This window comes from Prionailurus bengalensis, chromosome D3 (assembly GCF_016509475.1).
Source record: "Prionailurus bengalensis isolate Pbe53 chromosome D3, Fcat_Pben_1.1_paternal_pri, whole genome shotgun sequence".
NCBI lineage: Eukaryota > Metazoa > Chordata > Mammalia > Carnivora > Felidae > Prionailurus > Prionailurus bengalensis.
Window position 1 is genome coordinate 28,064,778 of NC_057356.1, and position 118,028 is coordinate 28,182,805.

The window sequence follows — 118,028 nt, forward strand, 5'->3', positions numbered from 1 at the left end:
CAGCGCTGCATCCCCCTCTGCTGGGCGAGTCCTGGACACCCGTCAGCTGCCCTTGGACATGGCTCTCACCAGCCAGCATGCTCTACTATTTCCTTTAAAGCAAAGCCTTCTCTCCCACTCCTTCCTGTTGAAAGGAGACTGTCCAGTTAAGAATCTGCAAATATACTGAAAAATGCCAAGCAGCCTGAGAGATGGATGCTTGCTAGTTTTCCAATGTGGACATCCCAGTTACTTGAATACAAATCAACAGTTTTCCCCTTGTGTGACTAAAGTCATGGGCAAGGGAAGTGGGGCAGGAGCGGTAGATGCTGGGGTGGTGAGGCCTGTCCGAGGCACTGAAGGGCTCCAGTGGTCTGGCCTGAGCCTCAGAAGTGGCATGGAAGGGCAGGGCAGATTGAGGCAAGAGTGGAGGCTGATGAGTTCAAGACACCCAGGTGCCCCTGGACCTCACTGGGGGTATTTGTTGATTGACCAAATGAGTATTTATCCAGCACCTACAATGTGCCTGGCACTGTGCTCACCACATGGCACAGCATTGCAGAGGTCAGAATCCTGGAGCCTGGGGCTCTAGGAGGGAGTCTTGGGTCCAGGGACTCTTGTCTGAAAAGGACCTGGGGAAACTGGCCATATGGTCCATCCTGTGCTTCCCCACCAGAGCCCCCCCTGGACTGTAGTCTTCGTGTCCTACTCACATGCCCCAGTGATGAGAGTTTCACTCCCCACGAGCAGCCAGGACAGTGAGCTTTGTAGTTCTTGCTTTCCAGGTTGTTGAATAGAAAGCCTCCCCCGGGGGGGGGGTGCCTGGGTCACTTAGTAGGTTGAGCATCTGACTTCAGCTCAGGTCATGATCTCGTGGGTTCATGTGTTCAAGCCCTGCCTTGGGCTCTGGGCTGACAGCTCAAAGCCTGGAGCCTGCTTCTGAATCTGTGTCTCCCTCTCTCTCTCTGCCCCTCCCCTGCATGCTCTCTCTCTCTCTCAAAAATTAAACGTTAAAAAAAAATTTTTTTTAAAGAAAAAAAGAAAGCCTCTCCTGGGGAGAGGGGGGAGAGTGCAGGGCCAGCACAGGGGGGTGCCTGGTGTGGTAGGAGTTGGTGATGTGGGAGGGAGCAGACTGGGGAGGCTGGGTGCTGGCTGGAGAGTGTGGAGTATTATCTACACCCCCTGTCCCACTACCCCTCCCGAACTGACCCTCAGGTCCCTAGAAGGCAGGTCTCACTTCCATGGCCTTACTTGCACTGGACATGGTAGAGGCTGCAGTGTGGGCTTGTTTGTTCTTCATCTAGTTTTTCTGGTTTGGAGCCTGGATGCCCAAGCAGGGTTAGGGGCCTGAGAATGGATGGGGGTGAGGGGAGGGAGCGGAGTAAGGGGCCCGGCCCTGGCAGAGGTGTGGCTGAGGAAAGGGATCAGGACTGAGTGTGAGGCCATCCTTGGACCCACCTTGCTGTCACCTTCCTGTCCATACCTGCCTTCACCTGCAGACAAGTGGGTGAGCTCCACCCTGAGCCATGGGTGTCACCCACATGGGCTTCTGGAGGAGGTCTGGTCTTGAAGCCATCTGCCACCTACTGGCCCAGTTGCAGGCTAGGGAGGGGACCTACTGTGCAGCCTCAATGAGGTTTTTGCCATCAGAGGGTCAGGAGCAGGTTCCCAGTAACCACCTGGCCCCATCAGCCTTCCTTGGAGAGGCCTGAGTAATGCATTCTGTGTGTGGGGACAGTGGGGATGGTGGGCAGTGGCTTAAGGCCCCAGAGTGTGGAGCTCTTAAGGGAGGCACCTCCCACCCACATAGCATCTATCTACCTTTGGTTTAAACCTAGGTTCCTCTGCTTCCTGCGTGTGGGGCCCTGGGTGTCTCTATACCTCTAGAGGGGACTGCTAGGGTCTTCCTCCTTTCTCCTGCCTCCTGGCCCTCCCATGCCCCATGGACCGCCTCTTCTTCTAACCCTAGCTGCTCAAAATGCCTGGATGCCCTCTCCTCTTTCTAATCAAATTCTGCCCACCTGCCCTTCTCCTGGATCAATGTGGGGAAACTGAGGCCAAAGGAATGGAAAGAAGTGCTGGCATGTAGCAATGTTGAGTGGTGCAGCCAGAACTCTAATGGGGGAGATGGTGGCAGTGGTGGGTGCTGGCCGAGACTGACAGAGCCAGTGACTTCTGGGCAGCCTGGCTTCCTGGGAGGGGCTGCTCTGCTAGCTTCAGCCCCTAGTGGGTACATTTCCCCAGGCCTTGCAGGGCCATAGTGTGCCTTCAGACATCAGGGACCTGGATAGAGGGCCCTGAGCAGCTACCTGGACAAGGGAGCTAGATGGCATATGTACTTCTCAGAAGTGGTATACACTTCCAACAACGGCCCTTCCTCCGGGCAGCCCACCTTCATCTTCCTCTGAGCATTCGGTCAGGATACCCAGGGTTCATCACCCACTAGACACTCACCATCTCCATTTCAGAGTTAGGGAAGCTGAGGCACAGTGACATAGTGTGTCTGTCCTCACAGCATGAGTCCAGGCCTCACAGTAAGGGTGGCGTGTCCAGTGAGGTGAGGGGGCAGGGGCAGGGGCAGGGCCAAGCATGGGACTGCCAAAAAGGGAGACTGATGGGCTCCCAGTGGGGCATGAGGCACAGGATTCATGCTGGGAGAGGCAATTAGCAGCTGAGGATGGGGCTGGGAGTGTGTATGCCATTTGGAGCTCATGGTTCAAACCCCAGTGGGTTTTGAGGGTGCATAGGAGTTCACCAGGGCAGAAGAGCAAGCGAGAAGCACGGCACGGTGATGCTCACAAAGGCCCTGTGGGGAATTGGGGCTCAGGGTGAGCAAGCAGTACCCAGGCCCCTGAGGCAAGATGCTGGGATTCATTCAATTCTGTCCTCACCTACACCAGACTGTCCAGAGCTCCGTCCCTCCTATGGGCAGAGATTAAAGGGCTTCAGAGGCTGGGACAGGCTTGGGGGAGGGAATCTGTACAGCAGGGCTGACTGTAGGCTTTCTCTCTGGACCTGAAAGGACTATCCCTTCTCTGGGCCTCAGTTTCTCCATCTGTAAAATCGTGAATATGGCCCTTAAAGGGGCTCATGGCTCTGATAGACTTGCTGGCTCAGGGTAGGGGGTATGGCCAAGCCCCACCAACTGGGACCAGGCCAGGGACTCAGCCACAGGTGCTTGGAAGGCTGGGAGCCCAGCTGGCTGGGGTTGTTAGGATGGTCTACCCCGGAAGAATCATCAGAACATCTGTCCCCGTGCTCCCCCACATTCCCCACTAGGCCTGGGCTGGCCCAGCCCCCAAGCATTTCTTAGAGATTAGGCCCTAATCCCTTTCTGCTCCAGGGGGACCCCAGCCTTGGTTTGCTGTCCACTCAACCACCCCATCCAGCCCTCAAGACTCTGGAAAGCTTCCAGAGGGAAGATGGCTCCACTGAGGTGGGGCCCGGGACCTGGCCCTCACCCTGGCCAGCTCTACTCAGCCTGAGGCATGCTTCTGGGCCCCTCTATTGCTCAGGTGAAGAGGAATCTCTTCTGATGTTGAGGTGAAGAAACTGTCATGTTGCTTTTTCGAGCCAGTTCTATGGGTACAAATCCCCACCCTCACACCTGCACCCCAGACAGGCATTGCAAATCCATCCCTGATCTCCTGCTCCACGTTGCTCCAGGAAGCATCAGCTTTCACAGCCCTGAACTCCAGGTGGTTCTTTCGGTGGGTCAAAAGCAGTGCAGTCAACTTGCCTGCCCTGATGGGGGCAGGGAAGGGCAGTCTGGGAGCACCCTGGGTTCCTGGATCAAGGAAAGCCAGCCCTAGAGGGGTTCAGGGCTTTTAACGGTTTTACATGGTGCTGGAGGCCCAAAAGAGAGGGACCAGCAGAGTGGGGAGGTTGGCACTGAAGTTGTCCCCTCTGACCCCTCATGGACGTTCCCACCTCATCACCCCTCCCATCACCAGAAACTTCAGTCCAGGGAGGGGCAGGGTTGGTTCGAGGGTAGGGGTAGGAGGGCTGGCCCTGCCCCCACAAGGGCTGGGAGGGCGCCTTGACACAGCTCGGGCTCCAGAAACATTTGCTTTAAGTCTTAAAATATCAGGTTCCTGCATCACAGGGCTCCCCTGGGGGCCACCGGGCAGGCGGGAGGGATTTCAGGAGTAAGAAGATCCCCTCACTGGCCCCCACCTCATCAGCCGATCTGCCCGCCCCTTGGCCTCAGCAGAAGCCAGCCAAGTGTTTGGTGGCAGCCAGCAGGGCCCCTACTCTTCTGTTCTGGGGGAACCCCCAGTTGACCATGGCAAACCCCACCTCTTCGGAACCCCAACCTTCACAGAACCCTGGGGCGGGGTAAAGGTGCAAGACCCAGCAACCTGTCTCCCCATAGAGCTCAAACTTGCTCCAGTGGACTCATGGATGCTTTTATCCAAGGACACAGTTCAGATAGGGAAACTGAGGCCCAGGGGAAGCAAGGCTTCCTTAAAGCCACAAACAAGCCTCTTGTTCATGGCAGTAGAGCTGTGTACCCTACCCTAGTGTCCAGGCCTGTGGCAGATACAGAGCCATTAGGGAGAAGTCTTTTTTTTTTTTTAAGTAATCCCTACACCCAATGTGGGGCTCAAACTCACGATCAAGTGTCATATGTTCTACCAGATGAGCCAGAAAGATGTTCAGGGGAAGTCTTGAAATGGTGATGACGCTACTTTGGTGCTGGGTCCAGCATTCAAAGTGGCTTCCCAGGGGCAGAAACATTTGCATGGGGTTTTGAAGGGTGAGTAGGAGTTTTAGGATGGTCCTGGTAGGCAGGCTCCCTGGACAGAGGGCCAGCTTTAGCAGAAGGACCAGCCTGGAGGGTACAGCTGGTGCCAGGCTCATGGTGTAGATAGAACAGATGGCTCTGAGGGGGCAGGCTCTGAAGTGCCTTGAACACAGGGCTAGGCAGATGGTTAGCCCTGCTCCCAGGTGAGGGTGGGTTGGAGACTCAGGTAATTCTGGTGCTCAGAGGCTTTGGGACCTGTTGCTTGAGGGGGACAGAAGAGCCCTCCTGAACAGTTCTGCCACTCAATGTGAAGGTGGCTGCCTCCTACCTCAGCTACCCCTGGGACCACCACCCGGAGGAAGGCACAGCCCCCACAGCCAGCCCACTCCCTCCCAGGCAGACCACCGGCCTCGGCCCGGGGGACCAGCCTCAGTGCAGAGCGGGAATTGGAGCCGGCAGCAACAGCTGGCCCCACTCGAGCGTCCCCCGGGGGCCACTGCCTTGTTCCCAGGCCCCCAGCCCAGCCCGTTCCCAGGCTGCACCCCACCCCCAAAAGCACACTGCTAGGGATGCGGTTGGGCGAGGCTGTGAAGGGACCACCGGCTGGGAAATCTCCTATCCCCTCACTATCAGGATGCAGGACCTCTGCATCAGGCTGGGAGGAGGCACAGCACAGCCCCCAACCCACGGGGCCCCTGCCTAATTCCACTGCTCGTGTCCATAGGCTCAGTCTCCCCTGCAGGAATACACACACTTCAAATGATTGGAAGACTCCAGGGGGACCCCACCGGCCAGAGGGAACCATGGAGGAGGGGCAGCGAGACCCCCACCAGCTTTCAAAGCAGATGCACACAGATCTGTGTAGGTGCAGAAATACATCATTTTGGTGGCTGCTGTCCTTTTTGGTAGCACATGTTGGATGAGTGTCTACTTGCTTCCCTGGGAGCTCCAGGGAGTCTTGGAGAGCTCTAGGTGGTGCCCACAGACCTTGTGTTTCTGTCGTCCACCTCTGCCCACCCCATGCACACCCTGGGGTGCCAATTTCTATTTGTGGCTGAGCCATTGAACATCTGTGTGTCTGCCCGGCCCTTCAGAGGATTCCGGACGCAGCCATACATCAGGGTGCTCCCCTCTCAGAAGGGTCACCACTGTGTTGGCTGCTGCTGAGTGTCTGACGGCCTGGAAGATCTATCTGTTTTCAGGGTCGCCCATACCCTGGCTGGGGCAAGTCTTCTATTTTGCAGGTGGGGGAAACTGAGACCCAGAAAGACTGTGAGGCTGAGGCCGTGGCAGAGCCTTAAGGGTGGAAGTGTCCTGTGGATTGCCGACCGTGGCTGCCAAGTGACATGGAGCAGTGGGGGAGGGATTGGAGGCAGTCTTGGGAGGGGAATGGGGTGGGGCCAGGTACAGACCCCTGAGATCCACACTGTCCACACCGTCCTGCTTCGTGGCTGGGGCCAGAGGAGGCAGGGGCCAGAGCAGCTCTCCCACAACCCCAAGGAGCCAGGTGCGGTGTCTACAAAGGGCAGAGAGTTACGGCCAGGAGGATTAGTAGGTCGTTGGCACCCCTGAAACCCAAGCTGGCTGCTGGCTCTGGGAATGGGCGTCTGACCCCTCTGCGGCCTCCTGGATCCCGGAGAAAATCCTTGAGGCCGAGTTAATACCAAGACCAATTTTTATTTCAACAAAGTTAAGTCTCAACAATGTGACACTGAGGGAGAGGGATTTTCCTGCCACAAGGGAAGGGGGGCTGGGGTCCCAACATGGCGCTGCCCTTCCCCCTCCTCTCCTCCCCCAGCTCTCCCCACCACAGGGGTAGGGACTGGGTTGCCCTGAAGATGAAGCTCTGTCACCAAGCAGTTCAGGCTGTTCCTTTCAGAGTGATGCCACCACCTCCAGCTCTTCTTCCTCAGGCCTGCAGGCTCCCGGGGCCTGGAATGCCCTCTCTGTCCCTCTCTGGCCTCCCAGGCCTCTGAGTTGAGCCAAGGGGTCTCCAAATCCCCCACCTCCCTTATCTTGTCCATGAAGGTGGGTGTAACCCATGTCTGTGACCTGGACAGGCAGGTCTCCGGAAGGTTCTCTGATCGATGGATGAGCCTATGTCCCTCAGGTCACACAAACTTTGTGGACCCTGACCACGCCCCATGTGGACGGGCCACACATCCTCCTACTTCCAAGGGTGACATTGGCCTGGACTTAGACCCAGCCCAGGGTGCTCTCTGGGAGGGCTGTAGGGGAGGAGCAAGAGCCCTGGTGGCAGAGGGCCGCCCCCCATCCCCCCCCCAGCCCTTCTTCCCACTCCTAGAATCCCCAAAGGGAGAGTGGGAGGGGCTGGGACCCAAGAGGCTCAGCCTCGACCTCACTGGCCCCCAGCCAAGCCTGGGGCCAGACCCGGAAGCTGCTCTCCAACCAGATAATCGATGGTCTGGGGGCCGCAGTGGCTGCAGGAGGGTTGGGAGCCCTGTCAGAAATTGCTCCTGACGATGACCACATGCGCGGCCCGAAGGGACAGGCTCAGCCAAGCCCCACCTCGTTACCCTGCCTTCCCTCTGTAGCGGCCACTCCATCACCCTCACCCCGGCTCCTGCAGCCTTCCAGGCGGGGCGTCCACTACTCCTCATTCTATGGAGGAGAAGAGGGCCTGTTTGGGCCATGGCCTCTACATGGACCCCAGCCAGCATTCAGTGGTTGCAGGCCCCGAGTGTTATAGGGTAGACCCAAGTGGGCACAGCCATGGGAGGCCCATGACAGTGGGGGGATACACACTGGAGGGCAGAGGGATGGGTGTGTGCAAAAGTTAGAGGTACGTCGGGCTGCCCAAGGCTGTCCACATGGGCCCCTGGGCTTTACTCTGAGGGTACTGCCCGAGGGCAGGGCTAGGGGCCCAAGGGCACCCTACGACAGGCCAAAGTCAAACCAGATGGGCTGGGGGCCCCGTGGGGCAGGCGGGCCATTCGTCACCGTTATCTGCCCCGCCGCCGCCAAAATCACAAACACATTTTTAAGTGAAGGACTGGCTGCCACCGGCCTGCAGGCCCTGATGCCGCCCAGCTGTGGCCACACTGGGTGGGGGTTGGGGGTGGGGGAGGGTATGGAGAGGGGGTGTGGAGGATTAGCAAGTGGTTGGCCTGATGGAGGAGTGCCTGCAGCCCCCAACATACCCTCAATGTGTTCTGGAGGCCGAGCCTGTGCCAAACCTCCCATAATCTGACATCTACAGTCTCCCCTGCTTGGACCCCTCTGGAGCTGGGGTGATGGGCCCCAGAAGCACCCTCATCTCTGCCCTGGGTACTCCTGCTCCCTGCCTTCCTCCCACAGCCTTGGCATCACAGATTCACCCTCTGACCCACATACTGACCTGGGATGTGCATTGGGGCTATTTGTGAGGACAGGGGCTCTAGGTCAGGGATGTGCTTTCTGCATAAGGCTGGTGGCTCAGTAGTTGCTCCATGGGAGAGGCTGGGTTCAAGACCCAGAGAGACAAAGACAGAAACAGAGGCAAGAGATAAAAAGAGACAGAGATGGGAGAGGGAGCCTGCCCTTGTCACCAGAGACCCACCCTATGTGTCACCACAAAGCAAGCCTGGGTGGCATGGCCATGTCCCGCTTGTCCTGTGGCCTGGTTTTGCTACGTGGCAGGACCCGTCCTCTAGGGTGTGCAGGTGAGGGTGGGGCTGGGCTCCGTCAGGCCATCACTCTGGGAGCCGAATGCAGGTCCTGCCCAGCACCCTGGACCCCCGGGCAGGCCCATGGGGGTGGGGGGCGCCGGGAGAAATGGCCTGTGACGGGGGTGGGCGTCCCGGGCGGGAAAGCAAACAGTGTCAGCAGCTAATGAGCGGGAACCGGGCCTGGGGCCGAGGGCCCGGGGAGGGGCACGGCCATCGCTCATCCTGACAGGCGGGCAGCGAGGGAGGGCTGGGGACTAGAGGTAGGGGGGAGCATGAGAGCCGACAAGAGCATACCCTAGAGACCCGACCCCACACACAGACGGACAGACGGACAGAGTGGAGGCAGGCAGGCCTCTCACCCCTGGCTGACTCCCATCCCTGGCTGTGGCCCCAGTGGCACCCCACTTGCTCCATCATCTCCTCTGTCTGACCCAGCTGGCCATCCTCCTCCCCCATAACTAGTCTTTGCAGGACAAAGGAGACTGTCCCAGGAGGGGGTGCTGAACCTGGGAACCCCACATTGCACACTGGGGTATAGGAACGGGGGTCTTGAAGCCCTGCCCCTCCCTGGGCATTTCCCAATCTTTATAAAGCAGAGAAGGCCAGGTGTGCTCTGAGAGGCCCTCCTTGCCCTGACTTTCCATGGTCACCCTTCCTCCCTCCCTGTGTGCAGCCCCAGCTGTCTTCGAGGTCCCCACCCTTTCACGAAGTCTTCCCTCGATACCTCCAATACCTCCGACAAGCCCTGAAGCAGTGGGTGGGCTGACTCCACCACGAGGGAAGCAACCCCACCAGTCTTGCATATTAAAGCTGCAGTCCCATTTCACAGGTGGGAAGACTGAGGTGCAGAGTTGGATGTCAGACCCAGCTCTTGGTCTCCCGGCCTCTAGCAGGTTAGAAGCCCCTGCACCCCAGGCCTTGCCCAGGCAGAGCTGACCCAGCCTCTTGGCCTCTTGTCTGCCTTGAGCTCCCTAAAATTGCAGGATTCCTGAGCAGGCAAGACCTCGAGAGTGCTCCTGAGTTTCTCCTGGCCGGCCCTGGCCCTGGTGGCCCCATGAAAACTCAGCTGCCCGAGCGGCCTGTAAGTGCCTGCCTACGGGGGTGTCCAGGCCCCTGTCCTGCCTTGGCTAGGAGGGAGGGGCAGCCATAAATTCACACCGCCAGCCGCCTGAGGGATAAATGTGTCATCGACTGCACGATTTACGAGCACACCCCTGGCCCGCAAGGCAGAGAAAACAAGCCTCTGTGTACACATGGCGCGGCGGGCAGGGATGGGCGGCTGCCGGGGGGCATGTGGGGGCATGGCAGGCCAACAGGACACGTGCATGCGAGAGGTGCAGGGATGTGGACATGAGGGTATGGGGACACAGGCATGCAAATGGGTATGTGGGGACAGACATACTCATAAAGGGAGGTGGAACTGTACATCTTTGATATGCCCACAAACACACATGCGCGCACACACACACACACACACACACACACACTGGTGTGATTGCATATACATGCACGCATCTGAAGGTGGCACAGCATGCTCAGGGACACTCAGTGGCCATGTCACCCAGAAGCATGCATGGTTCCACCTTGGAGGTGTGCTCTTTCTCCCACATCCCGATTCCCACAGAGAAAGGAAAGACAAGGAAGGCTCTCTGGACATTTGTGTGTGCATGTATGTTTGTGCATGTGCATGTGTACGTACGTGTGCTTATACATGTGTGAGTGTGTGTGCAGGGTCTCTACTATCCCCAGACAGCCCACGCAGGGCGCCATGGTGGAGGGCCCACTGCGTGAGGATGCAAAGACAGAGCAGGGGACCAGCTGGCCTATGGAGGATATAGGTGTGTCAGGAGACCAGGATGTGTGGGAACAAGGGCTGGGTGGTGATGCCTCGGTCCTGTGTGGGGACTGACTGTCTCAGAGGCCCAGGGGCACCAGGAGCCATGGCCCTGACAGGCCAGCCACTGAACACACCCCAGGCATCAGTGCTAAGCAATGAGGCCATAACAGCCTTGACCCCTCACAGTCCCACTGCCTGGCCTGCTGACCATGCGTGCATTGCCCACTTTGTCCACCAGGACCCTGTGGGGCAGTTCTAGGCTCGAGGCTCTGCTGGGACCAACCAAAGTTACCTGCTGGGACTAATCCAGGTGCAGCAGCACAGGCCTGAGAGTGCAGGGGTAGGGGTGGGGGTGGGGGCGCGGGGACCACAGCAGGAAGCTTCAGGAAACAGAGGATTCCAGGAAGACCCCGGTGGACTCAAAGCAGCGTCACCGAAGTCTGGCAAGGACTTAGGATTCTCATGGAATTGAGGCTGTGGGTCAGCCTTAGATGTCAACACCCTTCCGTGGATGACCTGGGGACCCACTCATGCTCCAGACACTCATCTTGCTGGCCTTGCCACAAGAGAGTCAGGAGTGTGGCCCCCCGGGAGGATTTCTGTGGCAGTGGATCCCCAGCCCGGGGCAAAGGGGCTGACTGGTATCCTGGAGACCACCATGGCAAAACCATGGTACCCCAAATAAGGACAGACAACATCACTGCCCTCCACACTGGGGAGCTCCAGATGCAGAGCAGACACCTGGAGAACCGATCCGGGACCTCTGAGACCAGAGACCTCCACACCAGAGACCTGCCAAACGGTGACCTCAGACCAGAGATCCCCAGAGGAGAGACCCCCATAACAGAAACGCCTACACCAGAAATTCCATACCAGGGCTCCAAAGAGAAGAGACCTATAGAGCAGGGGCTCTAGATGAAGGATCTGCAGCAGAGAGACTCATAAAATAGGGACCCTCACTAGGGACCCCCGGAGCAAGGGGTACCCAGGTGAGGCATTCTGTGCCAGGAGAGACCCAGGGCTCCCACAAACAAGTCTGTCCCCATTTTTCCTATAAAGAGAACCAATGGTCTTCCCCCACTCCCCCCCTGCATGAACATCTCAGGATGGCGTTGTCTATGGGCTCTGGCTCTGCTCTGGTCTGTGTCACTGGTGTCCTCCCGGGTGTGGACCCCCAAGACGCACTCTTGCAGGAGATGAGGCAACTTGAACACAGTGAGCACCTTCAGTGGGCACACAGGGGCGCAGGCGTGTTGGGACAGGCGGCTGTCAGGGCCCCCCGCCCCCCCCCCCCCCGCAGCCCTGCCCAGACAGAAGCCCTTTCCTCGGTATCTGGATGGAATCCTTCAAGAGCATCTTTAAATAAACAAAGCACAGAGAAAAGTGAGCTCCTAAATACAAGTCACATTAACATAGATTTCCATGCAGAAGCACAGCAGAGCTTGGCCTTTAGGCCTCCCATAGGCCTCCTCAAAGCCCTGCTCAAGCCTGGGAGTTTTAGAGGCCCAGGGGCACAATTACCTGGGCGATGCCCACACTGCCCCGGACACTCACCCCCACCTCCCCAGCCCCCTGGCCCCAGGCTATAGTCTCCCTCTTGGGAATGGGCACACCAGGCCTATGCACACACCTGGGCAAGAGAAGCAGCATGGGGACCCTCTACTTGCCCTGAGGTCTGTACCCCCAAACCCCAGGGGTTCCCTCTGGCAAAGCTTGAAGGATTGCCTTCCAGCCCCTCTCACTTCTTTTTTTTTTCTTTAAAGTTTATTTACTTCTTTTGAGAGATACAGAGACAGTGCAAGTGGGGGAAGGGCAGAGAGAATCCAAGCAAGTTCCACCCCATCAGCGCAGAGCCTGACAAGGGGCTCAAACCGACATAGCCGTGAGACCATGACCTGAGCCAAAAGCAAGAGTCAGACGCTTAACCAACTGAGCCACCCAGATGCCCCAGGCCCCTGCTACTTCTGAAGGGTTTTTTTTACCCCACTGGGGACACAGTGACCTTGTGGGGATGATCCCAGGGTCCTGTGTGACTGGGACAGAGGCAGGGAGAGCAGCACTGGGGTGGGTGGAGAGAGCCAGTCAGGCTGTCCTTGTTGTTGAAGGTGCCCTCCCGTCCCCCACCCCTTGCCACATGAGTGTCTATCTGGCCGAGAGCCCCTCAATTTGTCTAACACACTTAAACAGGGTGAGGTGAGCCCCCTGTAGTAGGACAAGGGGTGAGGAGGGTGGGAGCCTCTGATAGGTGAAGGCTGGAGTCCAAGGGACCTGCACCCCCAAGCCCCCCCAGACCATGCAGACAGTAGCCTCCAGATGGGACTGCACACTGCTGGGAAGAATGCTTCAGAACCAACAAATGACTGGATGGAGCTCCCCTTACACATCTGGGGCACTTCTGCCCTCTCCCTCCTACAGGCTGAGCCCAGGGCACCTCTGGCTCCTGCAATCTCTGTACCCTCCCCCGACAGGTGTCTCCTGGAAGCACAGTGCTGCTCCCTCAGCCTGAACATCCCCAGGAGCCCTCCCCACCACCTGCCTTCGACATACCAGTCAGTGCTTTTGATGTCCCGGGGCTGGGGCACTCAGGTTTGTTCTGAGGGTCAAGGGGATCATCCACATGATGAGGACCAGGGTTTCTCTCAGGCACAGAATTCCAAGAGCTCTGAAGGACGCTCCCGTCCCCGCTCCCTCCGCTCTTTGAGAGATTTCATGGTGGACATTTGTTTCCCTGTGTATAAGTGGCCTTCTTTCTGCCACAAGAGCCCTGAGGGGTTGTCTGCAGGACAGACCCCTGGGCCAGGGATCCATGAGGCCAGCGGCTGAACTGGGGGTCTGGGCAGTGGGGGTGCTGAGCACACTCCATAGGTCTTGGGAACATTTTCATGGGTTCTCTCAAGCTTTGCCCACTGAGTACTGACCCCCCAGGGGAGGTCCACAGTAATGGAGGGGTCCCCACCTGGTCGATCTCCCAGCACCCTTTGTCCAGCTGGCCTTCACCACGCTGCGGGGTGGTGGTGACAGGAAAGCAGGACAGAAGGAGGGAAAGACCGTGTTTCCTCTGGGGCAGAGAAGATCCCCATGGGAAGGCTTCTCTGGGAAGGACTGCTGATCCCCAGACCCTGCAGGGCCAGCCCATGGGTTCTCCTGATAGGACAGGACGTCATCTTCTGCAGACATTTCCTGTCTGTGCACAGAGAAGGTGAGGACGAGGAGAGTGTTGCATCCATTGTAGACAGCCCTGGGTGTAGACAGCTCTGGGCATGTGACTGTGCTGGGGAAAAACGGAGGTAGGCCTGGGGGATACCCCAGGGGCTGTTTAAGGAGGGCGGGACACAAGAGCTAAGGCCAGGCCCAGTCACCAGGACCAATGACCCTAAAGGCCCCCCTCAGCCTAGGGGGTGAGTGCTTCCCGAGAGCCCCCTGCTGATTTATGGTTCTCCAGGGTGGACAGAGTTATGGCTGCTAAGGCCTTGCTCCCTCCCTCTTCCTCCTCCCTGTTGGGGGTCGGTTGGGGTGGGGTGGCTCTCAGCTGGTTTCCAGATGGGCCTGATAGAGGGGGCATCTTGGGGTGGGAGGCCAGACACCTTGAGCAAAAGGACCTGGCCAGTGTCAGCTGGCCAGCCATAGCTGCCTTTGTCTCTCTCTGTGGTTGTCTCTGTCTCTGTCTCTGTCTCAGGCTCTGTCTCTGTCACATGCAGCCCCCCTTCCCCGAGGCAGCCTGGGTGGGTGGGAGTGGGAGCCGGTGATTTATCGCCTGCTGCCTGTCTTCCATCGGAAACGCCGGGGGTGGGCGCAGACGGTGCAGTGAGCTATGGGCCCCCAGGGCCCCGCCACCCACCCCAATGTTGTTGCTCTGTCTGGGCGGCGGGTGCACCCCACCCCGACGTGGCCAGGGCTTCGGGGGCCCCCAGACCTTCCCAGGGCCTCGTCCACGCGGGCCCCACTCAAGTCTCCGCCCACCGAGGGGCCGCCCCCCTCCCCAGGCTCCCCTTCATCTCCCCAGGCAGGAGGGGGCCCACGAAGGACCCGCACCCACTCCTCGCCCCCAGGTTGGTCGGGACGTGGCGAAGCGTCTGTTCCACTCCCCCTGGGGGGCTCCCATTCCACCATCCCCACCGGCTTCTTCCTTCTAGTCGCCCTCCACGCCACCGGCCACCACGCAGCCGCTCCGTCCAGCCCCGCCTCGGTGCACACAGCAGGGGCCCAATATATGTTTACGGAGCAAACAGGCGGCAGGAGTGCGGCTGGTGCACCTGAGCTGACACTCCCTCCGCCTGGCGGAAGAAGTCCCTTATCTTCCCTGTTGATGGGCTGTCAGCGACCCCGGGGAGGGGAAGGGAGAGGAAGGTAAAGGAGGGGAAGGGTGTAGAGGGGGCGCGCTCACCCCTCCCTGTCAGCGGCCACTTGATGCACCCTTCCCTGTTCCCGTGGGGTGTGCGACCTGTCGTCCGCCGTCTCGGCGATCCACCCCCACCAGCCTGGGCAAATCCGTCCTCTCCTGGCCTCTGTTCCTCTGCGGACCCTGGTTGTCTGCACGCCCAGGGCTCACCCACCTCGGCTGCCCTCGCCCCACGTGGGGGGTTTCCGCAGACCACGAGCGCCCTCTGGTGGCTCATTCGGGTCGCGGCGCGTGAGGGGAGAACCGGATGCCGATTTGGGGGCGGGAGGTCCTCAGCCGAGGCCGCAACCCATTTCACAGACAAGGACACGAAGATTGCCAGAGGGAGGTCACGGCTGTATCTGTCCCAGGAATGCCGTCTGGCCCTGCCGGGGCTTGTTCAGAGAGGCTGGGGGTGGGCAGTGATGTGGTCAGAGGACCCCTGGGCTGTAGGGCAAAGGACCCTGAATCAGACAGCTTGGGGGCTGCAGGTGTGGGGGGATGCGTAGTGCCTTGAGTGGCCACCGTTTTGTTCCCATCTGGAAGGAGAAGGAGTCTGAAACCGCAGAGAGGACCAGGCTGTCAGTGGGGAAGGAAGGGCCCCTGGGGCAGGTGTGGTGTCCATTAGATGGAGGACCACGCTGCGGGGAGGGGCATGGCAGGCCCTTGAGGTGGGGGTAGAGGTGTACATTCCCCCTCCCTGCACAGGGCCATTCAGGGGCGCTGAGCTGGGACCATCCACTTCCCCACACTCCTTGGAGGCCCCAGGGTCAGTGCATGGAGGGTCAGCTCAGGGTCACAAGTTGGGACCGGGGACTCCCAGGCAGCCCGGAAAAGATTCGCCAGGGAGGCCAGGCCAGCACCCTCTGTGGTCAGTACCTTGGGCAGAAGCCAATCTAAATCATGGAGAACTGACAAAAGAGAGAGAGAGTCTAGGAGGAACCATGGAATTCAGCTGCCCTATTTACCAGGGAGTAAGGAAGTTCTTCCTCAGGTCTGACCAGACTGTGACACCAGCCTCTTTCCTACATCAGAGGAGCTCCAGCTGCTTCTGCAGTTCCGGGCTCTCAGGGTTCCTTGTGCCCACCCTCTCAGAGGGACACAGCCCAGAAGCCCTCACACTTGTGGGCAGTGGGCCTGGGCTCCTGCTGACCCCTCCCCATAGTGTCTGCTGGAGCCTGGGCTCACAGCCCAGGAGGCTTCCTTCTCTTAGCTTGGGGTCACCTAAGACCCCCAGGCCATTTTCTCCTGAGCCCTACATTTGTTCCCTGAAGGCCTCAGTGAGGAGTAAGAGAGGAGTCCTAGGGGCTCTGCTTCCAGTGCAGCGTGGAGAAAGCTCAGGCCCAGCAGGAAGACCCCTCTCTGGCATCTGGTTTCCTCCTCTGGAAAGTGAGGGGGAACATCCCCTCCCTGTACCATGCTGGGACTGAGTTAGGCTGCCTGTGTACCTTGCTGTGACAAAGACTATTATCTCTGACCCCCACCAGGGGCTCTGGGTGTGCTGGGCCATCCCTGAGGGTGTGTGTGTGTGTGGGGGGGGGTTGGCAGTTCATTTGTACAAAAGGGGCCATCCCTGATGTAGTGATAAGGCCGGATGGCCGGCTGGACAGTTGGCCACAGCCCACAATGGGCCGGATGCCCCGCACCTGCCCACAAAGGAGGGGGTGGCTCCTGCCTCACGTCTGACCGGCAGCCCTGAGATAGCATCAGCCCAACCGGAGGGCCATCCATCTTGTCCCACAAAGACTGGGACAAAGGCCATGTCAGCGGCAGCCTCCCCGACCCGGTCAATGGGGGCCAGAGCCTTCCTGTGCCAGGCGCCCCAGGCCCAGGCCTGAGGCTTCTTGTCAGGGTCCTGTTTGGGTCCATGAAGAGTGGCCTTCATTGTTTACAGGGCCAGCCGGGTGGAGGCCCCACCCAGGGCGGGAATGGGACTCCAATATTGAGGAAAGTGTCAGCCCTTCATTTGGGCACCCTGGGTCCCTTGTTAGCAGCTTGTGCCACAGTGGGGCACCCTGGAGGAGTCCCAGGCCCTGGCTGCTCAGCCTGAGTTCAGGGGTGAGATAGGGGAGACCAGGGACCAAGGCTGGTCCGAGCGGTCAGAGGCACCTTCCCACGGGAAGTGGTGGTCAAGTGCAGAACATGATTCCAGACACTGTGCAACTCCCTGGTACCCACTCAACCCTGCAGGGACCTGCCTCACCTGTCCTCCAGAGGCTGAGCTTCTAATTCAGATGCCCAGGGAGTTCCAGGTGGGCCATCAGATTATTCTCACCACCCTGACCCATCCCTGACTGCCCTGAAATCTGCCCATCCACACTCCCAACAGTGCTCAGAGGCTCCTCACGGCCCCTCACTGACCCCCAGAGACCCCAACTCCAAACATCCTCTCTCTTTCTCTCAACCACACTGTCCTGCAGTGCCCTCGATGTCCCCACTGTCTTCACTGTCCAGTATCCTCATCGTCCCCGTGTCTTCACTGCCCCTCAGTGTCCTCACTGTCTCAACACTGTTTTCACTGTCCCCACAATGTCTTCACTACCCTATAATGTGGTCACTGTCTGAGTTCTTCTGTGCCTTCCGCTTGAACTCCTTTGAAAGTGAGTGGTCTGGGAGAGTCACTGATCCCGTGTTGGGTGTAGGAAGATGTGATGCATCCCCCTTGAATCACCTCCTAGGGCTTGTCCTGTGGTTTGGGAGGGGAATTTCCGGGTGGTGGGGCACAGAGACCAGTCAGATTGGGAGAAGGGTTTATTCTGCACTGGAGTTTGGTGTGGGGAACCTCGCAGGGGCTGGGCTGCAGCTCACCCCCTTGACCCGCCTAAGCGTCCTGGGCTTTGGCTCGCCTCGCTGCAGAGGGGTGCGTGTGGCCCGGGGCCCGCAGGGGGGTGGTGGGGTCTGGAAGACTGTGCCCAGGCGGAGGACGAGCCCCGGTCCGGGTCAGGGCGAGGGCTCCTTGGAGCAGGGTCCTGTCGGGCTGGCACGCCCGCGTCGCTCAGCGCCTCTCAGGACTACTCGTAGAACTCGCTGGCTCCGGCCGTCTCCGCCACGAGCGGGGCGGTCAGCGACAACGGGTGCGCGGCGCGGGCGCGGGCGCGCAGCCGGCGCAGGCGACACAGCAGCAGCAGCAGCAGCAGCGCGTGCAGGAGCCCGAGGCCGAGCAGCAGGAGCTGCGCTGCCAGCGCCCCCCAGCAGAGCGCGCCCGGCGCACAGGCGGCGCGCAGCTCGTCTTCCGCCAGGTACGGCAGCAGGCGGCCGCGCAGCGCCGGGGGCGCGGCGCAGCGCAGGTCGCGGTAGGGCGCGTGCTCGGGCCGGCCGGCCAACCAGGCGCGCAGTGGCACCAGGCGGCAGTCGCAGCGCCAGGGGTTGCCGCCCAGGTGCGCGACGCGCAGCACGGGCAGCGAGTCCAGCAGCCCCGGCGGCAGCGCCGTCAGATTGTTGCCCGTCAGCACCAGTTCAGTCGTGTCCGGCGGGAAGGCGGCGGGCAGCGAGGCCCATGTCAGCCCGCGGCGCCCGCAATCCACGCGCGTCCCCGCACAGCCACACGGCGCGGGGCAGCCCGCGACTGGGCGGCTGGGCGGCGCTAGCAGCAGGAGCAGCAGGCTCAGCGCCCGGCGCGGCCCTGCAAGGGAAGCGCCGCAGTGAGCCTGGTGGCCTGTGTGGCACCTGAGCGGGTCCCTGTACACCCCAGGGCGCTGGGCCCGGCCCGGGCCCCGGAGACCCGAGCCCCGCCTTACCCGAAAGCCTCTCCACCTCGACCATCCGCGCGCTGACTGGAAGTCCGCCCTAAATCTCCCTACTGCAGCCCAGATGACTGCAGCGCCTCCCAACCCGACTCTGCTCAAGGAGCGCAGTCCCGGGCCTGCCTGACCCCAAACTCACCGGAGCCCATGGCGAGAGGATGGTGACCTGGCTTGTTCTGGAGCGCTAAGCGTTGGCTGGAGAGCCAAGTGATAATGCCGCCCCGCCCCTGCCAGGCCCCAGCAACCCCGGCCAAACCGACCACAGCGCTGCCACCCGCCAGAAATAACCCGGAGGCCCAGTAGACAGACGCTGCGGCCCCAGATAGAGCGCTATCACCGACGCTCGCAGGCTACCAGGGCTTCCGCCCCCCACCAACCCAGGGGAGCAGGGATCACTCAGACACCGCTGCGACTTCACCAACATTGTTCTCCTGTCACCAGGACAGGATGCAGCATTCACAACTGAACAAAACTGGAGACTGGGATTGGGGGGGGAAGGTATCATGCTGGGGGTGGGGGAGGAATGGACTAGGCAACCCAGGGCAACAGTGCTGCTGGGGAGAAAGGACCTCCAGCCACAGGCAGGGAATGGCAGTCTAGGGGTGGGGGGTTCCCAGGTTGCCCAGCACCCACTGTTCCTGGAGCCCTCAGGCCAGGCCACAGCCCTAGATGAGGAGTTTGGGCAATTGCAGGCATCCCTGCCCCACCAGCCCCGGGAGATCCTTGCCTGCAGCCAGCTGCTCTCCTTCGGTCTGGAGGGATCCTAAGCGCTTCTGTTGCCCAACCTGCCACTGAGCTACCCAGTGAGGGGTGAGGAGGTAGGGAAGGACTGGCCCACCTCGGCACAAAGTGAGGCCTCAGCGTAAGCTGGGTGGCCCGAGGGAGGGGGCACATGAGGGTTCCCAGGTCCACTCTGTGGCACTGGGGTGGAGAAATAGACCTGGGATGCCGAGGATCTGCTCCCCTATTCTGCCTTGTTTTACCCCCCTACCTGAGTAGGGCCTGGAGTCGGAGTTCATGACCTTCTGGGGCAGGGGTAGATCTCAAAAGTCATGGCCCAAATTAGCTCCTGTTCCCCCGAGGCCAAAGAGGGCCAGCTGTGGGAGCTGCTGTCCAGGCCCCTTGGAAGCAGATACAAATAAGGGGAGGGACTGGTGCTGAGAATAAATTAGGGTTGTTTGGGGGCTATGAGCCTGCATCTCTGGGTCAGGTTGGGAATAGTCGGGAACAGTCCTGGTCTGGACCATTCCAAGACTGGTGTTGTGCCCAGGTCTGTTGGAGATCCAGATTTATTCCAGGGTGGAGTCCAGGCCAGTTGGGGTCCAGGGACGGGAAGGGCCAGCCTGGAAACTGGCAGTATATCCATGGCAATGTGGGGCTGGGTTGGGGTCACTGGTCCTGCATCTGCTGCTTCATCTTCTGCAGCATCTCCTGCATGCGCCTTAGCTGGAGGTGAGACGGGAATAGCAGAAGGTAGAGTGACAAACGTGATAGGAGGGGCTGGACCCCCACCCCCACCCCTTCTCCTCCCCTGTGGCCCCACTAACCTCCTCATCCTTCATCCTGATGAGCTTTTCTGTCTCAGCATCCGGGGTAGGCAGTGGTAGGATGGGGATGGGGCTCTCCATGCGGCTGTCCTGGGTCAGTTTGCTGTGGGGTGGACAAGAAGCACAGTTTGTCTGACCCCCAACACTACCGAGGCTCTGCCCTCCTGAGCTCCCACACTGTTGGGTCGGCTCTGGGAAGACAAGGTGCAGGGTGGGGGGCCTACTTGGGAGTCGGGGCAAAGTTCAGATCTGGGAAGGCAGCAAGGATCAGCCCTCTGTTAGGGAGCCTTGGCTGGGAACATGAGGTGCACGATCCAGGTCCGGGTCAGAGCTGCGCACCTGGTCATCTGCTGGATGCAGTGCGCGCGATAGTTCTCATAGTGCACGTCGCATGTCACGTCCTTCAGATCATGCATGTGTGTGCGGATCAGCATGTTGCGAAGCTTCACAAAGTCGCAGTGTGCCTGGTTCTCCACTGTGGGGCAAGAGCGGGTGTTGGGTGGGTGCAGGCCCGGGGGAGCCACCCCACTCCCTCTGTCGCACCCCATGCCTGAACTCACCCTCCACGATCCCCCAGGGGTACAGTCGCCCCCGGACCCGCTGCCCCTTGGCCTCCACCACTGTGTTGCTGCCGATAACCGCGAAGGGTGCACTCTCCTGGGAAGGGCAGGTACAAGGGCTCGCGCCCAGTTAGTGTGAGTGTGGGCTTAGTGGCTGAAGAGGGACATGGGCACTCGGCACCTGGTCGCTCCTCCAGTAACACTATCAACAGCCCCTCCCCAAAGAGATCCTGGGGTTGCCCAACCCTTGTGGCTTCTCTGAAGCCAGAGCTGGCATGGCTTATACCCGTGGCACAGGGTATGTGCCCAGCCAGGCATATCCTCCCCTTCTGACACCATCCCCCATCAGGAAGTGCTCCATTCAGCTACCATCGCCATCCCTCCCTCCCCAGAGCTGAGCCCCTGCCTCCTGTTACTGATGCTGACTTAGGCTGGGGCCAAGGGCTCCACCCTGCTCTTGGCCCAGTGGCTGCCTATCCCGTGCCTTAGGCTTGGTTATTGCCACTCTAGATCCCGGGGCACCCAAAGCAACAACCACTCTCTGGAGCTCAGAATTCTGGGAGCCAGGGCACACACAGGCTTATGGCCATCAGGCCAGACCCTTCTGCTCGTGACCCATTGGAAGAAGACTGAGGAGCAGGGTCAGGGTGGAGGCCTGGCCAGGACTGTGCCTTTGGGTCCTGGCAAGTGCTCCATGACACACTAACCACACGGGGCCCAAACTGCACAAGCCAGTGGGGACATGAGTGACTGTACCCCGCCCCCACCCCCCCACCTCACCCCAGGTGGAGGGGCTCTACTGCCCAGACAAAAGACTCTTTCCCCCACCGGGTTGGACCTGGATGCTTGATGCCATGTAAACTGACCTCCAGTTCCCTCCTCTGCCACCCCAGGCCGCTCACCTTCAGTTCCCGATCCTGCTGCTTGAAGTCCTCATCCTCGTCAGAGTCACATTCAGGGAACTGGTACACGTGGATCCCAAACTTGTCAATCTCCTCCCGGATCTGTGGCAGGGCAAGGGCTGTCAGATTTGAGGCTGGCCAGGGACCCGGGGCCAGGTGCGCTGGCACCCAGGATCAGCACACTTGGTGTTCTGGGTCCTGGAGACTTAGCCCAGGCCCAGTTGCCAGGCTCACCCGCTCCTTCAGCTTCCGGATCTCGCTGGGGACGAGACAGTCAGCTTTGGCGATGAGGGGCACAATGTTCACCTTCTCATGCAGAGCCTTCATGAAACCCACATCCACTGGCCGCAGCCTGCAGAGAGCATCCAGGGGTGGAGAGGGGCATGGTGGGGGTGGTGGGGGTGGTGGGGGCACAGAGAGAGGGTGGGATGGGCTCAGGGAGGGCATGGTTGTGAGGGCACAGGCAGAAGATAAGCAGTGACAGGTGCAGCCAATGGGGAACCATGGAGGCGGGTCCCACCCCCTACCCTGAGCCTGTTCCCAGGACATTCACGCACCCGTGTCCAAAAGGGGAGATGAAGTAGAGGCAGCAGTGCACACGGTTGTCTTGGATGTTCTTGCGGTTGAGGCCACTCTCGTCACGAAAATACTGCTCAAACTGCTGGTCCACGTAGTCGGTGATGGGCTTCCAGCTGCAGGTAGGCAGGAGGGTCGGTGAGGCCAGAGGGGACACTGGATCAGCCTAGACACAGACTGTTCCCCAGCCAGGCTTTCCTCACCACTCAGAGTTGTTGACAGCATCCCCGAAGCCCGGTGTGTCTACAATGGTGAGCTTCAGCTTGACCCCCTTCTCCTCAATGTCCACCGTATGCTTCAGGATCTCTACCGTTTGGCTGATGCGCTCTGTGGGTGTCGGGGCATCGTTTGCAGGGGTCTCTCCAACTCTCAGACCCCACCCCCACTGGGCAGCCAGAACCCTTGTTCTCATCCATTCTAGCATTTAGCCCTGGCCTCATGGCCTGACTGTGGTCTGGGCCACTCCTCCTGGACCCTGAACAGGAGAGACCCACGCTGTGGGGAGAGAGGAGCAGGGTCTGGACCCAGAAGGGACCCCTTTGAAGGGTCACACAGCAGAGGATGGGGAACCAATGCCAGGGCTGCATAGGGCCCACTCACCCTCGGCACTGAGCAGCTTCCGGTCCTTGTACAAGTCGGTCAGGAAGAGGCTGTGGACCAGCGTGGACTTCCCCAGGCCCGACTCACCTGCCAGCAGGTACAGTGAAAGAGTCAGGTTAAGTCTGGGACCCCTCTGACAAAGCCTAGCTGGCTATGGCCCAACCCACCCGACCTGGGAGTCCAGCCCACTCACCCGCCACCATAAGAGTGAAATCGAAGCCCTTCTTCACAGACTTCCGGTGCACCTGATTGGGCAGTGTGGCGAAGCCCACGTACTGCTTGTCGATATCCTGGGGGGCAGGGGCAGGGCAAGTCAGGAGCAGGCTTGGATTCCTGGGGCAGTCCGATGCCCTGTTCTCTACCCAGCTCAGACATGGGCAGCAGAGGGCAGAGTCCTCTGTGTGGGGAGTTTCAATGGCAGAAAGGGGTGAGGGCCTGTGAGCAAAGACCTGGAGCTGGGAAAGCAGGTAAGGGGGTGACAGGCATCCTTGCCCCCGCCTCAGTGAGGGGCTTTGCAGGGACCTGAGAATGTGTCTGTGTGTGTAGAGTTTAGGATGCCTGGCTGCAGTAGTCCTAGGCTGGGTCTTCCCTTGGGCGGTGGGCAGAGGGCACCAGGACCCAGACCCCTCACACACATCCAAGGCCCTCCATAGGCAGGAGAAGCCCCCTGGCCTCAATACTCACCCCTCCTGAGTGTACCAGGGGGTGGGAGGCCCCATCTGGCCACCATCCAGCCGCGGGGGTGGCTGGCTGCTGCTACCAAGGCGGAGCAAAGGCTATTTATAGACAGCGGCACCAAGCCTCCCCCACCCTCGGGGTCCCAGCGCCCAGTCAGGTGGACCCTGGCCCTGCCGGTCCCTGTCACGTCCCAGAACCCCTGGGACCGGGACCCGGCAGGCACACACACGCTGACCCACATTCCACTCCCCTCTCCACACACACCTTGAGCCGCCTCTGGGCCTGGGTCCGCGGTGACAGCAGCTGTTCCACCAGGCGGTCCTGGGGCGCTGCCAGCGAGTCCATCGCTGCGTTTGGACCCCAGACCGGGTCAGACCCACAGGGGCAGGGCTTTCAGGAGGGACTTACAGGCGGTACTGCCCTGAAGCTCTGTTCTCGCCCCCGTTTTACAGACGCGGGAATTGAGGCCCAGGGAAGGGACGTTGCCCACCCGCGGTGTGGCTGACCCCAGAGGCCACGCGGGCCATGCCTCTGCCAATGCGGACCCGCCCCGAGCCGCGCGCGCGGTCTCAGCCACAGGCAGGCCCGGCTCCCGCACCGAACCAGAGGCGGGGCCTCGCGGGCGCTGGCAGGCGGGGCGGGCGGGGAAAAAGACCGCCCCACCCGCACGGTCGCCGGGAAACGGTCTCTTGGAAATTGGGCCGCGGGCGGAGCCACCGGAAGGCTGCTTCGGGGGGCAGGGCCCAGCATAGGCGCGCATAGGCACGGAGGCGGAGTCCCGCTGCCGGACGGGTGGCCTCTGTCCGGGCGTCTCGACCACCCGGCTGGGAGGGTGGGGAAGCCAGGGCCCACCTAAGGGCCCTAGGGGGCAGGGTTTGTGGCCGCCCCGCGTCTCGCCCCCTCCAGGTGCAGCGCGGCTTTCATCCGCCAGAGGGCGCCGGGAGAACGCTCCCGGGACCTATGCGCACCCACGCGGGAAGCGGCCTCTCTCCCTCCTTCTCTCCTCGTAGAATTGGCCCGGAAACCTCCCGGCGGTGTCGCGGAGTCCTAACTATCCACGGCCACACCCCTCCTTGTACGCTCCCTCCCCCCTCGTATGTTATGTGTGTGATGGGAGCAGGAGTGTTCTGGACTGGTGTGGCCCTTCCAGACACGTGGGAACTGGGAGGGGGCAGAGCCCACCTCCCCAGCCTGGACCCACCTCCCCTTCGCCCGGGGTTGAAGGGGCTCAAGTGCTCAGTTAGAGCACCAGAGGCCTACCCACCCTACCTCCGGGAAACTTGGAAGTTGCAGCCAGCCAGCACTGGCCACAGCTGCCCCCAGACCACTTCTGCCAGCCAAAGTGGGGGGATGGTGTGTAGAGTGAACTTACCCCCTCCCCATCATTTGTCTCCCTGTCAGCCTCCTCGCCTGCTCTGATCCACAAGATGGACCCACGAGGGCTGGAAAGCTCAAGCCGGTATAGCTCTCACCCCCTGTGACCACCCGAGGGGCCACAGGCCTCTCCTGGGCACCAAACCCTTCCTCACCCCTCTCTCCAGGACCCTACCAGAATCGGAACCAGCCAGCCAGGCAGGAGGGAGGCTTGGAAAGGAGCTGCAACAAGAACAGACATACTTCTTGGACTGTGTATCAGTGGGGATAGGCGGCCCCCCAGCTCTTCCCCACCTTGGTTCTCCCTTCTTGGCTCCCCTGGTTGAGGGGCCTCTGTCCATTTGTCCAGGCTCATGATGCTGCTGTGGGGCCTGGAGGCCCCTGGCACCTGGGGAGGAGGGGTGGGCCCACAGCTGGGAACAGGAGAGTCTTTCATCCAGAGGAGAGCAGGGGGAAGCCACAGGGCACCTCCCTCAGCTCTCCCAGCTGGGCCCTCAGTCCTTGCCCTGAGAAAGCCTCCACACTGGCCCAGCCCTCTGCCATGTGGACCTGTAGGAAGTGTCTGGGCCAAGTCCCACCCAATCTCCACCTGTAGGTCCACTAGAGACACAGCCCCTCAGCCTAGCCCCCCTGCCAGACAGGCTGGCATCTCAGGCTCAGGGCATCTCCAAGACAGACACACCTGGGTCTACGCCTTAGCACTTCACAGCTGGGTGTCTAATGGAGCTTGTCACTCTCAGACTGCCTCAGTTTCTCCACTGATAAGGCACAGCCTCTGGGGAGGCCCAGGTCAGAAGGGCAAGAGTCAGGAGGGTGACATGTCAGGAGGGAAAGGGTCTCACTCCCAGCTCCTGCCCCTGCACCCAAACTCACCCAGACAGGGCCTGTGGATTCCCTGGGGGAGCTCCAGGGAAGGGGCCCTGCCACCCCCTCTCTCTGCCCATGAAGTACAACAAATATTTCTCAGGGCTTCCTGAGCTGTAGACACAGCTGCGCCCACCTCCTCCCGGTGCCTGAGACTCTCGAGGCATTTCCATTCTTAGAATCACTGGAGTCAGCTCTGGAAGCAGCCACCAGAGCCAATAGAGCCCCCATCACTGCCCGAGACAAGGTGGGGGCCAGAGGATGGGGGCACGGAGGGCCACCAGAGCACCCCCCACCCTCTTTCATAGTGTGGATAGCTCACCAACACCAAACAATATTAACAGTGAAACTACCATATTCTTCAAGCTCCCCCCCCCCCCCCCCGCCCCGGATCCTCGGGGAGCCTGTCCCAAAGACCTGGCTCCTTGGCTTTGTTCCTGGGGCTCCCCCTCCACCTGCATGGTGCCCTCTCCCTCTGGTCTGAGGGGTAGGGGACAGGTGAGGCTGGCTCCTAACTGACCTTGAAGGATGGGCAGACACAGGTCTGACGGGGCTCACACCTCAGCAGGAGGGAGTCCCTGTTGGTGCTAGGCAGCAGCTGCCTGGCCCAGTAACTCCAAGGCCCAGGAGAAGCTGTGGGGGCTGGTCTCCCGGGCCTTCTCTCTCTCTCCTTCAAACAATAGCCTGGCAGCATGTGTCCCTGCGTCTCAGGCATTGTCTGACCTGCCTTGATAGGAAGACAGCTCCTGGCCCGGGCTCCCTGGAGAGGCCCTTGCCAGCAGGTTGAGGTTGAGGGGCCCCTCCCCAAGAGCCTCACCTGTCCCAGGGTGGGGCGTGTCCCTGCCAGGAGACTGGCACCTGGCAGCCAGTGACTCCCAGCCTCCACCCCACCTGCTGGGCCGCACCCTGGGCCAGGACTTCGGGGTTCTACCCAGCATCTACCCACTGTGTGAATTCCTATCTCTGACGAGGAGTGCCAAGGCCACCTTGGTGCCAGAGTTAGGCCAAGAAAATCCCCCAACATGACTGAGCTCAAGCCAGAAAGGCCTCCAGCAGGGCCCCAGAGCCCCCTGCCCATCTGGTTACCCATCCCCACCCCACTCTCAGGATCTTCCAGCTCTGTTTAACCCCAGCCTCAGCTGGGTTTCACAGTGGGTGCCCAGGTCAGCCTCCTGTCATGTCCTGCATTCCCTGAGTGGGGGCCAGGCCAGCCCCTGTGGGAGGCCACAAGCCTATTTGTACCCACTAGGTTGGAAGACCCATTCTGGGCACAGGGATGACTCAGACCAGGCCTTAGAGGCTCCCAGTCTGGGGAAGAGGTCTGGCCACAGATCAGCCCACTCAAATTGGTGTGTGGGGAGAAGAGACATAAGATGCACAGGAGTGGGGTGGGGCTGCTTAGGGTCTAGGTGCTGGCTGGTGGATACAGACCCCTCCCCTAGCCTGTGGCCTGCGGTGAGGGTGGCCTCACTCAGGACCCCCAACACGAGGCCTAAGGCCAGTTCAGGGAGAATACACTGGCACTGGACCATTGGGAGACACCCGGCCCATCCCCCCATCCTGGGAGGGGCACCCCTGCTGTAAGGGTCAGGGGTCAGGCCCCCAGGGGCCCAGTGCCCACTCCTCCCCTCTGTAGCCCCTGGCGCGGCGGCACTGCCCCAGCTGACAATCGGTTATCGCGACAGGGCGGGATGACGGCCGGCGGGGGCGGGGTCGCGCCTGGGCGCCGGCGGCGTTGGTGGCACAATGGGTGACAGCCGGCCGCGGGGGGAGCGGCGGCGCGCACGTACCTGCTTGTCCTCTGCGGGGTCGGGGTCGGGTCGGGGTCCGGGTCCGGGCCGGCGGGCGGGGGAGAGACGGAAAGACACGGTGAGAGGCGGGCGGGCGGCGGGGACAAAGGCGCGCGCGGGCGCGCGGGCAGGCGCCGGGCTCACCTGGGGTCGCCAGCTTGCTCTTGTACCGCAGGCCTGTGCTCATGGTGGCCGCCGGCGGGGGGGACGGGCGGCGGCGGGCGCGCGGGCGGGGCGCGGCGACGAGCGGCGGAGGCCGAGGCCAGGCTGCGGGGTGACCGGCCCCTCCGCGCCGCCGCCGCCCGCCCCGCCCGCGCGCCCGCCAGCCAATCGGCGCCCGCCGCGCCCACGCACGACCCGGCGCGGCCGGCGGGGGCGGGGACCCAGGCGCCCCCCAACGGCCCCGCGCCCGCCGCCTCCCGGCGACGCCCTCGCTCACAGCCGCAGGCCAGCGCCCCGGGAACCCGGCGACGCCCACGATGCCCCAGCCCACGGCAAGGCGGCTGCCCGACTCCCGCCACACCTCGCGTCTCCCATGCCCAGGCCTGGACTCTGCCTGCCTAGCTCTCGCTCTCGAGGGACCCCAGTCGGTGCCTCAGCCTCTGACCTTCCCACCGTGTGGCTCTTCCGTAAGACCTTGCCCCCAGGGACTGGTGGCCTCCTGCCAGCCGCTCCTCACCTCACCATGGACGATGGAGGTGCTGGCCTGTGGAGTCCTGCTCCTGGCCACAGCAGGAGAGGTGATGGTCACCCCAAGGAAGGCCGGATGCCCGGTGCAGGGCCGGTGCCCCAGCTTCCCTCCTGCAGCCTGTTCAGTGCTGTGCACATCTGCTCTGGGAGGAGACACCTAGGCAAGCTGCAAAGTCCAAGCCCCTGGGCAGTTGTCCCTCTTCTCTTTTTCTGGCTTATTTTCTGGGATTATTTCTAAAGAGTAACCGAGCTGACATCTGGGACAGGACGGACCGACCTCAAGCCTGCCTGCTCCCCCACTCCCCACCCCAGCTGTACACCCTCTGCTCTGCAGATGGCAGCCAGAACTGCTACCACCCTGAGAAGGGGGGCAGGGAGATCTCGGCCTCCTGTGCTAGAGGCCAGTCAGTGGCACTGAAGGCAGGGCCAGGGCCTGCACCCCATTTACAGATGGGGAAACTGAGGCCCCAGACCTTCAGTGATTGGCAAGATTCTCAAGCATGAGTGCCTCCTGTCTTCCGTCACTATCACACTCCCAAGTACCTTTGGCTTCCCTGGAGTGCTCTCAGATGTCATATCTGGAGTCTTTGGTCCCACAGAAAGGACAGGCAGACCTGTGGTCACCAGCTCCCCCAATGACAGCCCCCTTAGGAGGAAATGGCCTGCTGTACCTTCCACACTCAGGAAGCGCTCCTTTCTCCCTAGCCCCTTGTGTGCCCCTGGGTCCTCCTCCATCTCTGAATCACCAGCACCTAGCACAGAGTTGTTTGCTCAGAAAATGAAAAAGCCATGTAAGCAGCAGCATTGCTCTGCAAAATTCTGTGTCAAACACCCATTTCCCCCTCCACTGGGACCTCCACGTAGTCCAGAGCTGTGACCAGTGTGGGGACACTCCACCGCTCAGACCCCTCATCCAAAGCCTCAGGGCCAGATGTGTTTGGAATTCAGAATTTGTCATATATCTCATACAGTACATGATACCTCATTGGAGCCGGCTGCAGCTGCTGGTAACCAAACACATTAAGATGTTTGTAGTGGAGGGGTACCAGGGTAGCTCAGTAGGTTAAGCGTCCGACTGCAGCTCAGGTCATGCATGATCTCTTGGTCTGTGAGTTCGAACCCCGTGCTGGGCTCTGTGCTAACAGCTCAGAGCCCGGAGCCTGCTTTGGATTCTGTGTCTCCCTCACTCTCTACCCCTCCCCCACTTGTATTCTGTCTCCGTCTCTCTCGAAAATAAATAAACATTAAAAAAAAAAACTTTTAAAGATGTTTGTAGTGAAATGAGGGGTGTCCAGGTGGCCCAGTCGGTTAAGCGTCCAACTCTTGATTTTGGCTCAGGTTGTGATCTCACGGGTTTGGGCTCTGTGCTGACAGCATGGAGCCTGCGTGGGATTCTCACTCTCCCCCTCTCTCTCTGCCCGTCTCCCGCTCACAATCTCTCTCTCTTAAAATAAATACATAAACAAACAAACAAACAAACAAACATTTAAAAAAGGTGTCGGTAGTGAGGTGCGACTATTCACATGAACTGGAATTAATAAAGGCCATAACACATGGTTACACATCAGCCCAGGGCTGCCTTTGTTACAGAGTTTCGAACACTTTAGGTTTCAGAGCTTTGGGGGAATTTGGAATTGGGGATAAAGGAATGCAGCAGGGAGGGAACACTTGAAGTGATAGGCAGGACTTCTGAATCTTCCTCAGCTCCGACAGGCTTGGTGGAAACCCCGTCTGAGGGGGCCTGAAGCTTTGCAAAATGGTTGAACTGGTCAGTGAAAACTGGCACTTGGACCTTTGGTATGAATTGACCCATGCAAGCCTCCGGGACCTCTGAGACCAGAGACCTCCACACCAGGGACCTGCCAAACGGTGACCTCAGACCAGAGATCCCCAGAGGAGAGACCCCCATGGCAGAAACGCCTACACCAGAAATTCCATACCAGGGCTCCAAAGAGAAGAGACCTATAGAGCAGGGGCTCTAGATGAAGGATCTGCAGCAGAGAGACTCATAAAATAGGGACCCTCACTAGGGACCCCCGGAGCAAGGGGTACCCAGGTGAGGCATTCTGTGCCAGGAGAGACCCAGGGCTCCCACAAACAAGTCTGTCCCCATTTTTCCTATAAAGAGAACCAATGGTCTTCCCCCACTCCCCCCCTGCATGAACATCTCAGGATGGCGTTGTCTATGGGCTCTGGCTCTGCTCTGGTCTGTGTCACTGGTGTCCTCCCGGGTGTGGACCCCCAAGACGCACTCTTGCAGGAGATGAGGCAACTTGAACACGGTGAGCACCTTCAGTGGGCACACAGGGGCGCAGGCGTGTTGGGACAGGCGGCTGTCAGGGCCCCCCGCCCCCCCCCCCCCCCCCCCCGCAGCCCTGCCCAGACAGAAGCCCTTTCCTAGGTATCTGGATGGAATCCTTCAAGAGCATCTTTAAATAAACAAAGCACAGAGAAAAGTGAGCTCCTAAATACAAGTCACATTAACATAGATTTCCATGCAGAAGCACAGCAGAGCTTGGCCTTTAGGCCTCCCATAGGCCTCCTCAAAGCCCTGCTCAAGCCTGGGAGTTTTAGAGGCCCAGGGGCACAATTACCTGGGCGATGCCCACACTGCCCCGGACACTCACCCCCACCTCCCCAGCCCCCTGGCCCCAGGCTATAGTCTCCCTCTTGGGAATGGGCACACCAGGCCTATGCACACACCTGGGCAAGAGAAGCAGCATGGGGACCCTCTACTTGCCCTGAGGTCTGTACCCCCAAACCCCAGGGGTTCCCTCTGGCAAAGCTTGAAGGATTGCCTTCCAGCCCCTCTCACTTCTTTTTTTTTTCTTTAAAGTTTATTTACTTCTTTTGGGAGATACAGAGACAGTGCAAGTGGGGGAAGGGCAGAGAGAATCCAAGCAAGTTCCACCCCATCAGCGCAGAGCCTGACAAGGGGCTCAAACCGACATAGCCGTGAGACCATGACCTGAGCCAAAAGCAAGAGTCAGACGCTTAACCAACTGAGCCACCCAGATGCCCCAGGCCCCTGCTACTTCTGAAGGGTTTTTTTTACCCCACTGGGGACACAGTGACCTTGTGGGGATGATCCCAGGGTCCTGTGTGACTGGGACAGAGGCAGGGAGAGCAGCACTGGGGTGGGTGGAGAGAGCCAGTCAGGCTGTCCTTGTTGTTGAAGGTGCCCTCCCGTCCCCCACCCCTTGCCACATGAGTGTCTATCTGGCCGAGAGCCCCTCAATTTGTCTAACACACTTAAACAGGGTGAGGTGAGCCCCCTGTAGTAGGACAAGGGGTGAGGAGGGTGGGAGCCTCTGATAGGTGAAGGCTGGAGTCCAAGGGACCTGCACCCCCAAGCCCCCCCAGACCATGCAGACAGTAGCCTCCAGATGGGACTGCACACTGCTGGGAAGAATGCTTCAGAACCAACAAATGACTGGATGGAGCTCCCCTTACACATCTGGGGCACTTCTGCCCTCTCCCTCCTACAGGCTGAGCCCAGGGCACCTCTGGCTCCTGCAATCTCTGTACCCTCCCCCGACAGGTGTCTCCTGGAAGCACAGTGCTGCTCCCTCAGCCTGAACATCCCCAGGAGCCCTCCCCACCACCTGCCTTCGACATACCAGTCAGTGCTTTTGATGTCCCGGGGCTGGGGCACTCAGGTTTGTTCTGAGGGTCAAGGGGATCATCCACATGATGAGGACCAGGGTTTCTCTCAGGCACAGAATTCCAAGAGCTCTGAAGGACGCTCCCGTCCCCGCTCCCTCCGCTCTTTGAGAGATTTCATGGTGGACATTTGTTTCCCTGTGTATAAGTGGCCTTCTTTCTGCCACAAGAGCCCTGAGGGGTTGTCTGCAGGACAGACCCCTGGGCCAGGGATCCATGAGGCCAGCGGCTGAACTGGGGGTCTGGGCAGTGGGGGTGCTGAGCACACTCCATAGGTCTTGGGAACATTTTCATGGGTTCTCTCAAGCTTTGCCCACTGAGTACTGACCCCCCAGGGGAGGTCCACAGTAATGGAGGGGTCCCCACCTGGTCGATCTCCCAGCACCCTTTGTCCAGCTGGCCTTCACCACGCTGCGGGGTGGTGGTGACAGGAAAGCAGGACAGAAGGAGGGAAAGACCGTGTTTCCTCTGGGGCAGAGAAGATCCCCATGGGAAGGCTTCTCTGGGAAGGACTGCTGATCCCCAGACCCTGCAGGGCCAGCCCATGGGTTCTCCTGATAGGACAGGACGTCATCTTCTGCAGACATTTCCTGTCTGTGCACAGAGAAGGTGAGGACGAGGAGAGTGTTGCATCCATTGTAGACAGCCCTGGGTGTAGACAGCTCTGGGCATGTGACTGTGCTGGGGAAAAACGGAGGTAGGCCTGGGGGATACCCCAGGGGCTGTTTAAGGAGGGCGGGACACAAGAGCTAAGGCCAGGCCCAGTCACCAGGACCAATGACCCTAAAGGCCCCCCTCAGCCTAGGGGGTGAGTGCTTCCCGAGAGCCCCCTGCTGATTTATGGTTCTCCAGGGTGGACAGAGTTATGGCTGCTAAGGCCTTGCTCCCTCCCTCTTCCTCCTCCCTGTTGGGGGTCGGTTGGGGTGGGGTGGCTCTCAGCTGGTTTCCAGATGGGCCTGATAGAGGGGGCATCTTGGGGTGGGAGGCCAGACACCCTGAGCAAAAGGACCTGGCCAGTGTCAGCTGGCCAGCCATAGCTGCCTTTGTCTCTCTCTGTGGTTGTCTCTGTCTCTGTCTCTGTCTCAGGCTCTGTCTCTGTCACATGCAGCCCCCCTTCCCCGAGGCAGCCTGGGTGGGTGGGAGTGGGAGCCGGTGATTTATCGCCTGCTGCCTGTCTTCCATCGGAAACGCCGGGGGTGGGCGCAGACGGTGCAGTGAGCTATGGGCCCCCAGGGCCCCGCCACCCACCCCAATGTTGTTGCTCTGTCTGGGCGGCGGGTGCACCCCACCCCGACGTGGCCAGGGCTTCGGGGGCCCCCAGACCTTCCCAGGGCCTCGTCCACGCGGGCCCCACTCAAGTCTCCGCCCACCGAGGGGCCGCCCCCCTCCCCAGGCTCCCCTTCATCTCCCCAGGCAGGAGGGGGCCCACGAAGGACCCGCACCCACTCCTCGCCCCCAGGTTGGTCGGGACGTGGCGAAGCGTCTGTTCCACTCCCCCTGGGGGGCTCCCATTCCACCATCCCCACCGGCTTCTTCCTTCTAGTCGCCCTCCACGCCACCGGCCACCACGCAGCCGCTCCGTCCAGCCCCGCCTCGGTGCACACAGCAGGGGCCCAATATATGTTTACGGAGCAAACAGGCGGCAGGAGTGCGGCTGGTGCACCTGAGCTGACACTCCCTCCGCCTGGCGGAAGAAGTCCCTTATCTTCCCTGTTGATGGGCTGTCAGCGACCCCGGGGAGGGGAAGGGAGAGGAAGGTAAAGGAGGGGAAGGGTGTAGAGGGGGCGCGCTCACCCCTCCCTGTCAGCGGCCACTTGATGCACCCTTCCCTGTTCCCGTGGGGTGTGCGACCTGTCGTCCGCCGTCTCGGCGATCCACCCCCACCAGCCTGGGCAAATCCGTCCTCTCCTGGCCTCTGTTCCTCTGCGGACCCTGGTTGTCTGCACGCCCAGGGCTCACCCACCTCGGCTGCCCTCGCCCCACGTGGGGGGTTTCCGCAGACCACGAGCGCCCTCTGGTGGCTCATTCGGGTCGCGGCGCGTGAGGGGAGAACCGGATGCCGATTTGGGGGCGGGAGGTCCTCAGCCGAGGCCGCAACCCATTTCACAGACAAGGACACGAAGATTGCCAGAGGGAGGTCACGGCTGTATCTGTCCCAGGAATGCCGTCTGGCCCTGCCGGGGCTTGTTCAGAGAGGCTGGGGGTGGGCAGTGATGTGGTCAGAGGACCCCTGGGCTGTAGGGCAAAGGACCCTGAATCAGACAGCTTGGGGGCTGCAGGTGTGGGGGGATGCGTAGTGCCTTGAGTGGCCACCGTTTTGTTCCCATCTGGAAGGAGAAGGAGTCTGAAACCGCAGAGAGGACCAGGCTGTCAGTGGGGAAGGAAGGGCCCCTGGGGCAGGTGTGGTGTCCATTAGATGGAGGACCACGCTGCGGGGAGGGGCATGGCAGGCCCTTGAGGTGGGGGTAGAGGTGTACATTCCCCCTCCCTGCACAGGGCCATTCAGGGGCGCTGAGCTGGGACCATCCACTTCCCCACACTCCTTGGAGGCCCCAGGGTCAGTGCATGGAGGGTCAGCTCAGGGTCACAAGTTGGGACCGGGGACTCCCAGGCAGCCCGGAAAAGATTCGCCAGGGAGGCCAGGCCAGCACCCTCTGTGGTCAGTACCTTGGGCAGAAGCCAATCTAAATCATGGAGAACTGACAAAAGAGAGAGAGAGTCTAGGAGGAACCATGGAATTCAGCTGCCCTATTTACCAGGGAGTAAGGAAGTTCTTCCTCAGGTCTGACCAGACTGTGACACCAGCCTCTTTCCTACATCAGAGGAGCTCCAGCTGCTTCTGCAGTTCCGGGCTCTCAGGGTTCCTTGTGCCCACCCTCTCAGAGGGACACAGCCCAGAAGCCCTCACACTTGTGGGCAGTGGGCCTGGGCTCCTGCTGACCCCTCCCCATAGTGTCTGCTGGAGCCTGGGCTCACAGCCCAGGAGGCTTCCTTCTCTTAGCTTGGGGTCACCTAAGACCCCCAGGCCATTTTCTCCTGAGCCCTACATTTGTTCCCTGAAGGCCTCAGTGAGGAGTAAGAGAGGAGTCCTAGGGGCTCTGCTTCCAGTGCAGCGTGGAGAAAGCTCAGGCCCAGCAGGAAGACCCCTCTCTGGCATCTGGTTTCCTCCTCTGGAAAGTGAGGGGGAACATCCCCTCCCTGTACCATGCTGGGACTGAGTTAGGCTGCCTGTGTACCTTGCTGTGACAAAGACTATTATCTCTGACCCCCACCAGGGGCTCTGGGTGTGCTGGGCCATCCCTGAGGGTGTGTGTGTGTGGGGGGGGGGGGGTTGGCAGTTCATTTGTACAAAAGGGGCCATCCCTGATGTAGTGATAAGGCCGGATGGCCGGCTGGACAGTTGGCCACAGCCCACAATGGGCCGGATGCCCCGCACCTGCCCACAAAGGAGGGGGTGGCTCCTGCCTCACGTCTGACCGGCAGCCCTGAGATAGCATCAGCCCAACCGGAGGGCCATCCATCTTGTCCCACAAAGACTGGGACAAAGGCCATGTCAGCGGCAGCCTCCCCGACCCGGTCAATGGGGGCCAGAGCCTTCCTGTGCCAGGCGCCCCAGGCCCAGGCCTGAGGCTTCTTGTCAGGGTCCTGTTTGGGTCCATGAAGAGTGGCCTTCATTGTTTACAGGGCCAGCCGGGTGGAGGCCCCACCCAGGGTGGGAATGGGACTCCAATATTGAGGAAAGTGTCAGCCCTTCATTTGGGCACCCTGGGTCCCTTGTTAGCAGCTTGTGCCACAGTGGGGCACCCTGGAGGAGTCCCAGGCCCTGGCTGCTCAGCCTGAGTTCAGGGGTGAGATAGGGGAGACCAGGGACCAAGGCTGGTCCGAGCGGTCAGAGGCACCTTCCCACGGGAAGTGGTGGTCAAGTGCAGAACATGATTCCAGACACTGTGCAACTCCCTGGTACCCACTCAACCCTGCAGGGACCTGCCTCACCTGTCCTCCAGAGGCTGAGCTTCTAATTCAGATGCCCAGGGAGTTCCAGGTGGGCCATCAGATTATTCTCACCACCCTGACCCATCCCTGACTGCCCTGAAATCTGCCCATCCACACTCCCAACAGTGCTCAGAGGCTCCTCACGGCCCCTCACTGACCCCCAGAGACCCCAACTCCAAACATCCTCTCTCTTTCTCTCAACCACACTGTCCTGCAGTGCCCTCGATGTCCCCACTGTCTTCACTGTCCAGTATCCTCATCGTCCCCGTGTCTTCACTGCCCCTCAGTGTCCTCACTGTCTCAACACTGTTTTCACTGTCCCCACAATGTCTTCACTACCCTATAATGTGGTCACTGTCTGAGTTCTTCTGTGCCTTCCGCTTGAACTCCTTTGAAAGTGAGTGGTCTGGGAGAGTCACTGATCCCGTGTTGGGTGTAGGAAGATGTGATGCATCCCCCTTGAATCACCTCCTAGGGCTTGTCCTGTGGTTTGGGAGGGGAATTTCCGGGTGGTGGGGCACAGAGACCAGTCAGATTGGGAGAAGGGTTTATTCTGCACTGGAGTTTGGTGTGGGGAACCTCGCAGGGGCTGGGCTGCAGCTCACCCCCTTGACCCGCCTAAGCGTCCTGGGCTTTGGCTCGCCTCGCTGCAGAGGGGTGCGTGTGGCCCGGGGCCCGCAGGGGGGTGGTGGGGTCTGGAAGACTGTGCCCAGGCGGAGGACGAGCCCCGGTCCGGGTCAGGGCGAGGGCTCCTTGGAGCAGGGTCCTGTCGGGCTGGCACGCCCGCGTCGCTCAGCGCCTCTCAGGACTACTCGTAGAACTCGCTGGCTCCGGCCGTCTCCGCCACGAGCGGGGCGGTCAGCGACAACGGGTGCGCGGCGCGGGCGCGGGCGCGCAGCCGGCGCAGGCGACACAGCAGCAGCAGCAGCAGCAGCGCGTGCAGGAGCCCGAGGCCGAGCAGCAGGAGCTGCGCTGCCAGCGCCCCCCAGCAGAGCGCGCCCGGCGCACAGGCGGCGCGCAGCTCGTCTTCCGCCAGGTACGGCAGCAGGCGGCCGCGCAGCGCCGGGGGCGCGGCGCAGCGCAGGTCGCGGTAGGGCGCGCGCTCGGGCCGGCCGGCCAACCAGGCGCGCAGTGGCACCAGGCGGCAGTCGCAGCGCCAGGGGTTGCCGCCCAGGTGCGCGACGCGCAGCACGGGCAGCGAGTCCAGCAGCCCCGGCGGCAGCGCCGTCAGATTGTTGCCCGTCAGCACCAGTTCAGTCGTGTCCGGCGGGAAGGCGGCGGGCAGCGAGGCCCATGTCAGCCCGCGGCGCCCGCAATCCACGCGCGTCCCCGCACAGCCACACGGCGCGGGGCAGCCCGCGACTGGGCGGCTGGGCGGCGCTAGCAGCAGGAGCAGCAGGCTCAGCGCCCGGCGCGGCCCTGCAAGGGAAGCGCCGCAGTGAGCCTGGTGGCCTGTGTGGCACCTGAGCGGGTCCCTGTACACCCCAGGGCGCTGGGCCCGGCCCGGGCCCCGGAGACCCGAGCCCCGCCTTACCCGAAAGCCTCTCCACCTCGACCATCCGCGCGCTGACTGGAAGTCCGCCCTAAATCTCCCTACTGCAGCCCAGATGACTGCAGCGCCTCCCAACCCGACTCTGCTCAAGGAGCGCAGTCCCGGGCCTGCCTGACCCCAAACTCACCGGAGCCCATGGCGAGAGGATGGTGACCTGGCTTGTTCTGGAGCGCTAAGCGTTGGCTGGAGAGCCAAGTGATAATGCCGCCCCACTCCTGCCAGGCCCCAGCAACCCCGGCCAAACCGACCACAGCGCTGCCACCCGCCAGAAATAACCCGGAGGCCCAGTAGACAGACGCTGCGGCCCCAGATAGAGCGCTATCACCTGGGCTCGCAGGCTACCAGGGCTTCCACCCCCCACCAACCCAGGGGAGCACGGATCACCGCTGCGACTTCACCAACATTGTTCTCCTGTCACCAGGACAGGATGCAGCATTCACAACTGAACAAAACTGGAGACTGGGATTGGGGGGGGAAGGTATCATGCTGGGGGTGGGGGAGGAATGGACTAGGCAACCCAGGGCAACAGTGCTGCTGGGGAGAAAGGACCTCCAGCCACAGGCAGGGAATGGCAGTCTAGGGGTGGGGGGTTCCCAGGTTGCCCAGCACCCACTGTTCCTGGAGCCCTCAGGCCAGGCCACAGCCCTAGATGAGGAGTTTGGGCAATTGCAGGCATCCCTGCCCCACCAGCCCCGGGAGATCCTTGCCTGCAGCCAGCTGCTCTCCTTCGGTCTGGAGGGATCCTAAGCGCTTCTGTTGCCCAACCTGCCACTGAGCTACCCAGTGAGGGGTGAGGAGGTAGGGAAGGACTGGCCCACCTCGGCACAAAGTGAGGCCTCAGCGTAAGCTGGGTGGCCCGAGGGAGGGGGCACATGAGGGTTCCCAGGTCCACTCTGTGGCACTGGGGTGGAGAAATAGACCTGGGATGCCGAGGATCTGCTCCCCTATTCTGCCTTGTTTTACCCCCCTACCTGAGTAGGGCCTGGAGTCGGAGTTCATGACCTTCTGGGGCAGGGGTAGATCTCAAAAGTCATGGCCCAAATTAGCTCCTGTTCCCCCGAGGCCAAAAAGGGCCAGCTGTGGGGGCTGCTGTCCAGGCCCCTTGGAAGCAGATACAAATAAGGGGAGGGACTGGTGCTGAGAATAAATTAGGGTTGTTTGGGGGCTATGAGCCTGCATCTCTGGGTCAGGTTGGGAATAGTCGGGAACAGTCCTGGTCTGGACCATTCCAAGACTGGTGTTGTGCCCAGGTCTGTTGGAGATCCAGATTTATTCCAGGGTGGAGTCCAGGCCAGTTGGGGTCCAGGGACGGGAAGGGCCAGCCTGGAAACTGGCAGTATATCCATGGCAATGTGGGGCTGGGTTGGGGTCACTGGTCCTGCATCTTGCTACTTCATCTTCTGCAGCATCTCCTGCATGCGCCTTAGCTGGAGGTGAGACGGGAATAGCAGAAGGTAGAGTGACAAACGTGATAGGAGGGGCTGGACCCCCACCCCCACCCCTTCTCCTCCCCTGTGGCCCCACTAACCTCCTCATCCTTCATCCTGATGAGCTTTTCTGTCTCAGCATCCGGGGTAGGCAGTGGTAGGATGGGGATGGGGCTCTCCATGCGGCTGTCCTGGGTCAGTTTGCTGTGGGGTGGACAAGAAGCACAGTTTGTCTGACCCCCAACACTACCGAGGCTCTGCCCTCCTGAGCTCCCACACTGTTGGGTCGGCTCTGGGAAGACAAGGTGCAGGGTGGGGGGCCTACTTGGGAGTCGGGGCAAAGTTCAGATCTGGGAAGGCAGCAAGGATCAGCCCTCTGTTAGGGAGCCTTGGCTGGGAACATGAGGTGCACGATCCAGGTCCGGGTCAGAGCTGCGCACCTGGTCATCTGCTGGATGCAGTGCGCGCGATAGTTCTCATAGTGCACGTCGCATGTCACGTCCTTCAGATCATGCATGTGTGTGCGGATCAGCATGTTGCGAAGCTTCACAAAGTCGCAGTGTGCCTGGTTCTCCACTGTGGGGCAAGAGCGGGTGTTGGGTGGGTGCAGGCCCGGGGGAGCCACCCCACTCCCTCTGTCGCACCCCATGCCTGAACTCACCCTCCACGATCCCCCAGGGGTACAGTCGCCCCCGGACCCGCTGCCCCTTGGCCTCCACCACTGTGTTGCTGCCGATAACCGCGAAGGGTGCACTCTCCTGGGAAGGGCAGGTACAAGGGCTCGCGCCCAGTTAGTGTGAGTGTGGGCTTAGTGGCTGAAGAGGGACATGGGCACTCGGCACCTGGTCGCTCCTCCAGTAACACTATCAACAGCCCCTCCCCAAAGAGATCCTGGGGTTGCCCAACCCTTGTGGCTTCTCTGAAGCCAGAGCTGGCATGGCTTATACCCGTGGCACAGGGTATGTGCCCAGCCAGGCATATCCTCCCCTTCTGACACCATCCCCCATCAGGAAGTGCTCCATTCAGCTACCATCGCCATCCCTCCCTCCCCAGAGCTGAGCCCCTGCCTCCTGTTACTGATGCTGACTTAGGCTGGGGCCAAGGGCTCCACCCTGCTCTTGGCCCAGTGGCTGCCTATCCCGTGCCTTAGGCTTGGTTATTGCCACTCTAGATCCCGGGGCACCCAAAGCAACAACCACTCTCTGGAGCTCAGAATTCTGGGAGCCAGGGCACACACAGGCTTATGGCCATCAGGCCAGACCCTTCTGCTCGTGACCCATTGGAAGAAGACTGAGGAGCAGGGTCAGGGTGGAGGCCTGGCCAGGACTGTGCCTTTGGGTCCTGGCAAGTGCTCCATGACACACTAACCACACGGGGCCCAAACTGCACAAGCCAGTGGGGACATGAGTGACTGTACCCCGCCCCCACCCCCCCACCTCACCCCAGGTGGAGGGGCTCTACTGCCCAGACAAAAGACTCTTTCCCCCACCGGGTTGGACCTGGATGCTTGATGCCATGTAAACTGACCTCCAGTTCCCTCCTCTGCCACCCCAGGCCGCTCACCTTCAGTTCCCGATCCTGCTGCTTGAAGTCCTCATCCTCGTCAGAGTCACATTCAGGGAACTGGTACACGTGGATCCCAAACTTGTCAATCTCCTCCCGGATCTGTGGCAGGGCAAGGGCTGTCAGATTTGAGGCTGGCCAGGGACCCGGGGCCAGGTGCGCTGGCACCCAGGATCAGCACACTTGGTGTTCTGGGTCCTGGAGACTTAGCCCAGGCCCAGTTGCCAGGCTCACCCGCTCCTTCAGCTTCCGGATCTCGCTGGGGACGAGACAGTCAGCTTTGGCGATGAGGGGCACAATGTTCACCTTCTCATGCAGAGCCTTCATGAAACCCACATCCACTGGCCGCAGCCTGCAGAGAGCATCCAGGGGTGGAGAGGGGCATGGTGGGGGTGGTGGGGGTGGTGGGGGCACAGAGAGAGGGTGGGATGGGCTCAGGGAGGGCATGGTTGTGAGGGCACAGGCAGAAGATAAGCAGTGACAGGTGCAGCCAATGGGGAACCATGGAGGCGGGTCCCACCCCCTACCCTGAGCCTGTTCCCAGGACATTCACGCACCCGTGTCCAAAAGGGGAGATGAAGTAGAGGCAGCAGTGCACACGGTTGTCTTGGATGTTCTTGCGGTTGAGGCCACTCTCGTCACGAAAATACTGCTCAAACTGCTGGTCCACGTAGTCGGTGATGGGCTTCCAGCTGCAGGTAGGCAGGAGGGTCGGTGAGGCCAGAGGGGACACTGGATCAGCCTAGACACAGACTGTTCCCCAGCCAGGCTTTCCTCACCACTCAGAGTTGTTGACAGCATCCCCGAAGCCCGGTGTGTCTACAATGGTGAGCTTCAGCTTGACCCCCTTCTCCTCAATGTCCACCGTATGCTTCAGGATCTCTACCGTTTGGCTGATGTGCTCTGTGGGTGTCGGGGCATCGTTTGCAGGGGTCTCTCCAACTCTCAGACCCCACCCCCACTGGGCAGCCAGGACCCTTGTTCTCATCCATTCTAGCATTTAGCCCTGGCCTCATGGTCTAACTGTGGTCTGGGCCACTCCTCCTGGACCCTGAACAGGAGAGACCCACGCTGTGGGGAGAGAGGAGCAGGGTCTGGACCCAGAAGGGACCCCTTTGAAGGGTCACACAGCAGAGGATGGGGAACCAATGCCAGGGCTGCATAGGGCCCACTCACCCTCGGCACTGAGCAGCTTCCGGTCCTTGTACAAGTCGGTCAGGAAGAGGCTGTGGACCAGCGTGGACTTCCCCAGGCCCGACTCACCTGCCAGCAGGTACAGTGAAAGAGTCAGGTTAAGTCTGGGACCCCTCTGACAAAGCCTAGCTGGCTATGGCCCAAGCCACCCGACCTGGGAGTCCAGCCCACTCACCCGCCACCATAAGAGTGAAATCGAAGCCCTTCTTCACAGACTTCTGGTGCACCTGATTGGGCAGTGTGACCAAGCCCACGTACTGCTTGTTGATATCCTGGGGGGCAGGGGCAGGGCAAGTCAGGAGCAGGCTTGGATTCCTGGGGCAGTCCGATGCCCTGTTCCCTACCCGGCTCAGACATGGAGGCAGCAGAGGGCAGAGTCCTCTGTGTGGGGAGTTTCAATGGCAGAAATGGGGTGAGGGCCTGTGAGCAAAGTCCTGGAGCTGGGAAGGCAGGTAAGGGGGTGACAGGCATCCTTGCCCCCGCCTCAGTGAGGGGCTTTGCAGGGACCTGAGAATGTGTCTGTGTGTGTAGAGTTTAGGATGCCTGGCTGCAGTAGTCCTAGGCTGGGTCCTCCCTTGGGCGGTGGGCAGAGGGCACCAGGACCCAGACCCCTCACACACATCCAAGGCCCTCCATAGGCGGGAGAAGCCTCCTGGCCTCAATACTCACCCCTCCTGAGTGTACCAGGGGGTGGGAGGCCACCCTCCACCATCCAGCCGCGGGGGTGGCTGGCTGCTGCTACCAAGGGGAGCAAGGGCTATTTATAGACAGCGGCACCAAGCCTCCCCCACCCTCGGGGTCCCAGCGCCCAGTCAGGTGGACCCTGGCCCTGCCGGTCCCTGTCACGTCCCAGAGCCCTGGGACCGGGACCCGGCAGGCACACACACGCTGACCCACATTCCACTCCCCTCTCCACACACACCTTGAGCCGCCTCTGGGCCCGGGTCCGCTGTGACAACAGCGGCTGCTCCACCAGGCGGTCCTGGGGCGCTGCCAGCGAGTCCATCGCTGCGTTTGGACCCCAGACCGGGTCAGACCCACAGGGGCAGGGCTTTCAGGAGGGACTTACAGGCGGTACTGCCCTGAAGCTCTGTTCTCGCCCCCGTTTTACAGACGCGGGAATTGAGGCCCAGGGAAGGGACGTTGCCCACCCGCGGTGTGGCTGACCCCAGAGGCCACGCGGGCCATGCCTCTGCCAATGCGGACCCGCCCCGAGCCGCGCGCGCGGTCTCAGCCACAGGCAGGCCCGGCTCCCGCACCGAACCAGAGGCGGGGCCTCGCGGGCGCTGGCAGGCGGGGCGGGCGGGGAAAAAGACCGCCCCACCCGCACGGTCGCCGGGAAACAGTCTCTTGGAAATTGGGCCGCTGGCGGAGCCACCGGAAAGCTGCTTCGGGGGGCAGGGCCCAGCATAGGCGCGCATAGGCACGGAGGCGGAGTCCCGCTGCCGGACGGGTGGCCTCTGTCCGGGCGTCTCGACCACCCGGCTGGGAGGGTGGGGAAGCCAGGGCCCACCTAAGGGCCCTAGGGGGCAGGGTTTGTGGCCGCCCCGCGTCTCGCCCCCTCCAGGTGCAGCGCGGCTTTCATCCGCCAGAGGGCGCCGGGAGAACGCTCCCGGGACCTATGCGCACCCACGCGGGAAGCGGCCCCTCTCCCTCCTTCTCTCCTCGTAGAATTGGCCCGGAAACCTCCCGGCGGTGTCGCGGAGTCCTAACTATCCACGGCCACACCCCTCCTTGTACGCTCCCTCCCCCCTCGTATGTTATGTGTGTGATGGGAGCAGGAGTGTTCTGGACTGGTGTGGCCCTTCCAGACACGTGGGAACTGGGAGGGGGCAGAGCCCACCTCCCCAGCCTGGACCCACCTCCCCTTCGCCCGGGGTTGAAGGGGCTCAAGTGCTCAGTTAGAGCACCAGAGGCCTACCCACCCTACCTCCGGGAAACTTGGAAGTTGCAGCCAGCCAGCACTGGCCACAGCTGCCCCCAGACCACTTCTGCCAGCCAAAGTGGGGGGATGGTGTGTAGAGTGAACTTACCCCCTCCCCATCATTTGTCTCCCTGTCAGCCTCCTCGCCTGCTCTGATCCACAAGACGGACCCACGAGGGCTGGAAAGCTCAAGCCGGTATAGCTCTCACCCCCTGTGACCACCCGAGGGGCCACAGGCCTCTCCTGGGCACCAAACCCTTCCTCACCCCTCTCTCCAGGACCCTACCAGAATCGGAACCAGCCAGCCAGGCAGGAGGGAGGCTTGGAAAGGAGCTGCAACAAGAACAGACATACTTCTTGGACTGTGTATCAGTGGGGATAGGCGGCCCCCCAGCTCTTCCCCACCTTGGTTCTCCCTTCTTGGCTCCCCTGGTTGAGGGGCCTCTGTCCATTTGTCCAGGCTCATGATGCTGCTGTGGGGCCTGGAGGCCCCTGGCACCTGGGGAGGAGGGGTGGGCCCACAGCTGGGAACAGGAGAGTCTTTCATCCAGAGGAGAGCAGGGGGAAGCCACAGGGCACCTCCCTCAGCTCTCCCAGCTGGGCCCTCAGTCCTTGCCCTGAGAAAGCCTCCACACTGGCCCAGCCCTCTGCCATGTGGACCTGTAGGAAGTGTCTGGGCCAAGTCCCACCCAATCTCCACCTGTAGGTCCACTAGAGACACAGCCCCTCAGCCTAGCCCCCCTGCCAGACAGGCTGGCATCTCAGGCTCAGGGCATCTCCAAGACAGACACACCTGGGTCTACGCCTTAGCACTTCACAGCTGGGTGTCTAATGGAGCTTGTCACTCTCAGACTGCCTCAGTTTCTCCACTGATAAGGCACAGCCTCTGGGGAGGCCCAGGTCAGAAGGGCAAGAGTCAGGAGGGTGACATGTCAGGAGGGAAAGGGTCTCACTCCCAGCTCCTGCCCCTGCACCCAAACTCACCCAGACAGGGCCTGTGGATTCCCTGGGGGAGCTCCAGGGAAGGGGCCCTGCCACCCCCTCTCTCTGCCCATGAAGTACAACAAATATTTCTCAGGGCTTCCTGAGCTGTAGACACAGCTGTGCCCACCTCCTCCGGTGCCTGAGACTCTCGAGGCATTTCCATTCTTTTTTTTTAAACTTTTTTTTTTCAACGTTTTTATTTATTTTTGGGACAGAGAGAGACAGAGCATGAACGGGGGAGGGGCAGAGAGAGAGGGAGACACAGAATCGGAAACAGGCTCCAGGCTCTGAGCCATCAGCCCAGAGCCTGACGCGGGGCTCGAACCCACGGGCCGCGAGATCATGACCTGGCTGAAGTCGGACGCTTAACCGACTGCGCCACCCAGGCGCCCCAGAGGCATTTCCGTTCTTAGAATCACTGGAGTCAGCTCTGGAAGCAGCCACCAGAGCCAATAGAGCCCCTATCACTGCCTGAGACGAGGTGGGGGCCAGAGGATGGGGGCATGGAGGGCCACCAGAGCACCCCCCACCCTCTTTCATAGTGTGGATAGCTCACCAACACCAAACAATATTAACGGTGAAACTACCATATCTTCCAGCTCCCCCCCCCCCCCGCCCCGGATCCTCGGGGAGCCTGTCCCAAAGACCTGGCTCCTTGGCTTTGTTCCTAGGGCTCCCCCTCCACCTGCATGGTGCCCTCTCCCTCTGGTCTGAGGGGTAGGGGACAGGTGAGGCTGGCTCCTAACTGACCTTGAAGGATGGGCAGACACAGGCCTGACGGGGCTCACACCTCAGCAGGAGGGAGTCCCTGTTGGTGCTAGGCAGCAGCTGCCTGGCCCAGTAACTCCAAGGCCCAGGAGAAGCTGTGGGGGCTGGTCTCCCGGGCCTTCTCTCTCTCTCCTTCAAACAATAGCCTGGCAGCATGTGTCCCTGCGTCTCAGGCATTGTCTGACCTGCCTTGATAGGAAGACAGCTCCTGGCCCGGGCTCCCTGGAGAGGCCCTTGCCAGCAGGTTGAGGTTGAGGGGCCCCTCCCCAAGAGCCTCACCTGTCCCAGGGTGGGGCGTGTCCCTGCCAGGAGACTGGCACCTGGCAGCCAGTGACTCCCAGCCTCCACCCCACCTGCTGGGCCGCACCCTGGGCCAGGACTTCGGGGTTCTACCCAGCATCTACCCACTGTGTGAATTCCTATCTCTGACGAGGAGTGCCAAGGCCACCTTGGTGCCAGAGTTAGGCCAAGAAAATCCCCCAACATGACTGAGCTCAAGCCAGAAAGGCCTCCAGCAGGGCCCCAGAGCCCCCTGCCCATCTGGTTACCCATCCCCACCCCACTCTCAGGATCTTCCAGCTCTGTTTAACCCCAGCCTCAGCTGGGTTTCACAGTGGGTGCCCAGGTCAGCCTCCTGTCATGTCCTGCATTCCCTGAGTGGGGGCCAGGCCAGCCCCTGTGGGAGGCCACAAGCCTATTTGTACCCACTAGGTTGGAAGACCCATTCTGGGCACAGGGATGACTCAGACCAGGCCTTAGAGGCTCCCAGTCTGGGGAAGAGGTCTGGCCACAGATCAGCCCACTCAAATTGGTGTGTGGGGAGAAGAGACATAAGATGCACAGGAGTGGGGTGGGGCTGCTTAGGGTCTAGGTGCTGGCTGGTGGATACAGACCCCTCCCCTAGCCTGTGGCCTGCGGTGAGGGTGGCCTCACTCAGGACCCCCAACACGAGGCCTAAGGCCAGTTCAGGGAGAATACACTGGCACTGGACCATTGGGAGACACCCGGCCCATCCCCCCATCCTGGGAGGGGCACCCCTGCTGTAAGGGTCAGGGGTCAGGCCCCCAGGGGCCCAGTGCCCACTCCTCCCCTCTGTAGCCCCTGGCGCGGCGGCACTGCCCCAGCTGACAATCGGTTATCGCGACAGGGCGGGATGACGGCCGGCGGGGGCGGGGTCGCGCCTGGGCGCCGGCGGCGTTGGTGGCACAATGGGTGACAGCCGGCCGCGGGGGGAGCGGCGGCGCGCACGTACCTGCTTGTCCTCTGCGGGGTCGGGGTCGGGTCGGGGTCCGGGTCTGGGCCGGCGGTCGGGGAAGAGACGGAAAGACACGGTGAGAGGCGGGCGGGCGGCGGGGACAAAGGCGCGCGCGGGCGCGCGGGCAGGCGCCGGGCTCACCTGGGGTCGCCAGCTTGCTCTTGTACCGCAGGCCTGTGCTCATGGTGGCCGCCGGCGGGGGGGACGGGCGGCGGCGGGCGCGCGGGCGGGGCGCGGCGACGAGCGGCGGAGGCCGAGGCCAGGCTGCGGGGTGACCGGCCCCTCCGCGCCGCCGCCGCCCGTCCCGCCCGCGCGCCCGCCAGCCAATCGGCGCCCGCCGCGCCCACGCACGACCCGGCGCGGCCGGCGGGGACGGGGACCCAGGCGCCCCCCAACGGCCCCGCGCCCGCCGCCTCCCGGCGACGCCCTCGCTCACAGCCGCAGGCCAGCGCCCCGGGAACCCGGCGACGCCCACGATGCCCCAGCCCACGGCAAGGCGGCTGCCCGACTCCCGCCACACCTCGCGTCTCCCATGCCCAGGCCTGGACTCTGCCTGCCTAGCTCTCGCTCTCGAGGGACCCCAGTCGGTGCCTCAGCCTCTGACCTTCCCAACGTGTGGCTCTTCCGTAAGACCTTGCCCCCAGGGACTGGTGGCCTCCTGCCAGCCGCTCCTCACCTCACCATGGACGATGGAGGTGCTGGCCTGTGGAGTCCTGCTCCTGGCCACAGCAGGAGAGGTGATGGTCACCCCAAGGAAGGCCGGATGCCCGGTGCAGGGCCGGTGCCCCAGCTTCCCTCCTGCAGCCTGTTCAGTGCTGTGCACATCTGCTCTGGGAGGAGACACCTAGGCAAGCTGCAAAGTCCAAGCCCCTGGGCAGTTGTCCCTCTTCTCTTTTTCTGGCTTATTTTCTGGGATTATTTCTAAAGAGTAACCGAGCTGACATCTGGGACAGGACGGACCGACCTCAAGCCTGCCTGCTCCCCCACTCCCCACCCCAGCTGTACACCCTCTGCTCTGCAGATGGCAGCCAGAACTGCTACCACCCTGAGAAGGGGGGCAGGGAGATCTCGGCCTCCTGTGCTAGAGGCCAGTCAGTGGCACTGAAGGCAGGGCCAGGGCCTGCACCCCATTTACAGATGGGGAAACTGAGGCCCCAGACCTTCAGTGATTGGCAAGATTCTCAAGCATGAGTGCCTCCTGTCTTCCGTCACTATCACACTCCCAAGTACCTTTGGCTTCCCTGGAGTGCTCTCAGATGTCATATCTGGAGTCTTTGGTCCCACAGAAAGGACAGGCAGACCTGTGGTCACCAGCTCCCCCAATGACAGCCCCCTTAGGAGGAAATGGCCTGCTGTACCTTCCACACTCAGGAAGCGCTCCTTTCTCCCTAGCCCCTTGTGTGCCCCTGGGTCCTCCTCCATCTCTGAATCACCAGCACCTAGCACAGAGTTGTTTGCTCAGAAAATGAAAAAGCCATGTAAGCAGCAGCATTGCTCTGCAAAATTCTGTGTCAAACACCCATTTCCCCCTCCACTGGGACCTCCACGTAGTCCAGAGCTGTGACCAGTGTGGGGACACTCCACCGCTCAGACCCCTCATCCAAAGCCTCAGGGCCAGATGTGTTTGGAATTCAGAATTTGTCATATATCTCATACAGTACATGATACCTCATTGGAGCCGGCTGCAGCTGCTGGTAACCAAACACATTAAGATGTTTGTAGTGGAGGGGTACCAGCGTAGCTCAGTAGGTTAAGCGTCCGACTGCAGCTCAGGTCATGATCTCTTGGTCTGTGAGTTCGAACCCCGTGCTGGGCTCTGTGCTAACAGCTCAGAGCCCAGAGCCTGCTTTGGATTCTGTGTCTCCCTCACTCTCTACCCCTCCCCCACTTGTATTCTGTCTCCGTCTCTCTCGAAAATAAATAAACATTAAAAAAAAAAACTTTTAAAGATGTTTGTAGTGAAATGAGGGGTGTCCAGGTGGCCCAGTCGGTTAAGCGTCCAACTCTTGATTTTGGCTCAGGTTGTGATCTCACGGGTTTGGGCTCTGTGCTGACAGCATGGAGCCTGCGTGGGATTCTCACTCTCCCCCTCTCTCTCTGCCCGTCTCCCGCTCACAATCTCTCTCTCTTAAAATAAATACATAAACAAACAAACAAACAAACATTTAAAAAAGGTGTCGGTAGTGAGGTGCGACTATTCACATGAACTGGAATTAATAAAGGCCATAACACATGGTTACACATCAGCCCAGGGCTGCCTTTGTTACAGAGTTTCGAACACTTTAGGTTTCAGAGCTTTGGGGGAATTTGGAATTGGGGATAAAGGAATGCAGCAGGGAGGGAACACTTGAAGTGATAGGCAGGACTTCTGAATCTTCCTCAGCTCCGACAGGCTTGGTGGAAACCCCGTCTGAGGGGGCCTGAAGCTTTGCAAAATGGTTGAACTGGTCAGTGAAAACTGGCACTTGGACCTTTAGTATGAATTGACCCATGCAAGCCTTTGCTTGTGGGGACAAAGGAGGAGACAGGAACCTATCCTCGATGAGGCAGACATGTCTTTGCAAAGGGCTCTCTCTGGGCTCAGCGGGGAGGGGGGCTCCGGGCAGCCCTGGGTCAGGTCTTGAGGGGAGTTGGCTGCAGGTCAAGGGCATAGCTCAGGCAGAGGGTGGGAGGTGCACCTGTACAAGAATCATAGGCTTTAAAACAATTCTGGAGATGGGAGACAAAAAGAACAAGGTGTATCACATAAACATGTCTTTTTTTGTAATGTTTATTTTTTGAGAGCAGAGCACAAGTGGGGGAGGAGCAGACAGAGAGGGAGACATAGAATCCAAAGCAGGCTCCAGACTCCAAGCTGTCATTATGGAGCCTGATGCGGGGCTCGAACCCACGAACTATGAGATCATGACCTGAGCTGAAGTCAGACGCTTAACTGACTTGAGCCACCCAGATGCCCCTAATATGTCTTTTTTTAATTGAAGTAAGTACATTCCAAAAGATTACATACAGAAATGCTGTTGGATTTGGGTCTGGAGTGGAGTCGTGGATCGGTGTGGAGCCAATGGAAAGAAGACCGGAGCCACTCCCTGGAAGGAGAAGGTATCAAGGGCAGGCCTGAGTCAATGCCTTCTGTGAAATGCCGTAGGGTGTCCTGAGGCTGCTGGCCTGGAAGGGGGAAGAGAGGGGTCTCCTCCTTGCCTTGGGGCTGTGGTCACCTGGACCGAGTCCAGGGGATAGCCCTGAATCCCACCACAGACACACTGCCTAGCTGAGAGACCCTTGGGGTAGCAGCATGCATTGATTGACATGCAGAATATCTGCCCGGGGACATTTTGGAAGTAGGACTGTGAGGTGCTTGTACTGGCCAGCAGATTCATGGGATGTGCCTCCAGTTCTCCTAGATGTGTCAACGTAAGGCCTTTCCTTCCTCCAGCCTAGATACTGTCGATGGGGTGGCCTGAGCCAAACTGTCACACTGCTCCTGTTTTATTAAACATGTGCAAACCCTGAGGGGGATGGGTGACATTGGGAAGGGGTGGGAGCAGCAGGGCCTGGTCCGGACACACACGGCGTTAACCTGGGTAAGGGGCTATGGCCTCCCTGACTGGGCTCTGAGTCTGCTTCCTCAGCAGGCAGAGAAAGCGTTGGCTCTGGTACAAAGGGGAGTAAATAAGACACCCCTGGGTGAAAAAAAATGCTACTTTTTAATTCACAAGGAAAAGAAGTTAATGAGTGAAAACATAAGTTACACCCAGAAAAATCTGTTCAACCAACTTGGGCTACAAATAGCTTGATGCTTTCCAGAAAAAAAAAAAAAAGGCAACAAAACCTCTTTTAGTTAAGAAATTCTCAAAAGGCTGCGTTCAGCCCATGCTGTGTCTCCCTCCCCGGACACGGACACGTGGGCATCAGCATGGCCACGGGAGACCGAAGATGGCCTCACAGTAAACCACCATGATAGTGACAAAGGGACAAATGGGTGGCAAGTGAGGCAGGTGCCAGGGTTGAGGTTTGTTCCAGGTTACACACAGATGTCAGGTGGAACAGGGGCCACCAATGACAAAGCTCGAGAATGTTCAATTCATCTGAGGACAAGGGCAGAGGGCAAGCTGGGTACAATGCATTAGACCCCTAGTATCCCCTCACAGGGGTATTGGAGGGAAGGGATCTACAGGGTCATGCCTGCCCAATGGAGGTGAGACTACGTCCCTGAGAAAAGGGTCACCACGAAGAAAGGAGAAACACATGTCCCTTTATCTGAACAGAGGCACTACAAAGGACCTTACGTTAGCTCAAAACACATTAAATCCACTTGGCTTCTTTTTTTTTTTTTTTTTTTTAATTTTTTTTTTCAACGTTTATTTATTTTTGGGACAGAGAGAGACAGAGCATGAACGGGGGAAGGGCAGAGAGAGAGGGAGACACAGAATCGGAAACAGGCTCCAGGCTCTGAGCCATCAGCCCAGAGCCCGATGCGGGGCTTGAACTCACGGACCGCAAGATCGTGACCTGGCTGAAGTCGGACGCTTAACCGACTGCGCCACCCAGGCGCCCCCCACTTGGCTTCTTAAGGTGAAATGGAAATCTCGCTTGCCTTCCTACATCAGGGTAGCACATGGGGCCACAAACTCCGAGTGGCTAGGGACAGTGATGTAAACTTGGTCTGAGCCCTCTGGAAGCTGGTGGCTTGAGGGTTAGGAAAGAACGAGACAGGGCTCCCGGGAAGATGGCGGCGTAGGAGGATGCTGGGCTCACCGCGCGTCCTGCTGATCACTTAGATTCCACCTACACCTGCCTAAATAACCCAGAAAAACGCCAGAGGATTAGCAGAACGGAGTCGCCGGAGCCAAACGCAGACGAGAGGCCCACGGAAGAGGGTAGGAAGGGCGGCGAGGCGGTGCGCGCTCCACGGACCGGCGGGAGGGAGCAGGGGCGGAGGGGCGGCTCACCGGCCAAGCAGAGCCCCCGAGTCTGGCTTGCAAAAGCGGAGGGGCCGGATGGAGTGTGTTCCGACAGCAAGCACGACTCAGCGTCTGGGAGGTCATAACTTAACAGCTCTGCTCGGAAAGCGGGAAGGCTGGAGGACAAGGGGAGGGAGAGCTGCTGAGCCCCCTGACAACAGAGCTCAGTTTGGTGGGGAACAAAGGCGCTCGCCAGCGCCATCTCCCCTGCCCATCCCCCAGCCAAAATCCCAAAGAGAACCAGTTCCTACCAGGGAACTTGCTCGCTCCGCGCAAACACCCAACTCTGCGCTTCTGCCGAGCCAAACCTCCGGCAGCGGATCTGACTCCCTCCCGCTGCCACAGGGCCCCTCCTGAAGTGGATCATCTAAGAAGCGAGCTAAGCCTGCCCCTCCTGCCCCCATGCACCTTGCCTACCCACCCCAGCTAATACACCAGATCCCCAGCACCACAAGCCTGGCAGTGTGCAAGTAGCCCAGACGGGCCACGCCACCCCACAGTGAATCCCGCCCCTAGGAGAGGGGAAGAGAAGGCACACACCAGTCTGACTGTGGCCCCAGCAGTGGGCTGGGGGCAGACATCAGGTCGGACTGCGGCCCCACCCACCAACTCCAGTTATACACCACAGCACAGGGGAAGTGCCCTGCAGGTCCTCACCACGCCAGGGACTATCCAAAATGACCAAGCGGAAGAATTGCCCTCAGAAGAATCTCCAGGAAATAACAACAGCTAATGAACTGATCAAAAAGGATTTAAATAATATAACAGAAAGTGAATTTAGAATAATAGTCATAAAATTAATCGCTGGGCTTGAAAACAGTATAGAGGACAGCAGAGAATCTCTTGCTACAGAGATCAAGGGACTAAGGAACAGTCACGAGGAGCTGAAAAACGCTTTAAACGAAATGCAAAACAAAATGGAAACCACCACGGCTCGGATTGAAGAGGCAGAGGAGAGAATAGGTGAACTAGAAGATAAAGTTACGGAAAAAGAGGAAGCTGAGAAAAAGAGAGATAAAAAAATCCAGGAGTATGAGGGGAAAATTAGAGAACTAAGTGATACACTAAAAAGAAATAATATACGCATAATTGGTATCCCAGAGGAGGAAGAGAGAGGGAAAGGTGCTGAAGGGGTACTTGAAGAAATCATAGCTGAGAACTTCCCTGAACTGGGGAAGGAAAAAGGCATTGAAATCCAAAAGGCACAGAGAACTCCCTTCGGACGTAACTTGAATCGATCTTCTGCACGACATATCATAGTGAAACTGGCAAAATACAAGGATGAAGAGAAAATTCTGAAAGCAGCAAGGGGTAAACGTGCCCTCACATATAAAGGGAGACCTATAAGACTTGTGACTGATCTCTCTTTTGAAACTTGGCAGGCCAGAAAGGATTGGCACAAGATCTTCAGTGTGCTAAACAGAAAAAATATGCAGCCGAGAATCCTTTATCCAGCAAGTCTGTCATTTAGGATAGAAGGAGAGATAAAGGTCTTCCCAAACAAACAAAAACTGAAGGAATTTGTCACCACTAAACCAGCCCTACAAGAGATCCTAAGGGGGATCCTGTAAGACAAAGTACCAGAGACATCACTACAAGCATAAAACATACAGACATCACAATGACTCTAAACCCGTATCTTTCTATAATAACACTGAATGTAAATGGATTAAATGCGCCAACCAAAAGACATAGGGTATCAGAATGGATAAAAAAAACAAGACCCGGGGCGCCTGGGTGGCGCAGTCGGTTAAGCGTCCGATTTCAGCCAGGTCACGATCTCGCGGTCCGTGAGTTCGAGCCCCGCGTCGGGCTCTGGGCTGATGGCTCAGAGCCTGGAGCCTGTTTCCGATTCTGTGTCTCCCTCTCTCTCTGCCCCTCCCCCGTTCATGCTCTGTCTCTCTCTGTCCCAAAAATAAATAAACGTTGAAAAAAAAATTAAAAAAAAAATTAAAAAAAAAAAAAACAAGACCCATCTATTTGCTGTCTACAAGAGACTCATTTTAGACCTGAGGACACCTTTAGATTGAGAGTGAGGGGATGGAGAACTATTTATCATGCTACTGGAAGCCAAAAGAAAGCTGTAGTAGCCATGCTTATATCAGACAAACTAGACTTTAAATTAAAGGCTGTAAGAAGAGATGAAGAAGGGCATTATATAATAATTACAGGGTCTATCCATCAGGAAGAGCTAACAATTATAAATGTCTATGCGCCGAATACCGGAGCCCCCAAATATATAAAACAATTACTCATAAACATAAGCAACCTTATTGATAAGAATGTGGTAATTGCAGGGGACTTTAACACTCCACTTACAGAAATGGATAGATCATCTAGACACACGGTCAATAAAGAAACAAGGGCCCTGAATGATACATTGGATCAGATGGACTTGACAGATATATTTAGAACTCTGCATCCCAAAGCAACAGAATATACTTTCTTCTCGAGTGCACATGGAACATTCTCCAAGATAGATCATATACTAGGTCACAAAACAGCCCTTCATAAGTTTACAAGAATTGAAATTATACCATGCATACTTTCAGACCACAATGCTATGAAGCTTGAAATCAACCACAGGAAAAAGTCTGGAAAACCTCCAAAAGCATGGAGGTTAAAGAACACCCTACTAAAGAATGAGTGGGTCAACCAGGCAATTAGAGAAGAAATTTAAAAAATATATGGAAACAAACGAAAATGAAAATACAACAATCCAGATGCTTTGGGATGCAGCGAAGGCAGTCCTGAGAGGAAAATACATCGCAATCCAGGCCTATCTCAAGAAAAAAGAAAAATCCCAAATACAAAAGCTAACAGCACACCTAAAGGAAATAGAAGCAGAACAGCAAAGGTAGCCTAAACCCAGCAGAAGAAGAGAAATAATAAAGATCAGAGCAGAAATAAACAATATAGAATCTAAAAAAACGGTAAAGCAGATCAACGAAACCAAGAGTTGGTTTTTTGAAAAAATAAACAAAATTGACAAACCTCTAGCCAGGCTTCTCAAAAAGAAAAGGGAGATGACCCAAATAGATAAAATCATGAATGAAAATGGAATTATTACAACCAATCCCTCAGAGATACAAACAATTATCAGGGAATACTATGAAAAATTATATGCCAACAAATTGGACAACCTGGAAGAAATGGACAAATTCCTCAACACCCACACTCTTCCAAAACTCAATCAGGAGGAAATAGAAAGCTTGAACAGACCCATAACCAGCGAAGAAATTGAATCGGTTATCAAAAATCTCCCAACAAATAAGAGTCCAGGACCAGATGGCTTCCCAGGGGAGTTCTACCAGACGTTTAAAGCAGAGATAATACCTATCCTTCTCAAGCTATTCCAAGAAATAGAAAGGGAAAGAAAACTTCCAGACTCATTCTATGAAGCCAGTATTACTTTGATTCCTAAACCAGACAGAGACCCAGTAAAAAAAGAGAACTACAGGCCAATATCCCTGATGAATATGGATGCAAAAATTCTCAATAAGATACTAGCAAATCGAATTCAACAGCATATAAAAAGAATTATTCACCATGATCAAGTGGGATTCATTCCTGGGATGCAGGGACTGGTTCAACATTTGCAAATCAATCAACGTGATACATCACATTAATAAAAAAAAAGAGAAGAACCATATGATCCTGTCAATCGATGCAGAAAAGGCCTTTGACAAAATCCAGCACCCTTTCTTAATAAAAACCCTTGAGAAAGTCGGGATAGAAGGAACATACTTAAAGATCATAAAAGCCATTTATGAAAAGCCCACAGCTAACATCATCCTCAATGGGGAAAAACTGAGAGCTTTTTCCCTGAGATCAGGAACACGACAGGGATGCCCACTCTCACCGCTGTTGTTTAACATAGTGTTGGAAGTTCTAGCATCAGCAATCAGACAACAAAAGGAAATCAAAGGCATCAAAATTGGCAAAGATGAAGTCAAGCTTTCACTTTTTGCAGATGACATGATATTATACATGGAAAATCCGATAGACTCCACCAAAAGTCTGCTAGAACTGATACATGAATTCAGCAAAGTTGCAGGATACAAAATCAATGTACAGAAATCAGTTGCATTCTTATACACTAACAATGAAGCAACAGAAAGACAAATAAAGAAACTGATCCCATTCACAATTGCACCAAGAAGCATAAAATACCTAGGAATAAATCTAACCAAAGATGTAAAAGATCTGTATGCTGAAAACTATAGAAAGCTTATGAAGGTAATTGAAGAAGATATAAAGAAATGGAAAGACATTCCCTGCTCATGGATTGGAAGAATAAATATTGTCAAAATGTCAATACTACCCAAAGCTATCTACACATTCAATGCAATCCCAATCAAAATTGCACCAGCATTCTTCTCGAAACTAGAACAAGCAATCCTAAAATTCATATGGAACCACAAAAGGCCCCGAATAGCCAAAGGAATTTTGAAGAAGAAGACCAAAGCAGGAGGCATCACAATCCCAGACTTTAGCCTCTACTACAAAGCTGTCATCATCAAGACAGCATGGTATTGGGACAAAAACAGACACACAGACCAACGGAATAGAATAGAAACCCCAGAACTAGACCCACAAACGTATGGCCAACTAATCATTGACAAAGCAGGAAAGAACATCCAATGGAAAAAAGACAGTGTCTTTAACAAATGGTGTTGGGAGAACTGGACAGCAACATGCAGAAGGTTGAAACTAGACCACTTTCTCACACCATTCTCAAAAATAAACTCAAAATGGATAAAGGACCTGAATGTGAGACAGGAAACCATCCAAACCCTAGAGGAGAAAGCAGGAAAAGACCTCTCTGACCTCAGCCATAGCAATCCCTTACTTGACACATCCCCAAAGGCAAGGGAATTAAAAGCAAAAATGAATTACTGGGACCTTATGAAGATAAAAAGCTTCTGCACAGCAAAGGAAACAACCAACAAAACGAAAAGGCAACTGGGGCGCCTGGGTGGCGCAGTCGGTTAAGCGTCCGACTTCAGCCAGGTCACGATCTCGCGGTCCGTGAGTTCAAGCCCCGCGTCAGGCTCTGGGCTGATGGCTCAGAGCCTGGAGCCTGTTTCCGATTCTGTGTCTCCCTCTCTCTCTGCCCCTCCCCCATTCATGCTCTGTCTCTCTCTGTCCCAAAAATAAATAAAAAACGTTGAAAAAAAAAATTAAAAAAAAAAAAAAAAAACGAAAAGGCAACTAACGGAATGGGAAAAGATATTTGCAAATGACATACAGGACAAAGGGCTCGTATCCAAAATCTATAAAGAGCTCACCAAAATCCACATCCGAAAAACAAATAACCCAGTGAAGAATTGGGCAGAAAACATGAATAGACACTTCTCTCAAGAAGACATCCGGATGGCCAACAGGCACATGAAAAGATGTTCAACGTCGCTCCTTATCAGGGAAATACAAATCAAAACCACACTCAGATATCACCTCAAGCCAGTCAGAGTGGCCAAAATGAACAAATCAGGAGACTATAGATGCTGGAGAGGATGTGGAGAAACAGGAACCCTCTTGCACTGTTGGTGGGAATGCAAATTGGTGCAGCCGCTCTGGAAAGCAGTGTGGAGGTTCCTCAGAAAATTAAAAATAGACCTACCCTATGACCCAGCAATAGCACTGCTAGGAATTTACCCAAGGGATACAGGAGTGCTGATGCATAGGGGCACTTGTACCCCAATGTTTATAGCAGCACTCTCAACAATAGCCAAATTGTGTAAAGAGCCTAAATGTCCATCAACTGATGAATGGATGAAGAAATTGTGGTTTATATACACAATGGAATACTACGTGGCAATGAGAAAGAATGAAATATGGCCTTTTGTAGCAACGTGGATGGAACTGGAGAGTGTGATGCTAAGTGAAATAAGCCATACAGAGAAAGACAGATACCATATGGTTTCACTCTTATGTGGACCCTGAGAAACTTAACAGAAACCCATGGGGGAGGGGAAGGAAAAAAAAAAAGAGGTTAGAGTGGGAGAGAGCCAAACATAAGAGACTCTTAAAAACTGAGAACAAACTGAGGGTTGATGGGGGTGGGAGGGAGGGGAGGGTGGGTGATGGGTATTGAGGAGGGCACCTTTTGGGATGAGCACTGGGTGTTGTATGGAAACCAATTTGACAATAAACTTCATATATTGGGGGGGGAAAAAAAAAGGAAAGAACGAGACAGACCGGACATTCTCTTTGGGTCTTCAGGCGTCCAAGAACAGGGGCTCTGGGATACCCCTTCCTGCTCTGACCAACCCTGGAGAAGCCGTGGTGGCAGGGGCGACCCTTTTCCGCATCCCTGGCAGCTTGTTGGGCCCTCCCTGGGGGGAATGTTGGGAGGGACCTAAGTAAGGCTCGAGGTTGTGATTCACAGAGTGCACTCCGACAGGCCCTAGGGTGAGGCTTGGGTCTTCCAAGTCACTCCCAAGGAATTTGTCACTGGGCGTGGGACCAGTGTGCAGAGCAGGCCAAAATCAAGTTAAGTAAGAACTGAGAAAAGGACCCACTGGGCTGGCCAGTGGACGGTGCTCTGCTCAGGGCTCCTTCAATGTAAGTACTCCACCTCGATGCTGCCCCTTCCCCCGCCTGCCCTGCCAGCTTCCACATCCAGCCCTGCCCACTCCTTTCCTTCCTGCCACACTGTTCTGGACACTTATGTGCAGCATCTACCAGCTTCTGGCTCAGGGGACTATACCCCAACGTCCTGTGTCCCCTTTCTGAAACGCCTGCTCCTTAGTATGCAATGCTGGGGCCATGGACAGGGCCTTGGATGGGGTCAAGTGGTTCCTCCTCTCCTGCCAGCAATCTCAACTTCCCTGGTCTCAGAGGATAGTTCCCTGGTCTGCTGGAAGGTGAGTTCATTCTCCCTACTCCCACTCTGTCACCCTCCACCTACCTACATGGCACTCCCGGGGCAGCCCTAATGCTTGCTGGAGATGGGTGTCGTGGCCACACACAGATCAGAAGCAGAGGTTCACAGCATAGTGAGACCAAACAGCTGAACCCAGGACCTCCTGGCCCAGGCCTCATTCTAGCAAAGATGTGTGAACTGTCCTCAGCCAGGCCAGGAGCCTGCCCTGATCAGCCAGCCCCGCCTGACCCTGAACTCCATCAACTCAGTGACCTGGCACCCTCCTGACTCCGGTTACTCTGAGTAACTCTGAGTCCGGTTACTCTGGCTTAGCCATACCCATGAGAAGACCAGAAACCATCCCTGGCCCCTGGGGCTCCCAGTCAGGAGGGCTGCCCTGCTGTTGTGAGTGCATCCTGCAGCTTGGTACCTCCATGTGTCTGCTGCTTGGACGGCTCTCCCCTGCCCGACTGACCTGGGGGTGGGAGGGCCCAGACTTCAGAGTCTCATGCATTGTCCCCAGCCCTTCTTGCCTGCCTGAGTGGGGTTTGTGAGCCGGGGAGCTCTGGGGGTGGCTGTCTCACAGGGAAATGCGTATGCATCAAGGAGCTGTTGGAGAAGGCTTTTCTTGATCTTCTTGTTAGAAAAATGTAAGGGGGTCACGACACACCCCCGTCGTCTTCACCAATCAGAGCACAGAGTCCACAGCAGCTGCTCCTGTCAGGAGGGTGCTACCCAGCCCCGTTAAAGCGGCCTGTGTGTTGCAGGGGACAGAGCAGGGTTCCAAGTGGGGCAGAGCCATGGTCCACACCGAGTTCCCCATTCACTGGGCAGCTGGAGGAGGGCTACAAAGGGCACCTGTGCTCTGAGGCAGTGAACCAGCGTGGGGACCTGGGGACCCAGAGCAGCGGGCGATGGGCTTTCTCCCTGGCAAGGGTCAGTGGGGGGTGGTGTGGGCCTCCAGCCACATCTGATGACACACAGTCCCCTGAAGTATTCTGGGAGAGGCTGCAGAGAGCAGCTCAGGGCAGGAGCAACAGTGACAGGAATCCAGAGTGCAGTGTGACTCAGTACAGAAGGGCTGCCTGACTGTGTGGCCCCCAGAGGCCCTCCAAAGGTATGCATTCGGGGGTCATCAGGAGACTGGATAAGACCTCCTCCAAGGTGTCTTAGCACCTCTGAGGCTCTCTGTTGTGGCAGCTCTGCGATCTCGTGAGAAGCCTAAGATATAGATATGAAATGCGCCGACATGGAGACTCTCCCAGAGCATTCATGCACTGTAAGATCCCATGGGGACATGTGCTTGTGAAAGGCAGAGTATGGGGCTGGAGCACTGGCAAGCTGGAGCAGGAAGCGTCCAGCCCTTTCCCTGTGACCTGCCTCTCCTGCCAGAGAAGGCCGAGGGTTCCAAAGGCCAGCTCCAGATCCTCGCTATACCCCAGCTCAGGCCAAGACAGATCAGGAAATTCTCCCAGAATAAACAGGATGCAGGGAGGACCCCGGACCCTGCCACCCAGCCATGCAGGCCATGTCCCTCAGTGGCCTTGGCACTTTCCCGGTCCATGGCACCCTGCCCCAATCATGCTGGACACAGGGCCTTGGCACCACCCAGGGAAGGTGTGGCAGGTCAGTGGTGCAAGTACGCTGCCTATCACACCGAGGTAAGAAGGCAGACATCAGAGTCCTCAGAGTGGGCATCAGTCACCTGGTTTCCAAGGTCTCTGGTGACTGGCCACGTTGGGCAGGACTCAGGCTCTCCTCCCCACCTGTTGTTCTGGCTGCAATCTGTGGAGGATCCGTTGCCTACCCTGGGCATACCACTGGGGTGGGAGTCAAGAGGGCATGGGTAAGGGGTTAAAGGAGCTGTCATCTCTGATGCCTGAGTGCAGCATCTGCTTACTCCTCCAGGGTGAGGACAGGGCTCTTCTTCCTTGGAGCAGAGAGGTCTGCTCCCAGGTGGCCAGTCCCCACCGGGTATTCCTGGCACACCACGGCAAGCCAGAGCCATGCATTGCCCTCAGGAGGGGGTTCCAGTCTGTGGGAGACAGGCCAGCCACCATACACCAGGAGGCCTCCAAACTCCCTCCACTGGATGAGGCCAAGTGTCTAAGGTCTGTGACCAGCTAGAGCCAGCCTTAATAATGCATGCATGAGGCAAGGCCTGTGTTCCCTAGCAGGATGTGTCATGCTGAGTTGGTGCTTGCCCCTTCCCCGTTCCAAAGGCTCTTTAAAGCAACGCCCATGCCCACGCCCACGAGGAACCTGACGGGAACCACCATCAGGGTCTTCTCCAGATTGAAAAGCAGCAGGGGATGGAGCTGCCGAGCCTGGGCAGCTTTTGCAGGAAAAAGGAGGGCCCTTCAACATCACCAGTGGCTCTTAATGGCACGCGGGAAGCACGGGGCTTGGCTGCCAAGTAAAAGTGCTTCTGGCCAGGGCTCAGACCAAAGAAGCATCGCCAGAGTGCATTTGGGTGCTGGGTCTGGGAAGTAGGACCTCGAGGAAAAAGGACTCACTCCGACTCACTCCCCTCCCTCAAGCTCTTGCCAAAGGCTCCTTTTTGCAGCTATGATAGCTCACGGCCACCCACGGGTGCTGGCGTGTCCACCCATAGGTGCTCTTGCCTGGTGAGAAGCTGCACGTGGCCTCCTTAGCAGGACACACTGCTGATGTGCTAAACTGGTCCTCCCACTGGACCTTCCCAGGCAGCTGTGGGCTGCAGGTGGAAGATGCCTCTTGCCTCCACAGCAGCCACCAGCCCTGCCTGGCTGTATCACACTGCAACACAGGTAGGACAAAGTGGTGATTGCTAGGCTTCTTCCCCAGGGTTTCTCCCTGGGGGCGGGGGGTCAACGTGCCATAAGCCCCCATAAAGTGCTTCCTCCAGGCCAGGAAGGAGGGCATGGGCCATAAGCATTGAGTACAGAGGCCCAAGGAGCCACCTGGAATGGGGCAGAGGCGTCCTGGGCAGGTGCTGGCCAAATCAGGGCCCGGGAAAGCAGAGAAATCTGTAGAGCTGGGGGGTGACAATGGGCATTGTGAGGGTGTTGCTGGGCTGGTGTCCCCACCTGCATGCTGCTGGGAGGAGGACCAGCATACTGGGTATGGGCTTTGCTGCCAAGACAACGTCACAGCTCTGCCAGACCCCCTGCCCAGGGTCTGGGCGCACAGCTCCCACAACAGACACTGGTCTTTTTTTTTTTTTTTAATGCATTCATTTATGTTTGAGAAAGAGAAAGAGAGCACCAGCAAGGGAGGGGCAGAGAGAGAGAGAGAGGGAGCCACAGAATCTGAAGCAGGCTCCAGGCTCTGAACTGTCAGCACAGAGCCTGACATGGGACTCGAACCCATGAACCGCGAGATCATGACCTGAGCTGAAGTCAGATGCTTAACCGACTGAGCCATCCAGGTGCCCATAACAGACACTGGTCTTAAGCAGGGGTCCAACCAGAGCACCTCTGAGGCCTCAGATGCCCTGTCCTGGGCCGCAGGACCAGCCGCCCCGAGGTCTGGAGCAGGCCTGTCTCAGGTACCCCATCCATACGCAGTGAGACTGTTTTGGCTGCGTTGGGTATTCAAGATAATTTTGAGGATCAAAAAACAGAGACTGTCAACAACAAAAGACAACCTAATTCCAAAATGGGCAAAGAACCAGACTGATGTTTCTCCCAAGAGGAGCCAGCCTGAGATGGGAGCTGAAGATTCCTGAGACCTACCTGGTCCCAGGCTTGCAACCCTGGCCCACACACACAGCCTCCTGTGGGCCTCCCTGCATTCAGCCTGGCCCTCGGACCATTTTTAAGTTTATTTATTTATTTTGAGAGAAAGAGAGTGAGTGAGCAGGGGAGGCAGAGAGAGAGAGAGAGAGAGAGAGAGAGAGAGAATCCCAAGCAGGCTCCATGCAATCAGCACAGAGCCCAACTCAAGGCTCAAACCCATGAACCACAAGATCATGAACTGAGCTGAAACCAAGAATCAGGTGCTCAACCAACTGAGCCACCCAGGTGCGCCACCTCAAGACATTTTTAAAGAGCTTTCTGAGGACCTAACCATTCTGGCTTCTATCCATACATCTCAATGTCAGGCCACACCCCTCTTGCCATACTGAGCCCAGGCACCCCACCCCCCCTCTTGCCTCCTCTCCCCTCACTTGGCAAGATCCTTTCCATGCCTTCTCCCTTAAGACTCATCTTGGCACCCCCAGTCTTGGCTGGGATTCCCCCCTCCCTTGCTCCCTCCTGGCATCTCAGTGTACCTCCAGTTGCTGGCACACAGCAAGTGCTCTCAGTGAGAGCTGAGTGGGAGAATCAGGGCAAAGGGGCATTCACAGACAGAGAGGCTTGGGCTCCTAACTTTGTCAGACAGCAGGATAGACAAGGGACCCCGTTTGGGGGAGGGATGTGGGTAGGGCCTCCTGGAACCCCAGGGAGGACACAACTATGACAAGGAGTGGGGTACACCAAGAATGGAGAGGGGCTGACAGCGGTGGTCTTGGTGCCTTTGTGGTGGCCAGGACAGCATTCCAGTCCAGGACGGTCAGGCATTTGAAATATGGCCTACAGCTCCAGGCTATTCCAGAGGGCAGATGGGTAAACAGGAAGTGAAGTTGTGTCAATACCTGGGAGTGGAAGGAGACTGGAAGTGGCCAGATTTATGGAGGACAAGTATGTATGAGGCCCCCCACAGCCTCCTTCTTTACCCAGCAAACTCTAGTCCCGGTGCCCACTTTCCTCCACACCTGGCAGGTCACTGTTGAGAGGAGAATGGTATTGGGCACAAACCATCTGTCTGAAACAGAGATGGGATCTTTCCCAGCCCCACAAGGTTGCTGGAGAAGCTCCCTGGGTGCAGAGAATAGGACAGTGGCACCAGCTCACCCACAGGACTGCAGGGCCTTGTCCATGGCATAGAGAACGTCTTTGATAGCTGATGCTTTTTGAGACTCAGATGAAAGAGAGAGGCACACAGATGCTGTGGATGTGTGGTATGGGACAAAGGCTGCCTGCAGGATGTCAGAGCCTTGGATGGTGAGGCCCCGCAGTGAGGAGGCCAGAGAAGCCTTGGGCTGCGCTGGCCATGTGCAAGGACTCGCGGATTTGCCCTGTTCTCCCCTCCCAAGATGGCCCTATGAGTGGCCATATGAGCAAGCCAGTCATCAGAGTTTACGTGTTTTTTGTTTTTTATTTATTAATGTTTATTTATTTATTTTGAGAGAGACAGAGAGACAGAGAGAAAGCATGCACAAGCCAGGGGTAAGGGCAGAGAGAGAGAGGGAGAAAGAGAATCTCAAGCAGGCTCCATGCTGTCAGCTTGGAGCCCAATGGGGGGGGGGGGGGCTCGATCTCACAAACCGTGAGATCATGACCTGAGCTGAAATCAAGAATCTGACGCTTAACCGATTGAGCCACCTGGACATCCCTGAGTTTACATGTTTTTTTAAATTAAACTTGTTATTTTGAGACGGAGTTGTAAGAAATAATACAGCAGTTTCTCCTAATTGTAACATCTTGCAAAACAATATTATATATCACAATCCACTCCGTATAATCCCTGGGAACCTCCATCTCTATAATGTTGTCATTTTATGAATCTCACATTAATGGGATCATATAGTATGTAGCATACAGGGATTGGCTTTTTTCACTCAGCGTATTATTCTGAGATTCATGCAGTTTGCTGTATGTGTAGGTACCTCCTTCCTTTTATATATATATACACATATATATTGCTGAGTAGTAGTATGTCTGCGTTACGGACATACCAAAGTTTGTATTTCAGTTTGTAGCTAATACAAATATAGCTGCTATGAACATTCACATGTAAGTGTTTGTGTGGATGTAGTTTTCATTTCTCTGGGAGAAATACCCAGGAGTGCAATTGCTGGGTCCTATGATAATTGCATGTTTAGGTTTTCAAGAAACTGCCAAAGTGTTTTCTAGAATAGCCAAACCATTTTACATTTCCACCAGCCATATATGAATGATTCAGTTTCTCTGCATCCTCACCAGCATTTGGGACTGTCATTTTTCCCCCTAGTCTTAAATGTTTATTTATTTATTTTGAAAGTGGGGGAGGGGGGGTGGGGAGGAGCAGAGAGAAAGGAGAGAGAGAATCCCAAACGGGATCTCACCAATCATGAAAATCATGACCTGAGCTGAAATCAAGAGTCTGACACTTATTGACTGAGCCACCCAGGCGCCCCTGAAATATTTTTTATATAAGGTGCAAAATTTAGGTTGAGTGTTTTGCTTGCCTATGGATGTCCAATTACTCCAACAACATTTGCTTCATCCTTCCTTCATTGAGTTGCTTTTGAACTTTTGTTCAAAATCAGTTGGACATGGGGTGCCCCAGTGGCTCAGTTAAGTGTCTGAGTTGTTTTGGTTTAGGTTGTGATCTCATGGTTCATGGGATCGAGCCTCCAGTCTGAGCTGACAATGCAGACTGCCTGGGATACTCTCTCTCCCTCTGTTTCTGTCCCATCCTCCCACTTATGCTCTCTCTCTCTCTCAAAATAAATTAAAAAAACATAAGTTGGGCATGTTTATGTGGATATATTTTGGGAGGGTAACATGCCCTGTTTCACTGATTTGTGTCTATCCCTCTGCTAATACCATACAGTTTTAATAGCTGTAGCCATAGAATACACACACATATATACTGTATATTGATTAATTATTAATATATTAATATATACATTAAGCAGGTAGACTATTTCTTCTCACTTCAGCAAGGTTGCAGAATACAAGATCAATATATAAAAATCTATTGTATTTCTATATACTAGCAATGAACACATGGAAACCAAAATTATAAATACAATGCCATTTACAATCTTTCAAAAAATGAAATACTGAGGTGTAAATCTAACAAAACACATACAGGTTTACATGCTGAGACAACAAAATGCAGCTGAAAGAAATTAAATATCTAAATAAAAGGAGAGACATACTATGTTCATGGGTTAGAAGACTCAACATTGTAAAGATGTCAGTTATCCTCATACTGATGTATAGTTATATTCCCATCAATATATATAAAATATAAAAATATCAAAATTCCTGCAAGACTTTTTTTGTATATATTGATGAGGTTGTTATAAAATTTATGTGGAAAGGCAGAGGAAATAGAATAGCAAGCATTGTTATTTTAACCCACTTAACACAGGTTGGACATTTCATTTTTTTGTTTTACTTTGTTTTAAATTATTTTCTTGTGATAAAATTGACATGCAGTGAAATGCACAGTTCTTAAACTCTCAATTCAATAAATGTTGCCAAGTTTATAGAACCATGTAAACAAAACCCCAATCAAGACCCTATTTTCTGAGGCACCTGGGTAGTTCAGTTGGTTAAGCATTCGTTAGCTCAGGTCATGATCTCATTGTTCATGAGTTTGAGCCCTGCATCGGGCTTTCAACTGTCACCACAGAGCCTGCTTCAGATCCTCTGTCTCCCCCCGCTCTGCCTCTATCTCTCTTAAAAATAAATAAACTTAAAAATAAAAGACCCCAGGGGCGCCTGGGTGGCTCAGTCAGTTGAGTGTTCGACTTCGGCTCAGGTCATGATCTCACCGTTCATGAATTCAAGCCCCACGTTGGGCTCTGTGCTGACAGCTCAGAGCCTGGAACCTGCTTCAGATTCTGTGTCTCCCTCTCTTTCTGCCCCTAACCCACTTACATCTCTGTATTTCTCAAAAATAAACATTGAAAAAATTAAAACATAAATAAAAGACCCCCTTTCATTATCCCATAAAGTTTCCTGTGCCTCTTCCCAGTTAATTCCCACCACCACCATACTTGTCCCAGCCCCACACAACTGCTGATCTCCTATCACCATATATTAATTTTGCCTATTTCAGAACTTCAGATAAAGGGAATTATATAGTATGTACTTATGAAAACTCTGACTTTACCTCAGCATAATTATTTTGAGATTAATCTATGTCCCCAAATGTATTAATAGTTCTTTTTTTTTCTTCTGAGTAATATTATCTTGCATAGCTATGCCACAGCTTGTTCATCCATTCACTGTTGATGGACATTTAGGTTGTTTTCAGTTTTAACCTATTACAAATACAGCTGCTATGAACATATATGTTTGGAAATATATTTCCCTTCCTCTTAGATCCATAATTAAGATAGAATGACTGAATCATATAGGTCTATGTTTATAAGAAACTGTCAGCTGCTTCCACAGTGGTGGTACTGTTTCACTCCCACCAGCAGTATATGAGAGTTCCAGTTGTCCTGTATCCTTGTCAACACTTGTTAGTGTCAGTATTCTATTTTAGCTATTCTAATGGTTGTATAGGGATATCTCATTGCAGTTTTCATTTGTATTTCCTTGATGACTAATGATTCTGAATGTTTCTTCAGTGCTTATTGCCCATGTGTATGTCTTCATTTGTGAAGTGTTTATTCAAATCTTGCCCATTTTAAAATTGGATTATCTTTTTATTACTGATTTGCAGGTGCTATTTTTTTTATTTTGTTTAATGTTTATTTTTGACAGAGAGAGAGAGAGAGAGAGACAGAGCATGAGTGTGGGGAGGGGCAGAGAGAGAGGGAGACACAAAATCTGAAGCAGGCTCCAGGCTCTGAGCTGTCAGCACAGAGCCCGACGTGGGGCTCAAACTCACAGACCATGAGATCATGACCTGAGCCTAAGTCAGTCGCCTAACCGACTGAGCCACCCAGACACCCTGATTTGCAGGTGTTCTTAAATATATTCTGGATACAAGTTCACTGCAAATACTTTTTCTCAGACAAAGGCTTTATTTTCATTTTATTAATGGTGTCTTTTGAGAAATAAATGTTTGTAATTTTAATAAATTTCAATGTATCAATTTTTTATATTTCATGCTTTTTTGTTTCTCTCCAAGAAGACTCCAAGACTCTCCAAGAAGTCTTTGCCTACTTATTCCAAAGTCATGAGTATATTCTCCTCTGTTTCTTCTAGAAACTTTACAGTTTTTGGGTGCCTGGGTGGCTCAGTTAAGAGTCTGACTTCAACTCAAGTCATGATCTCTCAGTCCGTGAGTTTGAGCTCCACCTCGCGCTCTATGTGGACAGCTCAGAGCCTGGAGCCTACTTTGGATTCTGTGTCTCCCTCTCTCTCTGCCCCTCCCCTGCTTGCACTCTCCCTCTCTCTCTCTCTCTCAAAAGTAAATAAATATTTTAAAAATTAAAAACAAAAAAAAGAAACTTTATAGTTTCCATGTTATGTTTAAGACTATGATCTATCTGGGGTCACCTGGGTGGCTCAGTCAGTTAAGCATCTGACCTCAAGGTTCATGAGTTCAAACCCTGCATTGGGCTCTGTGCTGACAGTTCAGAGCCTGGAGCCTGCTTCGGATTCTGTGTCTCCCTATCTCTCTGCCTCTCCCTTGCTTACACTCTGTCTCTCCCTCTCAAAAATAAATAAACATTAAAAAAAAAGACTATGATCTATCTTGAATTAACTTTTGTGTATAGTATTAGGTAGAGGTCAAGGTTCATTCTGTCTCTCTCCTTCAGCTTGTCCAATATCCTAGTATCATTTGTTTTGAAAAATTTTGGTTTTCCCAATTGAGTTGCCATGACACCATTAATGAAAAGTAAATTCTGTTCTGAAATGACTATGTGTTACTGGATACCAATTCAAAACTTAGTGGCTTAAAACATCAGTTTAGTCATTTGATTATCATGAATTCTATGGGTCAGAAATTCAGGAGGGCTCAGCTGGGTAGCTCCTGTAATTTAGGCAGAGAATGTCTGGAATTGGAGCAGCTGGCTGGACATCTCCCTTTCCATGAAGTCTCAGGGCTTTTTTTTTTTCCATTTTTTTTTCTTTCTAAGGGCTCCTCCTCCTCCTCCTCCTCTTCCTTCTTTTTCTTAGAGAAAGAGCACGAGTGGGGCAGAAGAGTCGAGGGAGAGAGAGACAGAGAGAGAATCTTAAGCAGGTTCCACACTCAGCACGAGACTGACATGGAGCTTGATCCCATGACCTGATCGTGACCTGATCCCATGACTTGATCGTGACCTGAGCCAAAATCAAGAATCAGTCTGTTCAATCCACTGAGCCAGCCAGGCCCCCTCTCGTCTTATGGCTTCTTTATATCATCTCTGCAGGTGAGACAGCCTCGCAATCAATCTCTGCAGGTGGCCTAGCCTGGACCTGAAGCATGGAGGCCTCAAGGCTGTAAGCACTAGTGCTCTAGCACCAGGGCAGCTCCAGATGCTGCCTTATCGGTTCTGACCCAGCCTCACAAGTTGGGAGGCATCACTTCTGTTGTGATCTACTGTTTCTAAAATATCTTTTTTTTTTTTTACAATGTTTTAAAATGTTTATTTATTTGAGAGAGAGAGTGTACAAGTGGGGGAGGAGCAGAGAAAGAGGGAGACACAGAATCCGAAGCAGGCTCCAGGCTCCAAGGTACCAGCACAGAGCCCGACGCGGGGCTCGAACTCACAAACTGAGATCATGACCTGAACCGAAGTCATTGCTTCGGACTGAGCCGCTCAGGTGCCCCTGTAATCCACTGTTTCTAAGACAGTATAAGACCACTTACATTCAAGGGGGACTATTAAGGGTCTAGAAGCACATGTGGGATGGAAGACATTGTTGTGGTCATCTTTGAAAACTACAATCGGTAAAACCTCATCCTGTTTTGGGGTCAATCTTTTACTTCTCTGTTCTGCAGGCTGGATAATCTATATTGATCGATTTCTGGCCGGCAGTGTGGGGGTAGGCTGTAGCAGATGGCAGGGACACTCCTCCATTGCGATGAGTTACGACAGAGGCCTGCAGGACAAGGGCAGGGTGGTGGAGAGGCGTGGATCATCCAATGTGTGGTCAGGAATGACTGCAACAGGCATGGTGGAAGAGGAAGGGTGGGAGAAAGTGTGTCCATGTGGATACCAATGTGCCTCTGAGACATCATGTCGAGTGCATGAGTCTGGACCCCAGCAGGGGAGTGTTCCGGGAGCTGAGGGCCACAGGGTGGGTGGATGATGGGGTCAGGGACAGAGGAGGACAGCCAGGGCAGCAGGCGGCCTGGAGGGCCTATGCGCGGTGCTGAAACTCCAGCCTGTGGCTGCACTGCTCTGACTCAGGAAGAAACCCCACACAAGCGTGTTTGAGTTGGCCGGCATTCACGTGGAGGATGGCAGGGCTAAATGCAGCTGTCTCAGGCTCCAGGGGAGGCACTGAGTGAGAGGATGCATTCCGTGCTGGCGGCTGCGTGCTCGATGACTGCTGAGGACAGGCCTGGGGCTGTCCTGGCTGGCCAGGGAGAGGACACCAGGCTGTGTCTGGCTGGCTCTCTCTAAGGCATTGACACCTCTGGGGCCCACAGAGTCTCCAACCATCTCAGTGTTTTTCCTGCGTGGACGACCCCCATTCCCAACTCATAGATCCAAGGGGAATCCCTAAGAAAACACTGTTGACCGAAGATCAAGCAGCTGTAACCCCACCCCAAAGTGGCTGCACTGCCTTCAACAAATGTCCCAGCATCTTGGGTCTCATCTGTGGGTAAGGGGCAGGGACTGGGGACCACCATGGTCCCTCCTCCTCAGGCTGTCTCCTTGGCTCCACCATTTCCCCTTCTTTCCTCAGGCTAAATGGCATCCCACCTCAGGGTCTTTGCCCATCCTCGTCTCGTGGAAGCTGGCTCCTCCTTGCTGCCATCTCAGCCTGCTGGCCTTGCTGGATGGACTGCTCGGCCTGGGCACCACGTGCATCTCTCTCCAGCACATGTGGTTCTTTAATTCATGGGTTAGTGTCCCTCTCACATGAATCAAACCCCTGAGAGCCGTCCCCTGGCCCATTTTGTTCACATGCTTCCCTGTGACACATAACAGGCACAGTGCACGGAACTGATGTGAGAGGGAAGCGACCTGTCTCCTGCAGACCCCAGCCCAAGGGTGCCTTTTGATTGTTGCTTTTGTTTGCTGCAGCATAGGCAGGTGAGGAGAAGTCACTGAGGAGTGCTCCCCATAGGAAAGGTGCCTGTGAAGGAGGCTGTGGACCCCAAGCTTGGGTGAGGCCTGGAACTCCTGGGCCCTTGTCCCAGAACCCCAGCCCCCTAGGCTGGCTGTCCCCCATTCCAACAGCAGCATGTGGAAGCCTCATAAGTATTGCACACTGGATGGACCCTTGAGGTACCATACCTGCTCCTGCCCTGGGCTTCCCGTATGACCTGAGACAACACTGCCCACCAGTCGCTCAAATAAAAATCTCCAGATCACATCATTTGTCCCTCTCCCTCATTCTCCACATCTGTCAGCAAGTCCTAAACATACTCAAATTTTGCTGTCCTCGCCCCATTACCACCTGTATTAGCCAGCTCAGGCTGCTGTGACAAATACCACGGACTTGGCAGCTTAAACCACAGAATGTACTTCCTTACAGTTCTGCGGGGGGGGGGGGGGGGGGGGGGGGGGGGGGGGGGGGGGGGGGCGGGGTACAAGTCTGAGATCCACTGTGGGCAGGGCTGGTTTTTCCTGAGGCCTCTGTCCTTGGCCAGCAGACAGATGTCATCTCCTTGTGTCCTCACACGGTGGTCCCCCTGTGAGTGTATGTGTCCTAATGTCCTCTTCTTATCCAGTCATGTTGGATTAGGGCCCACTCAGATGACCTCATTTAATCTTAAAGACCTTATCTCTAAATACAGTCACATTCAGAGGTGCTGGGGTTAGGGGTTCAGCATATGAACTTTGGGGGAAACAGTTCAGCCCATCACAACACCCAACTCCACTCTGATCTTTACTACCTCAACTTGAGCCTTGGGCACTCCATTCTGCAGTGGAGACCCTTGAGAATTGCACCTTTAGGTAACAGGCCCCACCCCTCACCAAGCACACAGGCCCACATGAGAAGCCCGAGCCCACTCTCCCATGCCTGCCTTGCTTTCTCCCTTCATCCTGGGGGGTCTGGCCAACGGACCTCATCACCTTCCCTCAAACACACTAAGCTCAGTCCCACCCCTCAGGGCCTCCCCTCTACCTGGAGTCAAGTATGAGTGCCACCTGGGCCTTCTCACACAACCCCTGGTCGCATGCCTGTATCTATCTATCTATCTATCTATCTATCTATATATCTATTGAGATAATTCACATACCATGCAATTCACCCATTTAAAGAGTGCCATTCAAAAGTTTGTAGTATAGGAGCTCCTGGCTGGCTCAGTCAGTAGAGCATGCAACTCGATCTCAGGGTCCTGAGTTCAAGACCTACCTTGGGTGTAGAGCTTACTCAAAAAAAAAAAAAAAAGTGCACAAAAGTTTGTACTATACTCAGAATTGCACAACCATCCCCACAATCAAATTCAAAACTTGTTATTGAAATGTAATTTGCATACCACAGAATCCCCCCTCATCCAGTGTGTAATTCAGTGTATTTTCGTTCACAGTGTCATTCACAATGTCACAATTTCATTCAGAATGTCACACATCCATCACCACTCTCTAACGCTAGAACATTTCCATCACCCAGAAAGAAATCCCCTCACATTTGCTCCTTGTTGCCCTCCCCTGGCCCCCAGGAACCACTGATATACTTTCTGTGTCTTCGGATTTGCCTATTCTGGACATTTCATATAAATGGACTCAGACAATAGGTGGCCTTCTGTGCCTGGCTTATTTCGCTTAGCATGATGTTTCAAGATTCATCCCTGTGGTAGCGCGTGTCAGAACTTCATTCCTTTTTATGGCCAGATAATATTCCACTGTGTGGATGGGCCACATTTGATTATCTGTCCATGGATAGACACTCAAGTTCTTTCCACTTGTTGTCTGTCATGAATATAAACACTTGTGTACAAATCTTTGTGAGGACATGTTTTCATCTCTGTTGGGTAGCTAAAATGGAGTTACTGGATCCTAAGGTCATAAGGTCCTGTGTTTTTCTGATTGCCTCGATTTATTATCCATTTCTCCCATCTAGGATGAAGGAGACAGGAGGGGAGGGGCTGTGTCCACTGTGTGGGGGCGAGCATCATGCCCAGAGCTGCCAGGAGTGGGCTGGAGCCAGGTAGCCCTCAGTCCTACCCCTGTGCCACCAACATCCCATTTCCTGCAGCTCCTGCTTCCCTCCCTATTCCATAAGGCCTCCTTCTCCTGCTCCCTCTTCTTTGACCCCCTGCATTTCTGCCAGGAGCAGTTTATTGAGTCCAGGTGGGAACTAAACTGTCCCAGAGAACAGAAATGTTGACCTGTGGGCTCTCCCGGGGTCTCACCCAAGGCCCCAGTTCTGTTGTCACAGATGTCCCAGAGATTACTGTTCTGGAAGGAGGCAGGGCAGACAAGATAGAGACAGACCTGCCCCTTAAGGCCCAGTGCACCCTAACCTACCATCAAGGGTCTTTGTGCTAAGTTGCCACCTATGTGCAGGACTTCAGCTTTTCTAGAACGTCTGAATGAGCCACCACCCAGAAGATGAGCACCACTCACACTTGTCTTTTAGGTGAGAACCCACTTGGTGACTCCCCCCATCAGAGAGCTATAGGACTGGGGTTCAGGGTCTGAGTCTGGAGTCCTGGGCTGTGATCTGGGATCTGGGGCCAGGGAGTGGGGTGAGGGTCTGGGGTTGCGGACTAGAGGCTGGATCTTGGGCTGGGTCTGGGGTTGAGGTCTGGACTCTGGAGTCTAAAGCTGGGCCTGGGGTCTGGGTCTAGGTCTAGGGGCTGGGCCTGGAGTCTGCAGTCTGGGGGTTGGGTCTGGGGGCTGAGTCTGGAGGCTGGGTCTGGGTCTGGGGTCTGGGCCTGGAGTCTGCAGTCTGGGGGTTGGGTCTGGGGGCTGGGTCTGGAGACTGGGTCTGGGTTTGGGGTCTGCAGTCTGGGGCCTGGGGCGGGGGGCTGGGGTTAGTTCTGGGGCATCTAGGCCAAGCCGAGGTAGGTTGGAGCTCCTCTCCTGATACCCAGCTCAGGACAGCCAGTTGTGTATGCTGTCCATGACCCCTCAAATGGGCACAACTCTGCTGCACTGGGCTTCTGAGACTGGGGTTGGAAGTGTGTCTGCAAAGCAGGCTGCAGTCCCCAAAGGAAGCTTCAGTTCTATAGACACTAGCCGCCATTATAGACATGCAAGGACATCTTCGTGTGTGCTTATTGGAAAGATCCTGAGATTCACCCCTTGAACACATTGAGTTTTTTTGAGGGTGGTGGTGGTGGTAAAATATGCATAACAAAATTGACCATTTTAACCATTTTAAGTGTCCAGTTCAGTGGCATGAAGCACATTCACATTGTGTGCAATCTTCACCACCATCCATCTCCAGAACTTTTTCACCTTTCCAAACAGAAACCCTGCTCCCCTTAACTCTCTCCCCTAGTCTCTGGCAACCTTCATTCCACCCTCTGCCTCTATGACTCTGACTACTGCAGGTGCTTCATATAAGTGGAATCATACAATATTTGTCTTTTTATGTCTGGCTTACTTCACTTAGCATGATGTCCTCAAGGTTCATCCATGTTGTAGCAGGTGTCAGGATTTCCTGCCTTTTTTAAGGCTGAATAATATTCCATGGTATGTACATACCACGTTTATCCATTCATCCTTGAACTGCACCATGGAAGTCCTTGAACATATCCTGACTGAGGACTCACGTGAGCCTGGCGCTGAATGGGTTTCTGGGGAAGCACCCCAGACAGAAATTCTGCCCTTAATGGAGCTTATTCTCTAAGTGGGGAAGAACATAAATAATCAAAATAAAGTGCGTAGGTTCTGCAGTGTATAGTGAGGTCAGAAGGGTTATGGAGAACAATAGGAGGAAGGCAGCTCGAGGGCAGGTGGCTGGTGGGGGGCTGTGGAGAGCACAGGGCAGAGGCTTAGGGTGGGGCAGGTGTCACGCACTGCATCCCAGGGAGGGGACAGGTGTGGTGGGGGGGGGGGTTGTTTAAGGGCTGTGAAGGGGGTGAGAGCTCCAGTTTTCATCCTGGCTGAACCACTGGAGCATTTTGAGGAGAGAAAAGGATGTGCCCTTAGTTCTTAGCAGAATGTTACTCAGGCTTTAAAAGGAAGGAAACTGACGCAAGCTACAGTATGAATAAACCTTGAAGACATTATGTTAAATGAAAGAGGCCAGACACAAAAGGATATATACTGTAAGATTCCACATACATGAATGAGGTCCCTAGAATGTCAAATGCGTAGAGACAGAAAGGAGAATGGTGGTTCCCAGGGGGCCGGGGAAGGAAATGGGACCTAGTGTTTAATGGGGACAGAGTGTCCGTTGGGGATCACAGAAAGTTCTGGAGATGGATGGTTGGGATGGCTGTAGAACAATCTGAATGTGTTTCATGCCACTGAGCTGGACACTTAAAAGTAGTTAAAATGGCAGGGCACCTGGCTGGCGCAGTTGGTGGAGCCTCCAACTCTTGATCTCAGGGTGGTGAGTTCGATCCCTACGTTGCATGTAGAGATTACCTAAAAAATAAGAGCTTTTAAAAAAAGCAATTTTAGGGGCGCCTGGGTGGCGCAGTCGGTTAAGCGTCCGACTTCAGCCAGGTCCCGATCTCGCGGTCCGTGAGTTCGAGCCCCGCGTCAGGCTCTGGGCTGATGGCTCAGAGCCTGGAGCCTGTTTCCGATTCTGTGTCTCCCTCTCTCTCTGCCCCTCCCCCGTTCATGCTCTGTCTCTCTCTGTCCCCAAAATAAATAAACGTTGAAAAAAAAAAAAAAGCAATTTTAATGGCATGCTTTGTTATGTACATTTTACTGCAATTAAAAAATTAAATAACAAAAAACAATTCAATGGGGGATATAGTTTCAGTTATGCAAGACAATTAAGTTCTAGAGGTCTGCTGTGCCTATAGTTAATACCGAAGAAAAATTATTAAGAGGATAGATTTTAGGATAAGTGTTCTTACCACAGTAAAAAAAAACAAAAAACCCCCAAGAAGTTGCAGGCCTGTGGGCATAGTGTGCTGCCATGTGTATGAAAAAGGTAGCAGGAGAAAATATGTGCATACACACATGTGCTTGTACATGCATCAAGTACCCTGGAAGGGTACCAAGAAGTTGCCCCATCAGTGGGCGACAGAAAGGGTGTTAGTGAACAGGCGGGAGAGGCAGGCAGAATTCTCTATGTCTGCATCTTTTTACACTTCTGGAATTTTGAATATTGAGACTCTGTCACCTACCGGAAAAAAGTTAAAAAGTAGATTGCTGAAGGGAGGCCAAGCGGAGGAAAACAGGCAAAGCCCCAGGACCAGGCTGCCCTGCCCCACCCCACTGCGGGGAGCTTGCTTGGCAAGGAGGAGTCGGGTGGCCCTGGAGGAAAACCGGCTTTTTATGCAGACACAGCAACCCTGCCCCACACGCAATTCTCCAGATGAAAACTTGAAGCTCCCGTTCTGTCAGGAGCTGAGTAATGGTGACGTGTCTGCATACCAACCAAGCCAGGTCAGCGGGGAAGGAGGCGATTTTGTTTTTCTCCCCCCACTGCTAACCTTGCAAGTCTTTCGCTCAGAAGTCTGGCAGTGTGGTCGGCCTGGCCCCAGTGGCTAGACCAAAGAGACCAAACATATTTGCTTAGGCTGTGGAATTCTGAGCAGGAGGCAGGGCAGGAAGAACTCTGGTGTTCCCCAAGGCGATGCTCAAACCCAGAGCACAGACTCCCAGCAGAAAGCTGCATCTGGACCTCTACCGGGCAAGAATCTTACATAGGGAAGGATTAGCCACAGCGGAAAGAGTGAAATGGAATAAGCAGAAAAAGCCAAGGTTTGTGGAAATGTAATTAAAATCTACTTAGTGTAAAGTCAGGGATGTTAGCACAGACACATCTTTTAAGAAAACCCAAAAAACCAGAGTTCACTTTATTCAGAATTGTATTCCAGCAGCCCAAGACGCCAGGCACTTAATTAAAGAAAAATAATAAGACATAGAATAAGTCTTCTATTTTTATTTTTACATTTCAGAAAACTTCCAAATAAGCTATTACAAAGCTGGTTTGAGGTTTGAGAATCAGAAGAAAATTCAGTATTCAAATTAAGGAGTCATTTTACAGTATCCAGCAGATGAACAGACCTCCAGTAGCAAAATGAAGGAAAGATACATTTTCCTAGACTGAATTCCCCCCAAAATAGAAATTTCTCATGCTTTCTCACCTAAATTCCAGCTGCCCCTGATGCTTCGAGAAGACAGGTCCTAATGAAAAATAAGGATATTCTCTGGGGAGAGAGGCACCAGCATTGAGCAAAGTTAGCCTCCACATGGAAAGAATAAAATCCTTTTGGGACATGCAAACACCATCTGCACCCTTATAACTACCACAGTGCAGGGCTGTCCCCGAACAGGAGGGCAGGAGGGACAGGATAGCACAGTCCTTCTTGGCCACGAGTGGCCGCCGAGCCCCTGGGATGTGGCTGGTCCTGATGTAGATGGGCTGTGAGAATAACACAGCCAAGCTTGTGAGCAAAAGAAGTCAGGTTACCTCATCAATCATTCGCTTATATTGACTACATGTTGAAATGATATTCTGGCAACATGAAATTAAAAAATATTAAAACTGGGGGTGCTTAGTCAGTTGAGAATCTGACTCTTGATCTCAACTGAGGTCTTGATCTCAGGGTTGTGAGTTCAAGCCCCGTGTTGGGCTCCACACTGGGCATGAAGCCTACTTAGAAAAAAAAAAAAAAGATTCATCTTACCTGTTTCTTGTTATTTTTTTAATGTGGTTCTTAGACAATTTAAAATTATACATGTGCCTGGATTCTATTTCTACTGGTATAGAAAATTAAGGAACATTTGGAGATTCAGTATATGACAAAGGCAGGGGAAAGACGGACTTGTTAAAAGCAAATGACACTATGGGGTGCCTGGGTGGCTTAGTCGGTTAAGCGTCTGACTCTTGGTTTTGGCTCAGGTCATGATCTCACAGTTTTGTGAGTTTGAGCCCCTCATCTGGCTCTGTGCTGGCAGTGTGGAGACTGCTTGGGATTCTCTCTCTCTTCTCTCTCTGCCCCTCCCTGCTTACCTGTCTCTGTCTCTTTGAAAATAAATAAACTTGGGGCGCCTGGGTGGCGCAGTCGGTTAAGCGTCCGACTTCAGCCAGGTCACGATCTCGCGGTCCGTGAGTTTGAGCCCCACGTCGGGCTCTGGGCTGATGGCTCAGAGCCTGGAGCCTGTTTCCGATTCTGTGTCTCCCTCTCTCTCTGCCCCTCCCCTGTTTATGCTCTGTTTCTCTCTGTCCCAAAAATAAATAAATGTTGAAAAAAAAAATTAAAAAAAAAAAAAAGAAAATAAATAAACTTTAAAAAAATAAACTTAATGAAAATAAACTTAAAAAAATTTTAAGCAAATAACACTAAAGTCATTTATTTATTTTAAGTTTCTTTTTGAGAGAGAGTGCAAGTGGGGGAGGGGCAGAGAGAGAGAGGGGGGAACAGAGGATCTGAAGCAGGCTCTGCACAGACAGCAGAGAGTCCAATGGGAGGCTTGAACCCATGAACTGTGAGATCATGACCTGAACCAAAGTCTCAGGCTCAACTGACTGAGCCACCTGGGCGCCCCTAAAGCCGTTTAGGAAAAGGCAAAATTGGATGCATACCTCATACCTTCACAAAATTAAACTGCAAACAACGCAAAGTTCTAAACATAACAATGAAACCATAGAGAGAGGATGGGGAAACATGGCTGGATTCCTTTGCAGACAGACTCGAAACACCATGCAATGAAGAAACGATTAAAATTCAATGACGTGGGGGTGGCTGGGTCGCTCAGTCGGTTGAGTCTGACTTCAGCTCAGGTCATCATCTCACTGTCTGTGAGTTTGGGCCTTGCGTCAGGCTCTGTGCTGACAGCTCAGCTCTGTGCTGGAGCCTTCTTCAGATTCTGTGTCTCCCTCTCTCTGTGCCCCTCTCCTGTTCATGCTCTTTCTCTCTCAAAAATAAATAAACATTAAAAAAAATTCAATGACGTGGAAAAAAAAAAAAAAAACAACAACGCTGCCTGTGTGGAAAGTTGGCAAAGGTAGAGATGGATGAAACATAACAAATGGAGAGTACCTTCAGGTTATGTGCCAATATCCCTAGTATATAAAGAACTCTTAATAATCAAGGGTGGGGACAGATAGGAACATGGGCAAAAGATAGACAACACGCAACATGCAATATAAACATGGTCTTAAATGCACAAAGAGATGCTCAAATTCATTTACAAAGACGAAAGTGCTCATTGACCCACCCTGAGATGGCTCAGCTGACACGACAGCTCCCTGTGGGGTAGATGCACCTCGCAAGCCCAGACTGCAAATTTCTCTGTGCCAAGGGGAATCCGGGGTATCTAATGGGACTGAATATGCCTTTACCCTTGGATCTACAACCCTGCTTCTGGGAATTTGCCCTGAAGATACACCTCCAACAGTGTGAAATGCATGGGAACAAATATAGTCATTACTGGCCATTACAACTATGGGAATAATCTGGAACCATAGAGCAGCAGCCATGCAGGGGAATGTCTTGGGGTGGAGTGACCTCCTGATCCATAAGAAGTAGGTCCAGACTACATTGACAAGCATAATTAATATGCTACCTTTTGTTGAGAAAGAAAAATAAGACCGCATGTGAAGATATCTATCTCCTGATATATGCAGAAGAAACCATATCTATCGCTCTGATTTTAAACCTTGCTAATGTTTGCTATAGTCGTAAGTAACATTCAGTCAAGAACAATGGATAGGGTACCCTAAAATTGAATACAAACGGAAAGCCAAACCCAACCATATTTCAAATGATTAAGAAAACGACAGAGATGAAAACAAAAAACAAACTCAATTAATTTCTAAACACAATACTGTCACTACAGACTCAGTCTAAAGACAAGAAGAAATTCAGACCAAGCTTTGTAGGTTTGCCATTTGCGGTGGTGGGTATAGCAATTCTAGAGCTGTCTTGTGTGTTCAGAAGACAAACTAGATAAGAAATACAGGGATTCTGTCAGAAGTTGGGGAGGTGGTGCAGATGTGGTCTGGTGGACGCAAGGAGGAATCCGCAATGTTAGGGTGGGGCTAGAAGTGACAGCGTGAACTCATGGTGCTATTCATTATACTTCTTTCTAGCACCCAGATGACACCCTGGTGAAAATGAGCACACCTAGCTCCTAGACCTGGTGTTGAAGAAACATTCTGCTCTAAAGGAACCCCGGAGAAGTGGTGGAATCCAGGGCTAGGGCAGTGAAAGTGTAAGCTGGATTTGGAGCAGATTGTAGTGGCAGAGAGCAAGGAAGTGCTCAAAAAGGATGGGGACATGTTGGAGGACGCGGGAGCCAGGCTGACAGCATCAGTATAAGCAATGACAGTAACGGATTATAACTTCCTGAATAAAGCAAAAACCTGCAAGCCCATATCGCAACAGACAAATGAGACCGGGAACCAACAATTCTTCCTTGCAGTAGAATGTCAACCAATAAATGGAGAACAAGAGAAGGAGTTTAAAGACCATTATCCTGCAATCACAGTAGTAATAATTGACTCAGGCAAGAATTGCCAATAGGTGCTAGAAAATGGTTGGGGGAGAGGTCCCAGGGAGATGTTTACTTAGCCTCAGAGTTTCTCCCATTGGCTCCTTTATCATTGGCACAGGCGAGAACACCTGGCAGGCATCACCTTTGCCTGGAGTGTTCTGGGCCTTTGGGAAGGGACTCGGTGTCACTCATAATGTGTGGCCATGAACATCTGACCTGGAAGAAATGGTCAGACATACCAAGCAAGGGACATGCTGCAGAACAGGTGGCCTGTGCTCACAGATGCTAAGGTCAGGGACACAGTAGCCAAGGGGTCACTCCAAATGCCTGACAGCAAAATTCAGGGCATGGTCCTGGACGGGAGAAAATAGCTAGAGAGAATATTATTGGTACAACTAGTGGAATTTGAATATGAACTATGTATCCATAACAGTGTTGCATCAATGTTAAATTTCCTGAATCAAATACTTAACAAAACCACGATGAGATATCACCTCACACCTGTTAGACTGCAGCTACCAAAAAATACTAGAAATAACAAGTGTTGCTGAGGATGTGAGGAAGAGGGAACCCTTCTGCACTGTTGGTGAGAATGTAAATTGGTTCAGCTTTATGGATAACAGCATGGAGGGTCCTCAAAAAATTAAAATAGAACTACCATAGGATCCAACAAGCCCACTTTTGGGTATTTATCTGAAGAAAATGAAAACACTAACTTGAAGAGTTATCTACACCATTATGTTCATTGCAGTGCTATTTACAATATCCAAGGTATGGAAGCCAACTAAATGTTCATCAATGGATGAATGGATTACAAAAATTATTGTATATGTACACAATGGAATATTATTCAGGCACAAGAAGGAAGGAAATCCTGCCATTTGAGACAACATGGATGGAGCTTGAGGGCATTATGCAAAGTGAAATAAGTCAGGCAGGGAAAGAAAAATTCCATATGATCTCTCTAATATGTGGAAGCTAAAACAAAAAAATAATGAACTCATAGATACAGAGAACAGATGCATGGATATCCAGAAGCAGAGGGGAAGGGAGGGCAGTGGGTGAAACGGGGGTGGGGGGGGGAGAATACTTGAGCTGAGTGTTCTTGCTCTTAAGTGAAACACACCGCAGTTTTAGGGCTGAAAAACCAGACTTCCCAAGTGCCCAGGAATAACACTCATCAGCAGTGTGATGGGGCCATGCATATTTATACAGAAAGTGAGAAAGGAAATGAGACAAAACAGAAACAGGTGGTAAATGAGGTAAAGCGTTAAGGAGCTCGCTGTACTTTCTTTTTCTGTAAGTTCCAGCACACCCCAGAAGGAGCCTGTGCCCACTGGGGCTGTCTGGCCACTAAGAGGGGAGGCTGTGGCCCTGATCTGCCACACCATTTGAGGTCCTTTGCAGGAGACAGCCAGCCCTCTGTTGGCGCAGATCAAGAATAAGCTGACTTGACCATACAGGACATCAGGTTCAGGGAGGGACCAGAGGTGAGACCCTCTGGCCAGCACTCAGTTCCATGCTGTCTTGCAGAGGCCTCCCTGCCCCAGGCACCCGTCCCCTCCCAAGCAGCACGATCAGGTTCCCACCCTGACCCATGAAGACTCAGCACCTTGTGCTCTAAACATTGCACTTAATTAAGGACCAGGCTGTGGTTTGGCCTTGACGGGACAGCACTGACTGAAACAAGCTTCCAAGCACATGTGATGGGCTGTGCTCAGTTGGAAACGTTGATTAAGTGGGAACAGGGCAAGGGGTGTCACATCAGAATCTGAGCCTTATCTGCACCATCACCTCCTGCGTCTGCAGAAGCCAGGGTGGGGAGGCATGTGACAGTGGGGTCTGTCCCCTAACCCAGGGAGACAGGACCCCCTCTGACTTCATGTATTGCCATTGTGACCCCTGACCCCTTCCCCACCCATGGAGCAACACTGACCACTCCCAGCACCTGGTGTTTCCTCTTGGTGCAAGTTGGTCCCTGGCTGCCCGTGAGCAGAGGGTGGCCAGAGGAAAAGGAGCTGGCAAAGGAGGGCCACAGGGAACCCAGAGGGCACAGAGACAAAAGCCAATGTGTGGGTCTGGAGACAGACAGTTCTGGTGAGCCAGGAGGGAGGAGGGCCCGGGGCCCCAGGGCTGAGGGCAGGGCTCCCAAGGCCTGATCCAGCACATCCATCCTACCTCTGCCCTTGGGGGCATCGGTTCTGGGGGATATGACATACCATCGAGCACCCTACAACAGCTACAAGTCCCAGGAGGCCAGCAAACCCTGCCTCCAAGCCAGAGAAGGCTGAGGCGCAGCAGACAGAGCACTTGAGAAGGGTTCTGGGTTCAGCACTTGAACCTTGGAAAAGAGGAGGTTGGCGAAGCAGCGTGTGGGCCTGGACTGAGGGGGTCAAGGACCTAAGGCTGTAACATGGCGAGACAGACCAGGGTGGTTCTGGGGTGGGTGGCATGAGCAGACCAAGGATTTAGGGGGAATAACTTGGTTGTGGCAGCAGCTCCCCCTATCCCTGGGAGGCAGGGTGATGCCAGATGGCTCAGGCCGAGGGGCCAGTTAGAGAGAGAGCGGGCTGTGGGGGGAGATAGGGGACAATGAACCTGGAAGGAGGGCAGGAGGGCAGGGCAGGGATGGATAGGGAGATGCAGAGTGAGGACCCAGCATGAAGCAACCCCAGCAGCTGGATCCACCAAAGTCGGTCCTGCTGTGGTTTCTACACACGCTGGCTGCGACCATAAATCAAAAAGCCGACTGCAGACTCAAGGGCGCTGTGGCTGAGACACTCATTCCTCCAATCTCCTGCCAGATGCCAGTCCGCCTAGCAGATTCCTGTGCCCATGCACACAGGCCACAGGGCTCCACAGGCAGATAGCAGGTAGGAGCACTCTGCACAGGGCGTGGCTGTGATTCCAACACCCAGTCGTGGGGAGGGGAGCCTGAGAGGCAGGCTGGTCGCAGCGTGTGCGCTGGGATGCCAAGAGGCACCTTCCAGCCTCCCCAACAGGTTCCTGTGGCAGAAGACCAGCCACCTCCCCAGATGTGTGGAAACACACAGGGCTGTGTTGCAACCCATTTCTTTAGCAAGTATGACCCAAGAGGGAGTCTGGCCCAAATGGAAGGCAGAAGATAAATGGGTTCCTTGACGAGGATGTCCTTGTCACAGGGGGAGGGAGATGCACTGCCTCCCCTCTTGTGCAAGGTGATGAGCCTCCGTGGGGCACCCATGTGCCATGCCATTGCTTAGGGCTCTGTAGGCCCCAAAGGAGGAGGAGAGGCAAGTTTTGCAGGAACATGGAGGCCACAGAGAGGAAGGGGCAGAGAGAGCAGAACTCTGAGGGGGCAACGGTGGGGTGGGGACAAGGAGAGAGGAGCAAGGACTGAGCACAAAGGAATACAAACCCATGGCCCTTGCCCCAGAGTGAAGCTGAAACGCTTTAAAAATACAATGTGTGGGGACGCCTGGGTGGCTCAGTAGGTTGGGCGACCGACTTCAGCTCAGGCCATGATCTCACGGTCTGTGGGTTCGAGCCCCACATTGGGCTCTGTGCTGACGGCTCAGACCCTGGAGCCTGCTTCAGATTCTGTGTCCCCCTCTCTCTCTTCTCCTTCCCCTCTCGTGTTCTATCAAAAATAAATAAACATTAAAAAAATTAAAAACAAACAAACAAACACAACACAATGTCTGAGAGCTCCTGATGGGGTCTCTGAGGGTAGCCTCAGATTCTAATTTTCAAAAACTGCAGATACTAGTTTATTGCTAGGCTTGCAGTTAGGTGAACACCAGCCCCAGAGTCTGCATGCTTGAGATTTGTTCTGATCCGAATGACACATTGTTACCTGTTCTGCACTTAAAAAAACTTTTTTAATGAAACATTTTTTTGACATAATTATAGGTTGGCATTCAGTTGTAAGAATACAGAGAGGCCCCCTTGCACACTTTCTCCAGTTCCTCCCAGTGGTAACATCTTGCAAAACTGCAGCACAACATCGAAGCCCAGATATTGACATTGGTGGTGTCAGATCACCACAGGCTCCCTCCTGTGGCCCTTTTATACCCACACCTACCCTCCTCCCACCTCCTGACTCCTGGCAACCACTAATCTGCTCTCCATTCTGGTAATTTTGTCATTTCAACAATGTCATATAAATGGAAATGGAATTATCTAGTGTGTGACTTTTCAGGAGTGGATTTTTTCACTAGGCATAATTCTCTGGCGATTCATCTAGGTTGTTGTGCATATAAACAACTCAGTTCTTTTTTCTTCTCTCGGCCTTGTGCACTTTTCTGTGTCCACATTTGGTGTATGTTTTCTCAGATGTACATCCAAGTTTTCGCTTTTTGAGCATTTTATTTTTTTTTAATGTTTATTTATTTTTGAAAGAGAGAGAGACAGACAGAGTGAGAATGGGGGAGAGGTAGAAAGAGAGGGAGACACAGAATCTGAAGCAGGCTCCAGGCTCTGAGATATCAGCACAGAGCCTGATGTGGGGCTTGAACCCACGAACTGTGAGATCATGACCTGAGCTGAAGTCTGGCGCTTAACTGACTTAGCAACCCAGGTGCCCCCTTCACTTTTTGAGCATTTTAAATGGCATTGTATTTGTTTTAAATTTCAGCATCTATGTATTTACTGCCAACCTATAGAAAGATAATTAATTTGGGAAGGATGTGTATGCTGGGTGACCTTGCTAAATTCACTTATTAGTTCTCAGAGGGTTTTTTGGTAGATTCCTTAGGATTTTCCCTGAAGACAGTTATGTCATGTGCAAATAGGGGCACTTTTATTTCTTCCTTTCCTATATTAGTGACTTTTATTTCCTTTTCTTGCCTTATTGCACTGGCTAGGACTTCTGGCACTAGATTAAGATTGGTGAGGGCAGACATCCTTGCCTTATTCCTGACCTTGGAGGAAGAACATTTAGTCTTAACGTTACCTGTAGGTATTTTGTAGATGCTCTTTACCAAGCTGAGGAAGTTCCCCTTTTATTCTTTTAGAATTTTTATCATTAATAAAAGTTAAATTTTTCCAAATGCTTTTTATGATCATTTGATAGGATCATGTGAGTTTTCCTCTCTGCATGTCAATATGGTAGGATACTTTGATTACTTTTTGAATCCTGAACCAGCCTGGTATCCTGGTATCCTGGTATCCCAGGAATAAACCCCACTTGTGCCTTGGCCTCCTCTGGCTGCCTCCCCATTAGCAGACACCTGAGAGGTTCCCAGTCTCTTAGATAACTGGGACAATAGAGAATGACTTCCAGATCTAAGCTAAGAGTGTCTGCCAGGGCCTTGGGGATGGTCCACCCAAGGGGCTCAGTTCTGGACTAGAACCAGGGCTCTGAGGACAGTAGTATCCTGCAGGCTATACTGCCCCCTGGTGGCAAGGCCTGACTAGAAATGTGCAGGGGCCTTATTAAGGCCTAGGACCTCAGGGCTGTGGGCTGAGACCCCTGGAGCAGGTACTAGAGGTGGAGATGTATACAGGGGAAATGCATATACTTTCTAGAACCCTCCTCCAAGGTTTTGTGATGCATGAGGGAGCCCCACTTGTCTCAGAGATTCATTGTCCAGGTGGCAGGACTCCAGATGGCCCAGATCTCAGAACACAGGGAGTGAGACCCAAGAGTGCCTTGCTGGGCATTCATTCCTGCTGGGGCCCCGAGAGGGGCAGCTCGACATCCAGAGGCCAGATGCTTGGGTGTTTTTGAACACGTTCTGGAGGTCAGGACCCCTCTCAGAGAAGGGACCCTCCTTAGCAACCTGTCTCCATCCATCCGGGTCTGGTGATGCTAAGCCTGATGAAGCCCAAGTCCTCCCCAGGGCTCCTCCCTCCCAACACTGCCCAGGAGCCTCTTCAATTTCTGCACCATCCTCCCCTTCGTTCCTCCACCAACCTCCTCGGACCCTGCACAGGGCCTGAAGAAGGCCCAGTCTGGCCACAGCCCAGGATTGCTGAAATGAACCCCTCCCCTCCTCCAGATAACTGGGAGCTTAGGCATAAGTGAGTGTGAAGAGAAAACTCACATACAAAGCAAATAGGGTTGTCTAATCATCATTGAAGAAAGTTTCCACTCACTGATTTTTCCCCCCTGTGGTAAAATATACAAAAGATTTATAATTTTAGCCGTTTTTAAGTGTCCAGTGGCATTAAGTTCACTCACACTGTTGTGGAACCATCACCATTACCCATCTCCAGAACTCTCTTCATCTGGCAAAACTGAAACTCTGTCCCTTTTAAACAACGTCCTCCCCTCCTCCTTCCTCTGGCCCCTGGCCCCACCATCCCACTTTCTGTCTCTAGGAATTTGACTACCCCAGTAATTGCATCATACAGTATTAGTCATTCTGCAACTGGCTTATTTCACTTAACACCATATCCTCAAAGTTCATCCACCTGGTAGCATGTTGGGACCTCCTCCATTTTTAAGGCTGAATAATATTCCATTGTATGGATACATATTTTGCTTATCCATTCTTCTGTCAATGGTCATTTGGATCGTTTCTGCCTTTTGGCTATTGTGAATAATGTTGCTATGAACATGGGTGTACAAGTATCTGTTGGAGTCCTTGCTTTCAATTGCTTTGTACATATACCCGGAAGTAAGATTGCCGGATCAAATGGCAACTTTATGTTTAGCTTTTTAAGGAACCACCATACTGTTCCCCACAGTGACTGTACTGTTTTACATTCCCACTGGCAAAGTACAGGGTCCCAATTTCTCGACATTATCAAAAACCCTCCTCCTCCTTCTTCCTCTTCCTCTTTTTCTCCTTCTTCTCCTCTGTCTCCTCCTCTTTCTCTTCCTTCTCCTCCTTCTTCCTTTTCCTCTTTTTCTCTTTCTTCTCTGTCTCCTCCTCCTTATTACTATAATTGCCATCCTAATGGTTGTGAAGTGGCCTCTTACTAATTTTTACAGACATATAAATTTAAACAATGTTGAGATACTTGGCCTATCCACAATAGAAACTTTTTTAAAATTAGAATACCCAAGGATGGACACTTCTCTCCCATGTGGGTGCAATTTTTTTTGGAAAGTGGTTGGTAGCATGCCCAGGAACTTCCAAAGGCTGGTGTCTTTGACCCTGTAATTTCCAGTTCAGAAAATCTAAGCCCAGAAAATGTGCCCACGTGAACAAAGATACACATGTGCTTGATATTCTATGGAGTGTTATTCATGTGAGCAGAAAGATGGTTATACTAGTCAATAAAATTGGGATGACTGTCCAGCCATTTGGAAAAAAAATAAAGATTTCAGTCATATATCCCACAGAAAATTGAACTGTAGACTGAAGAGCTCTAGGGACATAGCAAAACCGTTAAACTAGTAGAAGAAATGACTGGAACTTCAGGTTTTAACATAGCCAGCTTTATCCTGGCTCCATCCTTAACCGCCATTAAAATGACAGCAAGAGACTGAAAAGAGCAGATTTGGGCCCCAGAGCGTGGGGCAGGGAGGGAACAAAGTAGCACCAAGAGCAAGTGGAGACCTCAGCCCTGGACATAGCGAGGGGGCACCAGGATTTGGAGGAAAGGCTGGGAAAGGTGGGGAGGCTGGGCACCTTTCTGGGAATCAGCTGGTCCTGCCAGACAGCAAGATGGGTTCCTCCCCTGGCAGAGGACAATGCGTTAAACAATGTCAGTGCTCGTGGAGGTATGAGGAGGCCTTACGGAGAACTAGTGTGTGTAGTGTGTGTGTGTGTGTGTGTGTGTGTGTGTGTGTAAAGATCTGTGTGAGAAATACACCAAAATAATATGTTATGTCTCTGTGCCTTAACATAATATTAAATTTTTACAGTTTTTTTGTTTTTAAAAAAGTCAAAGTTCCCTGTAATCGTTAACATTTATTACTGTTTTCAAATATTATGTTTTTAATAATATTATATACTATTTTAATAATATTATATATTATTATGTTTTCAAAATATTATGTGTCACTATTTCTTGCTTTAAAGCAAATCTTATATTCTCTGACAACACTTTTTGACATCATCATTCTCAAATCAGAACAGAATTATGAATGTGTCTTTTTTTTTTTTTTTTTTTTGCCTAAACTATAATTGGATTGGATTTCCTGGCATCTCCACTGCCTAAAACAAAGACCCATTCCTTCATCTTGTTAAAGCAAGGACACTAGGAATAATTTGATCTGTTTGTCATCCTCTAAATTTAAATTTATTCAAATCTATTGTCAGAGTTCTGTTGTTTACTAAGTTCAGGGTGAAAAGAGAAGAAGGAAAAAACGTCCAAAGAGAATTTCAGCATGCTTAGGTTAATGATGAATAAACTGTGTTATGTTTCAATCATCGTGTGCCTTTTAGGTTACAAAATACTCATGTTCATGCCCAAAGATTGGCATAGCAGCTGTCTACAAAAATCTTTTGTGTCTGGGCTTAAGTAGGCTTGTCAATTGCTGATATTTATAAATCAGTTAAGGGGATAAATCAAAGACCTAGAGATTTTCTTCTTTCTGGATAATGACCAAATGAATCACTAGTTGTGCATTGCTTCAGTTGGGGATTCTCTGTTCTGATAAAGTGAGTGATTATAATAGATGAATCTGGGTCACTTAGTCTCACTGTGGATGGGGGTTTCTTCTTGTTACTTACACTTACCTCGAGGATCCTGATGTACATGAAGGTCGGGAGTTGAGCCTGTGAAGAGACTTCATAAAAGACTGTCCCAGGAATCTGTGACCAGTGCTGCCACAGAGCAGAGCCAGTGTCACCACCATGATCCTGAACCTGGAGCAGGGGTCCTAGGACCATATGGTCCGTGGGCAGAAGATGGCATGAAGAATGCTCTCACCCCTGCCATGGGCTTCTCTACATGTTTCTGTTTTTTATTTTCTTGACCACTTCCCCTTCTCTGTTGATTCAGGTAATACATCACTAATGAACACTCCTAGTCTTTAGTAATGATATTCCCAGGACCCTGGCCCTTGACAGGCACCAGGTATAGAATGAATTCTTCAAATGCTAACAAAGCTGAACAAACTATATTCAGATCATCTAAAAAAGATCCAAATCGGGTCGCCGGGGTGGCTCAGTCGGTTAAGCCTCTGACTTTGGCTCAGGTCATGATTTCACAGTTGGTGAGCCCTGCGTCGGGCTCTGTGCTGACAGCTCAGAGCCTGGAGCCTGCTTCAGATTCTGTGCTTCCCTCTCTCTCTGCCCCTCACCCATTTGCTCTCTCTCTCTCTCTCTCTCTCTCTCAAATAAATGAACATTAAAAAAAACCCAAAAGTTTGAGAATATTGAGTAATAGCAAGGATGATGAGAAATGGTACTCAGATACATCACTGGTAAGAAGGTAATTAATACAGACATGTCAGAGGGCAATATGGTATTATTAATATGACCAAAATTTTAAATATGCGTCCCTCAGGATCCAGCAGTTCTGCTTCTTGACTTCCCCTACAGAAAGAAGACTCGTGTGTGTGTGTGTGTGTGTGTGTGTGTGTGAGAGAGAGAGGCAGTGTTGCTTATAAAAGCAAAATCTCTCTGGGTGCAATCTAAACGTTCATGCATAGAGGGAGGCAAATGAAACACTGTGTTTCCATTGCTTGGAACATCATGAAGCAATGAAAAGAATGTGCATCAGCAACATGTCTGGTCATGGAAAGATACTAAGACATATTATCAAGTAGAAAACTGGTAAGCCACAGGATGCCGTGTGTGGTGGGATGCCATTTTTATAAAAAAAAAATCCAAAACTGTATTATTAAATATGTAAGTATGGAAATTCAGAGAAAAAGGCCTAGAATGCCATGCACCAATCTGATGACAGCAGTCTCACGTCGCGAAGGGCATGGGGTGGTCAGAGTAATCCAAGTAACTGGAAAATGGTGTTGACATTACCTGAGGGAGAGCAAACATAGGAAAACACACCAGGTTACAGCCTCACCCACAAGGGATGATGCATTCACGGTGCTTAATGATCAGAGTGAAAGTCAAAATCACCCCTGAGCTGTCCCAGCCCCTCCTGCCAAGCTCTGCTCCCTGAGGCTCCAAGGGGCAGGTCTGGGTGGGCCCTGCCTGTGCCCTGGTATAGCTCATCCCACTCCACTATTCTGACACACCTAGGCCAGCTCCTCTGCTAGAGTTCTGCCACCAACCAACATCACTTTCAAAATCAGATAAGATTTCTTTTTAAGAGAAGCCAGAAAAATGTGTCTGTTCCTTTGTCATTTGAGCTGTCCCTTCTTCTCTGGACAGTGTGTGCCAGCAGTCAGACACCTTTATTCCTGAATAATAAAAGCCCAAGTCCAGGCTAGGGCCTCTGATCTGCCCCTACTCCCCAGGAGCTGGAGTGGGCTTCAGAATCCAAATATTCTGAAGGAATCCTCATGTATTTCTTGCTACCAAAGACTCCAAACAGGGTTTTGTCCCCAATGTATCAACAGGAAGCTCATTTATTCATTCAGCAAGAATTTCTGGGTGCCTGCTATGAGTCAGCTGCCTTGACCAGCTCTTTAATGCTTAATGCTTATCACATCAAATCTAAAACTGTCACAAAATGGCACAACAGTTGCCATGATCCCCATTCTAAAGAGGAAGAGACTGAGGGTCAGAGTGGTTAATTGGATTGCTAGAGGGTCCGGAGTCAGGACTTTGTTCTCGGTGCTCCCCCTCTGGATGAGGAACCAAAGCACTTTCTGCAAAGGTTACCACCTACCACACCCATGAGATGAATACATGCACCAGCAAAGGGCATGACCATTGTTACATTGTGTTGTGGCCGACAGCATCTAAGACGGCCCCATGATTCCCTTCCTGGAAGGCATGGCCAGTGCGATCCCTCATCCTTGAGTAACTGCTTTCTAACCAACAGAATGCGGCAATGTCGAGGATGTCACTCTGGGATTAGATTACAAAAGACTCAGGACTCTCCCTTTTGCTAGCTTTGATGAAGCAAACTGATGTGTTGGGGAGGCTCATGTGCCAAAGAACTGAGGGTGGCCTCAGTCCAACAGTCCACAGGAACTATGTCCTGCCATCGACCACGTGAGTGAGCTTGGAAGGGGACCCCACCGGTGGAGCTTTCCTATGAGACCACAGCCCCAGCCAACACCTTGACCGCAGCTTCACAAGAGACCTCAAGCAGAGGACCTAGCTGATGCTCAAATTCCTGACCCACAGAAACTGTGGGATCACAAATCTGTGCTGTTTTGAGCTGCTAAGTGTGTGATAATTTGTTGTGCAGCAGTTGATAACTAATGCACCTCCATAACTTAGTGATTGCTGATGTATTTCATTTTTGTCTTGCTTGTTCCAGCTAGAGCATGCAGTTAACTGATGAGTGGGGGCATCGATGTCTGGCTGGGAGGGGCAGGGCCACTGGCCCACCCACCTGCCCTGCCTGGATGTGCCATACAGTCTGGTCCTTTTTACCTTCTACCTCGCTTTCATAGATCTGGGGCAGGAGAAAGAAGAAAGAATAACAGTTGGGGAAGGCCAGTTTCCTCAGTTCTATCCATGTTTCAGTCTGAAATCGAAATGAACAAAAATAGACATCCCATTGAGTGACTTTGACTCTTCAGGGAGGAAGGTTGGGGGTGGGACTGGGTTGATCTTAGACTACAGACACGCCAGCAACTTCAGGATGTTCCCACGATACTGGCTGCATTTGTTAAAAATACCTTCAATTCCAAAAATTACAAAGACTGTAACTAATCCTGTTCATTAAAGCCAAGAAAAACACACCAAGTCAAACACAATGTATGGCTGAAAGAGAGGGATTTCCACTAAGAAGGGGAACGTGCAGCTGCCCTATAGGCCTGGCTGGTCCTACATGCTGTGTGCTCTGCCCCTGGACCCAGACGGCAGAGCCCAGCTCCTCCTGAGAAAGCAGGCCCAGCCCCCAGTCTTGGCCACCTCCAGGGTCTTTTCCGAGGCCCCATATCCTCCACCCCCCAGACTCTAGCCCACACAGGCTGTTTCTACACCCAGCAGAGTCCTTACCAGGCACCCGGAACACACCAGGCACAGGGATGGGCCCCTTGACCTAGAGAAGAAAGCAAGTCACTACTTTAGAGTGGTTGCTCCCCTGCCCCCACCCTCCCCACCAACATGGGGGAGCAGTCCAGGTGGCTGCAGGATCACAGGCAAAGGAAAACAGAATGTTCCAGGTGACAAGAGCAGACCAGACTGTGGACTTGGCATGACCTTCCACATGAGGTTGTCTCTGCAGCCCATGCAGCCCTAGGGTCAGGTCTGAGCACCGCCTAGCTGTGCCCTCCCTTCCACTGCCCACAGCATCCTCTCCTGATGCTGGCAGGGTCTGCATGCTCAGGGCTCCCTTCCCCTCGGCTCCCCACCCAGCAAGCCTGGGGGGCACTGGCCAGCCACAGCTCCTGAAGGCTCATATCCTGCAGGAAAGGGACAAGGCCTTTCAGAGGGAGAACTTCCTCCTGGGCCTTCCTCATGCTAGCTACCCCCCACCTCAGGTCAGTTCTCCCTCTGATCTGCAGCAAAGAGTACGCCTGCCGGTGACCTGAAGTGACCGTGCCAGAGAGGCCCGGTGAGGCAGCAAACGGGCCGTTGGCACTCACAGGGATGAGTGGGAACGGCCGGCACATCCACATTCTCAGAGGCGGCTCTCTGCAGACTCCATTGGCTCAGCAAGCCTTCTTCTCCCCAACGTGTGGGGACAGCATGCACGGTCCCACTCTGTGCCTGGGACCTACCTTAGCAACCCCACACTGTGAGCCAGTCTCTCTGAGCCTCATATTTACTTTTTAAAAAAGTTTTAATAGACTCTTTTTTAGAGCAGTTTTAGGATCCCAGCAAAATTGAGCAGAGAGCACAGAGATTTCCCACACACACCCTGTCCCCACACACGTACAGCCTCCCCTACTATCAACATCTCCCACCGGAGTGCGACATTTGTCACAATTAATGAACATACAGTAACATGTCACTGTCACCCAAAGTCCATAGTTAACTTTAGGGCTCAGTCTTGGTATCGTACATCCCATGCATCTTTATAATATACAGACTAGTTTCACTGCCCTAAAAATCCTCTGTACTCTCCCCGGCAACCACTGATCGTTGTATTGTCTCCACGGTTTTGCCTTTTCCAGAATGCCATATGCTTGGAATCATATAGTATATAGCTTTTTCAGACTGGCTCCTTTTACTTGGTAATATGCATTTAAGGTTCCTCTGTGTCTTTTCATGGCTTGCTAACCCATTCCTTTTTAGTGCCGAGAAATATTCCACTGTTTGGATGGACCATTCATTTCCTGCAGGACGTCTTGGTGGCCTCCAAGTTCTGGCAATTGTGAATAAAGCTGCTATACACATCCACGTGCAGGTTTTTGTGTAGACATACATTTTCAACTCCTTGGAGTAAATACCAGGGAGCGTGGTTGCTGGGTCATGGGTTAAGAGTACGTTTCGTTTTGTAAGATACCACCAAGCTGTCTTCCAAAGTGACTGTAGTGTTTTGCATTCCCACCAGCAGTGGATGAGAGTTCCTGTTGCTCTACACACACTTACTTTTTAAGGCAGTATTTATTCTTTTTTTTTTTTTAGTATAAAATGTCTTCTTTATAGAAAATCTGAAACCCAAAAGGAAAACATAAAGAAAAAAATGAAAATCACTAGCGATTCCCTGACGCTTCCCTTACTCAACAAACAAATGAGCATCTGCCACGAGGACCCCGTTCCAGGACCAGGCAGTGACCTGCCCGACCTGTCTTCATGTAAGGGAGGAAGGGAGGCCGACTGTTCAAATACCAGTAAGTCCTTACTCAGGAAGCCTCAGATGGTGAGGCGGCAGGAGGAAAGCAGGGAAGTGCCGAGCAGAGGAACAGCCAACTACCCGCTCTGCATGGCACAGAATGCATTTTACCTAATTGCACATTTCCCTGCTCCTGGCTTGTGCTGATTGATCCCAGCCCACTCAGCCACTGGCTTCCCACTGGGCTGCATCGTGACTTTATACGGTGGCACAGGAGTCCCCGGAATTCAGCCAGACCCCTTCTGAGAAGTGTAGGCTGCCAGTTTTTAAGATTTGGCCACGGGTAGATAATCCGACAGTGAGTCCCTTGTTCACAACAGGGCTATCAGCTCAGGCTAGTGCCCTGGCCACTGGACAAAAAGCTGAGGCATTTTGGAGTTTGATCTTATTTTCATGTTCATCTCAATAATCTATAGGGCCTCAAAACAATTCTTACAACAAAAATCTATAGGGCTTCTAAATCCCATTATTCGATTTCATTTCTAAAGCGACGGGATCATAACATCCTGTATTTTTGTTCAAAGAGAACAAAATTGGGGCACCTGCTGGCTTGGTTGGTGGAACACGTGTCTGTTGATCTCAGGGTGGTGAGTTTGAACCCCACATTGGGTGTGGAGATTACTTAAAAATAAAATTTTTAGGGGCACCTGGGTGGCTCAGTCAAACACTCAACTTCAGCTTAGGTCATGATCTCACAGTTCATGGGTTTGAGCCTCCGCGGGCTCTGCGCTGGCAATGCAGCCAAAGCCTGCTTGGGATTCTCTCTTTTTCTCTCTTTCCCTCCCCCGCTTGTGCTATTTCTCTCTCTCTCAAAAATAAATAAATAAAAACATTTTTAAAATAAATAAAATAAAATCTTAAAAAAACAACAAGGAGAGCAAAATCATTTAGAAGTAATGAGTTAAGTGGGAAAAACACCTTTGAATGTGCACTTCCATGCAGGTACTTTTTCAATGGAAAATCTTCATATTTAGAAAGATATAAATTGAGGTATAGATATAGATATTTGTTGATAAAACATTAATACCTTTCAAATCTAGCTGATGAGTATGTGGGGTTCCATTTAACATTTTCTTAGATGGATATATTAGATATAACACAGATATAGGTATAGGAGAATCCATTTAATATTTTCTCACATAGATACAGATATTAGACAGATAGCTATAGATTAGATATCTATATCTGTGTACCTATATGGATATGTATATTAGCTACATAAGTTAGAGATATATGGATATATCTTTATCTATCTATGAGAAAACATATACTCGTCGGCTAGATTTTAAAAGTATTAACATTTTGTCATATCTGCTTTATCTCTTTTTTTTTCCTTCACGCAAGTGTTTTCCAGCACAGCCCAGACACATTTTATCCTTAAATATTCTAGGAGACATTAAAATGTAAAAATTTAAAAATATTACCCCAATCCAGCGATCACATCTGACAGTATAACAAACAACAGAACACAATTCCTTTCAATCATCTGACATGAGCTGGCATTAGGTTTTCCCCGAGGGTTCCAGAGACGCCCCTCCGCGAACATTTCGAATCTCGCTCTGGGACCAGGCCCACCTCCCAGCCCCCCAGCAGGCAGTGTGGGCAGCAGTGGCAGACAGACACTGCCCCCGTGTGGCTCCTTCCAGCCCCAGAGAAAGGCCTCTGCATGGGGGGACCTTCACCCCACCAGGCACAAATACGCTCCAGCAAACCTATTCATAACCAGAAAGACATTTATTTTACTTTGGAAGAGTTTAGAAAGAAACACAAAGCATTTCAACCAAACTGCTTTTTACGTTACTGATTTTTTATTTATGAGGAAAATGGTCCAGATCTATTATTAGGACCCTCACTCTGCAAGGCACACTTAAAACAGGGGCTCCCTGACGAACAGACTTGCCTCACTTCTCCAGCTGCACCGTCACAAGACACCCACGATCCTTCTAGGCAGCAGGATCAAGACCGTCTCCCTCTTTCACTTTTTGATTTGGATTTCTGGTGTGTGTGTGTGTGTGTGTGTGTTTAATGTCACGTAATTCATACACCACCACCCTTTTAAAGTGTATGATTTAGTGATTGTTACTATATTTTAAAATCTGTGCAACATCGTGAACTATCTGGTTCCAGAATCTTTTCATTAAATCCCCCAAAAGCTCCATACCCCATCAGCAGTCACTCCCCATTACCCTCCTCCCCCTACTATCTCCCCCCCACAACCACGAATCTACTTTATGTCTCTATAGCTTTTCTTATTCTGGACATTCAATAAATGGAGTCATACAATATGCGGCCTTTTGTGTCTGACTTCTTCCACTTTGCCTAACGTTTTCAAGGTTCATCCATTTATAGCATGAATCAGAACTTTAATTCATTTTTATAGCAGAATAATATTCCATTGCATATATATACAACAGTTTGTTTATCCACACTTCAGTGGATTGGCATCTGGGTCATGTCCATCTTTTGTCTCTTATAAACAATGCTGTTAGGAACAGCTGTGTACAAGTTTTTGCATGGGCATATGATTTCAGTTCTCTTGGGTATATCTATAGGTGTCGAATTGCTGAGTTTTATGGTGACTCTGTGTTTGACTTTTTGAGTAACTGCCAGACTGTTTTCCATAGCAGTGGAAATGTTCTCATTAGCAATGTATGAACGTTCTCATTTCCCCATGTCCTTGTTATGGTATATCTTTTTGATTATAGCGACCCTAGTGGGTGTAAAGTAATATCTCATTGTGGCTTTGATTTGCATTTCCCTGATGGCTAATGATGTTAAGCATCTTTTTATATGTTTAGTGTCCATTTTTATACCTCTTTGGAGAAATATTTATTCAAGTCCTTTGCCTATTTTTAAACTGGATTATTTAGCTTTTTATTGTTGGATTGTAAAAGTTCTTTACATGTTTTGGATACCAGTCCCTCATCAGATACACAATTTGCAAGTATGTTCTCCCATCTTGTGGGTTGTCTTTTCACTTTCTTGATGGTGTCCTTTGAAATACAAAAGTATTTCTTTTTTTTTTTAATTTTTTTCAACGTTTTTAATTTATTTTTGGGACAGAGAGAGACAGAGCATGAACGGGGGAGGGGCAGAGAGAGATACACAGAATCGGAAACAGGCTCCAGGATCCGAGCCATCAGCCCAGAGCCTGACGCGGGGCTCCAACTCACGGACCGCGAGATTGTGACCTGGCTGAAGTCGGACGCTTAACCGACTGCGCCACCCAGGCGCCCCTGAAATACAAAAGTATTTCAATTCTGATGATGTCCAATTTATCTATTTTCTTCTTTGGTTACTTGAACTTTTGGTATCATTTATCTAAACCATTGCCAAATTCAAGGTCATGAAGATTTATACTTATGTTTTCTTTGAACAGTTTTATAGTTTTAGTTCTTACCCTAGTTCTAAGTTCTTTCTTTAGATCTTACCAGTCCTGATCAATTTTGAGTTAATTTTTGTATAGGGTGTGAGATGGGGATCCAACTTCATTCTTTTACATGTGGATATATCCAGTTCTTCCAGCACGATTTGTTGAAAAGACTTCTTTCCCCCATTGAATTATCTGGCATCCTCATCAAAAATCTGATTAACCATAAATGTGAGGGTTTATTTGTGAACTCTTGATTCTATCCCATTGATCTATATGTCTATCTTTATACCAGTAACTCAGAGTCTTGATTATTGTAGCTCTGAAATAAATTTTGACATCAGAAAGTATGAATCCTCCAACTTTGTTCTTCTATTTCAAGATTTTTGGTTATTCTGGGCCCCTTTAATTTCCATATGAATTTTAAAATCAGCTTGTCAATTTCCCCAACAAGGTCGAATTGCATTGGATCTGTAAAACAGTCTGGGGGTATTGCCATTGTTACAATATTACATCTTCTAATCCACAAATACAAGATGTCTTCCCATTTACTTATGTCTTCTTTAATCTCTTCAACAATGTTTTGTACAAGAGCACTTCTTTGCAAGTGCAAAGAGCTAGTATGAGTGCGAGAGCACTTCTTTGGTTAAATGTATTCCAAGTATTTTATTATTTTCATGCTATCGTACATGGAACTGTTTGCTTACTTTCATTTTCAGATTGCTCATTGCTAGCGTGTAGACACCGAATTGATTTTTGCATATTGATCTTGTATCCTGCAACCTTGCTGAACTTGTTTATTAGCTCTAATCACTTTTTAAAATTCTTTAGGATTTTCTATATATGAGATATGTTATTTGCAAATAGCTTCATTTTTTCTTTTCTAATCTGTCTGCTTTTTATTTGATTTTTTATTTTTTTTAAAAGATTTTATTTTTAAGTAATCTCTACACCCAGTGTGGGGCTCCAACTTATAACCCCAAGATCAAGAGTTGCATGCTCCACTGACTGAGCCAACCAGGTGCCCTGGCTGAATTGCCCAGACTAGAAGCTTGAGTACAATTTTGGGTAGAGTGGCAACAGGGAATATCCTTGTCTCGTCTTATTCTTACATCTTATGATGTAAGCTGTGAGGTTTTTTGGTAGATACCCTTTATCAGGTTGAGGAAGTTCCCTTATATTCCTGGTTTGTTTGTTTGTTTGTTTGTTTTTAATACAAAGCTTGCTAGATTCTGTCAAGTGCTTTTTTTCTGCACCTGTTGTGATGGTCAGGCATTTTTTGTTCCTTTAGTCCATTATATGGTTATTGCATTGGTTGATTATTGAACCAACATTTGTGATACAAATGTTACTTGGCCATGGTATATAATTCTTTTTTAGATGCTGCTGGATTTGATTCACTAGTTTTTGTTGAAGATTTTGATATCTATATTCTTAGGGGATATAGGTTTGTAGTTTTCTTTTTTTGTGATGCTTTTGTCTGATTTTACAATCAGGGTAGTTCTGGTCTCATAGCATAAGTTGGGAGGTGTTCCCGCTTCTTCAGTTTTTTGGGAGAGTTTGTTGTGTTCATGAATTTCACTATCTGGCCCTGGGCTTTTCATATGGAAAGTTTTTGATTACTAATTGAATCTCTTTACTTGTAAGTCTATTCGAAATTTCTATTTCTTCTTGAGTTAGTTTCAGTAGTTTCTATCTTTCTAGAAATGTGTCTACTTCATCTAGGTTATCTAATGTGTTGGCATATATATTCCTTTCTTATTGCACTAAAATAAATGATCACAGATTTGCTGGCTTAAAATTTAATATTATTGAGCTCCTGAGGTTAGACATCTGAAATGAATTTCGCTGAGCTAAAATTAAGATGCCTGCAAGGCTACTTACCGTCTTCTTCTTCTTCTTCTTCTTTAAGTTTATTTATTTTGAGAAAGAGAGGGAGAGAGAGAATCCCAAGCAGCTCCACAATGACAGTGCAGAGCCTGACTTGGGGCTCAAACTCATGTACTGTGAGATCATGACCTGAGCCAAAATCAAGAGTCAGACACTTAACTGAACACTCACCTGACCAAGCCACCCAGGTGCCGCTACATACCTTCTGAAGTCTCCAGGGCACAACGTGTTCCTTTGTCTTTTCCAGCTTCCAAAGTTCACTCGTATTCTTTCAAGCCAGCAGTGTAGTACCTTCAAATCTCTGACTCTAACCCTCCTGCCCCCTTTCTTTTATAAGGACCTACATGATTGCATTGGCCCACTCAGATCACCCAAATTAATATCCCCCATATCAAGACCCTTGATTTAATCATATCTTCAAAGTTTCATTTGCCATGTAAGGCAACATATTTATGGGTCCCAGGGGTTAAGACGTTGATATTTTAGGAGGAGCATTATTTTTGCCACCATGGCATTTAATTGTTAGTAGTATTCCTTCCTAGTCTTGTTTAATTTCTGTAACATTGGCAATAATGTCCTCTCTTTCATTCCTGATTTTAGTAATTTATGTCTTCCCTTCTTTTTTGGTCAGTGTAGCAAAAGATGATCAACATTGTTGATCTCTTTAAAAAAAATCAACCTTTGATTTTGTTGATTTCTCTATTGTTTTTCTATTCTTTTTAATGTATTTTCATTCCAGTCTTCATTATGTTCTTCCTTTGGCTTGCATTAGGTTTAGTTTGCCCTTTCTTTTCCAGTTTCTTAAGGTGGAAATTTTAGGTTATTGATTTGAAAATTTTCTTTTTTCCTAATATAGGTGCTTAGAGCTTTAAATTTCTTTCTGAGTACTGTGTTAGCTGCATCATGTAAGTTTGTTGTATTTTTTTATTTTCATATATCACAAAGTATTTTCCAATTTCCTTTATGATTTCTTCTTTGATACAGTGTTTATTTAGCTCAATGTTGTTTAATTTCCACATACTTGTGCATTTCCCAAATTTCCTTCTGATTATTGATTTCTAACTTTATTCCATTGTGGTTGGAGAAGATGATTTGTATGATTTCTATCTTTTAAAATTATTGAAACCTGTTTTATGGCCTCATAGAGTATCTATCCTGAAGAATGTTCCACGTGAACTTGAGAAGAATGTAATCACCTCTTTAAAGGTCACATCTCCTGGGATGCCTAGGTGGTTCAGTTGATTAAGCGTCCAACTCTCGGTTTTGGCTCAGGTCATGATCTCACAGTTTCGTGTGTTTGAGCCCTGCATTGGGCTCCGCGCTGACAACGCAGAGTCTGCTTGGGATTCTCTCTCTCCCTCTCTCTTTGCCCCTCCCCCACTCCTACTGTCTCTCTCTCAAAATAAACAAACTTAAAAAAATGTTTTAATCTTAAAAAGTAAATAAATAAAGGTCCCATCTGTAAACAAAGTCACATTCCAAGGTACTGGGGGTTAGGATGTACGAATGTTCAGACCACACAACTCAGCCTATAACAATGCGCAATTCATCTCATATGTCCACGGCACCTGGCACATGTACAAACTCACACATATACCGAAACCGATTGTAAGGTAATGATCATAGTGTTATGCACGGAATCACTCCGCAGCCACAGCCTTTACTGGAGAACATGTTCTGAGACACGGCATGTCCTGCTTCCATCTCACCACTAGAGGGAAGTAAGTGCCCACGAACTCAGAGCCCGGGACCCCCTCCCTGGGGAGGTGGCATTCTGAACCGCGCCTTCATCACCAGGATGTTCTGAGTTTTCCTCTTTTCTCTGTGCCCTGCTGACCCAACATCATTAGTATGGGCCCCTGCTGTCATCAGTGAGGGGAGAAAACCATCTGTCCCCAGGCTTATTCTGTGTAGGATCACCGTCCGTACACACGCCTTGAAGGACAGTCACCACCATGTCCTAGAGATGGATTGCAGGTACCTGAGACTCAGGACAGATTCTAGACGGATTTAGAGAAGCCAGCGAGTTCACTGAATTCCAAGTGGTGGTATTACTGGCTAGTAATCTCCTGCAATAAGACAGGGAAAGGGGCTTCTCTGTCACTTCTCTTTAACCTCCTGTGCCAATTTTCTGGTACTCCTAGGCACCCTTTCTAACCAAGGGCTCCTTGATGCCACCTCCCTCTCAATAACTGCACTGTCCAAATTGTTGAGCCCTTAGCTCAGCTTTCTGCAATGCACTTGAAGGTGGCCCTTGCCCAGGGATGACCTGGGGGTTGGGTGGCATTGCATCTAATCCCCGTTCCTGTAAGAGGCCACTTTCCATTCCGGATGTCAGGGGAGCACACGCTTCTCTTAAGAGAGTATCTGGCTGAGTTTTACTCTCAGTTTTACCCTGTGATTTAAGGTCTCCATGGCACTTCAATCTGCCTGGTGAGCTGGGGGGACCACTGGCTGCTAATGGAGTACTGGCCCAAGTGAGCACACAGGTTACCTCATTGGTGTCCCAGGTGACCAAGTGTGTTGGGAGCATGAGGAAAACTAAATGGACCCTTGGAGCTAAAATGACTTGGGGTTACTGCCAAACCTCTTCCAAGTGTAACAAAAAATCTAAAATGTTAACATTCATAAAAGCAGGAACTTTTCAAACCTCTGAAAGCACACTCCTTGCACTTTTGTTCACAGCAACAATGTTCACAACAGCCAAAAGGTGGACCAAAAGGTCCACAGACAGAAGAATGGACAGACACAATGTAGTATATCCATACATTGGAATGGTGTTCAGCCTTAAAGAGGAAGGAAATTGTGACACCTGCTACAACATGGATGAAGCTTGAAGACATTATGCTCCGTGAAACAAGCCAGATAGAAAAGGACAAATACTGTATGATTCCATTTATATGAGGTCTCCTAGAGTCATCAAATTCATAGAGACAAAAAGTGGCAGGTGGCTGCCAGGGGCTGCTGGAGGGAGAGGAGAATGGGGAGTTAGTGCTTCATGGGGACAGAGTTTCAGTTTTGCAAGATGAAAGAGTTCTGGAGATGGATGGTGGAGGTGGTTGCTCAATGTGAATTTACTTAATGCTACTGAACTGTACACTTAAAAATGGTTAAAATGATAAGTTTTATGTCATTTTTTTTTACCACAGTCTGAAAACAACCACACACAGAAAGTACTCTCTTAAGACGGTGCTCCATCAAGAAGGGACCATGAGACCTAGGAGCTGGCTTTGTCCTTCCCAGCTTGGAAAGGTACTCTACAGGCTTGTGGGGAGGCAGCGAACAGAGGCAGAGGTTCCAAGTCATATGCACACTGTGGAAGGAGCATCACACCCACAGCACGAGAGATAGAGTCTTTTCAACTCCAGGCCACAGAGGAGGACTGAAGCCTGGTCTGGAGCACATCTAGGGGGCCCTATGATCCTCCCAAGAGCCTGGATGGAGAGGTCAGCTGTGTGCACTCTCGCAGTGACATTCAGTAGGATGGCAAACCCCAGGGGAGTGAGGGAGGGTGTCTTACATGCCAGGTGGGACAGTGTTCCCGGATGGAGAGCCCCCTCTTTCTATATTCCTCACTTGGGTGATGGGTCCAAGGAGAGGTGGCCAGAATGGGAGCAGGCGTGATGTCTCATCCGTATCGAGTTTGTTTGCAAGAGCGATCTGCCAGGCACAGGAGCAGGAGTCACCCCTCAGCCCAGGGAACCTCCGGTGACTGCCCAGGACCCCCAGTGGCTGCACAGAGCTTCCCTCTGAGAGTCTCAGCCCTGGCCCTGCTGCCAAGAGGAAAGCGGGGTTCAAGAGATAGGTGAGCGGGGAAGATAGGTGGCCCCTTCTGTGGCCAGTTCTCCTGGACAGTCCCAGAGGGTCATGGCCAGATCCTAGTGTGTTTCCACCCCAAGAGGGTCTCAGAGGCCACATGTACTTCTACATGCACTGTATCTTTTTTTAGAAGGAAAATAGAAGTGGATGCCAGACCAAAGCCATCCCTTCTGGACCCTGTTCTGCTGCTCTGTGGTGTCACCTGGCCTGGAGAAAACAGGGAAAGTGGCCATACCCTAATTGGGAGGTGCTTCCACCAAAGCCCAGGCTGGTGGGTGTGACATTCAGGCTCTCAGATGCTTGTTCGGGGTGCAGGAAGCTGTGTGTCATGGCCTCATAAACACTGCCTGGGGTCCCCCCTCACATACCTGGGAGTCCTTGGGTGCTGGGAGCCTGCTGCCACGCACCTGTGTGGCCAGCGTGCCAGGCCCAGCTCTTGGGGTGGGCCTAGGCAGCCCGCTGGGCACCTGCTGCCACCTCCACACGCTGCTGTCTTGTGTGGCCTCAGGTGGTCGACCTGTTGTCTCTACTTCACAGGTGAGGTGCTGTCTGGTGTTCCTAGGCACAAGGAAGGCTGGGAAGAGCTTTATGTAGAAAATATGTGTTAGATGAACCTTGTCCAAGCCTAAGTCAGCCCTGTTGGCTGTGAGTTAAATGTTAAAGAATCAACAATATAGGGGTGCCTGGATGGCTCAGTCGGTTAAGCTCAGGTCATGATCTCATGGTTCGTGGGTTCGAGCCCTGGGTTGGGCTCTGTGTTGACAGCTCAGAGCCTGGAGCCTGTTTCAGATTCTGTGTCTCCCTCTCTCTCTGCCCCTCCCCCACTTGTGCACATGCAGTTTCTCTCTCTCTCTCAAATATAAATAAACATTAAAAAAGAATCAACAGTATATATTCAATACAGTGTCTTTACCACAAATATACATATGTTATGTATTGATTGATGAATGGATGTCACGGCCAGCGGCTCGTGAGAGGCCCTACTTTCCCTGGGAACAGCAGTTCAGTATTTGCAGGTTAAAGGTTTGGGTAAGACAGTTCCAAACAAGGTTGGATTCCTGGAGTGCTGCGTCCTCATTCCCCTGAGCACGGCACTCTCCCCAGCCTTCCCGGACCCCTGAAACCCCAAGAGCCCCGAGTGACAGAATTGACACTGCAGAGGGTCTGTGCCCCAGCACACCAGCCAGGGAGGATGTGACGTCTTTCTTCTCCCAAGATTAAAAGACAATGCCATTTTAACAAAAGCAGAGCATTGCTGACACTCATGACTACCACAAACAAAGACATTTTCATGTGATAAATGCTCCTTCTAGATGACAGCAGATGAGCAAGGTTGGTCCCTGCTTCCGTGAGTTACCTGGACAGCTCCATCTGGGAGCTACTGGGGCAGAAAGGGGACCCCACACCTCCTGCCTCCTATCCCCTCTCCTCGCGTAAACTTCCCCACTGTTGAACTTCTTTGCCCCAATTCCCACACATTTAACTGCCCTCTTGCACATGAAAGCATTTCAGTTCCATGGATGATGCTCTTGGTTCCCTACCCCTGTCTTGGCATTCAAAGGCAGTACCCCAAGGCCAGAATGCTGTCATTTCTGCCTGTGGTTGCACGTTTCTGTACAATAAATAAATGCTTTCTCATGACCAGAGGCACAGGGCAGCCCAAGTGTTCACACGCAGCAGGCCAGACCTCACTGAACCCCACCACCGAGGAGCCCACAGGTATAAAGACAGGCTTTTGATCCACGGTGGATGCCTGCCCACCCGCCACCAGGCTGGGGAATGTGGAGCGGACAATCCAGAGACACTGCCGTCCTGCCAACACCTGAACTGGTTTCAGGGCTGCTCAAGGCCGTTTGCAACATGAAAGGGTGGTGACGGGGCCACACACCATCACCCTCCGGGACTCTGGGCAGAGGCGGGTGGTCAGCTCAGTGGCGGGAACAAGTACATGAAACAAGAATGGCATTGAACTTGACACAGATCTCGGTGATAAAAAGGCAGCTGGAACAATGGGGGGAAAGCCAGAACCAGGGGGTGCAAGAATAATCTATCAGGGCTCCTAACCCAGCGCTTTCCTGAAGGGAAAAAAGAAAAGCAATAAAAACAAACTGTAGTTCATGATGGCAACAATGAAACAATCTCGCTTCTCTTACCCCTCCATTTTATTGGCCTCCAGAGGTTCTGTGTTTCTACAGATTAGCCTTCCCTTGGGAAATGAGAAAAACAAGAAGAAACGGCAAATACTAGCTCTCCTCTCATGAAGTCATTCTTTTGAGCGGGTTTGCTCAGGAATTCTACGTGGCACACAGCTTGTGAAACTGTGTCCCAGGCCCTCTCAACTCAAGTGGGGGAAAAGGCTTAAAAAATATCTTTGAATTCCAGCAAGACAAAACAGGAATGGCCCCAAGCCGTGCTTCCTTCTGAAAGTATTGCACGAGCTCCTGGGGCTCAGCCTGAAAGAATGGGACCCAGAGCTCCTGGCGCGCCCCCAACGGGCCCGCCACTCGGCAGCAGCAGCCGCATCTCACGACAGCGGAGGGTCCAGCTGGGCCAGCGGGACAAATGCTGATTTTTACTCCTGATTAGTAATTGTGCGGAGAGATGTTTTCAGCTGAAATAATATACAAGTGTTTCCCCAGAGAAAATATACACGCTCGCTTTTTGGAACCACTTAACACAACTCTGTAGCAAGCAAACGTACATTTGGAACAACATAACACGTTTCTTAACTTGGAAGAACAGCCTGGTACAAATTGATGTCATCACAATAGAGATTAATGTGCCCGTTTTATTAGCCTCTCAGGCCGCAGGTGAATGGTGAGCCATTGTTATTCAACTAGTTAGTATTATTTTTACATAAATCAAGGTAACGCCTAACAACGTCTTGAGTCTTTAAATCAACCCGCCTTTTCCTACTTGGAACATGAAATTGGGCCATTGCCAAGAGCGCCAGGAAACAGTGGACTGAAAGTGGCATTTCAATAAGGAACGTACCCATTCACGACAGGATGCCGGGCTCACAGCTCACAAGAACTTGCCAATATTACAAGTAACTCTTGGGAGACTTTCACATTAATGCCGACAGTGGCATACGACTGCTGGAGGTCATAAGTGACTCACGTGGTTGTACTGGAAGAAAGGAGGGGTCGTGGGTAGGTGTACTGGGGCTGCCAGAACCAAGTACCACAGGCTGCGTTGCTTACACAACAGAAATGCATTTCTCACAGTCCTGGAGACTGGAAGTCCTAGACCAAGATGGCGGCAGGATGGTTTCTCCTGAGGCCTCTTTGTTCTCCTGTGTCCTCACATGGTCTTTCCTCTGCCTGTGTCCTAATCTCCTCATCTTATGAGGACCCCAATCAGATTGGATTAGGGTGCACCCTAATGATCTTGTTTTAACTTAATCACATCTTTAAAGACCCTGTTTCCAAATACAGTCACATTATAAGGTATTGGGAATTAGGGTTTGGGGGAGGGAGGGCAATATTCAGCCCATACCAAAGGGACACAGAAAAACTTTGGCATCTTTTTGCTGATGTAGAAGGGAATGGAAAGGAAGAAAGGAAAAAGAAAAGAATAGATGACACCCAGTTCCCTGCTGCTGTTTCTACTATGGCTTGATTGGCATGGCCAGGCTTGGATGGACAGATGTGAGGGAGCATGGGGGAGGGAGGTCTGCCCCCGAGACCCCCACCGAGGCTCTCTAATGCCAGACAGATGAGCTGGACAAAGGACTGTACGTAGTTTTCTGTTTGTGGCATTTCTTGCAGAGATAGACACCAAGGGGTGAGGCTAGCCCCATATGTGGCAGGGGAGGGGAACGTCCCACTGTAACACACAAGGGGCAGCAACTCACTCTCCCCGACCCCTGGCTGCCCAGAACTCCCAGCCCAGGACCCAGAACAGAGCAGGGCTCCAAATGCCCTTTGAGTACCGAACAGGGTCAGCAACTTCTGGAGTTTTTTTCTCATACTAGTCAAAATTATGTCTTCGTTTTTATTTTTAGCAAACCAGTAATGCTTCCTTATTCAAAAGGGCTTTGCTGTCTTTGGAACTGATGCTAAGATCTGCTCTCTCTGCACTGCCCACATGGATCCCACAGAAAGATACCTAGGACCAGCTGCCGACTCTGGGTTCCTTCAGGTAACGGTATCAGCTTTGGCAAACTGATTTTGCCATGAAGAACTTTCATGAATTCCAAGTCTGAGAATTTCAGACAGGAAGGAAATGAGAAAAGTCCATCAAACGTGATCAGAGAATAACTGGCTTGACATTGCATCACCAGAAATAAGAGAACCCCATACCGAATTTTGGGCCCATACAGACATATAGTCAACAAAAACCAAGCCGTACAGGACTATATCAAACTTCAAAACTTTTGTTCATCAAAGGATACATTCAACAAAGTGAAAAGGAATAAGAGAAAATATTTACAAATATCTAATAAGGGGTTAACATCCAAACTATATTAAGAACTCCTACAACTCAGGGCGCCTGGGTGGCTCAGTCGGTTGAGTGTTCAACTTCAGCTCAGGTCATGCTCTCACGGTTTGTGGGTTCGAGCCCCACGTCGGGCTCTGTGCTGACAGCTCAGAGCCTGGAGGCTGCTTTGGATTCTGTGCCCCCCTCCTTGTCCCTCCCCCACTCATGCTCTGTCTCTCTCTGTCTCTCAAAAGTGAATAAAGTTTAAAAAAAAAAGAACTCCTAGAACTCAACAACAAAAATCAAATAGTCCAGTTAAAAAATGGGCAAAGGACTTGAACAGACATTTCTCCTAAGATGATGTGCATATGTCCAAGAAACAGGAAAAGATGCTCAACATCATAACCATCACAGAAGTACCAATCAAAACCACAATGGGACATTATAATACCTATTAGGATGGCTACTATGAAATAACAAGTGTTGTCAAAAATACGCAGGAAGTGGAACTGTTGTGCATTGCGGGTGGGAATGAAAATTAGTGCAGCTGTTATAGAAAACAATATGGTGTTTCCTCAAAAAACTAAAAATAGAACTACCATATGGTCCAGCCATCCTACTTCTGATTATATATCTAAAAGAACTGAAAACACAGTCTCTAAGAGATATTTGTACACTCACATTCATAGCAGCATTTTTCACAATAGCCAAGAGGTAGAAACAACCGAAGTATCCATAGACAGATAATGGATGAGAAAACTGGAATATTAGTCAGCCTTAAAAAGGAAGGAAGTCCTGACATGTGCTACAACATGGTTGAACCTTGAGGACTTTATGCTCAGTGAAGCAAACCAGTCACAAAAGGACACATGCTGTATGATGCCATTTATCTGAGGTTCCTAGAGTCAAATTCACAGAGACAGAAAATAGAATGATCGTTGCTGGGGGCAGGGAGAGGGCCTGGGAGTTATTGTTTATGAGGATGGAGTCTCAGTTCTGCAAGACAATAAAATTTTGAAGACCTGTTGCACAACAATGTAAGTATGCTTAACACTACTGAACTGTACACTTAAAATGATTAAGATGGCAAGTGTTATTATATTGTTTTTTAACACACACACACACAACCAAACCATAGTGATAGTGCCCCAATCCCCAATTCATTCTGATGCCTCCCCGGTATCTGGGCAGTGTCTGGAATGCCAACACAGCTCCTTCCTACTTCCCTACTTTTAGGTAAAATAGCAATACCAGCTTCTTCCAAATGATATCACACTCCTCCAGGAATGCAGACAGAGTCAACAAAAATTTTCATCCCCCAAACCACTGCGATTGAGGTGGTCATCTGACAGCTTGGAAATGCCTCCCTTTCCATGGCAGCTTGTGGTATAGCTAGGGATTACTGCTAACACAATCCCAAGAAATGCCCCACCTTCAGCACATAAACTCCCCTGCCCATGACCTTCCCAATCGCTGTGGGCCGGTCATCCGGGATAGGGCACTGGTGAGCTCACCACGAAAGTACTGTTAACACTGCCTGTGACACAAGGAAGGATGGTCCTGGGCAGTAGTGGGAGGAGAGCCATGGTTTGCACCCTCTGCCCATCTCAGCACACATAGCAGGGAAGAGAAAAGAGGGCAACAGCAGTAAGAAATTGTGTTTAGAAAAAAAATAGAAAAAAAATGAGCTTAGGCTTAGGCGTAAACTGCAAGCCCTAACTTTCTGGGCTGAACACATACTCCCCCTCCTTGTCTTGTTAGATGACAATGGCAGACAACATATAAGAAGTCAGATGTTGTTCAGCTTGGGTCAGAGGCAAAAGAGACAGAAAGAAGACGTGATTTTTCTTTTTTTAATTTAGAAAGTTTTGATAGGGGGAGATCCTAGATGGCCTCCTGCTGTCCGTTCTATGGCCACCAGGCTGGAGACCCAGCTCTGGAATAACAGGCTTAGGCTGTAACCCCAGATGTGTCTTTTCCCCCCCACTGCTACCCTACATTATTTTCCCTTATAAAAGGCAAAAAGTATCATGAAAATAATTGTAAAAAAATACAGCAAGGGAGCAAAAAAATATGCCTGTTTCTTTTAGATTCAGATTTTGGAAATTCTATTTTTCCTGGGAAACTGTCCATTTCAATGAAATGGTGAAATGTATTAGCACATAGTCGTGCATCTTATTATTTAAAACATTTTTTCTTTTAAGTTTATTTATTTTGAGAGGGAGAGAGTGCATGATGAGCAGGGGAGGGGCAGAGAGAGAATCCCAAGCAGGCTGTCAACATAGAGCTTCACACGGGGCTTGATCTCAGGAACCGTGAGACTGTGACCTGAGCAGAAATCAAGAGTAGGATGCTTAATGGACTGAGCCACCCATGTGCCCCTTAAAATTTCTGCTGTATCATGCTTGCTTTCACCCCTACTTTTCAACATGAAGGTCCTAGGTCATATTAAATGTCAATGAGAGGGTGTGAGTGTCCAAAAGGGACAGATAGATGGACTCGTGTGGCAGGTCATGGCTGAGTGATTGTCAGAGGGAGTGAAAGAGCTGACAATATCAGTACTGAAACTCAACTTTATCTGTACTCACTGGCACCATGATTAGGAAATGTGGTTTTAAGAAATATCCTTGACATAGTAACACAATTGAAAGGTACTTAAGGATAAGTCTAAACACTGTAAAGCCTTTACAAATAGAATAATAACATTTCACTGGAAATATAAGGACTAATAATATTTTTAAAAAATGCAAGACTCAATATTATAATTATGTCTATTCTGTCGAAATTACTCCTAATTTCAAAGCAACTGTCACCCAAACCTTGATAAGATTTTCATTGGAACTTCACGGGCTGATTCCAAAATGTGTGGTAAGAGAGCAAATTGCCCAGAAGAGCCTGACCTATTCTGAAGAGCAAGGCTGGGGTTCCCCACCCCTGGATATAAAGATGAATCAGAAAGCTGAACTAACTGAAGGCTTTCTGGCTTAGGAGAGATGAGCTGTCTTATGATTGAGAACAGAGCCCAGGACCAGACCCGAGGAAATGTGGAAACATGGTAGATGGCCGTGAGAAGGGCTTTACACTTCATGTCCCAGGAGAGTGGGTTATCTACATGAAGAAAAAAATAGAACTGAATCTCCACCTCACACCTTACCACCAAACACCTAAAGATAAAGCCTTATACCCTGTAGAAGGAAAACCAGAAGGTGATCTTTATGACTTTAGGTGGTGTAGAACTTCTGAGCTAAAACACTGAGAGTACAAAGCTCCAAATATTAAAAGACACTTCAAGGTAGTGAAAAGTCAAGCCACAGATGGGGAGAAAATTTGTGCAGGGGGCAGAGCCAACATCGCATTAGGATCCGGTGGCAGAGTCAAAGAATCCTTACACATGAGTCAGAAAAAGACCAATAACCCAACGGAAAAGGGGGAGAAGACGAATTGACCATTCACCATCTGGAAACGGAATGGCCAATAAATACAGGGGAAAAGCAGCTCTCATGCCTGCCAGGGGGAGGTGACCTGGAGCAGCTTCGATGGGCAGCAGCTTGGTGGCATCCAGGAGGACTGAGGACGTCCAAGCTGGGCATCACGGCAAGTCTGTTTCGTTTTACTTTTTTCCTTATTTTTTTTCTCCAAGTTTTTGTTTAAATTCCAGCTAGTTAACACACAGTGCAATGTCAGTCTCAGGCATAGAATTTAGTGATTTATCACTTACATACAACACCTGGTGCTCATCACAAGTGCCCTCCTGAATCTCTATCACCTGTTTAATCCATCCCCCCCCCCCACCTCCCCTCCAGGAACCCTCAGTTTGTTCTCTATAGTTAAGAGTCTGTTTCTTGGTTGGCCTCTTTCCCCCTCCACCCATGTTAATTTATTTTGTTTCTTAGATTTCACATATGAATGAAGTCATATGGTATTTTTCTTTCTCTGACTGACTTATCTAGCTTAGCATAATACTCTCTAGCTCCATCCACGTCGTTGCAAATGGCAAGATTTCATTCTTTTTGAATACTGAATAGTATTCCATTGTATATATATAATCACATCCTCTTTATCCATTCTTCAGTTGATGGATATTTGGGCTCTTTCCGTAATTTGGCTATTGTAGATAATGCTGCTCTAAACATTGGGGTGCATGTACCCCTTTGAATCAGTATTTTTGTATCCTTTGGGTAAATACCTAGTAGTGCCATTGCTGGATCATAGGGTAGGTCTATTTTTGACTTTTTCCCCTCAAAGTCCCTGTTTAAATATATATCCTTAGAAACCTCCATGCCTGCCCCAGAGTGTTGAGTAGCTTTGCTATACAAACAGAAAACCGGAATCCTCTGAAGGTCCACCAACAGAAAAATGAGTGAACAGACAGGCAGCATTCCTGTGGTAAAAAACAAAATCCAACTGAGTACATTTTAAAGATCTTATTGGTTTTATTCAGCAATTCATGAATCGGACAGCATCCAAATTGGCAGATAGAAAGGGGCTCTGAGCAGCTGAACAAAATGAGAGACTTTTATAAGCAGAACCGAGTGGGAACAAGGAAGTTATACTAGGCAAAATAGCAGGCTGATTATTGCAAGGTCACTTTCCTTTAGGGGATGCATGGTCTATCCGGCAGATTACCTAAGAAGTGCTGATCAGGCGGTTCCTGATTGGCTGGTTTAAGATGACATTTCCGGGAGAGCTGAAACCGGAATTAAGTGAAGTCTCAGTTTGGTGACACGGGGCTTAGCACAAGTGGTTTTATTTGGGGCCTGGTGTCTCATCTTGAACACTGTTGAACTCTACTCGGCACAGGCTTCCGCCACATTCCCTGGGAGCTGGGCATCTCGTGGCCCTACCACCACACACAAATGACCTAGGCTGACACATGTCCTCAGTGAACATGATGGGTTCCACACACTGTGATTGAGGACAGGGAGTTGCAGGTCTTTGTCTTTTCTTTCTTTTTGGTCCAAACTACTTCATAAAAATAATGATTTTTACAAATACAACCATGAGTGTGGGCTTTCAACTTTACTTCTGAACATGACCATCCATTGTCACTCTTGGACCACAGCCAGCAGCCGAGCCTTGGGAAAGCAGGGTGGGCAGAGGGAGGGAACAAGAAGAGGCAGAGGAGAGCTCAGGGAGGAGGGGAGAACACCAGGCAAAGGACTTGGAGGTCAGTGACTAGGCAAGGTCATGGGAGGGGGAAGCGCAGAATAGAGAGAGGGGAGGTCTAAAACAAGGGCCCTGGGAGACAGAATGGAGAGCCAGACAGAGGGTGGTGAGGGCATTGGAGAGAAGTACAGAGGGGATCGCTCTTGGCACTGAACTGTCAACCTGGTGACAAGGACATCTGGCTTCCCCAGGGCTGTCTCCTACCTCTGAGTCCAGCTCTCTCCAAACTGGCAGGTTTATGGCAGACCTCTCAAGACCCTACGGATGTTGCATCTTCCTTGGCAGGGCTGGAGGGCTGGGAGCCAAGCCTCACTCCCTCGTGTGCCAACATCTTTCCTTTCTCTCTCTGGCCACTGGCTTCTGAAGCATATGGTTGAAGCATATGGTATTACTCTGTTTGTTGCTGCTGGTGACTTTTTGGAAAGTTTATTTTACTAGTTTTTATTCATTTAATTAGATATTCGGGAAGAGGGGTGCCTGTGTGGCTCAGTTGGTTAAATGTGGGACTTTGGCTCCAGTCATGATCTCTCGGTTCACAAGTTCAAGCCCTACGTCAGGCTCTGTGCTGACAGTTCCGAGCCTGGAGCCTGCGTCGGATTCTGAGTCTCACTCTCTCTCTGCTCCTCCCCCATCCATGCTCTGTCTCTGTCTCTGTCTGTCTCTCTCAAAAATAAATAAATACACTTTAAAAAAAGACATAAGGAAAGAGATTCTATACTGTTGACCCTTGAACAATAGAGGGGCTAGAGGCGCCAACTCCCCTACACAGTTGAAAATCCATGTATAACTCTTGACTCCCCCAAAACTTAACTACTAATAGCCTACTGTTGACTGGAAGCCTTAACAATAATAGTCAATTAACACACATCTTGTGTTATATGTATTATATACTGTATTCTTATCAGAACACCCAACTTTTTCTTAGTTCTTTCAGTATTCCTAGGCTATACGGTTCATCTGCAAGTTTTTTTCAAATTGTCAAAAAATCTCCAAAACGTTTTTTGATATATTGATTGAAAAAAATAAATGGCCCTGTGTCATTCAGACCTGTGTAGTTGAAGGGTCAACTGTGCTTCCCTCCACCATCTTAACCTGAAAGTCTTTTCCCCCCTAAATGTACAACCTTCTGTATTTGCCTGGCAAGCACGTCCTGCCTTCAAACGTTAAACAGCGTCACCTACCCCCCACCCCCGCCCGAGCCCGAGGTTCCGATGTGGACTCACGTGTATGAGCTCACCTCGAAGGCACTCAGCATCAGCACGGTGGGGGGCCCAGCCGCTGCCTCCTTCTAGAGGTGTCTGTGCAGCTCAGAAGGGGTTTGAAACTGGGCTGCGTGGATGGGAGGAGAAGCCTTAGGGGCAGGGGGTGCCCCAGCACGGGGAAGGCCTGGTCCTATCAACTAGATACCCTTTGCTTGTTTCTCCTTTGACACCATTGCCAGGACAAATTTCATTTAAAGAAAGGTTTTGTTGGGGCGCCTGGGTGGTTCAGTCAGTTGGACGTCCGGCTCAGGTCATGATCTCACAGCTAGTGAGTTTGAGCCCTGTATCAGGCTCTGTGCTGACAGCTCAGAGCCTGGAGCCTGCTGTGGATTCTGTTTCCCTCTCTCTCTGCCCCTCCCTAGCTTGTACTCTCTCTCCCCCTCTCTCTCTCTTTCTCAAAAATAAATAAACATTAAAAAAATTATTTTAAAGAAAGGTTTTGCTATTAAATACCAAAACAAACCGAAAGCCATGATTTCACTGCATTTTCCCCCTTGTTATATGATGAGCGGAAAAACCACAAAACGAAAGAAATGATAATCACTGATCAGCACAGGCCTCAAATTTTCCGCCTTGCCAGCCGAAACTGACCATCTGGCCCACTGTGAAGCAGAGTGTGGAATTACAGATATGTTAAGGACCAGAAGTGTGGGGCCCTGCCGTACACCGAGCCTTCCCAAAGTGGTGGTGCTCACTGGATCTATGTGGGTTCCTCGTCCCTGCTGTCATCCTGGCTTTATAATAGTTCGGGGCCATCAGCTACGTACTCAGAAGCATGCAGGTAGCAGGAAACAGCCCCTGGACGCATTTACCTGGTTAAGTCGCTGGGCTGTGCCCCTGGGGCCATGGAAGCCCCGGGGCCATGACAGGCTACCATGGTGCACATGAGGAGGGGCAGGAAGTACCTGGGGAGAGGCTAAGACAGAACAGAGTAAATGCTGACTTCTGGCCGCTGATTTTTTTTTTTTTTAATGTTTGTTTATTTTTGAGAGAGACAGAGTGCGAGTGGTGAAGGGGCAGAGAGAGGGAGACGCAGAATCTGAAGCAAGCTCCAGGCTCTGAGCTGTCAGCACAGAGCCCGATGCAGGGCTAGAACTCATGAACTGTGAGCTCACGACCTGAGCTGAAGTCAGACCCTTAACCGACTGAGCCACCCAGGCACCCCTGGCCGCTGATTTTTGAAGAGAGCATTGCTCTGTTTATTTTATTCCATTTTATGTTATTTTTTAAAAAGAAACCTAACATTCATGCAAGAATAAAAGAGGTTTAAAGACTGGTCACCCAGCAATGCAAATATACTTAGCACTACTGAGTTTTGTACTTAAAATGGTTAAGATGATAGAGTTCATGTTGTGTATATTTTACCACAATTAAACAGAGAAAAAGGGGTGGGAGATACTCAAGATGGAAAGCAGAACTCTGAAGTCCACTGCCTCTTGCATTCCACCCCATTTTCATTTGCTTTAGCACATTTGAATTTACTGACCCTCACTTTGAAAATGAGATCTCAGGAATGCATGATGTGGTTGCCAGCCACCATCTGACGACACGAGGCAGCCTCAGAGCCAGGCTGGGAGGCGCCTGAGTACAGAGGGGATGCTGTGTGTGATGGGGTAAAAGGGGCAGCATGCCCCGGTGAAGCCAGTGAGTGGGGACTGTGACCCCTGCCCCCTGAAGTGTCCAGACATGAGTCCCACCTGGCATCTTTCCAGAAAAGGAGCCATGAATCGTGGCAAAGTCATCAAAACCAGTGTTAGGAAAGTTGATTTTAGGGAAGAGAACTGAAATAGAAATTTTAATCTCTTCCTGCCAAGCTAATGAAGGCCCTAGGATCCCAGCCACTAAGGTTTGAAAAGACAATTCTGGGGGTGCCTGGGTGGCTCAGTCAGTTGACTCTTGATTTTGACTCAGGTCATGATCCCAAGGTTGTGGGACTAAGCCCTGCATCTGGCTCCATTCTCTCTCTCCCCCACTCTGGACCTACTTGCTTCTCTCTCCTGAAAGAAAAAGAAAAGACAATTCTGGTTCTGAGTCATATCACTGCTCCCATGAGCTCTCTCCCAGGCTGCTGGATGTCTACTATGCCCCCTCCCCCAGGAGCAGTGACTGCGGGACTGTCTCTGAGTGTCCCTGTGCTGTCCCTGAGCTGTCCAGTGACTGTGCAGAAAGGCCTGCCTGCTGAGCCTTTCCACACACATCACCTTGGAGATGGCTGTATCCTGAGCCCCAAGACTCAGACACCTCTGCTTGTGTCACTGGTAGATCCTACCCATCCTTCAGGTGTGACTTCCTCCCAGGGACCCTCCCTGACCACCCCTGATCTGAATGTTGTCCCTTCACCACACTTCCATAGATATTTAGGAATTGTGCTATCACCTGTTCATGTCTCTCTCCCCTACTACCTGTCCTGCTCAATTCCGTGTGACAAGCCCCTGGCAGAAATAATCGTGTGTTGAAGTATCAATGAAAAAGCAAAGTTCTGAAAGAGGAAAAGACTTCTCCACTGTCACTCAGCAAATCCATGGTGAGATAAGACCTAGTTCACCTCTAGGCAGCAGCTTGGACATGGGAATGGCAGCTTTTCAGGAACCTGCTGTTCATAAAAACCGCACTGTTTTCAAAGTTGAGCATATTTGGGGAAAAGCTATTGTGAGCATTGCTGACATGTTATTGGCTCAGTGGTCCAGCCCTGTCTTCGGGAACCTTCCCCCCCCAGCCCTGCTCGGGAAGCACCTGGGCTGACCTCACTCTCCTGTCATCCAGCAGAAGACATTGCATCCTGTGCTGAGTCCTCCAAAAGCAAACACAGTTCTGCTCTGAGAAGCCAGGAGCTGGGGCCCAGCCCTGAGCCTAAGGAGACTCTGCATGCTGCAAACGAAGACAGCCCCCACCCTCAGACCCAGCTCCTGATGGCACAACAGGGACTTCTTCCCCAGAGAGGAGAGTGGCCCTGACCCACCAGACACAGGGAGGCATGCTTGGGTCAACAAAACTTGCCACAGTCCCCACAGTGTGGGGACACCTACATCGAGTCGGAGGACGGGCACAACCCTTCTGTGGTGACTGCTGGTGGTGGGGGAGGGACTGACCGGAAAGGCAGAGAGGGAAGCTTCTGAGTGCTGGAAATGTCCTATCTCTTGATGGGAAGTGGATTTCATGAGGGTGTTCACCTGTCCAAGTTCCTCTAATGGGAAACAAGATGTGTGCATTTCACTGGATGAAAATTATGCCTTATTTAAAAACAAAACAAAATAAATCCACCCCACCCCTGTTAGGGTGGCTGCTATAAAAAAAACAAAAACAGAAATAGCACGTATTGGCAAGGGTGTGGAGAAACTGGAACCCTTGGGCACTGTTGGTGGGAATGTAAAATGGTGGAAATTTTTTCCTTCCTCAAAAATTAAAAATAGAGGGGAGTGTGGGTGGCTCAGTCAGTTAAGCATCCAACTTTAGCTCAGGTCATGATCTCACGGTTTGTGAGTTCGAGCCCACAACACTCTGTGCTGACAGTTCAGAGCCTGGAGCCTCCTTCAGATTCTGTGTCTCCCTCTCTCTCTGCCCCTCTCCCACTCACACTCTGTCTCAAAAATAAATAAACCATTAAAAAAATTAAATATCGAAATACCATAGGATCCAGCACTTGTAGTTCCTGGTATAAATCCCAAATAATTGAAAGCAGGATCTCAAAGACATATTTGCACACCTATGTTCATAACATCATTATTCACAACAACCAAGCATTGGAAGCAACTCAAATGTCCATCAACGGATGAATGAAGAAGCCTTATGATAAGCAAAATATACATATGACAGCATGTTATTCAGTCTTAAAAAGGAAGGAAATTCTGATACATGCTACACAGTGGATGAACCTTGAAGACATTATACTAAGTGAAAGAAGTCAATCACAAAAGGATACATACTGTATGATTCTACTTATGTGAGGTACCCAAACTAGCCAAATTCGTAGAACTGTCATTGCCAGGGGACAGGGAGAGGGATAGGGAGCTGGTGTTTAATGGGGACAGAGTCTCAGTTTGGGAAGATGACAAAGTTCTGGAGATGGGTGGGGCGACGGCTGCACAACAGCGTGGATGTGCTTCATGGCACTGAACTGTGCCCTCAAAAATGGGTAAGGTGGTAAATTTCATGCTATGTGAATTTTACCACAATAAAAAAATGGGAAAAAAATACAAACAAAAACCCAAAACCAAACAAAGAAAACCACAGTGATGGCAAACAGATGTCTACAAACAGTGTGGGCATTTTGCTCTGTTGCCAACGAGCGGCCCCAATGAACTATGGTAAATCCAGTGTATGAAACATTTGTTGCAAGTTTTCTCCTACTTCATTAGGTTGCCTTTTCCATTTGGTTGACAGAAGGGGAGGGTTTTTTTTAATGTTTATTTATTTTGGGGAGAGAGAGCAAGTGTGAGTGGGGGAGGGGCAGAGAGAGAAGGAGAGAGAGAATCTCCAGCAGGCTCCGCACTACCTGCACAGAACCCAATGCGGGACTCGATCTCATGAACCATGAGATCATGACCTGAGCTGAAATCAATAGTCAGTTGTTAAACCGACTGAGCCACCCAGGCACCCTCAAGCGTATGGAACATTTTCAAAAGAAAGAGTATTTTAACAGGATAGTGTTCAGGCAGAGGGATGGCAAATCTTGAAAGTTTAACTGTGTTTATGGCTGGATCTTGTCCAAGTGTGCATTTTAATACATTACTAAGTTAATTTCTTCTACTGAAGAGATAATTCTACAACCAGCCTGGGCTACCTGTGAAGTAATAAGCTTGTGTCATGATTTTTGGTCCTATTTAAGATTT

At 52.4% G+C, this 118,028-nt stretch overlaps 4 protein-coding genes and 2 long non-coding RNA genes across 12 annotated transcripts; 2 read left to right on the top strand and 4 right to left on the bottom strand.

Moving 5' to 3' along the window:
• Positions 1-17,342: 17,342 nt before the first annotated feature.
• On the bottom strand, positions 17,343-18,673 carry LOC122471028 (platelet glycoprotein Ib beta chain-like). Its single transcript, XM_043559394.1, has 2 exons — positions 18,492-18,673; positions 17,343-18,231 (listed from the first exon to the last, which is right to left on the bottom strand). The coding sequence occupies exons 1-2, from the start codon at positions 18,499-18,501 to the stop codon at positions 17,621-17,623; spliced, it is 621 nt and encodes a 206-aa protein (XP_043415329.1). The 5' UTR covers positions 18,502-18,673; the 3' UTR covers positions 17,343-17,620.
• Positions 18,674-18,759: 86 nt separating this feature from the next.
• On the bottom strand, positions 18,760-27,945 carry SEPTIN5 (septin 5). Of its 3 annotated transcripts, XM_043559391.1 has the most exons (12): positions 27,388-27,507; positions 27,244-27,254; positions 22,731-22,827; positions 22,538-22,624; positions 22,141-22,264; positions 21,919-22,053; positions 21,596-21,713; positions 21,362-21,463; positions 20,460-20,556; positions 20,239-20,374; positions 19,900-20,002; positions 18,760-19,798 (listed from the first exon to the last, which is right to left on the bottom strand). In XM_043559391.1, the coding sequence occupies exons 1-12, from the start codon at positions 27,428-27,430 to the stop codon at positions 19,742-19,744; spliced, it is 1,110 nt and encodes a 369-aa protein (XP_043415326.1). In that variant the 5' UTR covers positions 27,431-27,507; the 3' UTR covers positions 18,760-19,741. The 3 variants fall into 3 exon arrangements, with proteins under 3 accessions (XP_043415326.1, XP_043415328.1, XP_043415325.1); XM_043559393.1 differs by lacking the exons at positions 22,731-22,827; positions 27,388-27,507 and adding an exon at positions 27,923-27,945; XM_043559390.1 differs by lacking the exons at positions 27,244-27,254; positions 27,388-27,507 and adding an exon at positions 23,480-23,830.
• An 8,174-nt stretch (positions 27,946-36,119) lies between these two features.
• Positions 36,120-37,409, bottom strand: LOC122471030 (platelet glycoprotein Ib beta chain). The gene is made up of 2 exons (XM_043559400.1): positions 37,269-37,409; positions 36,120-37,008 (listed from the first exon to the last, which is right to left on the bottom strand). The coding sequence occupies exons 1-2, from the start codon at positions 37,276-37,278 to the stop codon at positions 36,398-36,400; spliced, it is 621 nt and encodes a 206-aa protein (XP_043415335.1). The 5' UTR covers positions 37,279-37,409; the 3' UTR covers positions 36,120-36,397.
• Positions 37,410-37,528: 119 nt separating this feature from the next.
• On the bottom strand, positions 37,529-46,491 carry LOC122471029 (septin-5-like). Of its 5 annotated transcripts, XM_043559399.1 has the most exons (12): positions 46,398-46,491; positions 46,254-46,264; positions 41,501-41,597; positions 41,308-41,394; positions 40,911-41,034; positions 40,689-40,823; positions 40,366-40,483; positions 40,132-40,233; positions 39,230-39,326; positions 39,009-39,144; positions 38,670-38,772; positions 37,529-38,568 (listed from the first exon to the last, which is right to left on the bottom strand). In XM_043559399.1, the coding sequence occupies exons 1-12, from the start codon at positions 46,438-46,440 to the stop codon at positions 38,530-38,532; spliced, it is 1,092 nt and encodes a 363-aa protein (XP_043415334.1). In that variant the 5' UTR covers positions 46,441-46,491; the 3' UTR covers positions 37,529-38,529. The 5 variants fall into 5 exon arrangements, with proteins under 5 accessions (XP_043415334.1, XP_043415330.1, XP_043415331.1 ...); XM_043559395.1 differs by lacking the exons at positions 46,254-46,264; positions 46,398-46,491 and adding an exon at positions 44,984-45,286; XM_043559396.1 differs by lacking the exons at positions 46,254-46,264; positions 46,398-46,491 and adding an exon at positions 42,395-42,751.
• Positions 46,492-60,775: 14,284 nt separating this feature from the next.
• On the top strand, positions 60,776-79,483 carry LOC122470032. Its single transcript, XR_006293798.1, has 2 exons — positions 60,776-60,874; positions 79,121-79,483. It is a non-coding gene; the product is annotated as an uncharacterized LOC122470032 (long non-coding RNA).
• A 1,136-nt stretch (positions 79,484-80,619) lies between these two features.
• Positions 80,620-91,226, top strand: LOC122470458. The gene is made up of 2 exons (XR_006293917.1): positions 80,620-81,621; positions 90,802-91,226. It is a non-coding gene; the product is annotated as an uncharacterized LOC122470458 (long non-coding RNA).
• The last annotated feature ends 26,802 nt before the right edge of the window (positions 91,227-118,028 follow it).

What these genes read in the sequence shown, in the direction of transcription:
- SEPTIN5 (XM_043559390.1), bottom strand. Translation starts at nt 23,560, where the DNA reads ATGGACTCGCTGGCAGCGCCCCAGGACCGCCTGGTGGAACAGCTGCTG. An exon ending in TCCGGAAGCTGAAGGAGCGG is followed by an intron (nt 21,464 to 21,595) that starts GTGAGCCTGGCA and finishes GCCCTGCCACAG; the next exon opens with ATCCGGGAGGAGATTGACAA. An exon ending in AGCAGGATCGGGAACTGAAG is followed by an intron (nt 20,557 to 21,361) that starts GTGAGCGGCCTG and finishes TGCCCTTCCCAG; the next exon opens with GAGAGTGCACCCTTCGCGGT.
- LOC122471029 (XM_043559396.1), bottom strand. Translation starts at nt 42,736, where the DNA reads ATGCTGGGCCCTGCCCCCCGAAGCAGCTTTCCGGTGGCTCCGCCAGCG. An exon ending in TCCGGAAGCTGAAGGAGCGG is followed by an intron (nt 40,234 to 40,365) that starts GTGAGCCTGGCA and finishes GCCCTGCCACAG; the next exon opens with ATCCGGGAGGAGATTGACAA. An exon ending in CCCCTGGGGGATCGTGGAGG is followed by an intron (nt 39,145 to 39,229) that starts GTGAGTTCAGGC and finishes CTTGCCCCACAG; the next exon opens with TGGAGAACCAGGCACACTGC.